General features: G+C 42.8%; 1 protein-coding gene across 1 annotated transcript; it reads right to left on the reverse strand.

The window, feature by feature from the left end:
• Positions 1–10,456: 10,456 nt before the first annotated feature.
• lgr4.S (leucine-rich repeat containing G protein-coupled receptor 4 S homeolog) lies at positions 10,457–101,991 on the reverse strand. Its single transcript, NM_001096412.1, is given in 18 exon segments — positions 10,457–12,035; positions 12,272–12,352; positions 14,047–14,168; positions 15,249–15,374; positions 15,551–15,622; positions 16,817–16,888; positions 18,613–18,678; positions 19,455–19,526; positions 21,235–21,303; positions 21,594–21,665; positions 22,667–22,738; positions 23,166–23,234; positions 24,438–24,509; positions 26,287–26,502; positions 38,970–39,041; positions 42,100–42,171; positions 60,203–60,274; positions 101,694–101,991. Coding segments are annotated over 18 exon segments (2,868 nt in total). The 5' UTR covers positions 101,885–101,991; the 3' UTR covers positions 10,457–10,755.
• Between the last annotated feature and the right edge of the window lie 42,188 nt (positions 101,992–144,179).

Genomic DNA, 144,179 nt, shown 5'->3' on the forward strand with positions numbered 1-144,179 from the left:
TGTGCTCTGATAAACTTCAATCACTCTTAACTGCTGTACTGCAAGTTGGAGTGATATCACCACCCCCCCCCCCCAGCAGCCAAACAAAAGAACAATGGGAAGGTAACCAGATAGCAGCTCCCTAACACAAGATAACAGCTGTCTGGTAGATCTAAGAACAGAACTCGATAGTAAAATCCAGGTCCCACTGAGACACATTCAGTTACATTGAGAAGGAAAAACAGCAGCCTGCCAGAAAGCATTTCTCTCCTAAAGTGCAGGCACAAGTCACATGACATGGGGCAGCTGGGAAATTGACAATATGTCTAGCCTCATGTCAGATTTCAAAATTGAATATAAAAAAATCTGTTTGCTCTTTTGAGAAATGGATTTCAGTGCAGAATTCTGCTGGAGCAGCTCTATTAACTGATGCATATTGAAAAAAAACATGTTTTCTGATGACAGGATCCCTTTAATACCCTTGGTTTCAAAAAGATATGTTGGACAGACGTGAGTCCACATTAATAAGTGAACTATGGCCCCTCCTTTCCATAAGGACAATGGTTGCAGGCGTCCCTATGTATAGTTCTGCAAGAAGTCAAATTAAAATGGTCTCAGGATAAAATACATGTCGAGGGCATTCAGTTACCAGTCTTTAGAGGAAAACAAAACCAAGTCCCGCTGGCTGCCGGCCACAGATTATGGATAATAAATAGACCATTGACTAAGCAGCAGAAAGCCAAGGTCGGTATGGCCGAAAACACAGAACAACAACAGAGAGTAAGAATTATAATTTACAAAAGAACTTTATGTAAGGTCAGGAGCTGGACGAAATACACAGACAGGCAATCATTTACACTACTGATGTTAAAGGAGAAGGAAAGCTACTGAAGAAGCTTATTACCAATAGATTAGCCACAATAATGCAAGCTATTACTCTGTATTTATTCTGCAGAATGCTTTACCATACTTGAGTAAACAGCTCTAGAAGCTCTCTCTGTTTGTTTAGGATAGCAGCTGCCATATTAGCTTGGTGTGACATCACTTCCTCCCCGATTCTCTCCCTGCTCTGGGCTCAGATTATAGCAGGGAGAGGAGAAGGAGCAAACTGAGCATGCTCAAGCCCTAGCCCTGGAGGTTTATGCTGAAAACAGAAAGTCTGATACAGAAGCCCATGAGTACACAATAGAAGGAAAGAAATGTGCTGTTTCTTTTGACAGAGGACTCAGAGCAGCATTACTTTGAGGGTTTACTGGTGTATTTATATAGACCTTTCTGAAAAAGCTTACTTAAAGGACCAGTAACATCAAAAAATGAAAATGCTTTAAAGTAAGAAAAATATAATGCATTGTTGCCTTGTACTAGTAGAACTGCTGAGTTTGCTTCAGAAACACTACTATAGTTTATATAAATAAGCTGCTGTGCAGCAGTGGGGGCAGCCATTCAAAGGAGAAAAGGCTCCGGTTACAGAGCAGATAAGCTCTGTAGAACATAATGGTGTTATCTGTTATCCACTATTTATCCTGTGACATAGCCTTTTTTCATTTCTGCCATGGCTACACAGCAGCTTGTTTATATAAACTATAGTAGTACTTGTCTGTTATCTACTGGGTATCCTGTGCTTGAATGGCTGCCCCCATAGCTACACAGCAGCTTGTTTATATAAACTATAGTAGTACTTATCTGTTATCTACTGTGTATCCTGTGCTTGAATGGCTGCCCCCATGGCTACACAGCAGCTTGTTTATATAAACTATAGTAGTACTTATCTGTTATCTACTGTGTATCCTGTGCTTGAATGGCTGCCCCCATGGCTACACAGCAGCTTGTTTATATAAACTATAGTAGTACTTATCTGTTATCTACTGTGTATCCTGTGCTTGAATGGCTGCCCCCGTGGCTACACAGCAGCTTGTTTATATAAACTATAGTAGTACTTATCTGTTATCTACTGTGTATCCTGTGCTTGAATGGCTGCCCCCATGGCTACACAGCAGCTTGTTTATATAAACTATAGTTGTGTTTCTGAAGCAAACACATCAGTTTTACCAGTGCAGGGCAACACTACATTATATTCTTATTACTTAAAAACACTTTCTATTTTTTGGTGTTACTGTTCCTTTAACGTTAGCCTTTCCCTCACCTTTAAAGGGAAAGTATGGCCAATTAGAAGGTTTAGCTTATTAACTTGAACGTAACTTGGCTTTTCTGACCCAATTTGTTCATGCTGAAATGACTAGAACAGGCCATGATTCTGCAGGGGAGCAGGTTCAATAACCCTTTTTGTTCATAGCCCATATTGTTTTATCAACACAGATTATTGTCTGTGGGCTTTAGGGTCGAACTACATGGAGGACTTCGATGGGACGCGCTGTGCCAAAACGCAGGCGTCAAGTCAGATGCGACCGAAAATAAGGTAAGAAATACAAATGTCGTATCTTGTTGTAGCATTCATCCAACACGACACGACTGTTGGATGAACGCTGCGACAAGATCTGACATTTCTATTTCTTACCTTATTTTCGGTCGCATCTGACTTGACGCCTGCGTTTTGGCGCAGCGCATCGGATCCGCCGAAAATGCATGGAAGTCGTCCGTGTAGTTCTACCCTTAGGGTAGGACTCCACGAGCGATTTTATAGTGATCCGACGCGCTACGACAAAAACGCATGCGAATTGTCGCATGCGACAAAAATAAGATATAGAATTGTTGCAGCGTTGATCCGACGCGACACGACTGTCGGATGCAGACGCAGCGCCTGCATCCGACAGTCGTGTCGCTTCGGATCAACCTTATTTTTGTCGCATGCGTTTTGTCACAGCACATCGGAATGCGACAAAAACGCTCGTGGAGTCCTACCCTAACTTGGAATTGACTTCACTGCGCTCACTGGCCTGAGTCTATCAACTATCTGCAGCCAATGAGTAAAATTGAAGACACGGCAGCTTTTTGCTGCATTGCCAAGTGGTTGTGCAGATTTGTTTAAAGGACACAACTTTATGGCATCGAATGGAAATATATCTTTTTCTCTTGATGAAGGTGGAACTTGCTCAGCTGTAGGGGGGCAGAGTTTTATACAACCAAAGTGCCCTGCTGCATTAACCCATGCCAGATTGTTGCCGATGATTCCACTTCCAGGAGGCCCAGCCGTAATTCTGGATCAGAACGATCTATAAATAGGGGCTGCAAGTTGTGTGGAAATTAGGGATGCACCGGATCCACATCTTGGATTCGGACAAACCCCCGAATCCTTCGCGAAAGATTCAGCTGAATACCGAAACCAAATCCGACTTTGCATATGCAAATTAGGGGTGGGAAGGGGAAAGCAATTTTTTCTTCCTTGTTCTGTGACAAAAAGTCATGTGATTTCCCTTTCCGCCCCTAATTTGCATATGCAAATTAGGATTCGGTTCAGCTGGGCAGAAGGATTCAGCTGAATCCTACTGAAAAAGGCCTAATCCTGTGCATCCCTACTGTAAATCGATACGGGTGCTTAAAGGGCATGTAAAGGCAAAAAAACAAAATCCCATTTTTACTTCTTTAATGATAAAGAAACCTATCTCCAATATACTTTAATTAAAAAATGTGTACCGTAAGAAACCTGACTGTATGCAGTGAAATTCTCCCTTCATTTACTGCTGTGGATAGGAATTGTCAGACGGTCCCTAACTGCTGAGCAGGGAAACAATCATACTTATGAACAGCAGGGGGAGCCCTCGCCTTACTTACCAGCCATGCAGAACTCAAGCAGCTTTGTTTATGGCGATCCCTAAGCAGCCCAGACCACACTGAGCATGTGCACAGTCTTGGTCTTGCAAAGATGTATAACAAAGTTACAAGATGGTGACCCCGTTGCCAACTTTGAAAGCATAAATCATTTGTTTGATTAGGCTTGTGGTGCAGTAAGTTCATGTTTATGTTTAGTATACAAAATACAGCATTTCAAGCCTTATTCTATTTTACACTTTACATGCCCTTTAACCCATTTATTCATTGTGCACAGACACTATGGGCCAGAATTATTATGATTCAAATGGTAAATTCGAATTTTCGAAATTTTTTTGGTCAAAACGTACAAATTCGAATTTAAAAGCACCATCTCGAATTTGAATCCGAATGCGAGATTTATCACGCCTCGATCATGAAAACAATTCTACTTCGACTATTCGCCACCTATAACCGGCAGCGTTCACGTAGAAGTCAATGTCAGAAGTCCCTTGAACTATCGGACGATGTTAATAGTAGTGACGATTTCTGCCAAGTTTGCTTCGAAAATGACGCCCCATAGACTCCAATGGGAGAAAAAAAAATATATATAAAATTTCATTTCTGAATCAACAAGTGTATTTTTTTTTTTAGTTGTAATATTGGTGTGTAGGTGCCTGGTCATGTGATTTCAGAAAGAGCCAGCACTTTAGGATGGAACTGCTTTCTGACAGGCTGTTGTTTCTCCTACTCAATGTAACTGAATGTGTCGCAGTGGGACCTGGATTTCAATATTGAGTGCTGTTCGTAGGGCAGAGACACGCTCAGATTCAGGGAGATTAGTCGCCCGGCTACAAAACTCCTCTTCTTCGGAGTGACGAATCTCCCCGAAATGTCTTCCTGCCGGCTAGAATGTGAAGCACCGGTGGGATGGCACTCGGAAGACTTTATTTTCTGAAGTCACCCGAAGTTTCATTGTGAGGCAACTTCAGAAAATGAAGCAATTCGAGTGCCATCCCACCGCGGTTTACATTCTAGCCGGCAGAGGGCAGGGGAAGGCAGTTCGGGGAGATTATTTGCACCGAAGAGGAGATTTGACGATGGACGACTAATCTCCCCAAATCTGAGCATGTGTCTCTATCCTTAGATCTACCAGGGAGCTGTTATCTTGTGTTAGGGAGCTAGTATCCGGTTATCTTTGTTGTTAGGCTTCTGGGGGAGTAAAGAGTGACTGAAGTTTATCAGAGCACAAGTCACATGACTGGGGGAAGCTGGGAAACTGGGAAACTGACAAGATGTCTGAGCATGTCTCTATCCTTAGATCAGTGATCCCCAACCAGTAGCTCGTGAGCAACATGTTGCTCTCCAACCCCTTGGATGTTGTTCCCAGTAGCTTCAAAGCAGGTGCTTATTTTTGAATTCCAGGCTTGGAGGCAAGTTTTGGTTGTATAAAAACCAGGTGTACTGCCAAACAGAGTCTCATGTAGGTTGACAATATACATAAGGGCTAAAAATGGCCAATCACATCACTTGTTTGGCACCCCAATAACATTTTTCATGCTTGTGTTGCTCCCCAACTCCTTTTACTTCTGAATGTTGCTCACGGGTTCTAAAGGTTGGGGATCCCTGCCTTAGATCTACCAGGGAGCTGTTATCTTGTGTTAGGGAGCTAGTATCCGGTTATCTTTGTTGTTAGGCTGATGGGGGAGTAAAGAGTGACTGAAGTTTATCAGAGCACAAGTCACATGACTGGGGGCAGCTGGGAAACTGACAAGATATCTAGCCCCATGTCAGATTTCAAAATTAAATATATTAAACTCTGTTTGCTCTTTTAAAAAATGGATTTCAGTGCAGAATTAAGCAGGAGCAGCACTATTAACTGATGCGTTTTGGAAAAAAAAACATTTTTTCCCATGACAGTATCCCTTTAAGATGCCATTTGCCTGCATGCCCTTTTTTTAAATCCCAATACACGACCAGCATAGTGTAGAGAGGCCCTTTATAGGAACAGACATATAAAATTGTTTTGATAAGACCAGTTCTGGAATTCAAACCAATTAAATTCACACACAAAAAGAATTCTTTACTTGTTCATATAAAAAAAAATTACAATATACAAAGTATAAATCCCTCCCATGAATTTGATATACAACATTTTTTTATTTCTTATTACAGTGTCCCTGTACAACAAGAAGTCTATTTACAAACGCAATAAAAAGTATATAAACCAATTTATTCTGCTACTGGCAGCTGCTACAGTTTTAAGAGGTAGCTTTTAAAAAAAAAAAAAAAATCGACAAAATAAACGGAAGCCTTAGTTCCCTCCCACTTTGTGCTCTATCCAATAATTTACAATAGAAAGATACAAAAATAGGCTAATTATGTACAGCCGCAATGTTTTAAATCCTCGGTTCTAGCTTACACGGTTATACAGGTATGGGACCTGCTATCCAGAATGCTCGGGATCTGGGGTTTTCCGGATAACTGATCTTTCTGTAATTTGGATCTTTATATCTTAAGGGTCAGGCCACACAGGGCATTTTGGGGAGATTTGGTCGCCTGTTTTTGGGGCAACCAATCTCCCCAAACGCTTTCCGAGACTGTGCGCCGGCTGGGGCTAATCACACGCGGCGATTCGTTTTCCCGAAGTCGCCCGAAGTTTCCTGCAACTTCGGAAAACGAACTGCCGCAAGTGATTAGCGCTGCCGTTTTTTCATTTTCGCCGGCGCACAGTCAGGGAAGGCGTTTGGGGAGATTGGGCGCCACAAAAACGAGGCGATTACTCCAAATCTCCCCAAAATACCCAGTGTGGACTTACCCTAAGTCTACTAGAAAATCATGAAAACATTAAATAAACCCAATAGGTTGGTTTTGCCTCCAATAAGGATTAATTATAGGGATGCACCGAATCGGTTCGGGATTCCGCCTTTTTCAGCAGGATTCGGGCGAATTCTTCTGCCTGGCCGAACCCTAATTTGCATATGCAAATTACTGGCGGGGAGGGAAATCACGTGACTTTTTGTCACAAAACAAGGAAGTAAAAAATGTTTTCCCCTTCCCACCCCTAATTTGCATATGCAAATTAGGATTTGGATTCAGTTCGGTATTCGGCCAAATCTTTCACAAAGGATTCGGGGGTTCGGCCGAATCCAAAATAGTGGATTCGGTGCATCCCTAATTAATTCTATCTTAGTTGGGATCAAGTACAAGCTACTGTTTTATTATTACACAGAAAAAGGTAATCATTTTTTAAAATTTGGATTATTTGGATAAAATATGGGAGACGGCCTTTCCATAATACGGAGCTTTCTGGATAACGGATCCTATACCTGCACAGGAATGTCTATAGACAAAACCAAAAAAAATAAAAAAAGATACAGACAAATGCATGGATGGACATGAACTGGATCACAAGAATTGTTGCCGTTCATTGAATTCAACAAATACGAGAATGAGCAATGGAGGGTGATATCGATTTGTAGCTGCTTTCAGATTCATTGGTTTCGGCTGAATCGAAAAAACTAATTGCTGGAATAGTTATAGCTGACGTTTTAATTTTTTTTTTTTAAGTGCTTATAAAAGGGTTTGATGAGGTTTAAAATCAAAATACAAAAAAAAAATTTAGCAGCAAAAATGAAAGTGTTTTTAAAGGAATGCCAATATAATGTAGTGTTGCCCCGGACTGGTACAACTGGAGGTTCATTTATCAAAGGTCGAATTTTGAATTCAATTTATTTACTTTAATAAATTCGAATATGCTTGAAATTTGAATGGGAGGTTATTTAAGAAATATTTTGGAAGGGAATCTTTTTTCTCTGAAAAAACAAAACAAAAACCTAGAATGTCAGGAAGGCAATTAACATCTTCAAATGGGACACTGGAGCTCTGCCGTTGACTTCTACATGAACTCGGCAGGTTTTAGGTGCCAAATGGTCAAATAGTGCTGTTCCAGCAGAATTCTGCACTGAAATCCATTTCTCAAAAGAGCAAACAGATTTTTTTATATTCAATTTTGAAAATCTGACATGGGGCTAGACATATTGTCAGTTTCCCAGCTGCCCCTGGTCATGTGACTTGTGCCTGCACTTTAGGAGAATGTAACTGAATGTGTCTCAGTGGGACATGGGATTTTACTATTGAGTGTTGTTCTTAGATCTACCAGGCAGCTGTTATCTTGTGTTAGGGAGCTGCTATCTGGTTACCTTCCCATTGTTCTGTTGTTTGGCTGCTGGGGGGAAAAGGGAGGGGGTGATATCACTCCAACTTGCAGTACAGCAGTAAAGAGTGATTGAAGTTTATCAGAGAACAAGTCACATGACCAGGGGCAGCTGGGAAATTGACAATATGTCTAGCCCCATGTCAGATTTCAAAATTAATAAAAAAATCTGTTTGCTCTTTTGAGAAATGGATTTCAGTGCAGAATTCTACTGGAACAGCACTATTAACTGATTCATTTTGGAAAAAAAATCTTTTCCCATGACAGTATCCCTTTAAATTGGCGACACGTGCCGGTTAACCCGAGTGGAGCATTCATCATCTTACAGTACTAGGCTAAATTGGGCTAATATAGTTGTTGGCCCTGGGCAACAAAGGGGCCCATGGAGACCTGTAGGGGCAAGTCAACGCATCAGAAAGGACTTTTAGATCTGCCTGATTGATGTCTGGATGAAAACGAGTCGGATATCAGTCTGGCAGGTCCAGCAGTGGCCCCGTAGGAGGTCAATAAAACTTGGTCTGGAGGGACCAAGTAGAAAGTTTATCAGCCCACTTATGATCAGCTTTAGCCTTAAGGTGGCCATACGCAGGCTGATAAAAGCTGTCGACAGACCGAGTCGGCAGCTTATTGGCCTGTGTATGGGGCCCTCGATATCTGGCCGAAAGTCAGGCAGATGTCGATCTGGCTGGTTAAAAAATCCGGTTGGATCGCTGCCACATCTGTTCATTGATGCGGCCCTGTGATCCGACCTCCAGTTTACCCTTCGTTATAATCCCATCTTTGGGCCCTAGGGCCCACGATCGGATCAGCCCGATATCGCCAACCTCAAGGGAGAGCGATCCGCTCGTTTGGCAATGCGTGGCCACCTTTACACGAAGAACTTTAATATTGCTCTTTAAAAACTTGACAAATATGGAATGTGAAACTGTAATATGGTTTTGAGATCAAATAAGCTTTTTAAAACTCTGCCTCCCGGTTGGAACGATTGTCAAACTCCCAGTATCCTACGCTGGGGGAGTGTTTCACGGTTTTCCATCCAAGAATCTGAGCAGCTTGGGGTTCTTCAAAGGTTCCAACTGATATGGATCATTCTGGTTTTCACAAGGCGAGTTGGGAAGGTTTTATGAGAAGGCTTTGTGCTTTTAATAGGCAGTTATTGGAAAGGCACCTCAAAAGTTTGCACCCCTCTATGAAGACTAGAATGTTCCAAGTCCTGACAAAAGGAAATGGGAGTAAATGATAAATTGTGTGCAGGGATTTCAACAAACTGGGGTTATCCAAGGTTTTGGCTTAGTGCCATGGACTGGAGCGTAATTGAGCAACACCAACGGAATGTCACACTCAGATGTATTTGCTGCTCTATGGGGTAAAACCATATTTTATAGCAGTGATCTCCCAACCAGTGACTCATGCCGAAGAAGACCGAAGAGAAGAAGATGGCGCCGTGAGCTCCACTGCGCTAAATTTGCAAATAGAGTTAAATTGAGAGTTAGGGGCATTTACTAAAGGCTGGGAGGGAGCATGGAGGGGGTCTATGTAGGGTAGGAGTTTTTATAATTAAGGGTTTGGTTCTCCTTTAAAAGGAGAATTCAACCCAAAACATAAAAAAAACCCTACACCCCTACCCTACATAGATCCCTCTCCCTTCGGAATGAGAGCGGCATGTCGGCGCATGCGCAGTTGGGAGCAATTATTTGTCTCGTGACAACTGCGCATGCGCCGAAACTCATGAGAATTGCCGAAGCGCCGGTCTCATTCCAAAGATTACCGAAGTGGACCAAGATGGAGCCCCGTGAACTCCGATGTCTGAATCTGCACTGAGGGGTAAGTAAAGAGTTAGAGGCATTTACCGAAGGTAACAGCTGGGAAGGGGGTCTATGTAGGGCAGGGGTTTTTATAATTAAGGGTTTGGTTCTCCTTTAAGCTGCTGTTAGAGTACAACTTCCAGCCGAAGATCCATAGGTCACAATCTGTTTAGCCTTGGATCCTGCCATCACTATAAGGACATGTGTAGATGGAGGAGACCCTAAAACTGATGGGGCTTTCCATAAAAGCCTAGAGAACCTTGAGAATAATGAAGCGATGACCCACCAGACTTACTAACACACACTGGCTACAAAATGTGGAAATGATTTCCCTTTTTTTTGGCCCTTTGTTAAATTCTCCTGAGTTACAGAATGCACAAGTACAGTTTCGCTGGTGCCAGCTGAATTCATACCATCTGGCTTTTAAACGTAGACATAAAACAATCCTATTCATACTTAAAGGGGGTCGAACCCCACATAGAAAATGAATCTAAATGTACTCCGAGTGCTCCCCTCAGGCACAATCAGTTAGTGGAGCTTACGAGACAACTGCGGAGCCAAGATTCTGGTAATAGCAGTCTAAAACTGAAAACAGCTAAATCTAAATTTGGAAAAAAGTGGTCAGTGGAGCACCCGGAGTAAGCCGACATTCGTTTTTCCATTTGGGATTAGAATCTTCTACAGCAGGAACGGAACACGGATACACATTCAAAGCAAACGGAAAAAAGAACGGCTTGCTCGAAACAGATCATTAACGAAACAAAATTATATTTAGCTACGAATTTTGGTTTACAAATTATTCATAGTCCAGTCTGCTCTCGCAGAGACCAACCGCAAAGCGTGTTAAAACTCCAGACGTCTTCAGCCTGCTTCCCTTCTTTTATTAAGCGACGTCCCTTACAAAAGTGCTCCTTTGCTCGTCAAGGCATTCGTTATGCTTTGAATAGTCCTGGTCTCCTCACAGTGAGGAGGTCTAAGCCCGTGGCTTTCCAGCTGTTCTACATTTTGCTGGCTTTCTCAGCCTCACAAGAGTCAACTAGAATGATGGATTCAGTCTTTCATTCTCGGTATATTATAAGCATAACGGACCAAAGGCAAACCTCGGCTCTGGTAAAAGCAGGCTCGCCCACATGCCTGCACTTGGTCTGAGCTGTCGGAGACAAAGGAGTCCTCTTCATCGGCACAATCCGAGTGGGCAGACTGGGTACCAAAGTCGGACCAGTAATTATCAGGTCGTTGGCAAGGCACAACTGCCAGCGTAGGGCAGCTATGAGATTTTATTAAGTGTTTACAAGGCGGAGGGTTCTTTAAAAGAACGGACTCGCAGTAGTCGCACACCGCAAAGTTCCCCCCCTGCAGGTGTGAATACATGCCGAAGTCATAGTAAAAATCCTGAGTCACGCATCCTCTTTGAGAGTTTGTTGCGACGGCGACTGAACCGCTTCTTTTGGTCAAACGCCATCTCAAGAGCTTCCAATCTTCTTTGAATTTTGGATTGAAGAACACATACAGGACAGGATTCAGACACGCAGGCAAGGGCAGAAATATCAACGTGACTGATTTCATGATTTCCGGACTAATGTAGACGGCAGTGATGAGCGGGGCGAATGAGAAGAAGGCCACGGGACAGAAGAAGATGCAGTTGGTGAAGATGAGCCAAGCAACGTGCTTGATCATGCTGGACTCGGCATTTTCTGAGAGATCCTCTTTCTCTATGGTGCAGTATAGTTTGGTGTAGGTGATAACCATGATCAAAAAGGCCAATGAATTTAGAAGGACCAGGGTTACCGTGAATCCCAATGAAGGTGTTTCGCCTGTAGGGAAAGGCAAGCAGAGAGGAGATGAAGAGAACTCTCCAACGTGGAACAGCGGGAGGCATCCTGCAGCAGTGGCCAACAAAACGGCAAGAAGCGAAGCAACCTGAAATTTCCTCAAATGCTGATGCTTCTCTTTCTTAATGATGTCCTTGGCTGATAAGCTTCTCTCTATGGCGGCCAACATCAGGAAGAAGATGGCACTTTCAGAAGAGAAAATTGCAAGGAACCCGGCCACTTTGCATCCGCTGCCCGTCTCCCACCATATACCAAACTCAGCAAACTGTCCCCAGGAGACGGTGTCTAGGACCGTCAGAATGCCGGTGTACACGCCCATGAAAAGGTTCGAGACAGCGATCAGACCGACGAAGAGCTTGGAGGAGGTGAGTGGGGAGCAGGAGGCAAACATTGTCACAATGACAATCACATTAAAGATCAGAGCCAGGAGGAAGATGAACCAGACGGTGAGTCTTATCATCCAGCTGCCAAGGAGATATTCGCACGGTTTGAAGGGGCCTGAAAAAAAAATAAAAAAATTCACACTGGTAAGAACAAAGCGCTTTAATTCGGTTTATTGTTGTGAAATGCATATTACTAGACAGCATTCACCTCAGTAGAGGTTATATAATATAAGGTTACTGGAACAAGATGCCAAAAACCAAGGGAGAATTTAGAAGAACTGCACGACTCTGAGCTCTACTACTTTCACCACCTTCCCTCTTCCCTTTATTTTCAATAAAACCTTGATTTACCTGTGGCAGGATTGCACTGAATTAAGGCTTGAACGTGTTCTTTATCTTCTGTACCGATATAATCTGGATCCACAGCAGCGGCTGCACAAAACAGACACAAAAGGTGAAATAATAACTACAATCTTTCTTACTCAAAGCTACAAGTATTTGTGCTAAGGCAGAAACACTGAGGGGCAAATTCACTAAGCGCCAAAGCGCCGAACGCTAGCGTTTGGCATTTTCGTTACGAACGCTGGCGTAGTTTCGCTAGTGTTACTTCGCACCCTTACGCCAGGCGAATTTTCGCTAGCGACGTAACTACGCAAATTCACTAACTTGCGCAGTGTACTGAACGCTACCTTTTACGCTAGACTTCCTTCGCCACCTCAGACCTGGCGAAGCGCAATAGAGTAGATAGGGATTGTTTAAAAAAAAAGTCAACATTTTTTCTAAGTCCCAAAAAACGCTGGCGTGTTTTCTACATTATGGGTGATAGGCTGAAAAAGATCGAAAAAATTTTTGGGGCTCCCCTCCTTCCCCCCTACATTTCCTGACTCATGGCAACTTACCTAGACAGTGGGCACATGTGTAGGGCAAAATAAACATTTTTATTTGATGATTTGAAGGTTTTCTAGGCATTTGTAGTGCTGATACGTATTCCTCCATTGAAATTTGAATTTGGCGCCGTATGCAAATTAGCCTTCGCTAGCGTAACTTCGCTTTACATAGCGAATCAACGCTAGCGCAACTTCGCAACCTTACGCTACCCCTGAGTGCAACTTCGGATTTTAGTGAATTTGCGGAGCGCTGGCGAAACTACGCCTGGCGAAGTGTGGCGAAGTTGCGCCTGGCGCAACTACGAATCTTAGTGAATTTGCCCCTGAGTCTCTCTTATAGATATGATCAAGGGATAACAAATCAGTGCTGTCCTAAGGGTCAGGGCACACGATCAGATTCCCCAAACTGCCTCTAGCCGGCTAGAATGTAAAATTACTAGCGGGATGGCACTCAAAACGATTAGTTTTCCAAAGTCGCCCGAAGTTTCCTCGTGAGGCAACTTAGGAACACGAAGCACTCTGGGGTAAATATATCAAAGAGTGAAGTTCGCCACTAGAGTGAAATTCCGCAGCTCTCAATTCATTTCTATGGGATTTTGAAAGGCGTATTTAGCAATGGGTGAAAGTGAAAGTTCACCCTTTGATAAATAGCCTATAAAAATCCCATAGAAATGAATGGAGAGTGGCGGAATTTCACTCTAGTGGCGGAACTTCACTCTTTGATAAATTTACCCCTGAGTGCCATTCTAGCCGGCTAGAGGCAGTTTGGGGAGATTAGTCGCCCCGAAGAAGAGGAGATTTGTCCCCGGGTGACTAATTTCTCCGAATCGGAGTGTGTGCCCTGACCCTAATGGAAGCCATGCTGCCTAAATGCATTTTTATGGCCCACAGCCTGCCCCAAAGGCCTTGCTTCTTTAATTCAAGACATTTTATTAGAATACGGCCTCCAAACATGTAGGATAAAATATAAAGTTATAATATATTATAATAATAATATAATTATGTGCTTTTGTTCTCACCCACAGAGGCTCGAAAACGTTAAAATAATAGGGCGCTATTTATGTAATTAGTTGTTTGGGGGGGTCATGTTTCAACCTGGAGCAATATGGTGCCAAGCTTGTGATCTAATCGGAGCACTCTGGCCATCGACTGTACAGTCATTTTCAGATCCCCTCAAATAACAGCATGTGGCCAGTTTTTACTCATTCTACATAAACTTCCATAATGAAAATGAAATACCTCTGTCGTGGTCAAGCAAAAGTCTTTGGGCTCTCGAGCGGTCGTCTTCTATGGTTGTGGTCATATAGGAATTACATGCAGAAAAGGCACAGCATTGATATGCATAGGGAACAGACAAAGACCTGCAGCGGGAGAAGGAAAAAGCAGAAATTACTAGCAAACCAGTCTCCAAACTTTACAGATAGATACTATGGGGCAAATTCACTAAGATGCGAAGTTGCGCCAGGCGTAGTTTCGCCAGCGCTCCGCAAATTCACTAAAATCCGAAGTTGCGCACAGGGGTAGCGTAAGGTTGCGAAGTTGCGCTAGCGTTGATTCGCTATGTAAAGCGAAGTTACGCTAGCGAAGGCTAATTTGCATAAGGCGCGAAATTCAAATTTCAATGGAGGAATACGTATCAGCACTACAAATGCCTAGAAAACCTTCAAATCATCAAATAAAAATTTTATTTTGCCCTACACATGTGCCCACTCTATAGTTAAGTTGCCATGAGTTAGGAAATGTAGGGGGGAAGGAGGGGAGCCCCAAAAATTTTTTCGATCTTTTTCAGCCTATCACCCATAATGTAGAAAACACGCCAGCGTTTTTTGGGACTTTTTTTGAAACAATCCCTATCTACTCTATTGCGCTTCGCCAGGTCTGAGGTGGCGAAGGAAGTCTGGCGTAAAAGGTAGCGTTCAGTACACTGCGCGCGTTAGTGAATTTGCGTAGTTACATCGCTAGCGAAAATTCGCCTGGCGTAAGGGTGCGAAGTAACACTAGCGAAACTACGCCAGCGTTCGTTAGTGAATTTGCGCAGTAACGAAAATGCCAAACGCTAGCGAATTAACGCTAGCGTTCGGCGCTTCGTGAATTTGCCCCTATGTCTTGTTTTAAAAAAGCAGAACAACTCAACTGGGCCAGTCATATCTCTATAGCAGGCGTCCGATCAAGGAATTCCAGCGTATGAAATATAACATGGAATACTCTGTTCTATGTTTTCATTGGGCATAGAATCCGCTTGCAACTTGCAATAGCAACTATAGTAGTGATGTGCGGGCCGGCCCGATACCCGCGGGACCTGTGCAATTAAGGGCCCAGAAGGAAATATAGCCTTTATTTCATAAAACTAATGTAAATAGGACAGTGAACATCAACCCTGTGCAAACAAACACTAGGCTTTAGGCCTTTCGTTACATATAATTATTCAGCAGATCACGTACGAGAGCTTAACAAGATCCTTTGCTGCCAGCGTTTCTTTAAATTCTGGGTTCCCAGTGAGCTTCAGCTGATTCAGGCCGTGCATCCCCTCGGTTGGAAATGTAGAGAGGTCATTGAAACTCAGGTCTCTGAAATGATGAAATCAATAGGTTACTGCCAGGAAAACCGAACAAAATCCAGAGAAACATACGGCGCACACACATGGATAAGCCAAATGGGATATGGCACCTGCTGGGTCTGCTTAGGAACCAGTTTTAAACGTAAAACGTTTAGTATTAGTGCATTGCCATCCAAAATTACTTACAGGTTAGTCAATGCTTTCAGAGTGACGAAGGCTTCCTTATAAATCGTTCGAATTCTATTTCGACTTAGATCTCTGGGGGGAAAGAAAAGACATAATGGAATATAAGGAAAGTTTTGCACATACCTGGGACTGTATTGTAGGTTATGGTGAACTGATGTTGTTTAGTACTGGTCAACAGGATGATTGCAGGGCCAAACTAAATCCTTCCAAAAACTGCACTGTGTTAATAAGCACTGTTTAGGGTAAGGCACACGTGAAGATTCGGGGACATTTAGTCGCCCAGCTATAAATCACCTCTTCTTCAGGGCGACTAATCTGCCCGAACCGCCTCCCATTGGCTAGAATCTAAATTGCCGGGGAAATGCTTCGGAATTTCAAAATTGAATATAAAAAGATCTGTTTGGTCTTTTGAGAAATGGATTTCAGTGCAGAATTCTGCTGGAGCAGCACTATTAACGGATTCATCTTGATAAAAAAAAAATTCCCATGACAGTATCCCTTTAATGAAGGTGAATTGCCCTTTAACGGGATCCTGTCATCGGAAAACAGGTTTTTTTTTCAAAACACATCAGTTAATAGTGCTCCTCCAGCAGAATTCTGCACTGAAATCCATTTCTCAAAAGACCAAACAGATTTTTTTATATTCAATTTTGAAATCTGACATGGGGCTAGACATATTGTCAGTTTCCCAGCTGCCCCCAGTCATGTGACTTGTGCCTGCACTTTAGGAGAGAAATGCTTTCTGGCAGGCTGCTGTTTTTCCTTCTCAATGTAACTGAATGTGTCTCAGTGGGACATGGGTTTTTACTATTGAGTGCTGTTCTTAGATCTACCAGGCAGCTGTTATCTTGTGTTAGGGAGCTGCTATCTGATTACCTTCCCATTGTTCTTTTGTTTGGCTGCTGGGGGGGAGGGAGGGGGGTGATATCACTCCAACTTGCAGTACAGCAGTAAAGAGTGATTGAAGTTTATCAGAGCACAAGTCACATGACTTTGGGCAGCTGGGAATAGCCCCATGTCAGATTTCAAAATTGAATATAAAAAAATCTGTTTGCCCTTTTGAGAAATGGATTTCAGTGCAGAATTCTGCTGGAGCAGCACTATTAACGGATTCATTTTGGAAAAAAACCTTTTTTTCCCATGACAGTATCCCTTTAAGAGCTTGCCAGTCACCAAGCCAAAGGTGCATAGGATCTTGGGAATGTAACATGTAATACGTTGGTGAAATCTACTATAACACTAAGTGGCATGCAAATATGCACTTACAGCACCCGTAAAGCAGTCAGGCCTTGGAACGTCTCATTCTGGACTTCTTGGATCTGATTATTCTGCAGGTACCTGCAAACACAAATGGTAGAAAACAACATCATTAACATGCAGCAAAATTAATGATGGATACCGGGAACATCAAGTTCCAACAGGATTTATGTGTGAAGTGGGATCAGGAAGGGAAAGCCGTTGCAAGTGAGTAGAACAGGAGACAAAGAGGAAATGTAGGGAGGGAGATAAGTGATGGAGGTGCTGACGGATGCTGCTAAATGAGATGTGCACAGGGCGGATGTAATTACAATTTCCCTGTTCTGATCCATGGAAGAGCCAGGAAGGAGGATGAGTTTGTAAGCGGTACACTAAATCCAGGAGTTGTTATTATTAGGTTTCTTAAATCAAGGACACTATATGCTTAAATTTGGCCTAGGACTCCAGTGAGAATCCATGCAAGCCTCTGGAATAGCAGTTGCTTGTTAAAAATACAAAGGGATAAGCTTTGAAGGCTGCTGGAATCACGAAGGCAAGGATAAGCATGTCCATATCCAACTGATCTGTCCAGTTCTGTCCATTTCCCAGGAAAATTAGTTCGGTGGGTTTTTGGGAATAAATAGAAAAGCATTGGACTAAGGATGGAGGGAGATTTACATCCAACAGGATTCTGGGAAATGATGGAGACTCGCGTGAATGAAATATTTGACACACTAAAGTGACAACAACTAAACCAGAAGAGCAGAAATGAAAGAGGAGCTGCTATTCCATCAGCTGCAACCAGGCACTGGCCAACATGGTGCATCAGCATCAAATCTGTCTGTATCCATGGTACATAGTTATTGGTCAGCATCATCTGCGCAACCAAAAGTGGCCTCTCCTTCCTCTAAAGTTCTTGTCAGTTATTCCTTCTCAGACAATCAGGGTTTCAATGTAAAACTAAATAAATCATCAGCAGACCAAGGGCTAATGTGGTGAAATATACGGTGTATCAATTGGCCAGTGCAGTGTTTTGGCTAGGAACAAGAACAGATTTTAAAAAGCGGTAGCCCCAAAGCGTTGGTTCAGGAGCCAGAAAATACCAACTGAACACTGTCTACAGCAGGGGTCCCCAACCTTTTTTACCCGTGAGCCTAATTCAAGTGTAAAATAATGTTGGAAAGCAACATAAGCATGCAAAAGGTTCTTGGGGCTTCCAAATAAGGGCTATGATTGGGTATTGGTAGCCCCTATGTGGACTTGCAGCCTACAGGAGGCCCTGTTGGCAGTACACCTGGTTTTTATGCAACTAAAGCTTTCCTTTAAGCCAGGAATTAAAAAACAAGCACCTGCTTGGAGGACACTGGGAGCAATATCCAAGGGGTCGGAGAGCAACATGTTGCTCATGAGCCACTGGTTGGGGATCACTGGTTTACTTTCATGGGATGGTTTTCTGTGTCCAGAATTCAGAACATCAACCAAAGACCTATAATGTTTAACTGTGCAGGAGAAAATACCCCTAAGGCACTTGTTGAAGCTGTTGAAGACCACAGCTTCCGAGGAGCCACAGTCTTCTTTCCTGAAAGTAGATTCTTCTGCATAAGAAGTGGTGCATTGACAGTTGGATGCATACACCTTGCATGTTTGTGGGAGTATTTCGGAACCGTACGTTTTTCCCCTGAAAGCTTGGAAATGCCAAGATGTAAAGTGGCATAATATTACCTTTACCTGGAGCTTAGAAACACTAATATTTAGCTCAAAACCCTACACAATAACATATGAAAGTACCAATACAAACGGCGTAAATGGAAGGTTTGTGTACTTACACTTCCTCTAAGGCACTGCAACCTTCAAATCCAACAGGTGCTGTGATCTCATTGTAGGACAAGTCCCTGAATATGTAAAAGTGAAGAATAAATATATTGAACTTGTCACATAAAGTAGCCCCACTGCCCATTAACTCCTGTGTTAGAAAGACTCATGTTGATCTGTATTCAACTCTAGTCTGTGGTTGGCACTTTTGGGGTGTTTCTCTTCCAGCTGAAATATGGCAGTTGCAACTACTTCCTACTCAGCCCAAAGGCTGGAGTAATCATACAAAAGGTAAACCCCGATTCTAAAAGGGGTATATTCTCCAATTCTAAGCTAGCCGAACATGAGAATTATATTGACCTATTTGGCACCAAGAGGCAATCGGTTCACTCTGACCTCTCCAGAACAATGATCATTGTCTATAAAGATTTGTGTAGGACAGGGGTCCCCAAACTTTTTTACCCATGAAGCACATTCAAATGTAAGAGAGTTTGGGAGCAACACAAGCATGAAAAAGTCCTTCGGGTGCCAAATAAGGGATGCGATTGGCTGTTTGGTAGCCTCTATGTGGACTGGCAGCCTACAAGAGGCTCTACTTGGCACTATACTTAGTTTTTATGCAATTAAAACTTGCTTCTAAGCCTGGAACTCAAAAATAAGCTCCTGCTTTGAGGCCACTGGGAGCAACATCCAAGGGGTTGGAGAGCAACATGTTACTCACGAGCTACTGGTTGGGGGATCACTGGTTTGGGGAATACATGCTACAAGGCTGTCATGTTGACCAAAAGAAAAATATAATTTGGCTTTATTAGCCTTTAAAAAAAGTAGGGTATGAAGATTAAACGTGTGCACTTACAAGGTTCGAAGCATCTTCTGCTCTTGGCAAAACTTTATCGGAATACTTTTGATCTTTGTGCCCGTCAAGGTCCTTTACAACAAAACAGACGTGCGTGTAAATATTTAACAAGATCTTGCGATTGCAAATGTAAAGAGAAAATGCAAAAGTGAAGATGGCTGCAGATTTACGGGCAGCTCTTTGGGATGATATCACAACCATACGCCTGTGATAAATGAGCATTCTTTTATTCTGTGGGGATCTTTGCGGGATCTGCTTTCTATCTAATTCACCTCACTCCATAGGAGAAATGCTGAGCGGTATTAGGACATGTTTGGTTTGTACCCAAACTTCCAGTTGCAGAAGCACTGGTATACGTTTAGGAGCAAATCTCTGTCTAATTTGGTCACCCAATTGGTAGACCCATTGAATCATGCATGGTTTCCATGCAGCCTTAAAGCTGCAAAAGCTCAAAGCAGGGAATCATCAAACTGAAAACATTCCTCTTTACCCCAGTCAGCTCCAACCCAAGTCTGCCCACCTAAGTTTTGTTTAGGCTTTAAAGGAGAAGGAAAGGCACCCCAAGTGATTTTATTAATTTACCGGACACCCCAGGCCGGTGCTTCGATCAGGAGAAAACTGCACCGGCCTGGGGTTATACCAGTGAACACCACGGAGCGATCGCCTTCCGGCTTCTTCAATCTTCAAATTTCCTGGGGCAGACGCATGCGCAGTAGAACAAAATACCTGGCTTTTTCTTTAAATTTCGGCTTTTCGCTGTACTAAGGCGCATGCGGCGCGTGCTGCACCAGGTTGCAGTTTTCTGCTGATAGGAGCATCATCCCAGAGTGTCAGTTAAGTAAATAGAATCACTTGGGGATGCCTTACTTTAAGCACCCTCAAGTAGAAAATGCCTTTCCTTCTCCTTTAAGTTTTTGTTTTTTTCAGGTTGGAACTCCAAGCTACGTCTCAGAACAAGGATGGTTTCCCTTTCTGTGCAAGAATCAGGCTCTGCCCATTTCTCAAACCACTTCAACCCAATCCTAATTACAGTGACATGAAGAAAATCGGTGGTTGACTGTAAGAAAGCAGTTTTTATCTCCTTTATTATGGACAAGAGGTTTGGAAGGATTCAGCTGTGGAGTAACAGTAGCACCAGGAGGAGTAGGAAGTCCTCCATCGGCCAGTTTTTTTTTGTGGTCTTGTCCTCTGTTGGTGAGACTTCAATTTCGAGTGCGACCTTTTCCAACAAACTGATTTTCTCCCTAATCTAGGGTGGCTTGGGACATCTGCACTTGGACCATGCTGTTCAATCTTCTACACTTGACACCATCATACCTTGCCCTGTTTTGTTAGAAGTATGGCTCCTATATGAGAAGATGATGGTTTTGGGCATATTTGGCCAAAGCCACCATGAGGGAAAGTGTGAAAATGCTTTCATATAAAGGCTTCAAGATGGCGAACTCTACATTTAAGGGCAGAGAAACAAGCTGCTATTACGGGAGATTAGTCGCCCAGCGACAAATTGGTTCTTCTTCAGACATCTAATCTCCCCGAATGACATTCCCGACGTCTAAAATGTAAATCATCGGCGGGATGGCACTCGCAACGCTTCGTTTTCCAAAGTTACCTCACGAGACTTCGGAAAGCCGAATCGATCCGAGTGCCTTCCTGCAGCCGATTTCGGGGAGATTAATTGCCCGAAGAAGAGATTTGTCACTGGCCGACTAATCTCCTGAAATAGCAGTTCTTGTCTCTGCTCTAAAGCACAAAAAAACAACCAAACAAAAGAAATACTTACAGGCTTTCTAGATTATTAGTCCCAGTAAGATTAGGAAACCATTGAACATTGCTTGCCCCACGAATGATTCTATAGAGAGACAAAGGATGAGATTTAGTTCTGCATCGCCCAATCACAATGCTTGTATATATGTATCTCTAGAAGTGATTTTTGCCATATAAATAATAAAGACAATAAGGCATAAGCGGCTTTATTTTCACACAGCTCTGTCCATGTAAATGTATTTAAGGAATCATTCCCCTTCAACCCATTTAGAGGTCACCAAATCATGCGGCACAGTTATAGAATGCAGACAGTGCCATTGCTCGTTTCAAGTATCTCACTTCACACGTTCTAACGAGGGGTAGACAAGTACTTACAAGAAGTGGAGGTCTGATAAGTTCTGAAATGCTGAATTCCCCACGAAAGACAAGGGATTATCGTACAACTGTCTGAAAATTTCAAGAGAGTTATCTGGTTAATGAAACCCGCACATCGGCTGTGTAGCTTATAATCAGCGCAGAGGAGGAGCATTTAAGAGTTGAGCAGCGCAAGGGGTCAGGAAAGGATTCTCTCTCCCAGCAGAAAAGGAGTTTTATCAGGCGCTGCTACTGGGTCCAGAATGCCAGGGGTCCAAAAAAAAACCTTGCAGCTATGGGCCCACTTAACCCCTTTATTCTCCTAGTCTTTTATATCTACTTACTATACTCTATTCTCTCTCTATTCTCCCATTATTAAGCCTTTTTCCCCCATAAAGAAATAAGGAATTTCCGTGAAATAGGCCAAATGGTTAGACGCAAGAGGGTCCACCTGGAGTTTTTCTGGTATCCCGGTGGGCCAGTCCGACATCGCTTGTAGCGGAGGTTGCCAACCGGCAAACTTGTAATACTCTTAACAAAAGCCCTTGGCCCGCCCCCAATCCGCTGGAAACTTTTCTCCGCCTTCTGGTCATCACAGGTCACGGCCCCGAGCCCTTTTACGCCACAGCCCCGAGCCCTTTTACGTCGCCACCCCTTTTACGGCACGGCCATACGGCCTTTTACGGCACGGCCCCACGCCCTTTTACGGGACGGCCCCACGCCCTTTTACGGACGGCCCCACGCCCTTTTACGGACGGCCCCTCGCCCTTTTACGGCACGGCCTCACCCCCTTTTACGGCACGGCCTCACCCCCTTTTACGGCACAGCCTCACCCCCTTTTACGGCACAGCCTCACCCCCTTTTACGGCACAGCCTCACCCCCTTTTACGGCACAGCCTCACCCCCTTTTACGTCGCCACACCTTTTTACATCACATCCCGCAGCTTTTACGCCATGGCCCCACGCCCTTTTACGTCATGCCCCCACAAAATGACTGATAAAGAGCACAATGAATATAATTTATCACAAACTGGAGCCCAATATTTCTACCGTAGATATAAATCTGAGCTTTTATTTAATAATATTTAACTTACATGGTTCTTAACAGTGGGTTCTTCACAAATGCTCCATCTGGGATTGTTGTGATGGAATTACTGTGGAAACCCCTAGATCCAAAAACAAAAACAGTATGAGAAGAGATATGTACAGGTAGGGCATCCGTTATCCGGAAACCTGTTGTCCAGAAAGTTCCAAATTACAGAATGCCTGTCTCCCGTAGGCTCCATTTTATCCAAATAATCCAAATTTTTAAAATTGATTTCCTTTTTCTGTGTAATAATAAAACAGTCGCTCGTACTTGATCCCAAATAAGATATAATTAATCCTTATTGGAAGCAAAACCAGCCTATTGGGTTTATGTAATGTTTATATAATTTTCTAGTAGACAGATCCAAATTACGCAAAGAGCCGTTATCCGGAAAACCCCGGGTCGCGAGCATTCTGGAAACAGCTCTCATACCTGTATATTCAATAAGCTGAATGAAGCATTCTCACGACCCATGCTATACTTAGAAAGAATTAGACAATACTTACAACTCCTTCAAATTGGGCAAGGATTTGATGGCGTTCGGGAAATCGATCAGGTTGTTGTAATTTAGATCCCTGAGAAGAACAGAGGAAAAGTATTTAGGAAACAACTGCACATACAGTGTAATTAACCATAATAAGTGTAAAGTGTATGTCTAGGAGGCATTATTACAGCAACATAAACAATCCAACATCCAATTGCAGGAGGGGGCAATTCTATCATTTAAAGTTCAGTACAATAGTTTTGAGGGCTTAATGGGGAGTAACACTTACACTGTTAGGGTAGAGACGCACGGGAAGATTGGGGGAAATTTAGTCGCCTGGCGACTAATCGGCTCTTCTTCGGGTGACTAATTTCCCCGAAAACAATTTAAATTGGCGGCGGGATGGCACTCGGAGCGTTTCGTTATCCGAAGACGCCCGAAGTTGCCCGACGAGGAAACTTCAGGCGACTTCGGAAAGCTAAGGCAATCGGAGGAAACTTTGGGCGGCTTCGGAAAGCCAAAGCGAACTGAGTGCCATCCCCCCGGCGATTTATATTCTAGCTGGAAGGAAGGCAGTTCAGGGAGATTAGTCGCCCGAAGAAGAAGAGATTTATTGCTGGGCGACCAATCTCCTGAAATAGCAGCGCATGTCTGTGTCCTTACAATGGAGTAGAAACAAGTTGCGACTCTGAGACAACCAAGATTATTTATTTATGGTAGGGTGAGGTTGACTTTCTTGGGGGTCTGAAGTTGCCAAATGCCCAGATCTTTAATTCTGTTTTATGGTTGGAGCAGATTTTTTGGGGGAGCAACAGATGCACGTTTTATCATTTTTCTCTGCAAACATAAAAATGTGTAAATTAAATGAAAAGAATGTGTTGAGCAGAGAAATCGACACAAAAGCTACTCGTTGCATTGCATTGAAAACAGCACCAAGTTAATGAACATTTTTATATATTTTTTTTTCGTTGGTAGGAATATTCTGTATCGCCATCCAAACTTCCAAAATAAGCTTTCTGGAAAGGAATGGCATTTTCGAGGTAATATGTCTAAATGAAATCCTGCCCACATCCTGCATTTCATTCTGTAAAAGCAATTATACTCGGCGGATACAACGCATCCTTGCAGCCCCTCGGGCAAAACAACTGTAATGAAGGGAAGTTTCCTTTTCAAGGTACTTTGTCACAATATACAAACAAGTACAAGTCATGCTATGGGGTCTTTGATCACTGCACAAAAGAACAAGTCCATGGAGACTCGAGTTGAAAAAGAAAGGAAATATAATTCTACTTACAGAGCTTCGAGATTATCCAGTCCATGGAAACAATGTGGTCCGAGGGTCCTGATTTTATTGTTGTGAAGATGTCTGGAATTAGGAAAAGGGACACGAAATTGTGATGGTTAATGGAGACATGGAAAACTACAGACAAATGAAAGTGTGCTTCTATTTACAAACAGTTTGCTCCAGTCCAGACTTCCATTGCCCCATTAAGTGGTTAGATTTCCCTGGTTTAAAGCGGCTTGATTAGTCAAAGCAAGAATCTGTATGGTTGCTGAAGTTTAACATTGTGATTTATGAGTCCCACTAACTGCGTGTAGTGTGCAGCTACTATTGTCCTCTGTTCTAAGTGTAGAATTTCCATTTAGAACATGTTTAATAGGTCACACGGACCCATCAAGAAACACAAACAATACGTTGATTAGGACCCAGGATACCCATGTTTATAAAAGTGGTGGTTGGACGGTTTCAGTTTAAAAACCTCTTGGAGGTCCAACCTCTGACCAGGATCCACCTGGCTCTGTATGTTATAGACCAGTGATCCCCAACCAGTAGCTCGTGAGCCACATGTTGCTCTCCAACCCCTTGGATGTTGCTCCCAGTGGCCTCAAAGCAAGTGTTTATTTTTGAATTCCAGGCTTGGAGGCAAGTTTTGGTTGTATAAAAACCAGGTGCACTGCCAAACAGAGTCTCAATGTAGGCTGACAATCCACATAGGGGCTACTAAATAGCCAATCACAGTACTTGTTTGGCACCCCAAGAACATTTTTTATCCTTGTGTTGCTCCCCAACTCCTTTTACTTCTGAATGTTGCTCACGGGTTCAAAAGGTTGGGGATCCCTGTTATAGACCATAACAAGATTTCTTCAATCATTTGGCCATAGAGGCAAAGTATGTGAAGGTCTGCAAATATGTTAATATCCCTAGGGTCCAACGATTGGATCATAATGAAAGTTATACGGGTGGTCAGATCACAGTCGGGATGCTGGTTACGATTGCACCACAGATAACAACCTTAGCAGCTATTGGGGATGCTGAACACCATATCCTGAACACAGGACATTCAAACTAAATTCCTTATAGTGGTCTTCTAACTAATTCTGAACCTTAGAACTGGGATGTTTCACATCAATCAAGGTTTGTTCTTCTGCTCTTCCAAATCCTTTATTCCAAGTTACCTCCATCTAGCAAGATTCTTGTGTAAATGAGATGGATAGATGATAGATGGAGGGATAGATAGATGGAGGGATAGATAGATGGAGGGATAGATAGATGGAGGGATAGATAGATGGAGGGATAGATAGATGGAGGGATAGATAGATGGAGGGATAGATAGATGGAGGGATAGATAGATAGATAGATAGATAGATAGAGGGATAGATAGATAGATGGAGGGATAGATAGATAGATGGAGGGATAGATAGATAGATGGAGGGATAGATAGATAGATGGAGGGATAGATAGATAGATGGAGGGATAGATAGATAGATAGATGGAGGGATAGATAGATAGATAGATGGAGGGATAGATAGATGGAGGGATAGATAGATGGAGGGATAGATAGATGGAGGGATAGATAGATGGAGGGATAGATAGATGGAGGGATAGATAGATAGATGGAGGGATAGATAGATAGATGGAGGGATAGATAGATGTAGGGATAGATAGATGATAGATGTAGGGATAGATAGATAGATGATAGATAATAGATAATAGATAGATAGATAGAGGGATAGATAATCGATAGATAGATAGATGGAGGGATAGATAGATAGATGGATTCGATAGCTAGAGAGGTAGATAAGCAAACTGATGATCTAGAACACCCATGCCCAATATATGGGCTAACTAGACAAATACTTACAAAACCACAAGGCTGGACAGATTGGAGAAAGCATAATCGGGTATATGGGCGATTTTGTTAAGCGCCAGTGTCAAGGCCTGTAGAGATGGGAGGTTGCTGAGTGGACGAATTGGCACTTCAGTCAAGCTATTGTCGTCCAGCCAAAGATGACGAAGTTGCACGAGGCCCTCGAAGCTATCCTCTGGAACCGTGACAATGTGATTTGCATCTAAGCGCCTGCAGGAGACAACAGAAATCATTTTTTAAAGTTCTGCATCAAGTGTTGGGTGTTGGTGCAGTGCCCACCCAAAGCAGCCAGAGGTAGGAGATGTCTGTGCCCCGGGCATTCATCAAATGACCTGCACAGTTTGCCGACTTTAGGGCAATATATATGGATGGTCTCCAGCTTGCAACTGGTTTGTAAAGCCTTAGCAACAATATCAATCAGATGAATAAAGCCAAGTTATATTACAGGTTTGTACGATAGGATAGTGCTTTGTGTTGCCAAAAGTATTCCCAGAAGGTCAATATTTCCCCGTTACTCAACACATTTTCTTAAAGGGATCCGGTCATCGGAAAACATGTTTTTTTCAAAATGAATCAGTTAATAGTGCTACTCCAGCAGAATTCTGCACTGAAATCCATTTCTCAAAAGAGCAAACAGATTTTTTTATATTCAATTTTGAAATCTGACATGGGGCTAGACATATTGTCAATTTCCCAGCTGCCCCTGGTCATGTGATCATGGAGTCCTCTATCAATTCATCAGAATAGGCTGGACTGCATCGAGCAATTGAGCGTCAAGATGCAACACCGTGCAGCCGTTTTCATATTGTATTGTTAGTAATGCAGAATGGAAACTGCCATCTCACAGTAGTGGCAGTTTTACCTTACTCAATGGTTATGCAGCTCTGTCACTGGGAACAGGACCGGCCGTTAGCAGCACAACTGATAAGCCTACAGAACAAATGCTACACAGGACCCCACCTAAAAAGCTTAGGTTTCAAAGTGCTTAATCCACATTCAAAGAATAGTTTTACAATCCGTCAGCTATGCAGTAATTCAGCTTAAAAAGAAGCATTTCTTCTAGCCTTTATTAACTCAAAGGGGAAGTACGCCCTGCTTACTATAGATTTTTATCTTTCACTTACGAATGCATAGCTTGCTCTGGGCATATATAAAGTTTAAAGGTGAAGGAAAGGCTAACATTAAGTCAGCTTTATCAGAAATACACCAGTAAACCCTCAAAGGAATGCTGCTCTGAGTCCTCTGTCAAAAGAAACAGCACATTTCTTTCCTTCTATTGTGTACTCATGGGCTTCTGTATCAGACTTCCTGTTTTCATCTTAAACCTCCAGGGCTTGGGCTTGAGCATGCTCAGTTTGCTCCTCTCTCCCCTCCCTGCTGTAATCTGAGCCCAGAGCTATGAGTGAGCAGGGAGAGACTCAGGCAGGAAGTGATGTCACACCAAGCTAATATGGCAGCTGCTATCCTAAACAAACAGAGAGCTTCTAGAGCGGTTTACTCGGGTATGGTAAAGCATTCTGCAGAATAAATACAGTGTTATAGCTTGCACTATTGTGGCTCATCTATTGGCAATAAACTGCTTCAGCAGCTTTCCTTCTCCTTTAAAGGGGCATGCCACATTAATCAGCTCTTAGAATCATGTGAACAATATTCTCTGCAACCAGCAGCAAAATGTTTCGGCAGGTTTTTCAAAAAAAAAAAAAAAATAGTCACCCACAAACTTCAATGCATTTGCCAATTTTTCGTCGTTTTTCAGACGAATTTTCAGCAAATCGAAAAGGGTCAGATTCACCCATCGCTGGTAACAAGAAATGGAACCAGACTAGTATCTACAGTAAACTATGACATCATAACGTACAGAAATGCAGGTTTGCATCAGTGATGTTGTAGCCGTATGCGTCTTTTGAATCACTAGGGTTGGCACCTCTTCATTTTATTTAATACACACCCAGCACGACTAATTATAAATGAGATTATAAATCAGATGCATGCTGCAGACTGCATTGGATTCTGTACCAGAAAAAACACTGCAAACTTGTAGTCCTAGGTTCGATTCCAGCCAGTAAACTATCTGCAAGAAGTTGTGTTCCTCTGGGTATTTTGGTTTCCTGTAGGGATGCACCGAATCCAGGATTCGGTTCAGATTCGGCCTTTTGCAGCAGGGATCGGATTTGGCGGAAACCTTCTTCATGGGCGATTCAAATGTTTTCCCCTTCCCACCCCTAATTTGCATATGCAAATTTGGATTCGGCCGAATCTTTCGTGAAGGATTCGAGGGGGTTGGCTGAATCCAAAATAGTGGATTTGGTGCATCCCTAGTTTCCTCTAGGGATGCATCGAATCCAGGATTCGGTTCAGGGATTTGGCCGTTTTTCAGCAGGGATCGGATTTGGCGGAATCCTTCTTCCTGGCCAAACCAAATGTTTTCCCCTTCCCACCCCTAATTGGCATATGCAAATTAGGATTTGGATTCAGTTCAGTATTCGGTCGAATCTTTCACGAAGGATTTGGGGGTTTGGCTGAATCCCTAGTTTCCTCTAGGGATGCACCCAATCCAGGATTCGGTTCGGATTCGGCCTTTTTGCAGCAGGTTTCGGATTTGGCCGAAACCTTCTTCCTGGCCGAATAGAATGTTTTCCCCTTACCACCCCTAATTCACATATGCAAATTTGGATTCGGCCGAATCTTCCGTGAAGGATTCGAGGGGGTTGGCTGAAAAGTTTCCTCTAGGGATGAACCGAATCCAGGATTCGGTTCGGGATTTGGCCTTTTACAGCAGGGATCGGATTCTGCCGAATCCTTCTTCCTGGCCAAACCGAATGTTTTCCCCTTCCCACCCCTAATTGGCATATGCAAATTAGGATTTGGATTCAGTTCGGTATTCGGCCGAATCTTTCACGAAGGATTTGAGGGTTCGGCTGAATCCAAAATGGATTCAGAAGTGGATTTGGTGCTTCCCAAGTTTCCTCTAGGGATGCCCCGAATCCAGGTTTCGGTTCGGGATTCGGCCTTTTTCAGTAGTGATCGTATTTGGCCTAATGTTTCTTCCTGGCCGAACCAAATGTTTTCCCCTGCCCACCAGTATTCAGCCGAATCTTGAAGGATTCAGGGGTTCAGCGGAATCGGAAATAGTGGATTCGGGGCATCTCTAGTTTTACTCCATACTCCAAAAACTGACTGAGCTTTAATGAATGTTAAAACAATAGGAGTGGGCAAGGGCATTGTGGGATGTTTTGCCGGCTGAAAAGGAGATTTAGGGCACTGGCAGAACTGGCAATTGAGAGTCGTTGGGCAGGTGGGAAAAAACTTTCAATGAGCTGCATTATTTGAGCGAAAATCACCTGACCCGCAATTGAACCGCCAGAAACCGGGTCAATAAACATTTAGTTCAATGCCGGGGCAATTGTAAGTGTTTTGGCCGCCTGCCGAGGTTGAAATCACGTGGGCAGCGAGACGGCTTGTGGCCGGGTAACTTGAAGCCGTGTTTGCCTCCTGTCAGTACAACTAGTAACACAGGAGAAGGTATTCACGCTTTATATTGTTCAGGGGATTACATGTCCCAAATTTCTACATTCCACAAAACCGAGCGTTGGCATTAGGAAAATCAATGTTGCGAAGTTAATTAAACCGAATCCTTTTTCTTTTATTTGCCTTTCCGACAAAAAGGTCTGCGTGCCGCTCATTATTGCTCAGGGCCCCGTGGAAAGACATAGGGTTAAACGGGAAAACGTAGCCTTGCCGCTTATTTAAACAAAAAACACCTGCGCCCTCCTGTCAGCTCCCTGATTAATAACTCGGCCCCTCCATCAGGTTTCCCCAAACAAAGCCCAGGGAGAGAGGGATCGGTTACAGATCACTGATCCTTCGCTTTCTTGCTTTGTCTCAGCTGAAAAATGAAGATAAAATGGGCAACAGTTGCTCTTTTTTTTTTTTTTTTACTGCTCAAAAGGAAAACAAAGGGCGTTCAGAGGGGCTTATTAATGACCTTGCGGCAGAGAGGGGGGTAGCGGTGCTAATCTGCCGACAGCTGAATCGATTTTGCAGCATAATTGTGAATTAAACTCTTTACATATGTTTCCGCGTTCCTTCACATGGCGGCATCAAACACAGGAGGATCCCGTGGGTCAGTCTATAATATCCGTAGCCATATTGGACGGAGGCCACGGTGTTTACTGTTCTTGTAATATGATCAAGAATAGTCTTTGGGACCTCAAAGAGTCTGGGTTTATTTAGGGTGGCCGCACACGTGACGATTCGGGGGGGAGATTAGGCGAAAAATCGCCTTTTCTTCGGGCAACTAATCTCCCCTAAATGCCCGCCGGCGATTCACATTCTGGTTTGCGGGATGGCATTCGGATCACTTATTTTTCCAAAGTCGCCCGAAGTTGCTGGGTGACTAATCTCCTTGAATCTGTGTGCCACCAACCTAAGAGCAGAGACACAAGTGGAGATTCGGGGATATTTAGTCTCTTCTTCGGACAACTAATATCCCCGAACTGCCTAAATCACCGGCGGGATGGCACCCGGAGCGCTTTGTTTTCCGAATTTGCCCCGAGGAAACTTCGGGCAACTTTGGAAAACAAAGTGCTCCGAGTGCCATCCCACGGGCGTTTTCATTTCAAGCTGGAAGGAAGGCAGTTCGGGGAGATTGGTCGCCCGAAGAAGAGGAGATTAGTCGTCCGGCGACAAATCACCTCGTCTTCTTGCCTTGCCACCATCCTAATTGCCGGCGAGATGGCACTCTGAACACTTCGTTTTCCGAAGTCGCCTCACGAGGAAACTTCGGGTGACGTCGGAAAACAAATCTAGTGCCATCCTGCCAGAATTTAGATTCTGAATGAAGTTCAGGGAGATTAGTCGCCCAAAGAAGAGGCGATTTGTCACCGGATGACTAATCTCCTCGAATTGCCTTCCCGCCATCTAAGTCGCCGGTGGGATGGCGGGAGAAATTCGTTTTCCAAAGTCGCCTCATGAGGAAACTTCTGAAAACGAAGCACTCAGAGTGCCATCCCGCCGGCGATTCAGATTCCAGCCAACGGGAATGCGGTTCGGGGAGATTAGTCGCCCGAAGAAGAGGCGACTAATCTCCCCAAATCTCCACGTGTGTCTCTGCCCTAAAAGATAAAATAGCAAAAATCCAACAGATAAAAAAAAAAAAGCTTGGCAAGTACAAGTAACAACAAGTAAACAATTTATTTTCCCAGTTCATTAAAACATTTGAAATTTTTAGCCAAATTGAAAATGAATGGAATTAATGTGATTCTCACTGGCGTGTGACTTTTCTTCTTTAAAAAAACAAAAAAAAAAAAAAAACACTCGGTAGTGTTGTAGACTTGTATTCTTAAAGGAATTGTTCACCTTTGAGTTAAGTTTTAGTATGATGTAGAGAGGGATATTCTGAGACAATTTGCAATTGGTTTTCATTTTTTATTATTTGTGGTTTGAGTTATTTTTAGCCTTTTCTATTTCAGCAATCTGGTTGCTGGCGTCCAAATTCCCCTAGCAACCATGCACTGATTTGAATAGGCTGGAATATGAATACTGTAGAAGTAGGAGTAATAAAAAGTAGCAATAACGATAAACTTGCAGCTTTACAGAGCGTTTGTTTTTTGGATTGGGGGTCAGTGAACCCCCATTTGGAAGCTGTAAAGTCAAAAGAAAATAATTTAAAAACTATAAAAATAAAATAATTAATGAAGACCAAGTTGGTTAGGACTGGTCATTCTATAACATACTAAATGTTAATTAAAGTTGATTTAATTAGTAGATAGGCTTCTGACTGCCAAGATGGGACCAGCCAAGGAGGCTGTAATGGGGGGGGGGTGCATTGGTGCAGTCCAGGAGGTAGGACGGAGGCTTCTCCAGGGTTACTTCCTTTTGTTGCCCTTTAATGTTACTAGTAGGTTATTAGCAGTTATGGGGTGTCTCCTACTATTCTACCTGGGTCGCACACTGTTACATCGTTATGATATTAGCAGTGTTAAACTACCAATATCATGGAAAACATATAATTAAGAAAAACAAAAAAACAAAAAACAAAAAGGAAATACACAATTAAGTGGAACCTCTTACAGAGCATTTCTATAGACCGCAGTAATAGTTTCAATTCCAGAAATGGAATGTTCCAAAACAAAAAGAAAAATAACCCAACTGCAAAGTGTCTTTCAGTAATGTATAATAGTCTGTAGCAGAATAAAAGTTAAAATGAAGGTGAACTGCCCCTTAAAGGGCATGTAAAGGCAAAAAAAAAATAAAATCCCATTTTTACTTTTTCTTTAATGAAAAAGAAATTCTCCCTTCATGTACTGCTGTGGATAGGAATTGTCAGACGGTCCCTAACTGCTCTGCAGGGAAACAATCATACTTTTGAACAGCAGGGCGAGCCCCCGCCTTACTTCCCAGCCATGCAGAACTCAAGCAGCTTTGTTTGTTTCCCTGTAGAGCAGTCGGCGACTGTGTAGAGATTTGTATTGGATTTTATTTTTGCCTTTACATCCCCTTTACTGTTTCCAACTCCAGCTGCAGGGACAAAGATCATGGAGGCAGATTTAAACAGATAAACTGGAATTCTATTTGGAGGATTATTTTGCTGCAGCCACTGGTTCTGCAGAGTTGGAGAAAGTTTTTATTAAACAATAGAAAAACTATAAAATCCACATTAGGTTACATGACAACACAGGACCCAGTGCAGTCTGTATATTCTGATTATTAATCAGTCTTGCTGTATCGGCTTCTGGCAGATATTATTTGACTTGTGCTGTTTTGATCATTTATGACGATCCCTAAGCAGCCCAGATCACACTGAGCATGTGCAGAGTCTTGGTCTTGGAAAGATGTATAACAAAGTTACAAGATGGTGACCAACTTTGAAAGCATAAATCATTTGTTTGATTAGGCTTGTGGTGCAGTAAGTTCATGTTTATATTTAGTATACAAAATACAGCATTTCTAGCCTTATTCTATTATACACTTTACTTCCCCTTTAACCTCTCATAGGCTCTTTCTATAACACTGTCAGGACTTTTCCTACAGGTTTGTGCTATAATAATGTGCTGCCCAGTTATTTGGGGTAAATAACGGCAAAAAAAACCAAAGCAGACAAATAATATCTGTAAAAGAAAAGGCCCGGCAGTAAATATAACAAAACTGGCCCTTTAAGTGCTAAGGGCAAAAATTATGAAGTTGCCGGGACTTTCCTGGAATGTTTCCTGGACTCCGTGTAATGGGGCCCCTCTCTGCCCTGCATTGTTCCTGCCGTCAAAAAACTGACAGTTTGCTCATGGCCAAAACATGTGTCACTGATATTTGCACTGGGGCAGAAAAACATTCCCATATATATTTATATATACTTATATATTACTGATGTACCCTATTCAAATAAATTATTCCATAGCATAGGCATTGGATCTATTATTCGGAAACCAGCTATCCAAACCAGATAGTCTTTTTTTTTTCTATTTAAAGGGGAAGTTCAGGTTTCCATTAACTTTAAAAGAGAAACAAACGCTTAGGGGCAGATTTATCAAGGGTCGAAGTGAATTCGAGGGAATTTTAAAAAATTCAAAGTTATTTTTTGGATACTTAGACCATCGAATAGGATACTACGACTTCGAATTTACTTTGAATTCGATTCGAAGTAAAATAGTTCGAATATTCGATAATCGAAGTACTGGCTCTTTTTTTTTTTTTTTTATTAAAGGACCAGTAACATCAAAAAAATTTTTCTAAAAAATTAGTTCGTATACATTAAAAAAAAACACCAAGAAAAAATAAAACTTTAAAATCGCCAAGTCTTTATTAAGAAATAACTTACCAAAACTTCGCTTCCGCTCCTCTTCAGAAAAGGCGACAGGGCGAAGATCCATCGTGCGGCGCTCGATTTCTCCTCCCTGGGTATCTCCTATAAGGAAGGCAGGGAGGAGAAATAGAGCCATGCACGATGGATCGCCCAGTCGCTTATTTCTTAATAAAGACTTTGCGATTTTAAGGTTTAATTTGTCTTGGTGGTTTTTTTTCAATATATACTAACATTTTTTTTTTTGATGTTACTGGTCCTTTAAGGGTTTGTTTCTCCTTTAAGCATGTTATAGATGGGCCAATTCTAAGCAACTAATGTATAGGCCCACGTTACTTATTTTATAGGTTTCCAGTCTGCATCTGAAAACGATGCCTGGCTGACGGAGGTCACTGACCCCAGCAAGAAAATAGCAGCTTGGCGGTGGAGGTTTTTGTTATTAGTTATTCTTAATTATTGCTTATTTTACCCTATTCAGACCCTTTACTTTTTGTATCCGATTTTTGTCTTGGTTGTTAGGGTGAGTAACCCCAGGCAACCAGAAAATAGTTTAAATCCCCAGCCCAAGAACCAAAAAAAAAAAATAGTAAATAAAAGTGAAAAATAAAAAAAATCACATACACACACACACACACTACAAAATTAAGACAAATTGCGAACGGTCTTAGAATTCTTCTGTCAACGCAATGAATGACCCTGCAGATCTCATACCTGTATAAGGTGAACATTTAAACTCTGATGCAGTAAATTTTTCAAGTTGACTAATTGCCCGAGGCTCCATTCAAAGCCTCAGCCACAAAATACCTGTCTCTCTCAATTCACACGCTTTCCTGGAGTTCAAAAACATGTTTTCTAGTAGGATAAGACCATTGTGATATTAGCAGCACAACTCAACGGATACACCTGTACGCATGGTACGTCCCATCTCTACAGATTTGCCTTCATACATTAAGGCAGTGATCCCCAACCAGTAGCTCATGAGTAAAATGTTGCTCTCCAACCCCTTGGATGTTGCTCCCAGTGGCCTCAAAGCAGGTGATTATTTTTGAATTTCAGGCTTGGAAAACCAGGCAAGTTTTGGTTTCATAAAACCCAGGTGCACTGTCAAACAGAACCTCAATGTAGGTTGACCAAATGGACAATCACAGCCCTTTTTTGGCAGCCCAAGAACATTTTTCATGTTAGTGTTGCTCCTCAACTCCTTTTACTTCTGAATGTGTTCAGAATGTGTGTTTTGAATGGGTTCAAAAGGTTGGGGATCCCTGCATTAAGGGCAGAGACACAGGCTCAGATTAGTCGCCCGGAGACAAATCGCCTCTTCTTCGGGCGACTAATCTCCCCAAACTGCCTTCCCGACGACTAGAATGTAAATTGCCGGCAGGATGGCACTTCCGAAGTTTCCTTGTGAGGCAACTTCGGAAAACGAAGCAAACCAATTGCCATCCCGCTGGCGATTTACATTCTAGTCGGGCGACTAATCTCCCCGAATCCGACCGTGTGTCTCTACCAAGTGGGAAATGCCATAGAGCATAGAGGAAATGCAACGTCTGCCTGGCCATGATATAGAATCCCACTAGCCCGCTAGAATGTTACAGTATGTCGGCTGCACAATGTAGTTCCAAACGGGATCCTCTTAAAACAAAATGAATATGATGCCAGTGGATCTAAACCCAAAACATGAATTCATATAAACTCGAATTTACAACCATTTCTAGTCATTTCTGACATTAGCAGTTTAGGCTGCGAATAAAAACCTATTGGCACAACAGCTCTCTTTCCAAGTCAGCAGGGTGTCAGCAGTAGGGTTGCCATCTTTCGGCAAGGTTGAATCCCAACAGGGGGCTGTGATGCAATGGGGGAGGGGCTGTGATGCAATGGGGGCGGGGCTGTGATGCTGTAGGGGCGGGTCATGACATAAGGGGCAGGGCTATGACGTGGTGATCAGCTGATCATAGGGAATCCTATGATTGGTTTGGAAAACTGGACAGGCAGTTTTGACCCACAGGCAGCCCTTCAAGTAACTTGGCTGTCCGGGTCCAAATCGGACAGGTGGCAACCTTAGTCAGCAACCCCAAACTCAATAGAGACAGTAAGATAGATTTATCAAAGGTTGAATTGAAAATTCGAATTTTCGAGTTCTTTTATGGTCAATACTGATCAAATTAGACTAGGGAGTTATTCAAATGCGATTCAAGTTCTTAAAAATATTCTAATTTGATTTTCGAGATTTATCATACGCTGGCCCTTTAAGAACTAGAACTGACTATTCGCCACCTAAAACCTACCGAATTGCTGTTTAAGTCAACGGGAGAGGTCCAGGGACCAATTTGGAGTTGTCTTGCAGTCTTCCTGACATTCAAGTTTTTTTTTTCGGAGGAAAAAAAAAAAAAACTAGGGATGCACCGAATCGACTATTTTGGATTCGGCCCCCGAATCCTTTGCGAAAGATTCAGCAGAACACCGAACTGAACCCTAATTTGCTTATGCAAATTAGGATTTGGATTTGGTTGGGCCAGGCAGAAGGATTTGGCGGAATCCAAATTCTGCTGAAAAAGGGCGAATCCCGGACAGAATCCTGGATTCGGCGCATCCCTAAAAAAAAAAAACAAAAAAAAAACTTGAATTTAGTTTTTTAATAAATTTCGATCTTATTTATGGGAGTTTAGGGGAGTTTTTAAAAAGTCACATCAATTTCGAAATTCGACCTTTTGATAAATGAGCCTCCGAATCCCACACTGTTGAGCCAAAAAGATGGTATTCGTAGTCTAAAACTGCCAATATCTTGCAGGGGGATTATTATTATGAGCACCAGGGAGACTTCAGGAGGTCGTTACCAATCAGTTACATTTAAAGAATAGAAATTTAAATAACATTTTACCTTCCTTTAAAGGAGAAGGAAAGGCTAAAACTAAGTAAGCTTTATCAGAAAGGTCTATATAAATACAGCAGAAAACCCTCAAATTAAAAAGGAAACACAAATTTCTTTCCTTCTATTGTGTACTCATGGGCTTCTGTATCAGACTTCCTGTTTTCAGCTTAAACCTCCAGGGCTAGGGCTTGAGCATGCTCAGTTTGCTCCTCTCTCCCTCTCTCTCTCTCTCCCTACTGTAATCTAAGCCCAAAGGTGTGCGTGAGCAGGAAGAGACTCCGGCAGGAAGTGATGTCACACAAAACTAATATGGCAGCTGCTATTAACAGAGAGAGCTCTAGAGCAGTTTACTCCGGTATGGTAAAGCGTTCTGCAGAATAAATCTACCATTCTAGCTTGCACTATTGTGGCCAATATATTGGCAATGAACTGGTTTGGTAGCTTTCCTTCTCCTTTAAGATTTCGGTTAGCTCAGTAAGAAAAATGGAGGTTTAGTTGTCCTTATCTGATCTCCTGTATACAGATATCTGCATGGAACAAGCAGAACATTTCCAGCTCTTCGCATAGTAACTGTTTGTTCAGGAAGGAACGGTGAATGGAACCCGATGGCACCAACATGAAATGGTTCCCGTTGTGTATTCAACTGCAGCTTGGCAGCCGCCCGGTAACTGCACAAACAGCGCAACCTGTATATGGAGCTGGTGTAGGCGAGACCACCGGGAACGGTCTGGTGTTAACATCCCAGTGTGCACAGCCTGCCTGGCTTAGTGGCTTTACTAAATGCCAACAGTAGTACAGAGTGAATGGTCTGTTAACCTCCACAATACCAATGCTATGAAAAGCCCACTTAAAGGGGTTGATCGATTTTGAGTTAGCTTTTTAGTATACTTTAGAGGGCGATATTCTGAGACCATTTGCAATTGGTTTTCATGTTTTATTATTTGTGGTTTTTGAGTTATTTAGCTTTTTATTCAGCAGCTTGCAATTATAGCCATCTGGTGGCTAGGGTCCACATTACCCTAGCAACCAGGAGTTGATTTGAATAAGAGACTGGAAAGAGGAGTAATAAAAAGTAGCAATAACAATAAATCTGAAGCCTTACAGAGCATTTGTTTTTCCTATGGGTCAGTGACCCCCATTTGAAAGCTGGAAGAAGCAAAAGCTATAAAAAAAAAAAAAAAATTCTAAGCAACTTTTCAATTGGTCTACATTAAGCACACATACTAAAAAGGGGAAGAACACCTTTTAGTATGATGTAGACTGTGGCATCCCGAGACAATTTGCAGTTGGTCTTTGTTTTGCATTTTTTTTTTTTTTTTTTATATTAGGTAGCTTTTTGGTCAACAGCTCTCCAGTTTGGCTTTTACCAGCTCAGTTGCTAAGGTCCACATTACCCTAGCAACCATGCTTTGATTTGAATAAGAGACTGGAATATGAAGAGGAGAGGACTGAAAGAAAGATGAATAATAAAAAGTAGCAATATCAATACATTTGTAGCCTTACAGAGCATTTTTTTATATGGGTCAGTGACCCCCATATATAGGAAGAAGGCAAATAATTCAAAAACAAAAAAAATAAATGATTCTAAGTAGGGATGCACCGAATCCACTATTTGGGATTCGGCCGAACCCCTGAATCCTTTGTGAAAGATTCGGTCGAATACCGAACCAAATCCGAATTTGCATATGCAAATTAAGGGCAGGAAAGGAAAAAGTGGAAAAAATTCTTTTGTGACGAAAAGTCATGTGATTTCTCTACCTGCCCCTAATTTACATATGCAAATTAGGATTTGGATTCGGTTCAGCCAGACACAAGGATTCGGCCGAACCGAATCCTGGATTCGGTGCATTCCTAATTCTAAGCAATTTTCAATTGGTCTTCATTGCCGGGTTGCCTAGGGCGCCCGGCCGACTTGGCCCGTCACTGAAACTTAGTGCCTTTTATTACACAACCCCAATGGTGACCCTATATCAGCGACTACATTGGGCAGAGATCCAATACAATAAGACTTACAGTGACTGCAGCAATACGAGGCCCTTCAGGGATTCACTGGGCACATTCTTCAGCTGGTTGTTTTGAAGGGTCCTAAGCAGAGAAAAAGTAAAAACATATCATCAATATATTCTAAAGGCCGTTACTATTGTACCATGTATAGATTTTTATTGGTTGTCAAATATTCCCATTTAAAGCCATTCTATAAAGGGTTAACGTATTGGCCGGTTGCAAATTTTTTTTTTTTACATTTTTTTAAACCCCATAATACAGTTTTTTCCCCCAGAATTCCAGTGATATCCAAATACAGGTAGGGGATCCGTTACCCGGAAACCAGTTATCCAGAAAGCTCCAAGTTACAGAAAGGCCGTCTCCCATAGACTAAATTTTATCCAAATAATCCAAATTTTTTAAAAAAAGATTTCCTTTTTCTGTGTAATAATAAAACAGTCGCTGGTTCTTGATCCCAACTAAGATATAATTAATCCTTATTGGAAGCAAAACCAGCTCAAGGGTTTTAGTGGCCCTTTAGGGTGGTGACACGCTAAGATTCGGGGCGATTAAGTCGCCCAGCCACTAATAGTCTCTTCTTCGGGCGACTAATCTCCCGAAAAGCCTTCCCGCCGGCTAAAATGTAAATCGCCAGCGGGATAGCACTCTGATCGCTTCGTTTTCCAAAGTTTCCTCGTGAAGCAACTTCGGAAAAAGAATCGCTCCGAGTGCCATCCCGCTGACGATTTCGATTCTAGCCAGCAGGAAGGCTTTTCGGGGAGTTTAGTCGCCCGAAGAAGAGCCGATTTGTCGATGGGCGACTAAATCTCCTCGAATCTTAGCATGTGTCACTGCCGTTAAGATTGAATCCGCAGCGAGTATCTTGTGTTTGGAGATCTACTTCCCAGTGTGTCATCGCGTGACCATTAGTGAATGTTCTAATCCCTTCTTCCGATCTATTGTGCTCTATTGTGTCAGTTTCATGACAGATAGAAAATAAAATATAAAAAAGAAAAACACCCACAGGTCTGTACACGCACAGATTCCAGATGCGCCCGGTATGAGTGTAATATATAGTGAATAAAGTACCCCCTCTTGTAAAATATAGGGATATTATAAGTTACCGAGGAGTTTCATGACCATATAAAAACACGAGGCCGAAGGCCGAGTGTTTTTATACAGGTCATGGAACTCCGAGGTAACTTCTAATATCCTCATATTTTACAACTGGGGGTACTTTATTAATTATAATACACAAATTTTAGTGAGTCATGTGACAGAAATGACATCACTACTCACCGTTTATAACTGATGACATCACTACTCACCGTTTATAAGGATATAATTTACAAGATATTCATGGCTTTTGTGTATTATCTATCTATCTATCTATCTATCTATCTATCTATCTATCTATCTATCTATCTATCTATCTATATACATATACACACACACACACAACTCTCCCAGGGCTAAAGTCTGCTCTTCTATTTGGGAAAGGTTTCGGTTGCCAGAGTAGCTCTGCCTGCAAGTTCAGGGCTATGTGAAATTTGGCCATACACAATTGTTCTTTGATTCTGGTTAAATAAGCCCTCGGAGGCCTGTTCTTTTGGACTCAGCTTTATTAGCTTTGGAACTCCGAGTACCGAATATATTTACTTTTTGTGAGCAGGGCCACCACCCCTCTTTCATATCCCAGCACATAAAGGGTTAGGCCAATGCCCAGAGTCAGGGGGTGGATGTGAGTTTAAAAAAAAAAAAGGTAAAAAGGTTTACTGGAATCATGGATTTTTAATGAGGCAGAACCGCTACCAAGCACAGCGGTGCCACCATTATTAGGCAGTGATGGAAGACACAATCTCTGGGGCCAAATTACAATATCTACAATATCCCTCCACATTGTAGCCTGCCACAGAAAGCAAAGGGACTTCAAGTCCCAAAATCCTTCACTTTGACATGGAACAAGCTAAGGGAGAGGTTGGGGGGAGGGGGGCTGCTTCTTGCAATGAGAGGCAGACTGTCATGGTTTCCTCCCAATCAGGTATGTCTTTGTATAAAAAGATAAATATATAAAGATAAATATATAAAAGATAAATATATATTTCTGGTAGATCAGAGAGTGTTTACGCATCGTTTTTTTTACATGTCTAAAGGAATGGAGGCTGGATTTGTTTCTTTAAATTGCAAGGACACAAGTTTGGTCTTAGGGCAGAGACAGAAGGTCAGATTCGGGGAGATTAGTCGCCCGGCGACAAATCTCTTCTTCGGGGCGACTAATCTCCCCAAACTGCCTTCCCGTCGGCTAGAATGTAAAGGTACTCTGAGCACTTTGTTTTCCGAAGTCGCCTGAAGTTTCCTCATAAGGCAACTTCGGAAAACAAAGTGCTCCGAGTGCCACCCTGCCGACGATTTACATTCTAGCAGGCGGGAAGGCAGTTCGGAAAGATTAGTCGCCCTGAAGAAGAGGAGATTTGCCGCCGGGCGACTAATCTCCCCGAATCTGACCGTATGTCTCTGCCCTTAAGCTGCAAATATGCCACCCATGTGCTAGGCCAGTACTAGCCCCTGTCTGCTGCCCCCGCACATTTCCTCTATAGTTACACCACTGGTTGATGCAGTTATAGTTGATCAGGGACTAGGGTTGCCACCTTTTGGCCAGTTGAATGCAGGCAGGCCATGATGCAATGGGAGCGGGATGGTACATCAGGGGCAGGCTATGACGTGGCATTTGCCAAATCACTGGGAATCCTGCCCGGTTTTTCTAATTTGGCCCGGGCAGCCCTTCAAAAAATCTGGACAGGTGGCAACTCTATCAAGGACAACGTGGCCCTCATCAAACGGGAATATCACACATGCAAGATATAGGCCGAGCAGCCCGTAGCACCCCATACAGGGGCTGATAAGCTGCCAACTTGGTCCGGATGAAGCTATATCAGCAGTTTTTATTGGCTAAGGCATGGCTAGCTTTAATCCTTTGTGAACATTGGCTAAGAACAAAAAAACAAAAATTAACCAATGGGAAACCACACAATGTTATAGCGCTGATTCGGGGTTAAGGGAAGGCAAGTGGAGTGCGGCTCTGAATGGCTACATGGGAAGGCACCAGGGAGTGGGTGGAGGGGTCAGGGTGCTCATGAAACAATACAGCATGATTACTTACAGTACTTTGAGTTCTTTCAGGCCAGACAAGGCCATGGGGTGGATGAAGGAAAGGTCATTGCCCGCCAGTCGCCTAGAAGAGAAACGGAAACTGGTGAAATATGGACAAACGAAATAAAAGTGTCGGATGAACAAAAAATGCCTTTTCTAAATTCTGAAATAACTCGTTATTAATTTTATGTCTAGAATGAGTCACTAAATGCTAATTACACAACAGAAACAATTACACCCTACCTATTTGCACAGACTGGCAGTATAAATACCAATTTTTTACAACAGCTGCAAAGATTAAAATGTTGCCCTTTGCGGATGCCTTTGGCTTATGGCTCCATCGCTTTCCTTCAGCCCACAGCACAGTGCCCATAGAGTCTGCAGCCTTGCCATGCTAACTCCATGTTATGTGCCAGCCGATAACAAAACATGATGTCACCGAGGGAGGTGTTGGACGAAGTGCACCAATCATGTCAACATGTGAGAACCCCAGAATTTTAAATGGTGCCCACAGCAGTGAGAGGCACAAATATGGAACATGATAGTCCATGCATGTGGCCCTAGACTACTAAAAAGGGCCACACGAGATCTGATGTGAGGTTAGCACAATACAATAGCTTTTTAATAAAAGAAACATATCCAAATACGCTTTTCTGCAGCAAACATGGAGTCTGCAGACCCAAATACGATTTTCTGCAGCAAGCATGGAGCCTACAGACCCAAATACTCTTTTCTGCAGAAAATACGGAGGCTGCAGACCCAAATACTGTTTTCTGCAGCAAGCTTTGAGTCTGCCGAATCAAATACGGTTTTCTGCAGCAAGCATGGAGCCTGCAGACCCAAATACTCTTTTCTTCAAAAAACATGGAGGCTGCAGACCCAAATAATTTTTTCTGCAGCACGCATGGAGCCTGCAGATCCAAATACGGTTTTCTGCAGCAAGCTTGGAGTCTGCAGACTCAAATACTGTTTTCTGCAGCAAGCATGGAGTCCGTAGAATACTCTTTTATGCAGAAAACATGGAGGCCACAGACCCAAATACAGTTTTCTGCAGAAAACATGGAGGCCGCAGACCCAAATACTGTTTTCTGCAGCAAACATGGAGCCTACAGACCCAAATACGGTTTTCTGCAGAAAACATGGAGACCACAGACCCAAATACTGTTTTCTGCAGCAAGCTTGGAGTCTGCAGCCATGGACCAGCATGGGGGCAGCAGAATAATGGAATTACTGCACAAAGCATTTCGGTCTGTACATATTCTGACTATAAAAGCACCCAGTGCCCAATTTAGCATCTGTCGATGGCTTGTACCTGGGCCAACCTTAACCGTAATTGGCTGCGCACATTTTAATATTTGGATTAACATCCCCTTCATTATTTTCACCTTTCCTTTCACTTCTCCCATATGTCTAACAGCACATACATATGTGAATACCTTGTGCATAGGAGTTTATTTTATAGGATGGTTTTCACGAGAGCAAGCTGTATTTAAAGTTAGCATCCTCTATTACAGAACGTGTAATTATGGCAGTACAAGGCATGATGCTGGCAAGAGATCATGGAGCCACCCCTTAATTACTTACAATTCAGTCTGCACAACTTTTGGCCGCCTATCATTGGCCGCCTATATCCTTTAAGGCCATATTTATGATTCAGCATGCTCCACTTGACAAATAAATTATGCCTAGCACCCCCTTTCAATTCTAAATGGCAACTTTAGCTACTCTACAAAATAAAGCCTCAGCACATTACACAGCACTCTCTGTCTCCGCGGAGCTTACAATTTAACTTCCTTACTGCAAGCTCATAAATTAGTGTTAGCTTATTTAGATTAGTTAACCAATCATTATGGAGTATTGTAAGTAACCCATTAAATATAGGGAGACCAAACCAAGTTCATGCAGATAATACTCTTCTGAAAAATGGAACCTACCAGACATATGGTCTCTATGGGATCTGGTTCTTACAAGTGTAAGTGAAGCAGCTTCCTCTGAACTATAATTTCAGAGCACAATAATGCACAGGTATAGGATCAGTTATCCGGAAACCCATTCTATAGGCCGTATCCCATAGACTCCATAATTATCTAAATAATCTAGATTTTTATCAACTATTTCCTTTTTTTCTGTAATAATTAACCAGTACCTTGTACTTGATCCCAACCAAGATATAATTAATCCTTATTGGAAGCAAAACCAGCCTATTGGGTTTACTTAATCTTTCCATGATTTTCTAGTAGACTTAAGGTATGAAGGTCCAAATAATGGAAAGATCCCTTACCCAGAAAACCCCAGGCCCCAAGTATTCCGGATAACAGATCCCGTACATGTATTTGCAAATCCATTTATAAATAAACCATTGAAAAGATTTACTGAAGAATATTGGAACGTTATTTTCATTATGCAATAAAATGATTTAAATTGGGATGGGTTATTCAATATAGAGGAATATGTTCCCCTCTAATTGGTTAATGGAATGAGACAAAGGAGGCCTTGCAATCGGCATTCCACAGCAGAACATTCCTTTTTCAGCTTGTTTTTTTGAATGATTGGCCGACTTCCTGATAAACATTCCCTGTGTGGTCCAACCTCGGCTGCACCAAAGCTTAAATATCACAAGTCCCTTCCTGAAAGCAGAATTAGAGAGGTGCTAAAATGTGGCACACCTAGTATTCCAGGTGGCACGGCTGCCAAGGCTGGATCAGGTTACACAGTGAGATGAGCAGAGCCCAGAAGGATACGTTCCATGCACAGGGGCTTGTTTAAAGGCTCATGGATCTTGTCCCAGAAAACACCAGATTTTCAATTCTGCACAGTTATTAGGGAGGAGAAGTGTGGAGAATCATTGGCTAATTAGTTTTACATCTGGCACCCAAGACTCAACCAGCACTGCAATACAGAGTTATACTGGATAGAGACAGTAGACTATAGGATAGATAGATGGATAGATAGAGAGAGGGGTAGATAGAGAGAGGGGTAGATAGAGAGAGGGGTAGATAGAGAGAGGGGTAGATAGAGAGAGGGGTAGATAGAGAGAGGGGTAGATAGAGAGGGATAGATAGAGAGAGGGATAGATAGAGAGAGGGATAGATAGAGAGAGGGATAGATAGAGAGAGGGATAGATAGAGGGATAGATAGAGGGATAGATAGAGGGATAGATAGAGGGATAGATAGAGGGATAGATAGAGGGATAGATGATAGAGGGATAGATAGAGGGATAGATAGAGGGATAGATAGAGGGATAGATAGATTCATAGATAGATGACATTTACATTTTTAAAGAGAAGTAATGAAAAAATAACATGAAAAAGTAACATTAAAAAAGTGCTCAGAAGAGCATCCCGAGTATTATTACATTATTTTTATGGAATCGAGTTTCCACTTACTTTAACCAAACTAAAAGAATAAAGTTTATCCTATACAGGTATGGGACCTTTTGTTTTGCTTCCAATAAGGATTAATTCTATCTAAGTCGGGATCAAGTACAAGCTACTGATTTATTATTACAGAGAAAAAGGAAATCATTTTTAAAAATTTGGATTATTTGGATAAAAAGGAGTCTATGGGAGATGGGCATTTCGTAAATCTGGATAACAGGTTTCCGGATAATGGATCCTATACCTGTATATCTCTACTACATCCTTGTGATGACAGTCTTGTAGTGATGGGTGATTCTGTCGTGTTTCGCTTCTCTGAATAACTTGTGAAACTGCGAAAATTCGTGAAACGCATTAAAGTCAATGGGCGTCAAGTAGTGATGTGCGAGTCGAGAATTTCTCGACCCACACCAGACTGCTCCCTACCCGGGCCCGCTGCTCCCCTTTATTTATAGACCCGCGTCCGCCCAGCAGTGACGTCACAAAAGGGGCGGGGCAGGTGGAAGTCTATAAATTCCGGCACCAGAAGCAGACAGTACTAGGACGCGGGCGGGGAGAGCAGGAGAAGACCCGCGCATTTTGTCCAGGGGTCAGGCCGAACAGGGGTTGGCCCGCACATAACTAGCGTCAAGATAATTTTGACGCGGGACAATTGGAGGCAGATTTTTTGCTGCCAAATGTCCGACGCAGTTTCGCAAAAACATTCACTGGCGGGGAAACGCGGAAATTCTCTGCAAATGCATGCCTGGCAAATATACTCGCCCATCGCTACAGTCTTGGGTTTGGCGGGTTCTGGCGCTACTATTCTGATTGAGTAAATATCAACTTTCAGTGCAGGTCAAGCAACAGATCAAACTCAAGGGATGCATTGTGCAGGATACTGAATGGAGCTGGAACCAAGAGAGGCAAGTCATTGCGTGCCATTAAGTAGAGATGCTCTACCTACCTCAGGCAACTCCTGTTTATTCAGCAATGACAGAAAATGCAAATCATTCAGCTTCCGTTTCTCCTGACCCTGGCAAGATTCCAGGAAACAGGATACAACTGGCCGAGGGTGCATGGGATTCCACAGACATGGCCGCCAGAGATTCCCATGTTGCTGACAGACGTAATGTTTTGGAAGGTCAAGAAACTCATAAATAAGGGGATGTACGGCATTAGCTTCGGAGATAAACAAACACTTAGAATAGGATAACATTGCCCCAGGAATGGGGAAACGTTGGATGAGCCAAGTCTTGGCTTCAAGGTATCAGGATTTTTTTTTTTAGAACGTATTAGACCTTCAAAGATCTACATCAAGAAACGGCCATGAGTATAGATCGAGAGTTGCCATTAAAGGAGAAGGAAAGCTCCAAAACAGTTTATTGCCAACAGATTAGCCACAATAGTGCAAGCTAGAACGCTATATTTATTCTGCAGAATGCTTTATCATACCCGAGTAAACAGCTCTAGACACTGTTTCTGTTTGTTTAGGATAGCAGCTGCCATATAAGCTTGGTGTGACATCACTTCCTGCCTGAGTCTCTCCCTGCTCACATACAGCTCTGAGCTCAGATTACAGCAGGGATGGGAGGGGGAGAGGAGCAAACTGAGCATGCTCAAGCCCTAGCCCTGGAGGATTAAGCTGAAAACAGGAAGTCTGATACAGAAGCCCATGAGTACACAATAGAAGGAAAGAAATGTGGTGTTTCTTTTGACAGAGGACTCAGAGCAGCACTACTTTGAGGGTTTACTGGTGTATTTATATAAACCTTTCTGATAAAGCTTACTTACTTTTAACCTTTACTTCTCCTTTAATTAACCTATTTGGCACTGCAGCTAAGGTCATCAAGTGGCAGGTCAGACAGTGAAAAATATTAACTTGAACACCATAAAGAGACGAATAGGAAGGGAAATGGACACCCACACCATAAAAACACTGAGGAACCTTCAAGCTTCTTGTCGGCGGGATGGCACTCTGAGCGCTTCATTTTCCGAAGTTGCCCAAAGTTTCCTTGTAAAGCAACTTCGGAAAACAAAGCGCTCAGAGTGTCACCCCGCCGGCGATTTACATTCTAGCCGGCGGGAAGGCAGTTAGGGGAGATTAGTCGCCCCGAAGAAGATGAGATTTGTTGCAGGTCGACTTATCTGCCCGAATCTGACCATGTGTCTCTGCTCTTAGAGAATTATAAAAAAGTGAGAGAATCAGGGTAGGTGATAAGGAAACCTGTTTCTAGGCAGCCTCATTGACAATGGAAAGTGCTAGGTAAGTCAACAAACCCCTCATAAAAAGGGAAGATATAAAAGGAAATTAATGAGTGGCCGGTTCATATTTCCATAATTAAAGTCAAATGGTAAAAATGGTATCCCAACAATTGGCTTCACAGGAGCAAATACTGTAGGTGACAAGATCCTTTATCTGTTGATGAGAGATTGTAAAAGCTGTTTGTTTGCATTAGTGAAGAGGTGCCTAGGGGCCATATTAAGGGCCACGCTATTACTCTGTGGGAACCGACTCACTAATAGCTCTTCTCAGGAGACATAAGGGCATCATTTATGGCTGGATGAAAGGAGGTTTCATCTCTTACTGCAGAGAAGATTCTTAACCACCGTGAGAGTAGTAAAGTCGTGGAATGTGTTCCCTGAAGAGATCAGATTGTCATACTGGATTTAGAAAGAAAAAAAAAAATCTGAAAATAGAAGGTACTTACACTAATCCCTGTATTAAGACAGTACAGTATGAATTAGTTTGATTGCCATTTTGGATGCACCCCTTTGATGCAGTCTGGAGGCCACTTCTGAAGATTAAAAGGTCTTTCTTATACATTAATAACTATTCTTGCTACGTGTCATATGGTGGGCTTGGCTTTTAATCCATTGACTTTTGTCCCAGAGTAAGGCAATTCTTTTGATGGTTGGAGTAATGACAGTTCTTTTGAAGGTTTGTTTTCATATCCAACTGAAGGGAGGCTGGTATTCAATGGAAAAAAGGGGGCCCTGGCAATGCAGATGGGGAACCCGATATAAAATGGGCAATTACACAGACACAAATATGTTATAAAAACACTGGGGATGCACCAATTCCAGGATTCGGTTCAGTATTCGGCCATTTTCAGCAGGATTCGGGCGAATCCTTATGCATGGCCGAACCAAATCATTAAAATCATGTGACTTTTAGTCACAACAAAGAAAGTAAAAAAACGTTCCCTCACTGATTTGCAAATTAGGGTTCAGATTCAATTCGGTATTCGGCCAAATCTTTCACAAAGGATTCTGGGTTCGGCCAAATCCAAAATTGTGGATTCGGTGCATCCCTAATAAACACAAATGTGTCCTTCCCCTGAGGCTCCTGTGATATTTTACCCGAACAGTGAAAGGGAGTGATAGACAAAAAACAAGCTTAAAGATGGGTTGACCTTGTGTATGTAGCAAAGATATCCGATGATCCTGATGGATATGCATGTACTATGGATAATGGTCGGTTCGGAACAATATGAAGATGACCCTAGTGTAATATCTGACATGGACCCAATGTTCTAACTTGCCATGGCAAAAATGTGCTTTTACCAAGTGAGAGAACCTGACCATCAAGATCTTCCCTCCCTTTGATTCCCATAAATGGCAATATCCAAGGATGCATTGCTGTTGGCCCGACTTCCTTTGGTCCATGACATGACAATTAAAGGTATGGCAATACCCAAACCACCCTTCTAAGGCGACTTCCTTCATATAACACCATTTCTGTTAATAATTATTTGTTTCACAAGTGTTGTCGGCTCTTTAAGGGCAGAGACACATGCTCAGATTCAGATTTAGTCGTCCGGTAACAAATCTCCTCTTCTTCAAAGGTTCCTAATCTCCGCGAACTGCCTCCCGCCAGCTAGAGTCTAAATCCGCGGCAGGGTGGCACTCGGAGGGCTTCATTTTCCAAAGTCCCCCGAAGTTTACTCACGAGTCAACTTCGGACGACTTCAGAAAACGAAGCACACCGATTGCCATACCGCCTGCGATTTACATTCTAGCCGACGGGAGGCAGTTCGGGGAGATTAGTCGACCTGAAGAAGAGGAGATTTGTCGACGGACGACTAATCTCCCCGAATCTGAGCAAGTGTCTCTGCTCTAATACATAAAGCAGCACTCAGAACCTCCAAGAATATTCTGGAAAAGTGCCCACTGGCATATTGTATTCTACTGCTTTAATAAAGTTCAACTTCAAGTCAAATTACACTCTTCTTGTTTGAACAATGACTTAATCGTTCTTGTATTCCTATCCGCCAGATAAGTGGATCAGTTCTTATGCAGAAACATGACACTTCATTCAACACAACACTGACTTTAACCCAAAGTAAACCTGCCTAACCCAACAAGTGGTAGTGTGTGATCATGGGGTTGTGGCACAGATACCGGTCACAAATAGCACATTTATTATTTACGGGTATCAACTAAGATAAATAAAAGGCGGAATGGCTAAGGGGCTCAAGGTATTCAAACATAACTAGTGCTCCTTTTGCATAGTGGTTACAAACAGCTATGTGCCTGGACTGGTTCCATCCAAGGAATTAAGGTGGCCATAGACGTAACAATTATGATCTTTCTTGGAAACTATCTTTCAGAGAAAGATTGTTTGTTTCAATACACATGTGTAGAGCGGAATCATCAGAAAAAAGGTAGAAACAATAGAATTCTACCTGTATCTAACGATTCAGCATTAACAATGGTCGATGTTTGGGTGCCTTCAAAGGCACCCGATCAAAATTTTCGACGAGCCAAACAATATCCAAGTCTTCTGCCGATATCGGTCAGCTCTTTTTCCAACATACACTCATAGAATATCGGACGAAAATTAGTTTTGTGCGATATCTGGTCGTCTATGGCCACCTTTACTCTAGCACACCACCTGCTGCCATTAAGAACCATAGTAGGCAAAGCATACACAATGGAGCTTCCAACAATGATCCACAAACTGGCACGACTACTGAGCTACATGGATGAATTCCCCTTTCCATGGTACAAAATTTGGTTAGGGCAACGCCTATTTTATTACAAGTTGCATGAAAAGTTTGTTGTATTACATAGCATCAAGTAATCATCAAAAATTCTCATACTATGTAACCTTCAGGACAGGCTCAGTTGGATTAGATCTGGGAAGAACAATTTCAGCTTGATCCTCCCAGAAAGAACCAACCCCACAGTATGGGGAGTACTGTTCAAAGGATATTGGCACATGCAGCTTTAGGGTGACTGTTCTTCAAATCATAGGCAGTCAGAATTGCAGGAATTGCTGGCCAAACCTTTCCATGGCTTCTAGCACCCCACCCCCCCACACCGGGCTAATAAATTGTGGAATTTTGCATATATCTTTATTGCACGAGGCTTTATTTAAGCATGCAGATACAAGCTGGGAGCTAAATAACTGTAGTAAGGACTTGCTTAAAGTGATACGGACGCTATAAAACTACTTTTTTAAATATGAATGTACAATAAAAGTTACCTATAGGTCATGTTGATCGTTTTTTGCAGAGAGGTCTGTTTTTGTAAATCATTTTTAGTTTATGTTCCTTAACCTGACTTTAACTGACAGACTGAGATGGGACAGTCAGGCTAGCAAAAGTTTCTAATGCCAACGGACTTCTGCTGCACAAATATGGCAGCCCCCCTCATCTACGAACACAGGGAGTCAGATGGGTAACAAATTATATATTATATATTATATTATTATGGCAAAATTATAAGTAGCAAACAAAGCCAATCCTATGATAGATGTAAAAATGGTTTAATCTCTGATGTAAGTATTTCTTTAAGAGATTGCCTTGACATGGCTGGTTACCTTAAAGGGATACCGTCATGGGAAAAAATTTTTTTTTTCAAAATGAATCAGTTAATAGTGCTGCTCCAGCAGAATTCTGCACTGAAATCCATTTCTCAAAAGAGCAAACTGATTTTTTATATTCAATTTTGAAATCTGACATGGGGCTAGACATTTTGTCAATTTCCCAGCTGCCCCTGGTCATGTGACTTGTGCCTGCACTTTAGGAGAGAAATGCTTTCTGGCAGGCTGCTGTTTTTCCTTCTCAATGTAACTGAATGTGTCTCAGTGGGACATGGGTTTTTACTACTGAGTGTTGTTCTTATATCTACCAGGCAGCTGTTATCTTGTGTTAGGGAGCTGCTGTCTGGTTACCTTCCCATTGTTCTTTTGTTTGGCTGCTGGGGGGGAGGGGGTGATATCACTCTAACTTGCAGTACAGCAGTAAAGAGTGATTGAAGTTTATCAGAGCACAAGTCACATGACTTGGGGCAACTGGGAAATTGACAATATGTCTAGCCCCATGGCAGATTTCAAAATTGAATATAAAAAATCAGTTTGCACTTTTGAGAAATGGATTTCAGTGCAGAATTCTGCTGGAGCAGCACTATTAACTGATTCATTTTGAAAAAATTTTTTTTCCCATGACAGTATCCCTTTAAAGACTCTATGGTCATATGGCCATTTTGGCAGCAAGATATATTAAAGACTAAAGCTCCCCATAGACGCGACGATACTTCTTGCCGAACGACCGATTTTAGGGAAGTCCGACCAATCCTTCGAAATTATCGTGCGGTTAGTGGGATTCAAACGATCGTACATCTTAAGATTTTTCGGCCGACATCTGTCAGGAAGTTGATCGGCCAGATCAAAAAATCTTTGTCGTTCCCAGTGCAATGTATCTATGTTTGCAGGGCCAAGCAGCCAGCTCCCCTTTGTTTTCGTGGCAAATTGGTCTTTTAGTTGATGGTCAATTCGTACGATCTCGTTCCGAGAAAATCGTGGTCTCCCGATGAGGATCGGATCTTTTAAAAATCTCAAATCTATGGCCAGCTTTAGTGCTAAACTTATAACAGATAAAACTTGCCTGCAGAGTGGATTTTCTTACAATTATTGGATAAAAATACCTTGGAGTTCAGTTGAGTTTGTTACTAGTCTTTCCAATTGTTTGCCAGTCAATAATAGAGAAAGATTTCCCATGTCGACAAAGTTAAAGAAAACATACAGACCAGCAATATCAATAATACGTTATTTCATGCACCTATGCAAACATTTACCTACGTGAGCGTCATGTCATAGCTTGCCACTTCCTAGAAGGTTCCTGTGTTTTTATTCAATAGTTCCCCTTTACCATGAACACTGACTTCTATGTTCTTACCTCTAGCATGTCCCATCTACCATTATTACACTAATATTATTCTTAGCTTAAGTTACACAAACATTTATTTAGGGTTCAGACTGTGAGACCTGGATGATCGACAATTGCCAGATGGCAGTAGGTATGGTGTGGTTGATTAACGTTATTGGGGTATTTGAGGCACATATTCATATTAGAGGGAACAATTTTATGGTTATTGTTCAAGAACAATCGCTTTCTTTTCCACATTACTAAGTATGGGTGCCCTTGGCATGTTCATAGAAGTCCTCTGCTTCTAGAAAGAGTAGACAGAGGTGACCACTAGTGATGTGCCAGATACCCGTGGGTCAGACGGGTTGGGTCGACCTCACACTCCGCTTCAAGGGTGGCGGGAAGGTGCGGGTTGAGCTCTTCTGCTCTCCCCGCCCACCACGTTGCAGTGCCGGTTTCTGACTTCCGGGTTCTTTTTTATAGACGCTGCGTCTACTTGCCCCACCCCATTTGTGATGCCATCGGTGGGCCTATAAAGGGAGGCCGGTAGGTGGGTGGAGGGAGGGCAGGATTCAGGCGGGTTGGGAAAAAACTTACCACACATCACTAGTGTCCACATCTGTGTGAATTTTTGGGTAAGGTCATTCCATTCTAATAGTCTGGCCCATGTTTTTGATCAAGACCATGGCTGGAGGGAACGGATATGTTTTTTATGATATGTTTTTTGAGCAGAACCTGGTGATGACAGTTATGGCCAAATTTAATAGGTGTCTAAGGATGGGGGCCTAGAATAGATAGACGGGATGCTGCTGGGTTATGAGACATTAGAAGGCACAAAAATTATTTACTGCGAATAATGGCTTAACTTACATGCATATACAGGTATGGATCCATTATCCAGAAAGTTCAGAAACAGAGTCCAGTTTAATTCACATATTTAAAAATGATTTCCTTTCTCTTTGTAATAATAAAACAGTACCTTGTACTTGATCTCAACTATGATATACTGAATCCTTATTGGAAGTAGAACAATACTATTGGGTTTAATGATTTTTTAATAGACAAAGTATTGTGATCCAAATTAAAGAAATCCCAGGTCCCGAGCATTCCAATACCTGTAATATAGAGAATGCAAAGGAAGGACATTCCTCCAAAGACCTGTAGATCAACGAATCCTGAACTGTTAAACACATTATATGCAGCTAACTTTTCTGTTGTAAATAGCTTTGCACACTGTGAAAATACCCTGCATTCCATTTTAGTGGCACAATTTGTCACTCTATTAACATCTGTCCGGCACCGGAGGAGTTACAGGAGCAGGAAAAGTAGCCACCTGGCAGAGTCGCAGTAAATACTTTATTGTGCACACAAAAGGCACAAGTTCAAGGTGTAAAGCGTAGGAGCATGTAATAAATACACACTTGTAGTTGAGTAGAAATAGCTCTGCCCAAGCTGGGTGATGGCAAGCAAACATTCCAGGCACCAGGATAACACCTTCCAGTCTGGATGGGCCTCTGTGGACATTTTTTTTAATCCTCAACAACTGGAAGATTGCCCTATCACTATAAAGAATGATCAAGGAGCAGAGCTTCCCAACAATGTTCCTTGTAAGCCAATGGTTGCCAAAAGGTTGGGCTGCTTTTAAAGGGAGTTAGAATGAGACATGCTCTCCTTGATACTCTTGGAAATCGAGTTTCGATTGACCGGGGTCAATTGGGTTGTGATTTTCTGTGCACTCTTGTGAGACCCACTGAAGTTAAAGGTGACTTTTTAGGGGGCCTAAAGCAGTGGATAAAGGTCTACTCTAATCCAATTTTGATAAGACTGGGTGATCAACTTACCACTGACGTTCTTGAAAACTTCAAGATAATGGACACAAGGTTTTCATGTGTATGGCCCCTTGCTGGACCACTCAACAAATGCAAAAAGTGTTAAAAAAACCTGCCCAATTAGGTCCACATGGGTGACATCAGAAGATTTATTTTTTTAATCACCCTTGACAAGTGCAGCAGCTTTATGTTGGTCTCCTTATTTCTTAGTGGAACACTTTACTTGCTACAGGTCAATTTTACAAAGAGGTAAAGCTCCCCATAGACGCGACGATTCTTCTTGCCGAACGACCGATTTTAGGGAAGTCCGACCAATCCTTCGAAATTATCGTGCCGTTAGTGGGATTCGAACTATCTTACATCTTACGATTTTTCGGCCGACATCTGTCAGGATGGCAGCTCCCCTTTGTTTTCCCGGCAAATTGGTCTTTTTAGTTGATGGTCAATTCGTACGATCGTTCCGAGAAAATCGTGGTCTCACAATGAGGATCTGATCTTTTAAAAAATCTCTCTGATTGTCTGCAAAGCTGCTCCTAAGGGGCTAGATTCACTAAAGGACGAAGTGGCTAACGCTAGCGGCAATTCGCCATCCCTGCCACCCGCAGGGACATCGCCAATTCACAAGTGAAGGAGACAAGTCGCTAGCGTTTGTACGCACTCTATCGCCAGTCGACTTTTTGCTCTGTGAATGATCGTTACTCCGCAAATTCAGCAAAGTGCAGACTTTACTCAACGTTACCTCTTTCACCAGAGTTGACTTTGCCACCTCAGACCAGGCAAAGTGCTTCTGTCACTTACATCATATCATGTGTGTCGAATATGCATTAAAGCTCCAAAAATGCTGGTGACTTTTCCTTTTTTGAAGCGGGATTGCCTGCAAAACTTTTTTTGGGTAACCAACATTTCATGACATTTGGAACATTAACTTTACAGTGGGCTCATGTGTAGGGCATTATATTCACTCTCGTCATAATTAAGTTTCCCTGGACATTTGTAATAAAAAGTGGTAACTTCAAGCATTTGCACCAACATTTATAATACGTCCATATAACTTTAAATTACCCGCAAACTGACCCAAGCTCAAGATCACTCGCAAATTTTCGCTAGGCACAAACAAACGCTAGCGCAACTTCGCTAAGAAATGCTTGCACTGCCGAAGTAACTCTAGCAAAAAGTCGCCAGCGTTCGGCACCCAGGATGAAATTCCGCATACAGGTATATGATCCTTATCCGGAAACCCGATATCCATAAAGCTCCGAATTACGGAATGGCTGTCTCCCATAGACTCCATTTTATCCAAATAATTCAAATTTTTTAAAATTATTTTCTTTTTCTGTGTAATAATAAAACTGTAGCTTGTACTTGATCCCAACTAAGATATAATTAATCCTTATTGGAAGCAAACCCAGTCTATTGGGTTTATTTAATGTTTAAATGAATTTCTAGTAGACTTAAGGCATGAAGACCCAAATTATGGAAAGATTCGTTATCCGGAAAACCCCAGGTCCCGAGCATTCTGGATAACAGGTCCCATACCTGTATTAGAGAATTGGTGGTCGTAGCACATTTGCGCCTGGTGAACTGGTGCGAGCCGTGTGAATAGGACGCTGGCGGAAATTCGCCCGTTAGTGAATCTACCCCTTAGAGTTTATCAGGACTAGTGTAGCGAGTCTCCTGTATTCTTCCCATTGGTAAAATAGATAGGGGTCTAGGCTCAACTGCACCTAGGAGGACATTTTTGCTATAACTTGCTCCAGTTTTGTGCCAGACCAATTCAAATTCCCAGTAGATAAAATCTAGGAACTGATCCTTGCACCACTCCAGACCAAGTCAGCAGCTTACTGGTCCATGTATGGCCCCACAAGCCCTACTGGCAGCCAATATTTGCCCATGTTTCCCTAGCTCACATTACATAAAAATGTTCTGAATAATAAATGTGTATCCTTTTAACACTCATTGTCAGCAGCTAAATACTCATCTGGAAGCAATCTGCAGACGGCAGCATCAACCCAAGCAGGCCACCAAGGGTTGAGCAGAGACATTCACACACTCTGGGGGGAAAAAGTTACAGCCTGCGCTAACCACACAATTTACCAGCCACACTTTCACCTAAATAAGTTAGGGCCAAGATGCTGAAAATCCAAAATATTCAAAATGACGGCTCCTGTTATACTACAACTTTCTGCCATTGATAAATTTGCTGGAGGAAGTTGCAAGTTCTCTGCAATTGGTCGTGCTGGCAAGCAGACAGAGAACATCTTACAACATAACCCCCCAAGTGGCCACCATACAAGTCACACAGTCATTAGGGCAGAGAGATTAGTCGTTCTGCGACAAATCTCTACTTCAGGGCAACTAATCTTCCCTAACTGCCTCCCCGCCGGCTAGAATGCAAATCGTCGGCGGGATTCGCTTTCCGAAGTCGCCTCACGATGGCACTCTGAGCACTTCTTTTTCTAAGTCGCCTAACGAGGAAACTTCGGGCGACTTCGGAAAACGAAGCGCTCAAGAGTGCCATCCCGCCGGCGATTTACATTCTAGGTGGGAAGGCAGTTTGGGAAGATTAGTTGCCCCAAAGAAGAGGAGATTTGTCGCCGGGCGACTAATCTCCCCGAATCGCAGCGTGTCTCTGCCCTTAATGACCCACTCCAAAAGAGCTAGGACTGATCTGAATGCAAAGACAAGGGTTAAGGGTAGAGACAAATGAGAAGATTCGCCTCTTCTTCAGGCGAGTAATCTCTCCGTACTGCCTCCCCGCCAGCTAGAATCGAAATCGCCAGCGCGATGGCACTTTGAGCGATTCATTTTCCGAAGTCGCCCAAAGTTTCCTCGTGAGGCAACTTCGGCCGACTTAGGAAAACAAAGCACGCCTAGTGCCATTGTGAGACAACTTCGGGCACCCATCCCGCCGGCGATTTAGTTCTAGCCGGCGGGGAGGCAGTTCGGGGAGATTAGTCGCCCCAAGTAGAGGCGATTGGTCACTGGGTAGCTAAATCTGCCTGAATCTTCTCGTTGGTCTCTGCCCTAAGACAGATAAGCGCATAATAGACCAACCTTAAAATCAGCTCTGGGCAGGGCCCTTTGACCTTGACTTGTTTCGGCTTGTCGCATGAGAGAATATACTGGTTTTATAAATAAACTGTAATAATTTAATAAGTGTTCTGATTAATTACAGCATGCAGAAATTCAAGCAGGGAGGTACCTGGCAGAAGCAAAAGGGTGGAGTACAGATATCCTCCTACTGTGTGCAAATTTAATAGCACCAGGGAACATGTCGTTTTATTTATTTAGCACGCAAACCCTGTAATACAGGGAAAGAAAGAGCTGCTGCTGCAAGAGAGAGGGTTCAGAAGAGAAATAATGTTAAGCCAGAAGTCTGTGCTGAACGGAGTAACCCAATGCCTTATTGTAACTTTGCATTCACTCTCTTAAACCTCAGCAGACAGATGGAGGCTGCTGTGCTCAAAGGTTATTTAGTAACATATTAAAGGAACAGTTCCGTGTAAAAATAAAAACTGGGTAAATAGATAGGTTGTGCAAAATAAAAAATGTTTCTAATATAGTTAATTAGCCAAAAATGTAATGTATAAAGACTGGAGTGAGTGGATGTGTAACATAATAGCCAGAACATTACTTCCTGCTTTTCAGCTCTCTAACTCTGAGTTAGTCAGTGACTATAAGGGAGGCCACATGGGACATAACTGTTCAGTGAGTTTGCAATTGATCCTCAGCATTCAGCTCAGATTCAAAAGCAAGTTATGACCCATGTGCCCCCCTCAACTCACTTTTGGTGCCTGATAACCAATCAGTGTAAAGCAAGAGAGCTGCAAAGCAGGAAGTAGTTTTCTGGCTATTATGTTAGACATCCAGTCACTCCAGACTTTATTCATTACATTTTTGGCTAAATAGCTATATTGAAAACATTTTTTTATTTTGCACAACCTATCTATTTACCCAGTTTTTAATTTTACACTGAATTGTTCCTTTAAAGGTTGCCATAGTCCAGTAACCCATAGCAACCTGAGCACTGAATTCTTTAGTCTAAAGGTGGCCATAAACAGGGAGATCCGCTCGTTTGGCGATATGCCCACATTGTGGTGATTTCGGGCTGATCCGAATGTGGGCCCAAGGCCCAACAATCTGATGAAAATGGAGGCCATACGGGCGTGCAGATCAGAGGATCGCATCAATGAACAGATGCAGCTGCGATCCGACGTGATTTTTCTTCCCCTGCGCGATCGACATCTGCCCTAATTTCGGCCAGATATCAATTGGGGAAGCCCGTCGGATGGCCCCACTCACTGGCCAATAAACTGCCGACTTTGTCTGTCGGCAGCTTTTATTGGCTAGTGTATGGGGACCTTAACTTTAGCAGACTTGTTAAAAGCTGTAGCATGGCTACCAATCAGCAGTCTAGATTCCATGTATCCAGAGCTACTGGGTCCAGCAATGAACACTGGCTTACCAGGAGAAATCCAACCCGAGAGGTAGACAACAGCGGGGCGGTCAGGGACAGGCAGGCCCAAGGGTCTCCAGTCTGACACTAACTGGCTCCTTTGTGATCAAGTCAAGTGGGTTTTTTTTTATTTTTAGGAATCACAATCCATATTCTTCAGATAAGAAGTAAGCTAGAGCTGCTGGGGTCAGTTTCTGACCACCCACAGCCACGAATAATACTGCTTCTGGAAATTCATTTTAATTGTAGGCAAGTCTTGTCCCCATTGATCAGGTCCATACGAGACCTACAGTACTTCTATGGTTTCCTCGGTTTGTATTCGTATCCGTCTAACCCCCCTAACTCTTTAGCCTAATGCTCAAAATATTTATGTACATCCAAAAAAAAAACCTCAAGGCCACAAGAGAGTATAAGGTACGACTTTTTTTTATTATTTGCTTGGGGTTCTCATCCCTCATCATCATGGCCTCGGAGAAGGTCCCATCACATATCACAGAGATCCATGCAGACGTAAAGGCTTTGAAGCTCCTAATTATGAATTCCAATTTTGTCACGCCCTTTGTACAGCATGAAAAAGGATTTGCCAGAAATCTGAATTCTCATTTTCTGAAAACCAGGTCAACTCAGGACAGAGGCATCTGCTTGAACTATACGTCTCCCATATAATGGCAACTAGAGAATGTGTCACCAGGAACAAAATTCAGCCCTGATTAAATCAGATGGCTTTTGAATACAGGTATGGGATCGGTTATCCGGGAACCCCTTATCCAGAAAGCTCCGAATTACAGAAAGGCCATCTTCCATAGACTCCATTTTATTGAAATAATCCAAATTTTTAAAAATGTTTTCCTTTTTCTCTGTAATAATAAACCAGTAGCTTGCACTTGATCCCAACTAAGATATAATTAATCCTTATTGGGAGCAAAAACCAGCCTATTGGGTTTATTTCATGCTGAAATGGTTTTCTAGTAGAATTAAGGAATGAAGATCCAAATTACGGAAAGATCCGTTACCTGGAAAATCCCAAGTTTTAGCATTCTGGATAACAGGTCCCATACCTGTACTTGATCATAATGCTGAAACACAATTAAAAGGTGTACCCCGATATAGGAAAGATCTTTCAGATCGGCTCCTATTCCAATTCAAGTCTTTCCAAAGAAATATTTACTTTGCTCAGAGCCCTTCATGCGGAACGACAGTCATATTATAAAATATAAGACAATCGGACCAGCTGTTGCCACTCAAAGTTGGTGACAGAACATAGTAGACCATAGGAGACCCCTTATCTGCAATATATAACAAATATATATTTACTTACAGTTCTTCAAGGTATGGAAAACCTTTGAATGCACCTTCTGGCAGCTTGGTGATGTTGTTCATACTGAGGTCTCTGTTGGAAAGAAACACTGTATTAGAAATGAATAGCGTTAAAGACTCACCTTGGGCAATTAAGAGCTTCAAATATTGCTGAACTACAACTAAAAGATACCTAAATCCCAGTAACCTACCCTGTGATGCAACTGGCACCACCCATCCTCTAAGGGTAGGGGCACACACGCTACTGGGGGAGATTAGTTGTCTAGCGACTAAAGATGGGGTGAAAAAAATCGGCAGTTCGCGCCAAAACCGTCGCGCGTTAACATTATTCCGACGGCCATTGACTTTAACGCCGGCATCAAAATTGGCGCGGGCGTCAAAATCCGAATTTTGTGAATTATTCGCCGTACCGCGAATTACGTGGGAAATTCGCACATTTTCCGGCAAATCAAAACGGGACACTACCAGCGATAAACTCCCCAAACTGCCTCCCCACCAACTAGAATCAAAATCGCCGGTGGGATGGCACTTCATTTTGTGAAGTTGCCGCACGAGGAAACGTCGAGCGACTTCGGAAAAATAAGTGTTCGAGTGCCATCCCGCCGGCGATTTAGATTCTAGCCAGTGGGGAGGCAGTTCAGGGAGATTAGTCGCCCGAAGAAAAAAGGCGATTTGTAAATGGGCGACTAATCTTCCCCCCCCCAAATCTTTCAGACAGAGACCGTGAGTCACACTCTATTTTAAGGATAAGTGGGATGTCAGGCTGTATGAAGAACAGGATTGAGGGAATTTGGCAGGATGGTGACAGGCCCATCAGCAACTGGAAGTACATTTCCTCCGTACAAAGGAAAACAATGAATATAAAACTTTTTTGTATTCTTAATAGCACCCAGCATCAGAAAGGGGTCCTGTCATGATTTTTTTGTGTAGTTTTTATTTCTAAATGACACTGTTTATACTGCAAATAATTCACTCAACAATATAAAATGTCATTCCTAAACCAGCAAGTGTATTTAGTTGTAATATTGGTGTGTAGGGACATCTCAGGTCATTTTGCCTGGTCATGTGATTTCAGAAAGAGCCAGCACTTTAGGATGGAACTGCTTTCTGGCAGGCTGTTGTTTCTACTACTCAATGTAACTGAATGTGTCACAGTGGGACCTGGATTTTACTATTGAGTGCTGTAGTGATGTGCGGGTCAGGTGAAACCCTTCACCCATGCGAGCCTGACTTCCAGGTTCCTTTTATAGACCTGTGCCGCTGATGACGTTACAAATGGGGCGGGCGATAAAAAGTGGAAGCTGGCAGTGTAAGGTGGCGGGTGGGGAGAGCAGGACAAAGAACCCGACCCGTACACACCCCCAAATGGGGGTGTGAGGTTGGCCCAAACCTGACCGACCAGTGGGTCACGGGCCGGCCTGCACATCACTAGAGTGCTGTTCTTAGATCCACCAGGGAGCCGCTATCTGATTACATTCCCAATGTTCTATTGTTAGGCTGCTCTGGGGGTGGGGTGATATCAATCCAACTTGCAGTACGAGCAGTAAAGAGTGATTGAAGTTAATCAGAGCACAAGTCACATGACTGGGGGCAGCTGGGAAACTGACAATATGTCTAGCCCCATGTCAGATTTCAAAATTAAATATAAAAAAAAAATCTGTTTGCTCTTTTGAGAAACGGATTTCAGTGCAGAATTCTGCTGGAGCAGCAATATTAACTGATTCGTTTTGAAAAAAACATGTTTTCAACAAGATTTAGCTTCTATGGCAGATGTCACATCACTATGCAACTGTATGATTTGCATGACTCCCTTAGATTCTCAACAGCAGCCCAAAGTACACAGAGCATATGCAGTCTTGCTGACTCTAAAGATGGGGAGCTCCTGGGCACAACATTGAAGGCCGGAATCATTACTATTAAGGGGCTGCTGAACCTCTGAGCAGATATAACAAGTTCACCATATAAAATACAGTATTTGTGGTGATATTCTTTCTTAGGCTGCGGTTCTCCTTTAAGTCATAATTTCTACTGAATCAGTTGCAATAGTCATAGACCAGGACGGCAGGGAACTGATTTATTTCTACATCGTGTTTGCGAGACATCAGACTTCCCATAGACCGGTGGCCAAAAAAAGCGCTCCGAGCACATGTTCCATATTCTAAAATAGCAACCGGTTATGATTTATAGTCAAGTAAATGTGGGAGTTTAGCAACGCATGATGATGTGATGCAGAGATAAAATGCGCTGGTGTTTTAGTTACCAAGTATAATAACAAGTGAGCAGGGAAACTTCGGTACAGCAGTGGCCCAAAAGCACCACCAAAGCCAAGAGTGGAACAGTTGCTTGTTCCATGGAAGGATTCTTGCCATAGTCCTAATTCGAATGGTTAAGGAGCAGCAGTTCCTATGTCAGTTGGACAATACACTGTTTCTTGGGAACCGGGTAGCCATGTAATGATCCAACTATTGATTGATCATTCAGTGGAACAATGCAAACATCCTCCGACGCTCCAAAGTGCAAGTGAGATGTGAACAGAAGCAACTTTGCTGTGACCACAGATAGTTGCACGATAATTGCAGGCCTACTGGTACAAGGTATAAATTTTCTTTTTTCTCCACTGTTGAAAATGTAGAGCTGAAATTGCTCCACTAGCTCTTACCATCAGGTCAAAACGTTTCCATGGGCAAGTCTCTGACAACGTACATAACCACAAAAGAGAGGAGCAGATACCACACTTTCTCAAATGAGAATGGGGAGATTCCAGACACAGCAATTTTCAAGGTGTTGGAACGTGGTACAATCTCTGCTGCAAAAGCCACCTGTACCTCTGCTCTATTCTAGAGTCTAATCGGCCAGATCTCGATCGAATGGGACAAAAAATCCCATCGGATCGCGGCCGCATCTGTTCGTTCGTTTCCCATGCGTAAGGATCCGATCATTGGGTCCTAGGGCCCACTATCGGATCAGCCAGATATTGCCCACCTCAAGGTGGGCATATCGGAGAGAGATCTACCCGTTTGGCGACATCACCAAACAAGCGGATCTCTCAGTGTATGGCCACCTTAAGGGCAGAGACACACGCGAAGATTCGCCGCCCGGAAAAGAGGCGATTTATTGCCGGGCAACTAAATCTCTGTCTTTGTGTGGGTCTCTGCCCTAAAAAGCTTCACATTTTTAACACGCAAACGGGCAGGGTAGTAGACCTTGACCTGAAGGTAGAACATTAATGGATGAACGGGGACAAATAAATTTGCCTATTTCTGCTGAAGTTGGGCAGAGAAGTTGAAGTTGGGCAGAGACCGCAGCCTTAATCCAAGCTAAACTTGGTTTTGCCCCTGAAATTTCCTTTAAAATAATTTTTTTCAAATTAAGATCTTGTTGGAAAGGGCGCCAGCCTTTTCAAGGGTTCCATAGACTTCTTTGTACATCATCAGCTCCTCTTCACTCCCTGCTATTTCGATAATTTGGGCCTTTGGTCGAAACAAACAGGACAATGCAAAAGTGGCCATAACATGTATGGCCTCACATATGATATCTGTCGGTGTATGTGGCATGCAGCAGATTGGTTGGTGAAGGAAAGGCCAGTGTTTGGCCACCTTGAAACAACGTGACTGAAATAATTAACATAATACTTTTTTCATCCAAGCCATTACTGGGCAGTGGCAAATAAAAACACCCTATACATCAGGAATCATGGTCACCTGCTTGGCTTATACACCAGCCTCCCCTCCTTGGAGGAAACGGATGTTGAGCCAAATTCAGAGTCGCACAAACAGGAGCACATTTAGCTTAACAGCACTGCTACTTTTCTTGAGAAAAGGAATACCCTCAAGCATCCCACAAACCACACGCAGCTAAACATATAAAAAGAAAACACACAATCATATGACAATAATAAAACATATTGTGTTACTATTTGCATTGGCAAAGGTCCCGATTCTGAAAAGGATCATCCTTGCTCTCGTATTTTAAGTATCACTTATCTGCAGGCTAACGATCATGCTACACGTTGCCTGTGCTAGACTGAAGGTCGTGCCAACTGGACATCCATTTGACATTGTGACAATCGGATGGGGGGGGTCTATTTTAAAAATAGTGTCATTATGCATTTATATAAGGTATGCGAGTAATGTGCCTAAGTGAAGTCAAAATTCAAATAAAAACAATTATAAGCAATTAGAGCACAGTATATATAGTTCTCTTGGTGGGTACCATATTTGATCCTCAAGTCTGCCCCCTTCGTGAGCCATTCCAACTCCATATATGACCACCACATTTAACGGAGCCCACGTCTAGGAGGCAATACATATGGCAAGCTTGAAAAGTGTCTAGTTTGCAAGATCTTAGCCCACGGCAAAGGGGGAAACTCCATTTTTACTGTTAACTTATTCTTATTTTCAGTTTATGACATTACTCGCCCTTTAAAGGTTGACCTGAAGACATTTTTGGCAATTTTCATGGAGTATTAAAACCAGAGAAAGGTCTGCCAGGCGTATTTATATAACCAATTACGATAGGGCCCTGCTTCACCCAGTAAAAAAGAAATTCATCATGAAACTGGTATTCCATTTGTGCCCCAGTGGGAGAAGCTTTCAATCAGCAGCTTGAAATATGTTTATTGCGCTGCTCGGTAATGCGTTGCAGGCCTCTTGGCAACATATCACAGCTATGAAAGGGAAAGGCTTAATAAACTTAAACAAAAACAAATGCTAAACAACTTGCTATAATATAAAAAGTATGTTGTAACATCCATAAATGCACATGTACAAGCCTCCATCTACCCAAGTCAACGTCTCCAGACTGCTCAGCTACAAAAGCAAGAAGATTCCCGGCAGACTGACTGCAGTCCATGACTGGAGGGTAGCGAAATTGGCATAAGGCTCATCTCTGGGGTTTCATTGAGCCTGGTGTTAGGCATTCCACTACAGGTTATGGCACAAAAAATGTTGTGATTGGCGCCATCATGATTGGAGAGTAGCAATATTGGCACAAGGCTCATCTCTGGTCTTTTGTTGAGCCTGGTGTTAGGCATTGCACTATAGGTAAATGTTCCGATTGGCGCAACATAAAATGGTTATCAAACGGCAACCCGTAGCAGATCTCTTCCATTTAAAAAGAGATCCTCAATGGGCATTTTTTGAGGACTACAGGAAGTTCCTTCTTTCAAGTGTAAATAGTGATTATTTGGATTATAATTATAACTGGTTGGTCATTGTCTGTGAACATCTACAGATCTGTTCTAGCATAGCATACACATGAGTGCACAATAGCAACAAAGAAAAGAAAAATTGCCAAGGTAATCTCACACCTCAACGGTCCACCAGTAAACTAGAGCCTTTCCTGGAGTTGTGATTTGTTATGATACCCTGGTGCTCTGTAGAGGTCACGAGATAAGAGTTGCTTGATGATAATGAAGGCTCATCAATCAGTGGTATCTTCTGTTGACCTTAGAGGAGCAGGGCATCACAATGCACACTTAGTAAGCTAGTACACAGGCAGATTCGGGGAGATTTAGTTAGCCGGCAACTAATCGAATCTTCTGCAGGGTGACAATCTCCCCGAACTGACTTCCCCCTGCTTCAATGAAAAAACCCTGCACTTGCGGCGCTTAGATTTCCGAAGTCGCCCGAAGTTGCATCACGAGGAAACTTCGGGCAACTTCGGAAATCTAAGCATTGCCGCATGAGATTTTTCATTTTAGCAGGCGGAAGGCAGTTTGGGGAGATTGTGGCCCTGAAGAAGAGGCGATTAGTCGCCAGGCGACTAAATCTCCCCGAATCTGCGCGTGTGCTAAAGCCCTAAGGATGAAACCTTTGAAAGCAATACTATCGTTAAAAATCATTTGGAGCACCAAACAAGATATGTACGGGAAATGCATGGAACTACATTCGCTCCAAAGCAATATTCAGCCAAAAGAACTCATACCTTCACTTCCAACCCATTTCCCATAAGGGCAGAGACACACGCTGCGATTCGGTGAGAATAGTCACCCGTCGACAAATCTCCTCTTCTTCGGGCGATTAATCTCCCCAAACTGCCGCCCCGCTAGCTAGAATGAAAATCGCCGGTAGGATGGCATTCCACGCGAGGCAACACCTTATCCAAAAAAAACTACAGGTCCAGAGCATTCTGGATAACAGGTCTCTTACTTTTATATAATCTGTATTTAATACTGTGAAACTATATAATGAAAAATAATAATACAAGACCTGTCTCATAAGATTTGTGGCAAAACTAACTATCTGGATAATCGAAAGAATAATAATCTAGAACTACATAGCCCCTCAGGGCAGAGACACGTGAAGATTCGGGGAGATTTAGTCACCGGGCGACAAATCGCCTCTTCTTCAGGCGACTAATCTCCCAGAGAAGCCTTCCCGCCGCGACTAGAATCGAAATCACTGGAGGGATGGCAATCGGATTTCCTTGTTTTCCGAAGTCGTCTGAAATTTCCTCGTGAATCAACTTCGGAAAACGTAGAGCTCAGAGTGCCATCCCGCCGGCGATTTCGATTCTAGTCAACGGGAAGACAGTTCGGGGAGATTAGTCGCCCCAAAGAAGAGGTGATTTGTCGCCGGCGACTGAATCTCCCCGAATCTTCGCGTTTGTCTCTGCCCTTAGATACACAGAGCATTCAATCTCTACTAAAACTCTAGACTGGGGTAAACAAATTATCTTTTTTGTATTTTCAGCCAAACAATTTCTTCTATCCAATTGGTATTTCGCAACACAAAAACATATGTCTCTTCCCACTGTTTGTATATACATATAATATTAAATATAATATTTTTAAGTGGGTGCAGCTTTAAGATGATGATAGGTTAGCATATTTATGTAGTGAAAGCAAATTAGAATTTAACGGTTACATTTAGGGTCATATTTATCAAAATCCGAGCATTTTAATAATAAAGTCCGTCCAAACTAGAATCCACAATTGGCCCTTATTTATTATTAAAAAAGCACTATTTAATCGAATCAGGTACAAACATGAAAAAAAATCTAGAGAAAATCTTAATGGTACAGTTTTTTCCCGAAAAGCCCGAAATAATAGGATTTTCGGGTTAATTCCAGCGCAGACCACAGAAACTTCCAAATAGGATAGGGACCTCTCCCATTGACATATACAACCTCGGCAAGTCTAAGATGCCGGATTTTCTGATTCTGATTTTTTCCATCTTCGGGGTATAATACTGTAAATCTCAAAAAAAAAAAAAAATCCTACTAAAAATTTGGATTTTGTAGTAAAAAAGTGTTTTTTAAATTTTTCAAGTTTTTAACCCCCTTAATGAATGAGACCTATAACTCGGCTAAAAATCTTTATTAGTTCATGTGGCTGGCAGAGACTTTTCAGGAATGAGAGCAGTAAGCCGATAAAACACGTATATAAAAGGTCCTCTTTAGCAATCCCTCATTTTTATTTCTTTTTACCAGAAATGCTCAGAATGGCTTTAGGAAAATAAATCTTGTAAAAACAAAGAAGAGCGTGTTTATCAAAAGCCAGCGAGCCCAGACACTTTTATATTTAGGCCGCGATGGTTTCAAAACACCCAACGTTGAACAGAAATAGCCCAAAGGAGCGGGAAGGATATAGAGCCTTAAAATGGAAAAAATGTAGTGTTTTTTTTTTTTAATCACAAGGCTATTTCCTCCTAAAAAATACAAATAAAAATACCTTTTAATGAGACTGGAAATGTAAAACAAAACACGGAGAAAAATAATCTCAGGGTAGTAACTAGCACTCGCATTTATCTTACCATAAAGAAACCAAAAAAAAATGGACAAAACATAAAATTGAATATATCAGGAACATTTTGCTGAAAAGTTAAAAAATTAAAACCTTTTTAAAAAGTAGGTTTATTTTTACATTACATAGATTTTGTTTGAATGCACAGAACATTCTCTGTATAAAGGCAGTATTGTAAGTAATAGAGGTATATAATTCACTATTATACTTTACTAATACAGCACAGCGCTTTACAGCCATCACATCAGGCCCTGCCCAAGTGCAGCTTACAATCTAAGGTCCCTATTGCACAACAAACATCAGGTTACATTCCATCTGAAACCATTTAAAGGGATACTGTCATGGGTAAAAAATGTTTTTCTCAAACAGATTTTTTTTTTTTATATTTAATTGTGAAATCTGACATGGGGCTAGACATATTGTCAGTTTCTCAGCTGCCCCCAGTCATGTGATTTGTGCTCGGATTTGTGCTCGGATAAACTTCAGTCACACTTTACTGCTGTACTGCAAGTTGGAGTGATATCTACCCCCTCCCTTTCGATTACGATCTTTCTTGTTCGTTTCAATACACACGTGTAGAGCTGAATCAGATATAAAGATAGAAACAATAAAATTCTACCTGTATCTGACAATTCTGCACAATAGGCGATGTTTGGGTCCCTTCAAAGACGCCCAACCAAAATTTTCCATCAAGCCCGATCGAAGAGCCGACCGATATACAAGTGTTCTGCCAGTATCGGTAGGCCTCTTTTTTTACCACCATACACGCACTGAATATCGTATGAAAATTTGTTTTGTATGATATTATCCATGTGTCTATGGCCACCTTAACAACAGAACAATGGGAAGGTAACCAGATAGCAGCTCCCTAACACAAGATAACAGCTGCCTGGTAGATCTAAGAACAACACTCAATAGTAAAATCCAGGTCCCACTGCAACACATTCAGTTACATTGAGTAGGAGAAACAGCCTGCCAGAAAGCAGTTCCATCCTGAAGTCCTGGCTCTTTCTGAAAGCACATGGACCAGGCAAAATGACCTGAGATAGCGCCTAAACACCAATATTACAAGAAAGAAGTGCTTAACCACCAAGCCCCAGTGCCATCCAGTATGCTGCATTTTCCGTCTAAAGTAAATCCCATTAGCTTCTCAGCAGCCCTGTCTCTTACGTCACAGCTCCCCATTTAAACCCACTAACCTTGTGGATTCCTTTTCCCCTTCTAAAGGTGGCCACAGACACACCGATATCGTATGAAAGATATTTTGTACCGTCATCGGCGTCTGTGTGGTGGGAGACAAGACGGCCGATACTGGTAAAAAGCCTTGGATAATCGGTCATCTTTTACAATCGGGCACCTTTGAAGGACATCGAACATTGTAAAGTTAATGCTAAATCATCAGATAGATCTAAAGAATTATTTTTTGTTTTTACCAGAATATCTTAAGATTCAGCTCTTAACGTTAGTAGAGTGGACGAAAGATCTTTCGTATGGCCAATGGTCGAGGGCAATTGCAGCATGAATGGCCACCTTAAGTCTAAGACATCTCATGGCCAGGGTAGTTTCCTCACAGTACTCGCACATGCAGAACCCCCCTCAAATAACAGCTCTATGGCCTAATGTTAACTAAACAAGCCAACATTTACTTGGGGCTTTCTTTAACGTCAACATGCACATCCAAAGGTGGAGTATTCCTTTCAGCAGTACTGTACATGGCCAATCAAAATATCTCATTGCTTATGCTGGCATTAAACAAGGAATTAAAAGGGGATGAAAACAAATGATTTATGTTCTCATCAAGAGCAAAGGACTTTCCATCAGCCAAAGTGATATGATCATTCCCTATATGCACTGACAAATGATGGCTGGAGCTCCGCCAGCTAAACACCAATAAACAGCTAAATACTCCTGGGAAACTTGTAATCATTGCTTCATTCCTGGCACAACGCAATCAGAACTAGACCTTCTACTCTCCGCCTGGTTCTGGAGTCAAATCGGGTGAAGTCAGAAAATGTGCGACATTGTAAAATAAATGACATGCTTTTTGGCACTGGTGCCCGGCAACAATGACATTGTAATTTTGATTCTGACTCTACATAAGGTTTAACTTGCTACTGATGAACACAACCCTAGTGTAAAATGCCAATATCAGAAGATTCTAGACTCCTAGTTCAGCTCCATCTGCCCTTGGGCAAAGCATCTACCAACCCTATGCTTGAGTACCTATGAAGAGCCTCATGCACATGAACAACTTAGGTATATATTTAACGAAATTCCATGAAACCACAACAAATAAGAGCTTATTCAGCTTTTGGGGACACTCCTGCATGTGTAGAAGGGTGTCATGGTTTGGCCCTCGTCTTCCATTCTCTCCAACCACCACTGGTTTCATCAAACCAGTTTGGCCAGAAGTTATGAGGACCACCACTCACACAGAAGATCATTGGTCAAAAATGAGGCTGTCTGTGTGTGGGTAGCTTTACTAATGGAGCATGACACTGGACTCCCTTTATACTTGTTTATAGCAAACTAAATCCAGCACCCATCACCCGATCTCCAAGTGAGGCACAATAAAGGTCCCCATACATGGGCCGATAAAAGCTAACGACAGACCGAGTCGGCAGCTTATTGGCCCATGTGTGGCGCCCTCCGACGGGCTTCCCCGATCAATAACTCAACGAAAGTCGGCCAGATGTTAAATCGGGCAAATTAAAAAATCCTGTCGTTGATGGGGTCCCGCGATCCGACTGCCCGTATGGCTTCAATTCTGATCCAATCGTTGGGACCTAGGGTCGGATCAACCCGATATCACCCACCTCAATGTGGGCATATCGGGGAGAGATGCGCTCGGTTGGCAACATCGCCAATCGAGCGGATCTCCCTGTGTAATGGCCACCTTTAGAAGTTGGAAGACCCTCTAGATTCTTTTTAGTCCACTCGGAGTATATTTACCTGGGATGACCTTATCTTCTAAAAAATTAAAAGCTCAGGACCCAATAAGCAGATTGTCTGTATGGCTAATTTGTCTAAAGTTGGCGACAATCACCAAATGAGCAGATCTTTCCTTGATATGCCCATCAACAGAAGGGCTATATTGGGTCAATCCGACCGTTAGGCCCTAGGGCCAAACGATCGGACTACAAAGAGGAGCAATGGGCTCTGACGGGTCGATCACTTGAAAAAAATGAAACCTTCGGATCTATTTCGTGGCCAGATTCCATCGGGAAGACCCGTCGGAAGCCAGATAAGCTGCCGAATTGCCCATGAATTGCCACCTTTACAACTACTAATTTACAGATCTGAAAAGTTACTGTTGCCACCTTGCCTTACTATACCCACTATCCCCACCTCTAATTGCGGTCTTTAGGGCCTCCACTCTGTGTGTGGGACTCAAGATAGACCCTCCTCCCCAAGACAACTTTGCAGATAAGAATACATTTGGCCAGTCTGTGCTTTTGACAGACAAAGCCATTTGCCATAATTAGTTCTTCTAGTTGCTCTATGTTGACTTGCCTGGGGCTTACAAAGTGTCCAAGATGGTGGAAACGGAAAATTGAAGAACAAACATTGGCAAATCAAGACATGCTGAGCTGAAGCCAAAGTCGGGAGGAAACAACTTGAGCAATGTTCCATGGGCCAAGTCACTTGGCTTTTCTTTGTAAATGGGAGATTTAGCCTCCAGCTGATCAGTACTTTCTTAATTACCTCCACGCAAGGAACAAATCAAATTAAATATGTGATTAAAAGGCCAAGTATGAAAACTACTTTCTAGAAGTCCATGCTATGGGGATTAATATCAAACAGGAGGAATAAAGCAGGAAATTTGTATACGTAAATATTTTTGAAGTGAGAAACACGTTATATCCTATTAACTTTTCAAAGAGATTTCCAGGTGTTTTTTTAAGATCTCTAAAACGTCCTCAAATCAGCCCCCCCTTCCACCCAAACAGCCACAATATTGACATGGGGAATCTCTCCAGACGTTTTTGGGTAAGAATTACATGGAAATTGCCTGTGGTGATGGTTGAATAACATTTCTAGGAAATGTAGCGACCCTTTTGGGCCATTTGAAGTATTTTAACTATTTTTTGAAGTATTTTTGAGTATTTTTTGTAATTTGAAGTATTTTAAAGGGATGCTGTCTTGATTTTTATGATGTATTTTTTTATTTCTAAATTACACTGTTTACAATGCAAATAATTCACTTTACCATATAAAATTTAATTCTTGAACCAGCAAGTTTATTTTTTTCAAGTAATATTGGTGTGTATGCGCCATCTCAGGTCATTTGTCCTGGTCATGTGCTTTCAGAAAAAGCCAGCACTTTAGGATGGAACTGCTTTCTAGCAGGCTGTTGTTTCTCCTACTCAATGTAACTGAATGTGTCTCAGTGGGACCTGGATTTTACTATTGAGTGCTGTTCTTAGATCTACCAGGCAGCTGTTATCTTGTGTTAGGGGGGTAAGGGTGATATCACTCCAACTTGCAGTACAGCAGTAACGAGTGACTGAAGTTTATCAGAGCACAAATCACATGACTGGGGGCAGCTGGGAAACTGACAATATGTCTAGCCCCAGGTCAGATTTCAAAATTAAATATAAAAAAAATTGTGTTTCTCTTTTAAAAAATGGATTTCAGTGCAGAATACTGCTGGAGCAGCACTATTAACTGATGCGTTTTGGGGGGGGGGGGGAAATGTTCCCATGGCAGTATCCCTTTAAGGAGGAAGTCACTCCAAGAGTGCCGTGTATATACAGGTACTGTTGAAAGCAGCCTGGGTGATAGGACAATTCTTAGTGCAATATGCCCACAAAGTGCACTGATCCTACAGAAGGGCTATCAAGGTTACGGAGATGAGTGTGGAACTGTAGAGTACGATCATCTAAACCTTTCGGCAAGGGGGGCCCCTATGTTTGTTCTAAGGATTAGACAGTCAAAAAGGCTGGTGCAAGTCAGAGCAGCATCTCCTGCAAAACTTCTATGTCAGTCATCGAATCACGAGTGTGAACCTGCCCTCAGGCAGTAAAAGAGAATTACTTTTACCTGCGCAATTTGTCAAGGTCTGTACATTACCCTTACAAAACAGCAACAGCTTATGGTTTGAAATATTCAGTTGGCTCTAACACCAGATAAACCCCTTTAATTCCACAGGGGGACCATTTGGTCCTAAAAACCCATACATCTACAATACACAAAAAACAAACAAACCTGTAAAAAACATATCCTTATAAACAGATGTCGAATTTATAAGAAATAAATGTACTACTTTCTATTATCCGGAATGCCCGGGACCTGGGGTATTCCAGATAAGGGATATTTCCGAAATTTAGATCACTGTGTCTTAGGTCAAGGTATGGTTTTATTATTACAGAGGAGACCGGAAATCTATGGGAGCTAAGGGATAAGGCAGGGGTCCCCAACCTTTTTTTACCCTTGAGCCACATTCAAAAATAAAGAGTTGGAGAGCAACACAGGCATGCAAAAACGTCCTGGGGTGCCAAATAAATGCTGTAATTTGCTATTTGGTGGCCCTATGTGGACTGGCAGCCTACAGGAGGCTCTGTTTGGCAGTAAACCTGTTTTTTATGATACCAAAACTTGTCTCCAAGCCTGGAATTGTCTCCAAGGCTTTGAGGTGACTGGGAGCAACATCCAAGGGGTTGGAGAGCAACACGAGCTACTGGTTGGGGATCACGGATATAAAGAATAAACACAGGTCTCTAGGGAGACCATCAGGAAAGGGTGGCATAAAACACATTTTCCAAACCTGCCCAGTCTAGATCTAGATGGTTTTTGGTCCGATGGTGATGGGACAGGACCTCCCAAGAGCCCCACACATAGATTCCTATGCTCCAGACTCGGTTTGGAGGATCAGAGTTGGCAGCATTTGTTGGCAGCATTTATTGGCCCATGTATGACCACTTTAAAGCACCTTCCCTGCAGTGCCAGATTGCATTAAGGTCTGATGGAAGCAGTTTATTACCAACAGACATGGTCTGACAGGCTGGACTTAAGGTGGCCATAGACTTAACAATTATGATCTTTCTTGGAAAAGATGTTTCCAAGAAAGATTGTTCATTTCAATAAACACGTGTAGAGCTGAATTGGCAGATATACTGGTAGAGACAATAGAATTCTACCTGTATCTGATGATTCAGCACTAACAATGGCCGATGTTTGGGTCATTTCAAAAGGCACCCAATCAAAATTTTCCATCCAGCCAGAGAGACGAACCGACCGGTATCCAAGTCTTCTGACGATATTGGTCGGCCTTTTCCCACCATAAATGCACAGAATATTGTACGAAAATTAGTTTGGTATGATATCTGTGTATCTATGGTCACCTAAAAGGTGAGCCTACAAAGTCCGAAATCCGTTATTAAATTTATTAGCTTGTGAATGTGGCAAACAAACAACCTGTCTGACCAATACTTGGCCTGTATCTGCAACTTTAAAAATTTCATTTGGATGAAGAGCACTTCAACCTATTGATGAGGATATCTCCTTGGCACCCCAATCTAAACAATCTTATCCGATCCACAGCACCTGGTAGTCAAAGATCCGCATGTTGGGCAACCTCGCCAAATGAGCAGATCTTTTTCGTGCCTGGCCAGCTACGTAGTCCTTCAGCTGTTGAACTGTAGAACACCCAGTCAACAGGGTAAAGACTAAAAAGAAAGTTCTTTCAAACGTTTCAGAAAATATAACCACCATGACAAAAAGCACTGTCAGAGATGCCCATATTTCCTTCAGTTTGATCAAGCTGCAGCTGCCCTTTAAAAGAATTTTAAAAAAAAAAAAAAACCCCACAGCTCATAATTGGCTTTTTTCACCTCCGTTAACCACGAACAAAAGTGTCAGTTGTGTTCAGAATGCACCAATGGAAGGCCGGCTAGCTCGGCCAATGGGGACAGACAACAATAACTCTGGAGGATTTTCATCGTCCCCCTCCTATTTGGTTTTTCAAAGCCCTTAATTAAGACCTGCACAAAGCACCCCTACAGACTTTGCTCAATAACGAATTACACGCCTGTTTTGCAGAACTTAAAGCAAGAGGGGGGGGGGGGGGTGTTGGAATCAAGACTTCTGAAACTGAATGTTCAAAACGCCTGTGACCATAACCTTTAACAATGAAGCAGTAAAAAAATAAAATACGTATTTTAAAAAGACGCATACTCAATATTTATGAGAAGTTTGTTTCAGTAATTGGGGATGGAAAAAATGAATGACAGTGTGCCAAGTACAAACATTCTGATCCAATAGGACCAGCGATCCTTCTTTAAACTTCCACAGCACCTCAACAACTTTTACTTGGTGAAGTTTGGCATGAAAGTCTTTCGTGTTTTTTTGCGATTTGTGGGGGAAAAAATGCAACTTGATTGTTTGTAAATGGGCCCCTTAATGTTGGAGAACTGTCAGGAAGCCATGCCAAGCAATCTGAGAAAGAATTAATTACACGTTTCCTAGGGGTTTCTTAACCCAAAATGTAGTTGGGGAATCAGCCAACAGTTTAGTTTAGAACACATTTTATTTACTATATAAAGTACAGAAAGGAGACCCATCCTCAGAAGCATGAGGAGCAACTTTTATTTCCCAATCCATAGGTTGTCCAAGGGAAAATGCTTCTATTATCATCCTTCCTCTCTTAACCATAGACAATCCCATATAATTTTTTTTAAAAAAGTTGCTCTAAAACAGCTACACAGTCAAGCATCTTAGTTATGGGTGGTTTTAAAAAAAAAATACCAAGAAGCCCAAAGAAAAGTACTGTTGACATGGTGGACATTCCTTCCAACTAATTTTTATTTCTTCCATTTTTTGGAGAGTGAATAGTTTAAAGCTGGCCATACACGAAGAGATCCACTTGGCTGGCGACATCACCAAATGAGCGGATGGGATGTGCCCACCAAATGACAGGGTTATATTGGGGTAATCCGAACATTCAGCCCTAGGACCGAACAATTGGATTACAACGAGGAGCAATGGGCTCAGATGGGTGAGTCCCCGGTAAAAGTAAACCTTTGCGATCAATATCGTGGCCAGATATCTGAAGCCCCCATACACGGGCAGATAAATTGCCAATCTGGTCTAAAGGATCGATATGGGCAGCTTTATCTGCTTTATCTGCCCGTGTGTGGCCACCTTAAACCACCATTGCAGAAGAGCCCCAGTAAAGAGAAAAATGGCACTAGCCTCATTAAGTTTTTGTACGAGTGGCTTTGAGGAACATCACTCCAGATTAACATAAGGTCTGGTCTCGCCTACAGTTTAGCAGAGTGAGCCATGAATACAAGTCTCCAGGAGCAAATGCCTTACACGTTCAAAACCCCTAGGTACCCATTCTACTTCAATCAAAGGCTATATAAGGGCTTTCTGAGACTTTTTTCTTGGGAGGAAGGTATCCCATGGCTTGCTCGTTCCCAGATGTCTATCTGATTGACAGACTAAAGTCCCCCAAGAGAGACGCTGTCAGAATAAAGTTGTATAGAGATGGAAGAGGCTGATGGAGGGGGGGGGGGGTAAATGGGAGAGAGGTCTAAGAAATACAACTCTCAAAACTCTTGTTCTGAAAAGCACAGCATGCCTCATGTAACATGTGGAATGTTTTGTCTTTCCACCTGAAGTATGTGCCGAGATCTGAAGAGGTGAGCTCCTTTGTAATGCAGGAAACGCAATAGGGTCTTGTCAGGCGCCTTGTTTTCTTAACCCTACGCTGCCTGGCAACGGGCGGAATAATATACACAATAAGACGGATTGCTATCAAAGGGATTTGGACACCTGTGGAAATACAGTGTACCTGCCGATCCTAGAAAATCATATCTTGGGGCAATAAACTTATTACCCACCCTTAAGCAGCCGTTGGCCTCATCTCTTTGAACTTTGGTTAGTCAGCATGGAAGCGCAGTTAGCACATTTGTAGGCTAGAGACGCTTGTCACAATATACAGGAATATACTAGGAAAGATGAAGAGGATTCTTGTAATATTTTCTAGAAAAATTTTATGCAAGTGACTTGATCATTCAGGAAACTTTTGTAGAGAATGTGTTCCCATTCTCCTTAAGAACAAGCCACAACGGGCCAACAAAGGTGCCTGTAAGGGACCCAGCCACATGTAACTTGCCCCTGTGAAAAGCCACAATCCATGCAGAAAGCCAAACTCCATTGTCTGCAGCACAAAGACAAAGTCGGCCACATATGGAAGTATTTGGGCGGCTAGGCAAATTGCCCTGGTTGATCACTTCAGCAGCTTTTTTAGACTGCAGGACAGGACGTTACCCAACATGTTCTACCCAACGTGCATTAAGCAAGCACCCATCCATTAAACTGAAAGAGGACCTTCCAGTAACACACCACGGAGTCTCCACCTGTTCTACCCAACTATGTTCTACCCAACTATGTTCTACCCAACTATGTTCTACCCAACTAGGTTCCACCCAACTATGTTCCACCCAACTATGTTCCACCCAACTATGTTCCACCCAACTATGTTCCACCCAACTATGTTCTACCCAACGTGCAATAAACAACCACCCACCCATTAAACTGAAAGAGGACCTTCCAGTAACACACAACAGAGTCTCCACCTGTGGGTTAAGATGGCCATACAATGAAATTCCCACTTGTTTGGGGAGGTCACCACGAGATGATCCCTGATATGCCCAATTGGTTTGGCACTCAGGGCAAAATCTGTTCACAATGACGGGATACAGGACTTCAGGGAGAGGCCCTCATCAACAAGTCATTGTACCCCATCATCTACACAGATAATCATTAAAATTAGGCTTGCCCAATGAAATGATTTGTAGTGCTTGAGACTGACATAATAGGCAACTGCCATCCACTAACTGCCAGTTGTATAAAATATCAGACCAGTTAACCCAGCAGCAAGCAGCTCCCGAAAATCCACATACACACACTAACCTGCTGGTACATGCCTTTTAATTGAATGGAGAGAAATGATATGGATAAAATAAATTTAATCTCGCAAGACCTGTAGCTATAAATGTCACGGTTTTTACAAGCAAACGCCAAACTATTGTGGCAGGGAAGTCGATTTGTACAAGTACAAACTGGCCGCGGTTAACCCCTTTTTGAGCAATGATCAGCTCACAATCAGTACGAGGGATATTTATCAACTGTTTGCCTACACACCCAGTGAGGAGACTGCCAAAGAGAACCGGCTCCGATTAGCTGATAGCAGGGAAAAGGTTCTAACACCCTTTGGCTTCCAGCGTTCAAGCCCGTTTGATAATGAACTATAAACACAGCAGAAAGCAGATTTGGGCTACAGGACTGCCCAGCAGGGAAGAGGTTACAGTGTGTCCTATTAATGCTACAGAGTCGAGTTTCCAGCCGTAAATCAGGCAACGTCGGCCCGTTTTATGGCCTTTTATCAGGAGACAATGCCAAACTTTTCCTTTTCACCCCTGATGTGTATACAGCCCTGGATGTAAAATAATTAGCAGCTAATGAGCGCTGCAATTCTCCAGACAAAGGAAGTCAATTGGTGAGAATGAGGTGTCGGTGCAGAAAGCCAGTGTCCTGCAGCAAAATCAGCCCATTTGTTTTAACACAAAACAGACGGATATAGGAGGCCTGCAAGTCCCGGCCAAGAGTTTTGTACACTTTAGGGATGCACCGAATCCAGGATTCGATTCGGGATTCGCCCTTTTTCAGCAGGATTTGGATTCGGGCCGAATCCTTGTGCATGGCTGAACCGAATCCTAATTTGCATATGTAAATTAGGGGTGGGTAGGGAACTCACGTGTCACAAAAGAAGATTTTTTCCCACTTTTTCCTTTCCTGCCCCTAATTTGCATATGCAAATGGTCGAATCTTTCACCAAGGTTTCGGGGATTCGCCGAATCCAAATAGTGGATTCGGTGCATCTCTAGTACACGTTCAACATTTTCCTTTAGGGCAAAGACACACGTGGGGATTTGTGGGAGATTAGTCGCCTGGCGACAAATCGCCTCTTCTTTGGGCGACTAATCTCCCCGAACTGCCTCCTGCCGGCTAGAATCTAAATCGCCGGCAGGGTGGCATCGGTGCACTTTTTCTTCCAAAGTTGCCTCACAAGGAAACTTTGGGCGACTTCGGGAAATTAGTTCAAGATTAGTCGCCCCGAAGGAGGAGATTTGCCGCTGGGCAACAAATCTCCCCGAATCGGCCTGTGTGCACTGACCCTAAAGGTGAACAAACCCTTAAATCCTAGTTTAAAAACTACTTCGTAGGTGTGTGTGCAAAATGCAGTACTAACTGAAGTAATCGATAGTATTATCCTTTCTTTATATAGCAGTGATGACTTTATAATCAGGCCCTGCCCCCGAGGAACTTGCAATCTAAAGAGTGCCGTAAACACTGAACTTGAGTGGACAATGTACAAACTCCTCACGGGAGACATTTGCCGAGCACAATAAAATCTGAGCGAGAGAGCGAGAGACAGTGTGCAGTGATTTATTAGACTCTCCTGCAGGAATGTAAAGGACACAAGTGAAATTTACGACATTCTGAGATCTGCCTTCAGATAAGCACAAACTTCATCACTAACCAGTACTGACAGATACCAGACATTGTTAGGGCGTGTGAGAATTAAATCTGTATGTGTGTGAAAGAGAGCGAGACATACAGAGAGGTGTATACATGCTAATATTTCGGGAGATTAGTCGACCAGCACCAAATCGCTTGTGCTTCGGGCGACTAATCTCTCCGAACTGCCTCCCCGCCAGCTAGAATGTAAATCGCCAGCAGAGTGACACTCTGAGCGCTTCCTTTTTTGAAGATGTCCGATGCGGAAACTTCAGGGCGACTTTGGATAACAAAGTGCTCCGATTGCCATCCTGCCGGTGATTTAGATTCTAGCCGGCCGGGAAGGCTTTTCGGAGAGAAAAAGAGGCGATTATTTGCCGGGGTGCTAAATCTCCCCAAATCTTCCCTACCCTAACTTTGTTAGAATCATCAGCATAACGGAGAAAGCGTGCAACAACAACTAATCTTTTGTGTTTTTTATTTTATCATCTAATTAGCTTTCCCCACAGTGAAGTGATGCCGACCAGATTTATAGGAACATGGTCATATCACTTTAAATAGGATTCCAACCTATCGGTGCCCTGCCCCCAAACCTGGCATTGCTGGGCGGCCTTGGCTGAAAAGCTGACAAGGTGCTCCTTATAAAAGGATCCAGGAAGTTTTTTAAAGTGATGCCGACACACACACTAGTAAAAATCTGGATTGTACTGGTATCACTTTAAATGCTGCATTTCCTGCTCACTCCTATTTATTCAGCAGCCTGCCATTCAAACCACTCCCTGGTTGCTAGGGACAGTGACCCTGACCACTGGATAAGCTGCGGAGTAGTCAGGAACATTTTAAAGGAACAGTAACACTAAAAAATGTAAGTGTTTTAAAGTAATGAAAATATCATGTAGTGTTGCCCTGCACTGGTAAAACTGATGTGTTTGCTTCAGAAACACTACTATAGTTCATATAAACAAGCTGCTGCGTAGCAATGGCGGAAATTGAAAAAGAGACTATATGGCACAGGATAAATAGTGGATAACAGATAACACCATTATGTTCTACAGAGCTTATTTGCTGTGTAACCTGAGCCTTTTTTCCTGTGAATGGCTGCCCCCATGGCTACACAGCAGCTTATTTATATTAATTATAGTAGTGTTTCTGAAGCAGACACAGTGCTTTACCAGTGCAGGGCAACACTGCATTATGTTTTTATTACTTTAAAACACTCATTTTTTTGATGTTACTGTTTTTTTTTTTTTTTTTTAAATAATAAATAACTTGTGAAACCTTATTTTTTGATACCCCGATTTCCCTCATTTTACTTAGCTTTTTTTTTTATTTAATTTTTTTAGGTCCCACTAATATAAAATACATGCAATACTCTGATTTTAGTGTGATTTTTGGGGCTTCGGCACGTACCCCTAGTCCGCCACTGAAAATGGCTAAATGGGTCATTCTCTGCCATTAAAATGTGCAGACACAACCCCATCCACTAGTGATGTGCGGGTCGGGTTTTTCTTGACCCACACCCACCGAAAGCCTGACCTCCCTCCACCAGTGCCCGCCTACTGGCTTCCTTTTATAGACCCGTGCCCCCCGCCCCGTCAATGACGTCACAGAGGGGGCGGAGTGATCGCCTATAAAGCAGGAAGTCAGCATTTGAAGGTGGCGGGCGGGAGAGCAGGAGAAGAGCTCAACCCACACCCGTCGAATACCCGCGAATAGGAGTGTGTCGGCCTGAACCCGCCTCACCCGCAGGTAAACCCACGAGTCCAGAGGGTATCGGGCCTGCCCGAACATCACTACCGTCTGTGCCCGGAGGAGTGTGTCGGGAGCCACGTGGGATGGGATCCGCATTTCTTCGGTTTTCCGAAGTCTCCCGAAGTTGCCTCACATGGAAACTTCGGTCGATTTCGGAAAACAAAGTGATGCACATGCCATCCCACCAGTGATTCACATTCTTGCCGGTGGGAAGGCATTTCGGGGGAATTAGTTTCACCGCGGTCTATAACCGATTCTCTGCATGCGCTCCTCTTCAGAAACAGCGACGATCCATTGTGCGGCGCTCAATTTCTCCTCCCTGGCTATCTCCTATAGAAGGCAGGGAGGAGAAATCGAGCACCGCACAATGGATCGTCGCCCTGTCGTCGTTTCAGAAGAGGAGCGCAAGCAGAGAATCGGTAATTTCTTAATAAAAGCTTTGCGAATTAAAAGTTTAAACTGTGTTGGTGGGTTTTTTTTTCGTTTAAAAAAAAAATTATATATTTCTGTTACTGGCCCTTTAACAAAGCAGGGCTGTTCCATATTTCCCTGTACCGCCCGTACACAGAGAAGCAACATGAAGGGAGAATGAAATACTAATAGAGAATTCTACAGCCTTACACCGAAACGCCACAAACTGCCAATTGTTTTGTACAATGGAAGATCAAGAGCAGGGTCCCACGGCAGTTTGTTTTCATTTTCTTCCATCGTTTCCTTTCGCCGGCCCCTAATTGCGTTCCACAGCGCCATGGAATACGGCCCTTGATAAACAATAATAAATAGTTGTAGTGAGTTGCACCACATTCCTTAAACTGGAAGTGCAGACTCTGGCTCTGCCGGATATCGAGCAGCTTCTAGTCCAGGTTACAGCTTTGGAACACGATCAATTATTTTGCTTACCGTATGTGTGTCACTCTATTCACGGCTTAACAGGGAGTTTTCATGAGAAAGACTGGCTGCCCGTGAGCATTATTTAAATATATTTATGTCGCTCTCTCTTATATGAGCGACTGCATCATCTACATGCAATACAGAAGAGCATAATTAATACAATGTCTGAAACCATGTTGCAGGGAGTCCTTTAACACCTGCACCGACAGGTATAGGACCAGTTATCCAGAAAATCCCCTGTTCCTTAACATTCTGGATAACGGATCTTTCCTTAATTTGGATGTTCATACCTTAGGTCTACTAGAAAATCATGTATATAAACCCATTAGGCTGGTTTTGCTTCCAATAAGGATTAATTATATCTTAGTTGGGATCAAGTACAAGTTACTGTTTTATTATTACACAGAAAAAGGAAATCATTTTTAGAAATTTGGATTATTTGGATAAAAGAAATCCGGATAATGGATCCCATACCTAGTTAGCTTTTAGTATAAAGGGATGATTTTTGTAATGTAGTTTTTATTAATAAATTACACTGTTTACTCTACAATATAAAATTTCATTCCTGAACCAGCAAGTGTATTTTTTAGTTGTAATTAGGGATGGGCGAATTTTTTCGCCTTGTTTCGCTGTGGAAATGGCGCCCAGACTTGAATGGCGACATGCAGCAAAAAAAAAAAAAAAAAAAAAAAAAAAAAATGCGCAAAAATTTTTTTTTGACGCCCATAGGCTTTAATGGCCGTCGGCTACTAATTTTTGATGAAACGGGTCAAATTTGCCCATCCCTAGTTGTAATATTGGTGTGTAGGTGCATCTCAGGTCATTTTGCCTGGTCATGTGCTTTCAGAAAGAGCCAGCACTTTAGGATGGAACTGCTTTCTGGCAGGCTGTTGTTTCTCCTACTCAATGTAACTGAATGTGTCTCAGTGGGACCTGGATTTTACTATTGAGTGCTGTTCTTAGATCTACCAGACAGCTGTTATCTTGTGTTAGGGAGCTGCTATCTGGTTGCCTTCCCATTGTTCTGTTAGGCTGCTGGGGGAGAATGGGAGGGGGTGATATCACTCCTACAGCAGTAAAGAGTGACTGAAGTTTATCAGAGCACATGTCAGATGACAGGGGGCTAGACATGTTGTCAGTTTCCCAGCTGCCCCCAGTCAGATTTCAAAGTTAAATATAAAAAAACCTATTTGCTCTATTGAGAAACGGATTTCAGTGAAGAATTCTGCTGGAGCAGCACTATTAACTGATGCGTTTTGAAAAAAAAACTTGTTTTCCCATGACAGTATCCCTTTAAGGAATGGCCAATTCAAAGCAACTTTTCAATTGGTCATTTTTTTTTTTTTTTTTTTGGTTTTTTTTTTTAATCGTTTTTGAATTATTTGCTTTCTTCCAACTTCCACCTTGGGGTCACTGACCCTAACTACATAAAAAAAAAAATGCTCTGTATGGCTACAAATGTATTGCTATTGTTTACGTTTCCATCCTGGCCCTCTCTTGGTGATCAGCCCTGTTAAATAAAATTCACCTAATGGCAGAGACACACGCTCAGATTCCGGGAGATTAGTCACCCGTGGATAAATGCCACTTCTTCGAGGCGACTAATCTCCCAAAACTGCTTCCCGCTGTCTAGAATGTAAATCGCCAGCGGGATGTCAATCGATGCAATTCGTTTTCCTTAGTCGCATTAAGTTGCCTCACGAGGAAACTTTGGGCGACTTCAGAAAACAAAGTGCTCCTAGTGCCATCCCGCCGGTGATTCAGATTGTAGCCGGCGGGAGGCAGCTCGGGGAGAATAGTCCCAGAATCCGAGCGGGTGTCTCTGCCCTAAACGCTATACAGAAATGAATAGACTGTCCCTTTAAACTGTATCTATAAACACGAGGCCTCCGGATTCCAGGTTTATCCATTAAAAGCATGTATAGATTACCAGTGATATTTACCCAAGCGTACAAAGGAGGGAAACCAGAGTGCAAATTAGAATCGGGAAAGGCATTTCATGACTACAGAGCAGGCTGAAAGCTATCAGCTCGGGACTGATCGGCCGGATTATTTACTGTTTGTACTTGGTAGATATTTGACTAAAATTGATTGGCTTCTATTTTATTTCACAAAGGAACTTAGCAGTGAATATGTGGGGCAGCCGGGGCCGAGCACTTTGTCAAAAGCATAAATCATGTTCAGATCGGGCCTGGGGCGCTGCCTTGTTTGGCAATGCTTACAGAGCAACAACGTTACTCCAAACAAACGAAATGGTACAAAGGGCAGAGGGCAGGGAAGGTAATTACTGCGAGGAAATCTTTCACTAAGCCCCATAGTAGCCGATGAAGAATTATAGTGACACGGGGCTAGGCTAGGGGAAAGGGCAAAGTGGAGTTGAAAATGCAACAGAGCACAAAAAGTAAAGAAAAACAAAAACAGAACCCCTCCCCCAAATAAAAGTGCAGTATAACCCACCGCGTTCAACATGAGGGAAAAAAAGGATTGATGCTGAAAATACTTGTGTTTTAATCATGCGAGGTATATCATTCGATCACCGGTGCATAAAAGACGTCTGCATGTTTAAATGCCAAAACAATCATGACAAAGGGTGGAGGGAGGGGTTGTTTAGGCAGAATATGTGGTTTTGTTTTTTAGGGCAGAGACACACGGTCAGATTCGGGGAGATTAGTCGCCCGGCGACAAATCTCTTCTTCTTCAGGACGACTAATCTCCCCCGAACTGCCTTCCCGTCGGGTAAAATGTAAATTGCCAGCTGGATGGTACGGAGAGCTTCGTTTTCCGAAGTCGCCCGCAGTTTCCTCTTGAGGCAATTTCGAGTCATCAAGCTGGCGATTTAAATTATAGTTGACGGGAAGGCACTTCTGGGAGATTAGTCGCCTGAGCACAAAAAGACTTCTGCATGTGTAAATGCCAAAACAATCATGACAAAGGGCGGAGGGAGGTGTTGTTTAGGCAGAATATGCTGTTTTGTACACGGTCAGATTCACTGAGATTAGTCGCCCGGCGACAAATCTCTTCTTCTTTAGGGTGCCTAATCTCCCCGAACTGCCTTCCCCTCGGAAGGCACTAGGAGTGCTTCGTTCTTTTTAGTCGCCCAAAGTTTCCTTGTGAGGCGACTTCGGAAAATGAAGCGACGGTGCCATACCGTCGCCGATTTACGTTCTAGCTCGTGGGAAGGCAGTTCGGGGAGATTAGTCGCCCCAAAGAATAGATTTGTCACCGGGCGACTAATCTACCCGAATCTGACTGTGTGTCTCTGCCCTTTGATTAAAAGAATAGACAGACTGGTGCTTTGATGCTTGATAGTATATTTAGAAATAAAATATGCCCCTTACATACTTATTTGCCCATACACTTTCCGTATGATTGGCCCTGGGCTGAACACTGTACAAGAAGCATGGAATGTCCACCTTTTTATCAGGCGGACAGGCCCAACTATCACAATGGCAGGAAATGGAGGAGCTGCAGCCGACCAACATGGTGTTTGGGCAGATAAACATTTCCATCACATCTGACCATTATCTTGGTATATAGTCAGGATCTCCCCCACCATATACATACTGAAAATCACACTAAGGGCAGAAACATATTTAGTGATTCAGCGTCAAGGCGACAAATCGCCTCTTCTTCGGGCGACTAATCACACCAAACTGCCTCCCCGCCAGCCAGAACCTAAATCGCCGACGGGATGGCACTCGAAGCACTTCGTTTTCCAAAGTCGCCCGAAGTTGCCTCACGAGTGTCACATCACTTTGGATTCCCATGGCTTCACTTCACTATATATATATATCTGGGCAATGTGTTGAGAGAGAACAGCGCACCTGAACGCAAGGCTGGTGAAATATTAACAGCTCGATCAATACAAAGGCACCCATCTGAGAAGAGCCAAGAGAAAGCAACAATGGAGACGGACAAGCCTGCGTCACACACGAGGGGGGGGGATTTCAATACAAATGTGCAACAGAAAAAAAAAATTGTGTCTGCACAGAATATTTCTTTTTTTTTTTTTTTTTTATCTCTGCATCTAAATAGCTATAAACCTGCGGTGGGATTGCCATGTTGCTTAGCTCTGCTGGTGCCTTTCTCATATACTGCATAACAAAAGCACCTCCCTATACTAATGTAGCCAGCCTAGCCAAGAACTTGGGACCTGAGGTTTTCTGGATAACGGATCTTTCTGCAATTTGGATCTTTGTACCTTAAGTCTAGCAGAAAATCATGTAAACATTAAATAAACCCAATAGGCTGGTTTTGCTTCCAATAAGGATTAATTATATTTTAGTTGGATCAAATACAAGCTACTGTTGGATTGGATTATTTGGATAACACGGATTCTATGGGAGACAGCCTTTTGGAGCTTTCTGGATAACAGGTTTCTGGATAAGAGATCCCATTAGTGATGTGCGGGTCGAGTAAAACTCGACCGGCACCCGACCAGGACCCACATGCTCCAGCCCGCGCACGACTTCCGCCTCCTTTTTATAGACCCGCGCTGACCCACCTGCCGATGACATAACAAAAGGGGCGAGGAGGGTAAGCAAGCGCCTATAACCGGAAGCCGGCAGTTTATGGTCGTAGGCAGGGAGAGCAGGCAGAAGAGCTCAACCAGAAGGTGACCTGCAAATAGTGCCGCGAGGTTGGCCCGAACCTGCCCGACCCGCGGGAATCAGGCCGACCCACACATCATTAGATCCCATACCTGTAACCCAAATGTAAAAAAAAAAAAAATTTCCTTATTTCTCTGTAATAATTACACAGCGCCTTGTAATTGATCCAATTTTATGCATACAGTGCACGAATGCTCAGGGCATAAGAAACCCAACTTATAAACAGAGAATGAAACATGATTCAATTAACATGCATTTTATATCAATTCCAATAGGCAGGGCTCTTGTATGAAAGTGGTGCAGCCTTCTACAAATAAACAGAATTTTAGGGTAAGAAAACCAGTAAATGCAGCATGTGCAAGTATGGCGTGCAAGTATGGCGTGCAAGTATAGAGGGCTTTTGGATGAAAGTGGTGCAGCATTCTACAAATAAACAGCGTTTTAGGATAAGAAAACCAGTAAATGCAGCAGATACAAGTGTATGTATGGAGGGCGAGTATGGAGTGCATGTTTCCGCCCCTCTCCGGAGACTGACGCTCTGCTATTCCGGACAGCAATGAAATATCCCATATGTTTTCTTTGTCAACAACATGCCTATTCAATCCAGTGCCACATAAGCCTCCTGCTGGGGTTCTCGCTCGGCCCATTCATGTGTAACCGAGATGCTAATGAGGAGAAAAATCCTGCAAATCGCATCTTCGCAAGTGAATGAAAAGTGTAACAATGTATCCAAAACTGGTGGGTTTCATGCGGTTGAGCACTCGCCATTCAGAGTACAGCTGGGGGGGGGAGTAAGGGTAAAAAAGAAATTTGAGAACAGCAAAATGTTTCTATTTTAATTACTTAAGTTAGTTTGTTTTATTTATTCATTGTAAACTGGGACGGTGCTTAGAATGAGATTTTGTTTTTCTTAATAGGCAAAATGATATTTGGGTTTATAGCACCTTTAAAATTTAAAAATAAATAAATCTGATTATTTTACTGGTCTCATTAATAAGGATTCTACGGCTTTCCTTCTACCAGCTTTGCCTGTACGGATCAGTCAGTCCGGTTTCTCGGAGCAGCGGGCTTTATTGTTCAACCCAGCGAGCGTGTGGACAGCCATGAATGACATGTGACCTCTGATTGTCACCGGGGAACAATGGCTTTCTGAATGGCTTCTCAGTTATTTGTGCTGCAATAGGAGCCTCTGAGCTCTGCATGGCAACCTCCGTCACTGTCTACAAAAAGGAACTTGTCGGATAAAGCCTGAGGTCACATGAGAGACTTGTCAGCAGATGGGTCTCGATCAGATGCCGGGTGCCCCAGCGAGGACCCGTCTGCACCTCTATATTGCTGTAGGTGGGCTATTTGTATATATATATATAAAAAATTAATTATATATATAAATATATCTCAAATAATAAGTATATTTCTTTTTTCCCCCCCACAAAATTAATAAAATATGCACACAGTGATAGTTATTTTATTTCCTGGTATTTATATAACGACGACACATCGCTTTAAAGAGGTCACACATCATTCACACGAGTCTCTGGCCCAGCGGAGCTAACAATCGCAGGTCCCTATCATATTCACATACAGGAAGACCAATTTTATCAGACACCAATAAAACTGCCTGTATATTTTTATATTAATACCTGTAGGAAATCCACGCAGACAGGGGCCAACATACAAACTCCTTGCAGATATTGCCCAAGCAAGAATCGAACTCAAGACTCCAGCATTGCAAGGAAGACGAGACTTAAGGTGGCCATACTTGGGCCGATAAAAGCTGCCGAGAAGGCAGTTTATTGGCCCGTGTATGGGGCCCTCCGACAGGCTACCTCGATTGATAGATGCCGATCGCACAGGACTAAGAATTCCATCTCATCGCGGCCGCATCTGACCCCACGTTACCCTTCGTTATGATCCAATCGTTGGGCCCTAGGGCCCACGCTCAAATCAGCCCGATATCGCCCACCTCAAGGAAGGAAAATCGGGGAGAGATCAGCTCATTTGCAAACATCACCAAAGGAGTGGATCTCCCTGTATATGGCCACCTTAAAGTTCACCATAGACGTTAAGGTTTTTTTTCTCAACGACCGATTTTAGTGCGATCCAACAAATCCGTCACATTATGGTGAGGTTAGTTGGCACCAAACGATTGTGAAATTTTTCTTCTGACATTGGTCAGAAAAATCGATCGAGCAGGTTAGAAAAAATTTTATCAGTCAGTGAAATGTATCCATTGTCCAATTGTCTACAGGGCCAAGCTTTCCTGGCTTCAAATAGACCAGGGATCCCCAACCTTTTCTACCAATGAGCAACAATCTGATGTAAAAAAAAAAAGAGTTGGGGAGCAACACAAGCATGAAAAATGTTCCGGGAGGTACCAAATAAGTGCTGTGATTGACCATTTAGTAGCCTCCATGAAGACTGGCAGTCTACAGGGGCCTCTGTTTGGCAGTACACTTGGTTTTTATGCAACCAAAACTTGCCTTCAAGCCAAAATGAGCACCTGCTTTGAGGCCGTGAGGAGCAACATCCAACGGGGTTGGAAAGCAACATGTTGCTCCCGAGCTACTGGTTGGGGACCACTGAACTAGACTATAGCTGGCCATAGACGCAAAGATCCGATCGTGCGAATCATCGAATGATCGGACTTCCCGACCTGCCACTAACCATTCCGAATAAAGTAGAAAAGAATCAGCCGATGTTCTGCCCCTGACAGCAATCGTACGAAAGTTATGTCCGACCAAAGCTGGTGACAGTCTCCCACTGAAAATCGTCAGATCGGCAATACATGCAGAGATATTATCGGCAGCCGACAGAAATTGTTTGACCTGTCCGATCGACCAAACGACCGATCTCCGCCGGACGAAAAATGTCGGGACTCTCCATACGGTACGAAAATCTTACGAATCCTTGATTCGTACGATCTGATCTTTGCATCCATGGCCAGCTTATATCGTTTGAAATGGTCTTTTTAGTTGAACACGTTGTACATGTAAATGACTGTTTCAGGATAAGATTGGTCCTACAATAAGAAAAAGATCTTTTAAAAATCTTAACGTCTATGGCCTCAACACCTTCTTAGCCGTCAAAGCAAATTCAGTTCTGGTTATGACCCTACTGTTATGCGACAGCCAACTATTCTCATGTGTTTCACCAAATCTGCTAGACATCTTTCAGCACCGGGCCAGGTGGCCATACAATGAGATCCGCTAGTTTGGCGATCTCTCCCTGATATGCCCACCTTGAGGACTGATCCAATCGTGGGCTCTAGGACCCAACTTCGGATCATAACGAAGGGTAAACGGGCAGTCGGATCGCGGGACAGCATCAACGATCAGATGCGGCCACGATCCGACTGGATTTTTAGTCCTGTCTGATCGACATCTGCCCAACTTTCAGCCAACATCAGGAACGAAAACCTGAATGACCAATGACCTTAAAGGCATACGGTGATGGACACGTACACAAGGTGACCTAAGAGTAGATTGGGCTGAATTCACCTGTGCACCAATATGGCCTAAATCAAAATAATGAAGAGCTACAAGGCTGGATCAGTTGGCCATTGGGCAGCTTTAGGAACTTGCCTTCTCTTCCTTATGTAACCCTTATCTGTTTGCTTCAGAGAGCGGAGGCTATATCTGCACCCAACGAATCAATAAAATCAATGTGGCTCTATGGTTGACCTTTCTTCATAGGGCCTCGTTTTTGAGAATGTCAACACTATTATGCAGTGCAATGTAGCCTGTTCAGCAACATGTGAGAAAACAAAAGCAAACGGAAGCCAACAAAGCAATTAAAATAAGATGTAAAAAAAAAAAATACAGTTTTGTGCAAACAGTTTTGAATGTTCAAGTTGACTGATGTTGTGTAAAAGTAAACGCAAATGTGAAATATAAAGGGCGGGTTTAATTGAAGTTTAATTGCTTTGAGCAATGCTCGGGGCTAACAATATCAATTGAAATGTATTTTAAAGGGGCAAAATACACCTTGTTTTGTCAGTAATTGCCTGACTTGAGTGGAGGCTTGCCACCACTGACAACAACTACGGTGGCCCAGGAGTAAAGGTGGCCATAGACGCACAGATAATATCGTACAAAATACATTTTTCGAATGATATTCAGTGTGTGTATGGTGGGAAAAGAGCAAACCGATATCGGCAGAAGACTTGGATATCGTTTGGCTCGTCTTTCGGGCTGGATGGAAAATTTTGATCGGGCGCCTTTGAAGGGACCTGAACATCGACCATTGTTAGTGCTGAATGTCAGATACAGGTAGAATTCTATAGGTTCTACCTGTATATCCGACGATTCAGCTTTACACGTGTGTATTGAAAAAAAAACAATCTTTCCTGGAAACATCTTTTCCAAGAAAGATCATAATTGTTACTGTATGTCTATGGCCACCTTAAGAGAAAACTGGGGATGTTCTAGTGAGGTCCCAAGGAAGCCAGATCAAGTCTGAGAGTAAGCATCCTGACCCAAAAATGGAACAGAAGTAATTAAGCGCCACATTTAACTTCCTATTGTCTATTGTGGAAGGTGCTGATGATGGAGACCCACCAGACACAGCACAGCAATGTGTTTTTAGGGCATGACTCACAGGTCCCCTGAGACATACCATGGAGAACGTCTCATATGTCTAAAGGTGGCCATACACGGGCCGATAAAAGCTGCCGACAGACTGTGTCGGCAGCTTATTGGCCCGTGTATGGGGGCCCCCGACGGGCTTCCCCGATCGAGATCTGGCCGATCTCGATCGGATGGGACAGAAAATCCCGTCGGATCGCGGCCGCATCTGTTCGTTGATGCGGTCCCGCGATCCGACCGCCCGTTTGCCGAATGCTAGGATCCGATCGTTGGGCCCTAGGGCCCACGATCGGATCTGCCCGATATTGCCCACCTCAAGGTGGGCATATCGGAGGGAGATCCGCTCGTTTGGCGACATCGCCAAACGAGCGGATCTATCCATGTATGGCCACCATTAGTCGCCATTATCTTAGGCTTCTTAAAGGAGACGGAAAGTCGTTTAGCACTTGGGGATGTCAAATGTTAGACACCCCCAAAGTCAATGTATCGACTTGCCTGAAACTGTTTAGGGACTTTTTTGTTAAAGTTCGGTTTTTCACTCTAATGCGCATGCCCAGCCCTGCAAAGAAAGAAGAAGCCAGAAGAGGATCGCTCCGTCGTGCTCGCTAGAATAACCCCGGGCCGGTGCAGTTTTCTGCTGATAGGGGCACCGGCCCAGGTTTCAGGTAAGTCAATACAATCATTTGGGGGTGCCTAACATTTGGCACCCCCAAGTGCTAAATGACTTTCCTTCTCTTTTAAGCCTCAGGGCCAACAACTGGATAATTATAGGAGGGCTCCAATCAACTACATGATGCCATCTTTCCATCGGGGCATTTCAACATTGGCCTATACATATGTAGCCAATCCCCTGCCACATAACTGGTTAGACCCTATGCATGGGCTGATGAATCAGTCAAGAGGGGTCCAGCCGGCAGCTAATTTTATGCCACTTTTACCAACCAAGAGTATGTACAAAGGACAACCTGGTATTCCAATAGCCTGTATAGAATTATAATAAAATACATATAATAAAACTAGCCAGAAACAAGAATAAAATATTGCCACTTTTAGGGCACCTTCCTGGCATGACCCCAAATATTTAACAGGCCCTTGGAAACATGTTCAGTAAAATGGCTTTGCCAGATGCAATTTTTTTTTTTTTAACAAGCAATCTCCAAGATCTTTCCTTCCCCAGCCAATTAGTTTAAAAGGAACTGGAAGTTACAACCAAATGGCCAGTTGTAAACTTGGCAGTGGGAAACTTGAAGGCAGACCATTTAGATGGGGTGGAACGTAGATAAAGGGGAGAGGTGTCTACTTCCCCACAGATTATATTTCACTAGGCCTCCAATAAACGGTGCACTACAGTGAGGAGGTAATGGGCGAGCTACTTGGGGGGTGGCATTTTTTCGGCATACAGTGATATTCACAGCCTCCTGCAAACTTGCAGTGCCGTGTGTTAACCTGGAGCACTCCCAAAGCAGATGTCCCTCTCGGCCCCACAACTTCACTACAGACTGTTGGTTCAGTAAATACTGAAAGGGCACCAGATCACTAGAACTAGAAATTTAAAGGGATACCGTCATGGGGAAAAAAAAAAAAAATTCAAAACGCATCAGTTAATAGTGCTGCTCCAGCAGAATTCTGCACTGAAATATGTTTATCATAAGAGCAAACAGATTTTTTTTTACATTTTATTTTGAAATCTGACATGGGGCTAGACATAGTCAGTTTCCCAGCTGCCCCAAGTCATGTGACTTGTGTTCTGATAAACTTCAGTCACTCTTTACTGCAAGTTGGAGTGATATCACCCCCTCCACCAGCGGCGATCCTTGCCTTTTCGCCACCTGAGGCGGCCTTCCTCTGCTGCCCCCACCCCTCCTCACGGCGCTCACCTTTTCACCGCCGGAGTGTGTCGGGGGCAGTGCATGTCCCTAGTGCAGATAGCGGAATTGCGCTCTCTGCACTAGAACAACCGAATTTCCGGGTTGAAAAACTGAAATTTGGCTCTTAAGTTACCAGGAGCACCATTTTTGCCGCCCCTGGCAACCAGGGGGGCACTACCGCCTGAGGCGAGTGGCTCAACTAGCCTCATTTGTGGAGCGACCCTGCCCTCCACCCGTTCCTCCCCAGCAGCCTAACAACAGAACAATGGGAAGGTAACCAGATAGCAGCTCCCTAACACAAGATAACAGCTGCCTGGTAGATCTAAGAACAACACTTAATTGTAAAATTCAGGTCCCACTGAGACACATTCAGTTACATTGAGAAGAAGAAACAACAGCTTGTCAGAAAGCAGTTCCATCCTAAAGTGCTGCCTCTTTCTGAAAGCACATGACCAGGCAAAATGACCTGAGATGCACCTACACACCAATATTATAACTAAATACACTTGCTGGTTCAGGAATGACATTTTATATTGTAGAGTGAATTATTTGCAGTGTAAACAGTATGATTTAGAAATAAAAACGGCATCATACAAATCAAGACAGAATCCCTTTAAGTTAGAAGAGAATAAAAACAATACATAAAAAAATGCTGTTGCCCCACAGAGGAGAGCCCTTGGCCCTGCCACAGCCACAAACAGACCTGACTACAGAGTGAACTCCCCCATATTAAGCACAGTCAGTCCCGATCACACAGAGCAGTGCTAATACCCATGCATGTCCCTGCTTGTTTGTTTACTTTCAAATTCCTCGGCTACAAATGCTCATCAGCCGTATCCCTGTGATCGGCACAATATACATTTATTAGTGCCAACCCACTATGCAGGGGGGTCTACACAGCATTGGAATTAAAGGAGAACTAAACTCTAAAAATGAATATGGCTAAAAATGCCATGTTTTATATAGTGAACTTATTGCACGAGGCTAAAGTTTGAGCTTGTCAATAGCAGCAATGATCCAGGACTTCAAACTTGTCACAGGGGGTCACCATCTTGGAAAGTGTCTGTGACACTCACATGCTCAGTGGGCTCTGATTGGCTGTTGAGAAGCTAAGCTTAGGGCTCGTCACTAATTATCCAGCAGAAAATGAGCTTCCCTGACTGTAATATAAGCTGATGCTACAGGTTTGCTGATTATTCAATTCTGATGCTAATTGCACTGGTTTCTGTGCTGCCATGTAGTAATTATGTGTATAAATTACTAATCAGCCTTATATTGTGACATTTCTATTCTATGTGTACTGTATATTGTGAGTGGCTCCCTAAGCTCAGTAAGTGACAGCAGCACAGAGCATGTGCAGTGAATCAGCAGAAAAGAAGATGGGGAGCTACTGGGGCATCTTTGGAGACACAGATCTTTAATGCTAAAGGGCTGTGGTTGCCTTGGGTTGTTACAGAAGCCCAAAATATCATGTACAACATTTCTAGCTACTTCTTTAGTTAAGCTTTAGTTCTCCTTTAAGCTGCACCTAAGCATATTAGGGTGCAGCCATATCTGAGTAGGGAGCCTAGTTTCCCAATACACATATACAATACGGGGATATAACCAAGCACTGTGGAATGTGCCGAACAGCAGCCGCTAGCCGACAGTGGGCGTGAGATAATGACCGATACATTGCAAATTTGTGTATGAGCAGGTGTGACCCCCCCCCCCCCCCCAAGTCTGCGTGAGTAAACACTTTGCACACCTGCACACTCATGTTTGCTTTCAGGAGACGTGAGAAGGTCTAAGCGAGAATAATGCAGTGACAGGGCCTCTACACAACATCTATCACTTAGACAAATGCACTTAGAATAGCATTCCTGCTTTGCTAAATGGCAGTTTATCACATGTATGAAAGGGAGCTGCCGTACTGCTTGCCTCTGCACATATGTGCTTTATAGACAACAGATAGCACGCTTCTCCTGTGATAGAGAGGAAACTGTTGCAGTGAATGCTTATAGACAATGGCCCAGCCAAAGCAAGCAGTAGGGCAGTACCAACACATATACAGGAAGGAACAGACTACTATATCTAGTTAGAGGTGAAGCAAATTGCCCCCTGGGTGTTTAGATTTTTGAGCCCGTGCAGAAAACCCTATACTGCTTTAGATACGGATGGACCTAGTCTAAGTACCTTTTCATTCGTTTTTCAACTATTTTAAATGCTTTTTTTTTTTTGTTTAAATTATTAGCCTTCCTATATATTTCCATGCAACTGAACATGATGTCTGGGGGGGTCGCTGACCCCAGCAACTAAACATAAAATGCACTGAAAAGCTCCAACTGTTATGTTGCTCATCTTTCTACGATTCATCTTCCATAAGGACTTCATGGCTGCTCTATGGTTGCTAGGGGGATTTAACCTATAGCAACAGATAAAAGAAAGGAAGTAGATAAAGCCACAAGACTAACAGGAAGTTTGCTTCACCGTGCAAGCAGAACACAAAAAAATATACAGGTATGGGACCTATTATCCAGAATGCTCGGGACTTGGGTTAATCCGGATAACGGATCTTTCCGTTATTTGGGTCTTCATGCCTTAAAGGGGTTGTTTACCTTCCAAACATTTTTTTTTAAAGTTGTTTTCAGATTGTTCTTCAGAAATAAAGACTTTTTTTTTTTTAATTTACTTTCAATTTTTACAGTTTTTCCAAAATCTGGCAGCTCAGTAATTCAGGTTCAGATTGTGAACTGTTACAATTTAGTTGATACAATTAGTTGGTCCATTTCTCAGCAGCATCTCTGGAGTATGAGTAACTATTGTATCAAGTCTAACAGCTGCCTGTAATGAAACCCAGAGATTCCGCTCAGCAGGGACAAAGATAAGAAATGTATCAACTAAATGTAACAATTTAGACAGTTTACAGGGTCGGCGACTCTCCTTACCATAGTTGCTTTATCGGTTGGGGCAGACGGCCGGCAGCTTCAGGGAGATTTAGTCGCCTGGCGAATAAAGAATCGCCTGCGCTAATGCACTCGCGGCACTTCAATTTCCGAAGTCGCCTAACGAGAAAATTTCGGGCGACTTCGAAATCTAAGCGCTGCAAGTGCATTAGCGCAGTCTATTCTTTATTCAAGCAGACGGAAGCCAGTTCGGGAAGATTGTCGCCACGCAGAAGAGGCGATTAGTCGCCAGGCGACTAAATCTCCCCGAATCTGCCTCAACCCCGAATCTGCCCCAAACAGTGACACATAGAAAATAGAAAGTAATTCGAAAAATGTCGTTATTTCTGGTGATATTTCTGAAACCAACTAGTTGTTTGAAGGTGAACATGATTTCTACTAGAAAATCATATAAACATTAAATAAAGCCAATAGGCTGCTTTTGCTTTCAATAAGGATTAATTATATCTTAGTTGGGATCAAGTACAAGGTATTGTTTTATTATTATGAGAAATAGGAAATCAAATTTAGATGATTCCATTATAATGTAGTCTATGGGAGACAGCCTTTCCGTAATTCAGGGCTTTCTGGATAATGGGTTTCCGGATAACAGAGCCCCATACCTGTATGTAAACTCTATATTATCTACACACACATTAAACATTGCTCAAAACGGCACTTTATGAGGCCCGGGCGGAACCATTTTAACGGCAGCATGATTTTAAAAAATAAAAGTTCTCGCACGAAGAAAAATCATTGCAGCCCTCGGTTTCTATTTAATAAAGCCTGAACTCGCATTATAAAGGTCACACTCCATGCCTCAGCGTAAAAAGGGAATGTGTAAAACCACAGCGTAATTATGAGGAGTGCGTGCCCAGCAAAATAAAGACGCGGGCTTCCTGGTGCCAAACAGCCGACCTATCCCATCTGGAACGGGGGAACAGAACCCAGATTGATTTCATTCCTGACATTAGCCTGGGCTATTTGAATAATGAAAAAAAAAAAAAAAAAAATTAAAAATATAAATACAAAAAAAAAAAAAAAAAAAAAAAGGATTATAGAAGGGAAAGCAGCAGATATTAAAGGGGATGTTGCAACTAACATATAAAAACTCAGCCGTGACTCAAGGCAGCAATTGGATATTTTCCAGGCACACAAAGTCACTGGCCTCACAATAGGATTTTATTGTATAAATCTCACACATTTTCAGTAATAAAAGATCCCTGCGACGCTTTCCCTCCATACTCTCAGGTTACACGGGGCCCCGACTCGCTGTCCCACTGCAACAATGAATGCCGGGGGCCTGCGACACAATGGGCAACATAACATGCCTTGTACATCTGTGCTGCAAATCTGCCAGGGGTCTTACATGCATGCGTGCTGCATACAGTCCAGGTATTGCAACTACATGCACAGAGATCTTGCCCTTTATCTGCAGTTAGGGGCTGTGTCTGCGAGAGCAGCACTCTTGCATTATGGTTGCACCCATGAGCTACATGCAGCCTCCCATCCATATCAATGTCCTTATAGAGAAGAGAGCAGCTTGCATTGCATAAAGAGGGTGATTCTCCTTTAAGTAAACTTTAAGTATGTTATAGAATGGCTAATTCTAAGCAATTTTGCAACTTGGCTTCATTTTTCTTTTTGTATAAAAAACAAAATCCTCTGTAAGTCTAAAAATGTACTGATATTGCTACCTTCCTTTCCCAGAACATGCCGCTGGCCCACAGACAGCCCAGCACATGCCGCTGGCCCACAGACAGCCCAGGACATGCCGCTGGCCCACAGACAGCCCAGGACATGCCGCTGGCCCACAGACAGCCCAGGACATGCCGCTGGCCCACAGACAGCCCAGGACATGCCGCTGGCCCACAGACAGCCCAGGACATGCCGCTGGCCCACAGACAGCCCAGGACATGCCGCTTGCCCACAGACAGCCCAGGAGATGCCGCTTGCCCACAGAAAGCCCAGGAGATGCCGCTTGCCCACAGAAAGCCCAGGACATGCCGCTTGCCCACAGACAGCCCAGGAAATGCCGATGTTATTGTATATTTTCATCATGGAAACGTGTCTGAAATGTACTTTTGATTCGAGACTGTTATAGAAAGACTTGCTGCACTGTAAAGCTCTTTATTAGAAACATGAAGGGCCATGAAATGAAAACTGAACCAGCGAGCCCCCCCACAATTCCCATTTGTGCAGTTGTCACATATTTCTGCCCTTTAGTGACTTTATTTCCCAGAATAATCCACATACAGTCTCAGGCTGAAGTTCATTTTTTGAACCCAGCCAATCAGCAGGTTCTCGGGCGGAAGGAGACAATCCCTGCAGGAGAGAGAGGGTCACAAAGGGTAATTGGGGAAAGATTACAATAATAATTTTGTGTGTTCTGTGGAGTAGCCTGTCATGGAGTGATCGGAGAGAAGCCCCTGTGAGCGGCAATTATGTGCCGTGTGTATGAGGAGCACAACTCAACGTCTCCTTAACTCATGGTTCTGTTTTCCACCAAAATCAGCGGACAGACTGGAGTACAGAAGGTCTAAGGTTACACCAGCATTCTTCATTGTGCCCAGGATAAACACAAGAGTAACTGTACAAAATGCAGATTAAATAAACGCTCCACTGGTTTGAACTACAACTACCAGTAGCCTCTTCCAACCCCACGAGGCTAGAGCTGGCCATAGACGTGCAGATTTGTATCTGACGAACAAAGAGAAGTCGCAATCTTCCGAACTGCCACTTACCATTCACATTAAATAAAGTAGTAAAAGAACAAATCAGACGATGTTCTGCCCGTGACAGCAGTCGTACGAAAGTGACAAATAGAAGTGACAGTCACCCACCGATATGATCAGATAGACAATACATACAGAGAAATGATCGGCAGAAATCTTCTAAGCCTTCCCATTGACTAACGACCAATTGCCATGGTACTAAAAACATCTGGACGATCCACACATGGTCCGAAAATCGTACGACTTTATCTTTGAGTCTTTGGGCAGCTTTAGAGTTGCAGCTCCTCGGCAGCCAGAAGAGGCAGTTAGGACTTTGGGACAAACAATTAACTTAAACTTCCCGAAAACCATAGACATTGGCCAGGTCTTGTGTCTAGTATATTAGTCGCCTAAAAAAATATATGGTGTAAACAGCAAAACCTTTTTGGGGTTCATCAAGCTTTGGATAGTGATGGAGTACCACATGTTTTCTAAACTTGTGCATTATAACTCTCACGGAGACTTCTATGTTTTGGGGTGGGGGGGCACTAGGGGACCTATGGGTCTTGTTCTCAGTATTCACCTGAAGTGCCGCACGAGGACCTCATGAACATCTCAGAAAACCGTCAACCTCTTTCCTAAAACTCATCGTCCTGTTAAAAGGGATACTGTTACAGGAATTATGCACTAAAATCAATTTCACAAAAGAGCAAACTGATTTTTTCATTTCGAAATCTGACATAGGGCTAGACATATTGTCAGTTTCCCAGCTGCCCCCAGTCATGTAACTTGTGCTCTGAAAAACAGCAGTCACTCTTTACTGCAAGTTGTAATGATATCACCCCCTCCCTTTCCCCCCAGCAGCCTAACAACAGAACCATGGGAAGGTAACCAGATAGCAGCTCCCTAACACAAGATAACAGCTGCCTGGTAGATCTAAGAACAGCACTCAATAGTAAAAACCCATGTCCCACTGAGACACATTCAGTTACATTGAGAAGGAAAAACAGCAGCCTGCCAGAAAGCAGTTCCATGCGAAAGTGCTGGCTCTTTCTGAAAGCACATGACCAGGCAAAATGACCTGAGATGCACCTACACACCAATATTATAACTAAATACACTTGCTGGTTCAGGAATTAAATTTTATATTGTAGAGTGAATTATTTGCAGTGTAAACAGTGTAATTTAGAAATAAAAACGACATCATAAAAATCATGACAGAATCCCTTTAACTCCTCTCTGCACACCGGCTCATTCATAAACCCACATACAAATCTCCAAAGACAGAGGCACGGGACAACGTCAACCCTTTCCCTTGTAGAGGGGACAGATTGGCATTTGCAGGAGACCATCAGGTGGTGACCCCATGCAAGCCAGTAGATCGCTGGAACTTTTCTAGGAAAGCAAAGGTCAACGTGCCACCCATTCCAATAACACGGAGGCCGCTGCATACAATAAGGGTTTGCGAGTGCAGCAGAATTGCAGGGAAAAATGCAGCGGCAGCCGCAAAGCAGTCCAACTTATGACATGAATGGCTGCCAGTTAGCGAATGATAAAAAACTTCGCTTTTTGGACACCTGTGTGAATTTCTTAGATTAAACTGATTTTATACGTTTTGACCCGGTGGCCATGTGTAACGGGGTAGACTGGACCTGCCTACGTAGTTTCTAGCCAAGGAGCTACAAAAGCTACTATGTGACACTGCCGGATCAGGTTAACAAACAAGCCTTGCAAATGCAACAATGCAGAACGGAAACGTACCCTCTACCTGCACTTTCCACCGCATGGAGCGGTAACAAAGGGAGGCTGACTGCCTTCAACTTGTATGTATGAATGTATGTATGTATGTATGTATGTATGTATGTATGTATGTATGTATGTATGTATGTATGTATGTATCTATGTATGTATGTATGTATGTATGTATAACTTTATTTGTAAAGTGCTGTTAAGGTGCCGCAGCGCTGTACAGTGCATAAAAGTATGATGTATGTGTATATATATATATATAAATACATATACATATGACTTTTGAACCTGCACTAACTATATATATATATATATATATATTAAAAAGTATACACAGGGAAGACAAATCACATAAATATATACAAAATCATATCAGGACAAAGAGCTTAAGTGCTATGTGATAAGAGACATAGCGGGAAGAAGGTCCCTGCCCCATAGAGCTTACAGTCTAAGAGCAGGAGACTGCACACCAGCTACTTATTGCAGGCAGTTGTCAACAACAAGGAGAGCAGAGGAACTTCTTATGGCAGAGACACACGCTCAGATTGGGGGAGATTAGTCGCCCCGGTGACAAATCTCCTCTTCTTCGGGGCGACTAATCTCCCCGAACTGCCTCCCGCCGGCTAGAATCTAAATGGGATGCCAATCGGTGAGCTTCGTTTTGCGAAGTCGCCCGAAGTTGCCTCGCGAGGCGACTTCGGAAAACGAAGCGGTCCGAGTATCATCCCGCCGGCGATTTACATTTAGGGAGGCAGTTCGGGGAGATTAGTCGCCCCTGAAGAAGTCGATTTATCGCCGGCCGACTAAATCCCCCCCCCCCAATCTGAACGTGTCTCTGCCCTTAGAAGGCGATATAAAAATAAATCGCCAACACGCACTGCACCGGCCGTCAGTAATGTGGCCCCGGCCGGGGAGTTTAAAGGCGCAGTGTCGGTGGCCACTTTTACTTCCAGAATAAACACAATTGAAATGTAGCAGAGTAACAAACATTGAACATGCTGACAATATGCAGGGGGTATCCCACTCCTGAAATCAAAGAGAAATCAGAGCAGAACTGTAGAGAAGCATAAAATGGAAGTGCCCATCAACAGAGCGCCAGGAGCAGCCCATGCAGCTTCCTATACTTACAGTGAGTGGGTGAAGAGACTGAGTCCCTCGGGGACGGCCACTAATCCTCTGCCAGAGCAGTCCACCCCTCCGTCCAAGTCACAGGCACAGGGGGTCGGACAAGGAGCAGGAGACGAGACCCCGCTGGGCCCACCTGAGCAACAAACCAGCAGCGAGGCGAACAGAGCGACGAGGCACCCGGGAGAGCTCATCATCAGCGCGGCCAGGGGGGGAAGCAACAGCTTCACACGGTCCGGCACCTTTCTCTGCGGCGCAACAGGGAACTTTAGGGTTTGTTCTGTAGAACCTGCACTTTATTGCGCCCCTTTCTCTCTGTCGGTGAGTGGAACAAACAGGAGGAAGGATCCCGCTCACTCCTCCCCTGCTCCCAGACTCTCAGTACTGATACAATGTAACTGCAGCCATTCCTTCCCACCCCCCCAGCACTAGTTCACTCCGACACGCAGCCTGCCGCTTCCCATGCTAATGAGCCAAGGTGCATGTTTAATCGCAACGCGCTCCCATAGGCCCGGCCGTATGCAAATCACAAGGTTGGAACGGAATGGCGGCTTGTGATTGGCCGGGAGGCGGGGCGGTCATGACTGCCGCTTGGATTAACCTTCTCCTGTGTGACTGGAAATGCCATTGGGACGGGGGAGGGCTGTGTGAGGAAACGGCGCAGGAAAATGTGCTCCTTTACTTTTTATTATTGTTTTTAAATCCGTCTTCCACCCCTGCCTCAAATGGTTCCTCCCGAAGGCAGATTTCCCTTTCTTCATGGAATTAGAATAAAGCCAATATCTCCCTATAAGTGTTTAGTAAATACTGGGCCCAAGTCATTTCTGCTGATCCACCTCATATACAAGAGCCTTTATTGAAGGGGCTTCTTTGCCTTTCATTTAAATCTTAGTTTGATGCAGAGAGGGATATTCTGAGACAATTTGCAATTGGTCTTCGTTTTTTATTTTTTAAGTTATTTTGTTTTTTTCGTTTATTCAGTGGCTCTCCAGTTTGCAATTTCAGTAGTCGGGTTGCTAGGGTCCATATTCCCCTAGCAACCACGCATTGGTTTGAAGAAGAGACTGGAATATGAATAGGAGAGGCCTGAATAGAAAGAGGAGGAATAAAAATGACCAATTACAATACATTTGTAGCCTTACAGAGCATTTGTTTTTTTAGAAGGGAGTCAGCGACGGCCATTTGAAAGCCGCCAAGAGTCAGAAGGAAAAGGCAAATTACTATAAAACAAGAAATAACGAAGACCAATTGAAAAGTTGCTTGGAATTGGCCGTTCTACAACATACTAAAAGTTACCGTAAAGGCAAACCACTCCTTTAAGGGGATCTTTGGCCACCAATGGCTTATATTAACGTGGGGGGGGGTCTGGCTACCAATGGTATTTAAGAAAAAAAAAACACTGGTGGCTACGACCCTTCATAATAAAAATAAAATAAAAACATTGGTGGCCAGGGTCTCCTCTTCTTCGGCTCAATTTATCAGCTTCAGATCCATTCAGCAGCTTTTGGGTCCTTCCCGCGGCTTTTGGGTCCTTCCCGCGGCTTTTGGGTCCTTCCAGCGGCTTATGGGTCCTTCCGGCGGCTTTTGGGTCCTTCCAGCAGCTTTTAGGTCCTTCCCGTGGCTTTTGGGTCCCTCCCACGGCTTTTGGGTCCTTCCAGTGGCTTATGGGTCCTTCCGGCGGCTTTTGGGTCCTTCCCACGGCTTTTGGGTCCTTCCGGCGGCTTTTAGGTCCTTCCAGTGGCTTTTGGGTCCTTCCAGCGGCTTTTGGGTCCTTCCGGCGGCTTTTAGGTCCTTCCAGCGGCTTTTGGGTCTATTTGGCGGTGCCGGCTTTAGATTCTTTGCGACTTGTTATGGGGATCCTCCATGACGAAAGGAGGAAGCATTTTTTGTTCATTTGGGGAACCCTGTGACATAAGGCACCTTGGAAAATGTTCACTGTAGCAATGAAGGGGCCCCTTATATCTGTACCTCATCCCCGTATAACACCGCCCACGCTAGCGCCCAAGCCCCACCCCAGATACCACCCACTCCACCCAAGCCCCACTCCATCCCGCCCGAAGACCACACAGACATCAGCGCTAAAAAAGTAACCCCCCCATATACAAGTTATAAAAAGCTATTTATGGTCAGGGCCCCCTTATAAGTTAAAAAAAAAAAAAACATTGGTGCCACGGCCTCCCTTACAAGTTAAAAAAAAATTGGGGCCCCAAATTTTTTTTTAAAAAAAAAACATTGGTGGCAGGGGCCTATAGAATATTAAAATAATACATTGGTGGCCAGGGGATTAAAAAAAAAACAAAAAAAAAAACACACATTGGTGTTCAGTAGAATTGAACTTGTGGCTTCAGGACTTCAACTTCCCCTCCTTTCGTGACTTTGGGTCTTTTCGCAGCTTCAGGACTTCAATTTCGGCTGTTTTCGAGACTTCAGGTCTTTTTGCTGCTTCGGGAGTTCGGCTGTTTACGTGGCTTCGGGTCCTTCGGCTGTTCCGCATTTCGGCTGTTCGGGATGGCCGCAGGCTTCGGCGCTCTCAAGGGGGCCCGGCTCTTTTCAAAACTGCAGCACTGCCGGGCCCCCCTTCATGCCCGGGGCCAGGGACACTTGTCCCCCCTGTCCCCCCCTGATGGCAGCCCTGGATGCCCTGCAACAGGTATATTGTGTATACAGTATATACAGGTCACAGATTGCTTATGGCTGATGTATGAAATACACATTTTAGGGCTCATTTCCTGTAGGTTAATTCTAAGAACATAGCTGAGCCTGAGGAACCAGCTTGGTTTTGACTCACAATCTAAAAATGAACACAAACATGTTTTATTACAAAAAAGAGATATAGGCCAACCCTCCCAAATTCAGCATTTCATGGCACGCAGCGCAGGGTGCAACGCCTCGGGGCCACATGGAAACGTTATGATCAGAATGTAAATGAATCACAGGGCTCATATAGAACTTTACATACAGATAAAGCCCATGTTTATAGCTTTACATTTTTTTTATATTACTTTTAGTATACAGGGCTGCCTTCTATTCTTTAAAAGAAATGGTGCCGGCTTTCCTGTTTCTGCCATCTTTCTTCCTTAAAGGAGAACTAAACCCTAAAAATGAATTGGGCTAAAAATGCCTCATTTTATATACTACACTTATTGCAGCAGCCTAAAGTTTCAGCTTGTCAAGAGCAGCAATGATCCAGGACTTCAAACTTGTCATTTTGAAATCTGACACGGGGCTAGATATATTGTCAGTTTCCCAGCTGCCCCCAGTCATGTGACTTGTGCTCTGATAAACTTCAGTCACTCTTTACTGCTGTACTGCAAGTTGGAGTGATATCTCCCCGCTCCCTTTCCCCCCCAGCAGCTTAACAACAGAACAATGGGAAGGTAACCAGATAGCAGTTAATAAACTGTTATTGTTAATAAATTAATTAACTGTTCACATCCAGGGTTCACATCACAATGAGTTTTTCCTATAACAACTATTTATTTGCTGCCTTCTTAAAGGAGAAACCTACATTAAAAACTAGCCCCCTACCCTACATAGACCCCCTCCCTCCTCCCTGCAGCCTAGCTGCTCCCCCCCGGGCAAATGCCCCTAACTTTTTACTTACTCCTCGGTGCAGATTCTGTCTGGCGGAGTTCACGGGCGCCATCTTCTTCTCTTCGGTAATCTTCGGAATGAGACCATCAAAGCGGCGCATGCACAGTTGGTAACCAGTTCCATTAAGATTCTTTAATATGACACTTAATTTGATAATCACCAGGATGTGAGCTTTCAAAAGATCTATGTGCAAAAAGCTGCAGGTTAATTAATATGTATCAAAACAATTACAATTGAAGTGCTCCAGAAGAAGAAGAAGAAACTAAATTTGATATAAATTATCTGTTGTTTAAATATTCATTTTGGGGGGGTATAGTTTTCCTTTAACTTTTGGTATGATGTAGAGAATGATATTCTCTGCAATTGGTTTTCATTGTTTATTATTTGTGGTTTTTGAGTCATTTAGCTACTTATTCAACAGCTCTCCAGTTTGCACCAGCAGTCTGGTTGCTAGGGTCCAAATTCCCCTAGCAACCATGCATTGATTTGATAGGAGACTGGAATATGAATAGGAGAGGCCTGAATAGAAAGGTGAGTAATAAAAAGTAGCAATTGCAACAATTAGTTGATCCATTTCTCAGCAGCATCTCTGGAGTATGAGTAACTATTGTATCAAGTCTAACAGCTGCCTGTAATGAAACCCAGGGATTCTGCTCAGCAGGGACAAAGATAAGAAATGTATCCACTAAATGTATCAATTTAGAACAGTTTACAGGGTCGGTGACCCCTCCCCCTCCTAGAGCTGCTTTAGAAGGTGAAAAATGACACTTTACATTTCAATATTAGAAAAACGGTGACACATAGAAAATAGAAAGTAATTGGAAAAAGTCGTTATTTCTGGTGATCTGGTGAACTAGTTGTGTGAAGTGAACAACCCCATTAAAGGCGAACCACCCCTATTAACAGTGTATTCACATAGATTGGATTTATATCTTTTTTTATTCATTTTAATTGTGTTTTTATAAAGTTGGGTCATTTTGGGGTACTAAAAAAGACATTAGGGGGGTTATTTATCAAAGTCCGAATTTATCTCAATACTCCAATCCGTTTTTTTACACTTATTTATTATTACATTTTCCAGAAAATTTGCTTTATGGGAAAAAAATCAGATTTTCTTGATTTTTTTTCGGAATTTTTCATCCTATTTTCACAATTTTTTTCGGAATTTTCACCCAGAAACGTCCGGGTATTGAACGAAACCCAGCGCATATCAAAAAATCATTGGGACTTCTCCCATTGGCTTATATGCGACCTCCACAGGTCTGAGATGCCGGATTTTCAGATTCTGACTTTTCCATCCTCGGGGTTTAATACATTTCCGTAAAATTTGTGATTATTTTTTTAAAAGTCAGATTTTATAAAAAAAAAGAAAATAAATCACAAATCAATTTTTCGTGATTTTTGCATTCGGGGTTTAGTAAATAACCCCCAACATGTCAGGGCCAAAAACAGGAGTGAGAAGGGCAGGCAGGTGCCTTGGAAGCAACTATAGGGGTCACAATTCAGATTAAAAAAAATGTGCCCTGTTTTCAGTATAGTATAAATAAATTGGATTTTGTGGGTCCACCTGCTAAATGTATATACTGCATACAGAGATAGCTAGATGATAGATAGATGATAGATAGATAGATAGATAGATAGATGATAGATAGATAGATAGATAGATAGATAGATAGATAGATAGATAGATAGATAGATGATAGATAGATAGATAGATAGATAGATGATAGATAGATAGATGATAGATAGATAGATGATAGATAGATAGATAGATAGATAGATAGATAGATAGATAGATAGATAGATAGATAGATAGATGATAGATAGATAGATAGATAGATAGATGATAGATAGATAGATGATAGATAGATAGATGATAGATAGATGATAGATAGATAGATAGATAGATAGATAGATAGATAGATGATAGATAGATAGATAGATAGATAGATAGATAGATAGATAGATAGATAGATAGATAGATAGATAGATGATAGATAGATAGATAGATAGATAGATAGATAGATAGATAGATAGATAGATGATAGATAGATGATAGATAGATAGATAGATAGATAGATAGATAGATAGATAGATGATAGATAGATAGATAGATGATAGATAGATAGATAGATAGATAGATAGATAGATGATAGATAGATAGATAGATAGATGATAGATAGATAGATAGATAGATAGATAGATAGATAGATAGATAGATAGATAGATAGATTAGATAGATAGATAGATAGATAGATAGATAGATAGATAGATAGATGATAGAGATAATGGCTAATAGACTGTATACTGTATAGGGAATGGAAGGCAGGAGGTTCTGCTGAACATAATTAATGGCGAAGCCTCGTCCTTTAGAATACGTTTTTTTGTCTGCCCGTTTAGCATTCTCTGATCTCTGATCTCTCGTTTCATTTGATCCTTTCATGTTCCTCCATACTTTAAGAAAAGATCAGGGGAGCAATAAGAGGAAACAATGCTCCAGAACCCAACGTCTGCGTTTGATCTTTTCCCGTATTTGTAGCTGGAAGTTGCATTCAGATGCAGAAGACATGGGGACGCTCGGTGTCTTGAAAGGAAACTCATTTTTCTTAGATCACTCATTGCCTGCTTAAAGGGCAAACATACCCCATTCATAACTGAAACTCACATGTGTATTAGGCAGGGCAGCCATCAGGGGGGGACAGGGGGGAGAGTTGTAGGGGGCCCGAGGGTAAGGGGGGCCCGGCCACACCACACTTACTTGATTAGCTGGGCCCCCCATCTTTTGAGAGCTGCTGACTTCAGGAAGGCATGGACGTTTAAGGGGTCCTGGCCACCAATTTTCTCATAATGTGGGGGGCCTGGCCACCAATTTTGGCCACCAATTTTTTTATCTCATGTGGGGTCCAAGCCACCAATATTTTTTAATGGGGGCCCTGGCTACAAATGTTTTTTTATGGGGCCCTGCGATTACTGATGGCGGTCCTGGTATTAGGGGTTGTTCACCCTTAGGGCAGAGACACACATTCAGATTCGGGGAGATTTAGTCGTCTCTTCTTTGGGGGCGACTAATCTCCCCCCGAACTGCCTCCCGCCGGCTAGAATCGAAATCACAGCGGGATGGCAGTTGGAGCGCTTCGTTTTCTGTAGTCGCCCGAAGTTTTCTCGTGAGGCAACTTCGGACGAAACACACCAATTGCCATCCCGCTGGCGATTTTCATTCTAGCTGATGGGAGGCAGTTCAGGGAGATTAGTCGCCCGAAGAAGGGGTGTGTCTCTGAATCTGAGCGTGTGTCTCTGCCCTTAAATGAACTTTTAGTATGAGTGATATTCTGAGGCAATTTGCAATTGTTTTTCATTTTATATTATTTGTGGTTTTTGAGTTATTTAGCTTTTTCTATTCTTCAGCTCTCCAGTTAGCCATCTGGTTGCTAGGGTCAAAATTCCCCTAGCAACTATGCTTTAATTTGAAAAAGAGACTGGAATAGGAATATTAGAAATAGAATGATGAGTAATAACAAGTAGCAATAACAATACATTGGTAGCCTTACAGAGGATTTGTTTTTTTTAAATGGGGTCAGTGAACCCCATTTGAAAACCTGGAAAGAGTCAAAAGAAGAAGAAGGCAAATTCAATTCAAAAACTATAAAAAAGACAAAATGAAGGCCAATTGAAAAGTTGCTTAGAATGAGTAATTCTATGACATACTGTAATAGGCAGCACATTGTAATACGTATATACAAGGATTCTAAACCTTTTGATCAACCATGCCGGTGAACTTTTTTCCAACAATCATTGTCCGTGGCACTTGCAACTGAAATGTGAAAAAAAAAAAAGATACTAAAAATATATACGCTTGTAACATTTTTGTTGCATCAGCTCATGTGGAGCATCCCCACCCTAAACCACAGCTAAATCCCTGGAAAGAATGGCCCACATTTTATTTCGCAGGATTTGGTTATTCTATTCCCTAATGCCGGGAGAATTACATGGAGAGAACACAAAGGGGCAAATTCACTAAGTGCCGAAGCGCCTAACGCTAGCGTACATTCGCTAGCTTTGGTCATTTTCGTTACTTCGCAAATTCACTAACGAACGCTGGCGTACATTCGCTAGTGTTACTTCGCACCCTTACGCCTGGCGAATTTGCGCAACGGACGTAACTACGCAAATTCACTAACGCGCGCAGTGTACTGACCGCTACCTTTTACGCTAGACTTCCTTCGCCACCTCAGACCAAGCGAAGCGCAATAGAGTAGATAGGGATTGCTTCAAAAAAAGTTTACATTTTTTCTAAGTCCCAAAAAACGCTGGCGTGTTTTCTACATTATGGGTGATAATTTTTTTGGGGCTCCCCTCCTTCCCCCCTACATTTCCTAACTCGTGGCAACTTAACTATACATGTGTAGGGCAAAATAACAATTTTATTTGATGTTTTGAAGGTTTCCCAGGCATGTGTAGTGCTGCTACATATTCCTTCATTGAAATTAGAATTTGGCGCCGTATGCAAATTAACCATCGCTAGAGTAACTTCGCTTAGCGAATCAACGCTAGCGCAACTTCGCAACCTTACGCTACCCCTGAGCACAACTTCGGATTTTAGTGAATTTGCGGAGCGCTGGCAAAACTACGCCTGACAAAGTGCGGCAAAGTGCGGCGAAGTTACGCCTGGCGCAACTACGAATCTTAGTGAATTTGCCCCATAACCTGCTCTGGCCATTGTCGGCAACACATTTGCAGCCTCAGGGCTCATTACATAGCTTCAAACACTTTGGAATTAGAATTAAATATTTGCACACGCCCATTTGTGTGGCCACACCCCTTAATTACTATGTTCATTTTACAAAATTTGGCAGGTTATGAAAGTTTGAACACATTTCTGTGTTTTGCTAATGAAGGTGAATTGCCCTTTAAGCTGCAAGTCACCGTTTGTCCAAGAGACCCGCTTATCTTAAATTGTTCAAAAAGTATCAAAGGGCACCTGCCACGTATTCTGGACTCTCTGCCAAAAGCCAATTAAGTTTTAGAAACTTTGTATCTTTTTCTGGCTGTTCAGTGCAGGAGATCAAAGAGAAAGCAGGGACATTTCAGTAACAATCCGGGACTGCGGGTTGAGCTGTCAAAATCGGGACTTTTCCCGCAAAAAATGGGACAGTTGGGAGGTATGTCACTAGGACTGGCTGCTTGTGAGTGAACCCTATTATATGTCACCAAGGGCAGTCATTGAATGTCAAGGATATGGGTAGGGTTGCCAGCTTTTCTGGAAAAAAATGCCGGCCTTCTTAAATTCTTGACCTTTTTTCCTATTAATAACATTGGCATCAAGCATCAATTTTACCAGCGAGGCAACCCTAGATGTGGGTCACATTGGGCATTTAAAAGGATGTTTTAGCAATGAAAAAATGTTTAGTCTGTATAGGACATATAAAAAATACACAATATATCCAGTGTGCGGCTCTCCAACAAGCTCTTAGTATCACACCAACCCCCTTAAATTTTAAATAGGCCTGTGGGGACAGAATACCAATACTGTACAGATTTATCTTATATGTAAAACTGCCAGATTTTATTGAAATGCTTCTATATGCTGTTCACTTTAAAGTTAACTGTTAGTATGTCATAGAATGGCAGATTTTAAGACACTTTTCAATTGGTCTTCAGTATTTATTTTGTACAGTTTTTTTTAAATTTTTTTGCCTTTTTTCTTATGACTCTTTCCGGCTTCCAAATGGGGGGGTCACTGACCCCATCTGTTATTGCAACTTTTTATTACTCGTCCTTCTATTCAGGCCCTCCCCTACTCAGAATCCAGTCTTTTATTCTAATCAATACGTGGTTGCTAGGGCAAATTGCACCCTAGCAACCAGATTGCTGAAATATTATACTCACATGTATGAAGAAGGATCGGTCCACGTGTTTCCCCCGACACATACTTGTTACTTTCCGTGAACCATTTCCTACACTTTTTTTTTTTTTTTGGTTTAAATTTTAGGTTAATCCAGCAGTCTAGGGGTTAGGTAGGGCACACTTGCAGTCAGGGAAATAACTGCTTGTAATTGGAAACAATCATTGTGTTTTCCCCCTCAAGATAGATTTAACTGTAATTGACCTCTAATAACATAATTGTGTCTTCCCTCTACATCAAAACTCATCAAGGCACACTGTGTGCTATATCTATTAAAGGGGCTGTTCATCTTTAAATTAACTGTTATTATGACGTACAGAGTGATATTCTGAGACAATTTGCAATTGGTTTTCATTTTTTATTATTTGTGGTTTTTGAGTTATTCAGCTTTTTATTCTGCAGCTCTCTAGTTTACAATTTCATCTGGTTGCTATGGTCCAAATGGTCCTAGCAACCATACATTGATTTGAATGAGACCAGAATTTGAATAGAGGGCCTGATAGATGAGCAATAAAGAGCAGTAATAATAATAATATATTTGTTTTGAGCCCACATTTTAAAAGCTGGAAAGGGTCAGAAGAAGAAAGCAAATAGTTCAAAAACTATATTAAAAAAAAATGAAGGCCAATTGAAAAGTTGCTTAGCCAGTCTATAATATACTAAGGGGCAGATTTACTAAGGGTCGAATTTTGAAGTTAAAAAAAACTTTCGAAATTCGACCCTCGAATTGAAATCCTTCGACTTCGAATATCGAAGTCAAAGGATTTTTAGCGTATTCGACAATTAAATAGTTTGAATCGCACGATTCGAACGATATTTAGCGATTGTTCGAAGGATTTTTATTCGATCAAAAAAACATAGAAAAGTGCTGTGGAAGGTCCCCATAGGCTAACATTGCACTTCGGTAGCTTTAATTTGGCGAAGTATGAAGTCGAAGCACTTCGATTAGCGAATGGTCGAATATTCGAGCGATTTTTACTTCGAATTGAAGTCGAAGTAAATTCGTAGTCGTAGTATCCTATTCGATGGTCGAAGTATCCATAAAATGACTTAGAAAGTCGAACTTTTTTAACTTCGAAAATTCTCTCGAGCTTAGTAAATCTGCCCCTAAAAGTTAACTTAATGGTGAACCACCCCTTTAAAGTTAGTGGAGTATTAAGCAATGTGTTACAGAGGTAACAATTTCCAGATCATTTAAATGCTGAATATTGGATATAACGGCGTGTAAGAATAGCTGTTTCACAAAGAGAAGCTGTGGGGTCCAGAAACCCATCATGACGGAGTGTCATCTCTATGGAGTAGATTTATCAAGGGTCGAATTGAAAATTCTAAATTCAAATTTTCGAGATTTTTTTATGGTCAAAACTGTCAAAATCGACTAGGGAGTTATTCAAATTTGATTCGAGTTTTTTAAAAAAAATTTCAAGATTTATCATACTCTTTAAAGGGATCCTGTCATCAGAAAACATGTTTTTTTCAAAACGCATCAGTTTTCTGCACTGAAATCCAGCAGAATTCTGCACTGAAAACTAGAGATGTCGCGAACTGTTCGCCGGCGAACTTGTTCGCGCGAACATCGGGTGTTCGCGCTCGCCGGAAGTTCGCGAACGTCGCGCGACGTTCGCCATTTTGGGTTCGCCATTGTTGGCGCTTTTTTTTGCCCTCTCACCCCAGACCAGCAGGTACATGGCAGCCAATCAGGAAGCTCTCCCCTGGACCACTCCCCTTCCCTATAAAAACCGAAGCCCTGCAGCGTTTTTTCACTCTGCCTGTGTGTGCTGAAGAGATAGTGTAGGGAGAGAGCTGCTGCCTGTTAGTGATTTCAGGGACAGTTGAAAGTTTGCTGGCTAGTAATCGTTTTGATACTGCTCTGTTATTGGAGGGACAGAAGTCTGCAGGGGTTTGAGGGACATTTAAGCTTAGGTAGCTTTGCTGGCTAGTAATCTACCTTCTACTGCAGTGCTCTGTATGTAGCTGCAGTGGGCAGCTGTCCTGCTTCTGATCTCATCTGCTGACTGCTGCAATAACAGTAGTCCTTGTAAGGACTGCTTTTATTTATTTTTTTGTTGTTTTACTACTACTACTACTACTACTACTATAAGAGCCCAGTGCTATTAGTCTAGCAGTGTTGGGGAGTGGGACTGGTGTGCTAATCTGCTGCTCCTAGTAGTTCAGCAGCACCAACTTTAATTTTTTTTTTTAATATTCATTTTTATTTTACTTTTTTTTATTTTACTACCGCTGTAGTAGTGTATAAATTGACCTTTTAGGCATTATTTGCCCTGTAGGCATTATTTGCACACTGTTTTCTTCAACCCGCCATCGAGCTGTGTGACCTTGTTCACATTCTGTCTAAATATCCATAATATTACCGTCTCCAGAAAAAACACCGGAGTCACTTTTTTCAAGCAGCCATAATATATTTTACGTAATCCGTATCCACCGCTGTAGTAGTGTATACGTTGGCCTTGTAGGCATTATTTGCACACTGTTTTCTTCAACCCGCCATCGAGCTGTGTGACCTTGTTCCCATTCTGTCTAAATATCCATAATATTACCGTCTCCAGAAAAAACACCGGAGTCACTTTTTTCAAGCAGCATTCATATATTTTACGTAATCCGTATCCACCGCTGTAGTAGTGTATACGTTGGCCTTGTAGGCATTATTTGCACACTGTTTTCTTCAACCCGCCATCGAGCTGTGTGACCTTGTTCCCATTCTGTCTAAATATCCATAATATTACCGTCTCCAGAAAAAACACCGGAGTCACTTTTTTCAAGCAGCATTCATATATTTTACGTAATCCGTATCCACCGCTGTAGTAGTGTATACGTTGGCCTTGTAGGCATTATTTGCACACTGTTTTCTTCAACCCGCCATCGAGCTGTGTGACCTTGTTCCCATTCTGTCTAAATATCCATAATATTACCGTCTCCAGAAAAAACACCGGAGTCACTTTTTTCAAGCAGCATTCATATATTTTACGTAATCCGTATCCACCGCTGTAGTAGTGTATACGTTGGCCTTGTAGGCATTATTTGCACACTGTTTTCTTCAACCCGCCATCGAGCTGTGTGACCTTGTTCACATTTTGTCTAAATATTGATAATATTATCGTCTCTAGAAAAACCACTTGAGTTACTTTTTTTCAAGCAGCCATAATATATTTTACGTAATCCGTATCCACCGCTGTAGTAGTGTATACGTTGACCTTGTAGGCATTATTTGCACAGTGTTTTCTTCAACCCGCCATCGAGCTGTGTGAGCTTGTTCACATTTTGTCTAAATATTGATAATATTATCCTCTCTAGAAAAACCACTTGAGTTACTTTTTTTCAAGCAGCATTCATATATTTTACGTAATCCGTATCCACCGCTGTAGTAGTGTATACGTTGACCTTGTAGGCATTATTTGCACAGTGTTTTCTTCAACCCGCCATCGAGCTGTGTGAGCTTGTTCACATTTTGTCTAAATATTGATAATATTATCGTCTCTAGAAAAACCACTTGAGTTACTTTTTTTCAAGCAGCATTCATATATTTTACGTAATCCGTATCCACCGCTGTAGTAGTGTATACGTTGACCTTGTAGGCATTATTTGCACACTGTTTTCTTCAACCCGCCATCGAGCTGTGTGACCTTGTTCACATTTTGTCTAAATATTGATAATATTATCGTCTCTAGAAAAACCACTTGAGTTACTTTTTTTCAAGCAGCATTCATATATTTTACGTAATCCGTATCCACCGCTGTAGTAGTGTATACGTTGACTTTGTAGGCATTATTTGCACAGTGTTTTCTTCAACCCGCCATCTAGCTGTGTGTATTATCGTTTCCAGAAAAACCAACTGAGTTTTTGTTGTTGTTGTTGTTTTTTAAAAATAATGCCAGGCAAAGGCAGGCCGCCACGCAGAGGCCGTGCTAGGGGCCGTGCTGCTATGCAATCCTGTGGCCCTAGCAAATTGCCCAGTTTTAAAAAGCCAATGACCCTGAACTCCCAAAATGCTGAAGAGGTAGTTGACTGGCTTACACAGCACACCCCATCCTCTACCGTTTCTAACTTTACCACAACATCCTCCTCATCCTCCACTGCTATGGCCACCCCACGTAACACTTCCTCCACCACCGGTGCCCCTTCTTCACTGGGGTCAGAGGAGTTATTTTCCAATGAGTTTCTTGAACTGAGTAATGCGCAACCATTATTGCCAGAAGAAGATGAAGGAGATGAGGACCTTACACCAGATTTAATTCTGGCAGAGAACACGATAGAGATGGACATAATGAGTGATGAGGAGGAGGTCCCCGCTGCTGCTTCCTTCTGTGATGTGTCAGAAGAAATTGATGCATCTGAGGAGAATGATGATGAGGAGATTGATGTTTTGTGGGTGCCTAGTAGAAGAGAGCAAGAGGAGGGTAGTTCAGATGGAGAGACGGAGAGTCAGAGAGGCAGTAGGAGAATAAGACTTAGAAGAAGCAGGGAGGACAGCCCGCAGGGATCAGTAGGGCAACAACATGTATCGGCACCTGTGTTCAGCCGGCCAACGCACCCGCCATTGCCGCCAATACCGCCAACTCCGCCAACTTCTACTGTTACCGCCAGATCGCACACTTCCAAAAAGTCAGCAGTGTGGGATTTTTTTAATGTGTGTGCCTCTGACAAAAGCATTGTAATTTGCAATGAGTGCAGTCAGAAACTGAGCCTTGGTAAGCCCAACAGCCACATAGGTACAACTTCTATGCGAAGGCACATGAGCGGCAAGCACAAAGCACTTTGGGAGCAACACCTCAAAGGCAACAGGCAAACTAAAAGCCACACTCCTTCTGGTCCAGCATCTTACTGCTCTACCTCTGCTCTCCTTGACCCGTCTGAACCACCCTCCACTCCGCCTTCCACCTTGACCACCTGTTCCCATTCCCAGTCATCTGCCACCAGCCAAGTTTCTGTGAAGGCCATGTTTGAGCGTAAGAAGCCAATGTCTGACTGTCACCCCCTTGCCCGGCGTCTGACAGCTGGCTTGTCTGCACTCTTAGCCCGCCAGCTTTTACCATACCAGCTGGTGGACTCTGAGGCCTTCCGCAAATTTGTAGCAATTGGGACACCGCAGTGGAAGGTACCCAGCCGCAATTTTTTTTCTAAAAAGGGAATACCACACCTGTACCAACATGTGCAGAGCCAAGTTACCGCATCTCTGTCACTTAGTGTTGGGCCAAAGGTCCATATGACTACTGACGCATGGTCCTCCAAGCATGGTCAGGGCAGGTATGTCACCTACACTGCCCACTGGGTGAACTTGGTAATGGCTGGGAAGCAGGGAATGGGTAGCTCAACAACAACAGTGGAGTTGGTGTCACCGCCACGGATTGCACGCGGTTCTGCCACCACCTCTACTCCTCCATCGCTCTCTACCTCGTCTTCTTCTTCTTCTTACTCTGCTGCTGGGTCCTCCTTCTCCTCCTCCACACCTGTGCACCCCCAGCTCCCCCTAGGCTATTCGACGTGCCAGGTACGCCGTTGTCACGCTGTCTTGGGGATGACGTGCCTGGAAAGCAAAAACCATACCGGATCTGTACTCCTGTCATCTCTGCAGTCACAGGCCGATCGGTGGCTGACCCCACACCAACTGCAGATCGGAAAAGTGGTGTGTGACAATGGAAGCAATCTGTTGGCAGCGTTGAGACTAGGCAATTTAACACATGTGCCCTGCATGGCACATGTGTTAAATTTAATAGTCCAACGTTTTGTCTCCAAGTACCCAGGATTCCAGGACGTTCTCACCCAGTCCAGAAAGGTGTCGGCCCATTTCAGACGTTCCTACACAGCCATGGCACGCCTTGCTGACATTCAGCAGCGCTACAACATGCCAGTCAGGCGTTTGATTTCTGACAGCCAGACTCGCTGGAATTCAACGCTCCTTATGTTGGAACGTCTGCTGCAACAACAAAGGGCCGTCAACGAGTACCTTTTTGAACTGGGTGGTAGGACTGGATCTGCACAGCTGGGGATTTTTTTCCCCCGTTACTGGGTGCTTATGCGCGATGCCTGCAGGCTCATGCGACCTTTTGAAGAGGTGACAAATATGGTCAGTCGCACCGAAGGCACCATCAGCGACCTAATACCCTTCGCTTTCTTCCTGGAGCGTGCCGTGCGACGAGTGACAGATGAGGCTGTAGACCAGCGTGACGAGGAGCTGGAAGCGCACGATTTCTGGTCGGAATCACCAGAACGAACCCAGGCACCTGCTGCAACGCAGGGAGAGGTGCCAGAAGTGGAGTCAGAGGAGGAAGGTGGCTTTGTGGAGGAGGAGGAGGAGGACCAACAGGAGCAGGCTTCCCAGGGGGCTAGTGGTGACCTTTTGGGGACCCCTGGTCTTGTACGTGGCTGGGGGGAGGAGACTGTGGATGATGCAGTCCTTGATAATGAGGAAGCGGAGATGGATAGCTCTGCATCCAACCTTGTGAGAATGGGGTCTTTCATGCTGTCATGCCTGTTGAAGGACCCCCGTATCAAGAGGCTTAAGGAGAAGGACCTGTACTGGGTCGCAACGCTACTAGACCCTCGGTACAAGCATAAAGTGTCAGAAATGTTACCAACATACCACAAGTCCGAAAAGATGCGGCATTTACAAACCAGCCTGCAAAACATGTTGTACAATGCTTTTAAGGGTGATGTCACTTCAGGAACTCATCAACATTCCAGGGGCAGAGGTGCCAGTAATCCTGCCACGAGCACACCTGCAAGGACAAAGCCCTTTGGCCAGTCTGTAACGTCAGACATGCAAATGTTTTTCTGTCCAAGGCAGCGCCACAACCCTTCTGGATCCACCCTCAAAGAACGCCTCGACCGGCAGGTAGCGGACTACCTGGCATTAACTGCAGATATCGACACTCTGAGGAGCGATGAACCCCTGGACTACTGGGTGCGCAGGCTTGATCTGTGGCCAGAGCTGTCACAATTTGCCATGAACCTCTTGTCTTGCCCAGCCTCAAGTGTGCTCTCAGAAAGGACCTTCAGTGCAGCAGGAGGGATTGTAACTGAGAAGAGAACTCGCCTAGGTCACAAAAGTGTCGATTACCTGACCTTTATTAAAATGAATGAGGGGTGGATCTCGGAGGGTTACTGCACGCCGGAAGACTTGTTCTGACTTCTATGCAGCTGTCCTTCTCTTCAAGCCTCATGACTCCACACACAGCTGTCCTTTAGCGTCCTCCTCCTCCCTCCGCCACCGTTACAAACTAGGGTGCAAACCCTACTGGTTTAATTTTTTCTGGCCTCTGTGCTTCAGTGGCTGCGACCAAAAAAATGCCTATTTTCTGCATTTATATGACATAATTTTTCTGGCCTCTGTGCTTCAGTGGCTGCAACCAAAAAAATTTATATTTTCAGCATTTATATGGCATAATTTTTCTGTCAACTGTGCTTCAGTGGCTGCGACCAAAAAAATGCATATTTTCTGCATTTATATGGCATAATTTTTCTGGCCTCTGTGCTTCAGTGGCTGCAACCAAAGAAATTACTATTTTCAGCATTTATATGGCATAATTTTTCTGGCAACTGTGCTTCAGTGGCTGCGACCAAAAAAATGCATATTTTCTGCATTTATATGGCATAATTTTTCTGGCCTCTGTGCTTCAGTGGCTGCAACCAAAAAAATTTATATTTTCAGCATTTATATGGCATAATTTTTCTGTCAACTGTGCTTCAGTGGCTGCGACCAAAAAAATGCATATTTTCTGCATTTATATGGCATAATTTTTCTGGCCTCTGTGCTTCAGTGGCTGCAACCAAAAAAATTTATATTTTCAGCATTTATATGGCATAATTTTTCTGGCAACTGTGCTTCAGTGGCTGCGACCAAAAAAATGACTATTTTCAGCATTTATATGGCATATTTTTTCTGGCCTCTGTGCTTCAGTGGCTGTGGCCAAAAAAACTGGGCAAACAATGCCTACAAGGTCAACGACGTTGACCTTGTAGGCATTGTTTGCCCAGTTTTTTTGGCCACAGCCACTGAAGCACAGAGGCCAGAAAAAATATGCCATATAAATGCTGAAAATAGTCATTTTTTGCCATACGTTGACTCAACGTATATGGCAAAAAATGACTATTTTCAGCATTTATGTGGCATATTTTTTCTGGCAACTGTGCTTCAGTGGCTGCAACCAAAAAAACTGGGCAAACAATGTCTACAAGGTCAACGTATGGCGAAAAATTACTATTTTCAGCATTTATATGGCATATTTTTTCTGGCAACTGTGCTTCAGTGGCTGCGTCCAAAAAAACTGGGCAAACAATGTCTACAAGGTCAACGTATGGCGAAAAATGACTATTTTCAGCATTTATATGGCATATTTTTTCTGGCAACTGTGCTTCAGTGGCTGCGTCCAAAAAAACTGGGCAAACAATGCCTACAAGGTCAACGTATGGCAGTTGTTTAAAGAGAACAGTAGATTACTAGCCAGCAAAGCTACCTAAGCTAAAATGTCCCTCAAATCCCTGCAGACTTCTGTCCCTCCAATACAGAGCAGTATCAAGCAGATTACTAGCCAGCAAACTTACTATCATCTGTCCCTGAAATCACTAACAGCTCTCCCCCTACACTATCTCTTCCAAGCACACACAGGCAGATTTTTCAGATACATTTTTGCCCTTGATCCCCCTCTGGCATGCCACTGTCCAGGTCGTTGCACCCTTTAAACAACTTTAAAATCATTTTTCTGGCCAGAAATGTCTTTTCTAGATGTTAAAGTTCGCCTTCCCATTGAAGTCTATGGGGTTCGCGAACCGTTCGCGAACCGCTCGCATTTTTGCGCAAGTTCGCGAATATGTTCGCGAACTTTTTTTCCGACGTTCGCTACATCCCTACTGAAAACCATTTCTCAAAAGAGCAAACAGATTTTTTTATATTCAATTTTGAAATCTGACATGGGGCTAGACATTTTGTCAATTTCCCAACTGCCCCTGGTCATGTGACTTGTGCCTGCACTTTAGGAGAGAAATGCTTTCTGGCAGGCTGCTGTTTTTCCTTCTCAATGTAAGTGAATGTGTCTCAGTGGGACATGGGTTTTTACTATTGAGTGTTGTTCTTAGATCTACCAGGCAGCTGTTATCTTGTGTTAGGGAGCTGCTTACCTTCCCATTGTTCTGTTGTTTGGCTGCTGGGGGGCAAGGGAGGGGGGTGATATCACTCTAACTTGCAGTACAGCAGTAAAGAGTGATTGAAGTTTATCAGAGCACAAGTCACATGACTTGGGGCAGCTGTGAAATTGACAATATGTCTAGCCCCATGTCAGATTTCAAAATTGAATATAAAAAAATCTGTTTGCTCTTTTGAGAAATGGATTTCAGTGGAGAATTCTGCTGGAGCAGCACTATTGCTGATTCATTTGGGAAAATATGACAATATGCCTTTAAAGTTTAGACTGAGACATATACATGTGCATTGCACTTTAGTTTAAGACTAAAAGGCCCTCTGCTGTGTTTAATTGAAGGCCTCTCTGTGTATATTGGGCTCAGAATACAGAGTTTAACTGTACAGTGAAATTAAATGCCGCAGATGCAGGAGAATATAGATATAAATTATAGACAATGCGCACGCATGCTAATTACAGTCTGCCTCAAATTCTAACTCTGTCCTTTTGGAAATATCTAATATTAATTCAACAGTCCCAGGTTAGCTTCTTCATTCTACAATCTTCATAGATGGAACCATTAACTTTAAAATCAGTTGACTGTACCCGGGCTGCATCTCAAGAATATTGTAGAATTAGATCTCATGTGGATCAGCCCTTGTATGGTCACCTTAAAGGAGAAGGAAAGGCTAAAAGTAAGTAAGCTTTATCAGAAAGGTCTATATAAATACACCAGTAAACCCTCAAAGTAATGCTGCTCTGAGTCCTCTGTCAAAAGAAACAGCACATTTCTTTCCTTCTATTGTGTACTCATGGGCTTCTGTATCAGACTTCCTGTTTTCAGCTTAAACCTCCAGGGCTAGGACTTGAGCATGCTCAGTTTGCTCCTCTCCCTCCCTGCTGTAATCTGAGCCCAGAGCTATGAGTGAGCAGGGAGAGACTAAGACAGGAAGTGATGTCACAGCTAATATGGCAGCTGCAGGTATGGTAAAACTTTCTGCAGAATAAATATAATGTTATAGCTTGCGCTATTGTGGCTAATCTATTGGTAATAAACTGCTTCAGTAGCTTTCCTTCTCCTTTAAGAGCAATAAGAATTCCAAACTGCACTGGATCCAAAAGGACATGGTGCTTAAAGGAGAACGAAAGTCTTTTAGCACTTGGGGGGTGCCAAATGTTAGGAACCCCCCAGTGATTGTATTGACTTACCTGAAACCCCAGGCCGGTGGCTACCAATAGGCAATCCGCCCTTATTTGGCATCCCCTTGGGCTTTATTCATGCTTGTGTTGCTCTTCAACTCTCATTTAAATGTGGCTCACGGGTTAAAAAGGTTGGAGACCATTATCCTGGCTGGTTGTGGAGTGGACTATTTTGGGATTCTATATGATGACAGGTTGACTGCAATAGGATGGTAGTACTGGATTACAACCACTTACCCCCTCCTGTAGCATCACCCTGTAGTGCAGCATGTGTCCATAGGTGGTGACCCAGCAATCGCATGGCTTCAGGGAGTTGCAACCATCTGAGCAACAATTGTAGGTCTACAGAAAGCTGCAATGCAACCTGTGAGCAATCAGAAGAAAGTTGGAGCTAGAAAACATGGAAGAGCAATCCAGTAGGCGTAGGAAAGAGAATCTTTTGGAGGCAAGGGAACTCTCAGTGGTGCAAGAATTCTGGAGGAACAGCCACAACGAGTACCGGGAAAACATTTTAACAGCCGGTGTGAAGGGCAGGTAAGTAGATCTGGGAGATGACCAGTAGGCATGGGCGTTGAGAAGACAGACAAGACTTGAAAGAGAAACACAAACTGAAATTCTCTTTCCCAGGTTTTGCAGCAGAAAGTGCAAATGAAGTGTAAACCTTCTCAGTGCACAGATAATAATATGCCTGTAAGTTAAAATAAGTCACAAGAGGTGATGTATAGGTTTGTTCATACAGAGCTCATTATTAGGTATTAAATTATGTCAGAAAATTATAGAGTAGGATGCTCGCTTAAAGGAAAACCATACTCCCAAAATGAACACTTGAGCAACAGATAGTTTATATCAAATTAAGTGACATATTAAAGAATCTTACAAAAATGGTCTATATATTTAAGTAAATATTGCCCTTTTACATCACTTGCCTTGAACCACCATTTTGTGATGGTCTGTGTGCTGCCTCAGAGATCAGCTGACCAGAAATACTGCAGCTCTAACTGTAACAGGAAGAAGTGTGGAAGCAAAAGACAGAACTCTGTCTGTTAATTGGCTCATGTGACCTAACATGTGGGGTCTGTTTGTGTGCACCGTGAATCCTACTATCCCAGGGGGCGGCCCTTATTTCTTAAAACTTTATACTATAATAGGGTAGGTTGTTAACCAGTTGAATCAAGCAGGAAGGTGGGAGAGTCTATGAATGGATTATCATTTAGAACATCACGTAAGGTCGGTTTTAAAAATTCATACAGAGAATCCGTGTCCAGTCATGTCAGTAAACACGTGTGCAGGTTTGGATGTAAAGGAAACATGACCTGAGAAATGTATCACCTGTTCTTCATGTTCCCAAATATAGTTTTTAGTTTGGCAGAGCAAGCAATGTGGCAACTCCTACCCAACTGACTAAATACAAATATGCTCATGTACAAAGTGGGTATATATATCACTGGATATTCTCAGAATATAAAAATGGATGGGCTGGGAATTGCCGATAAGATTGTCTGGGCAAAGCAAGATGCGCCAATATATTTATTTCAACTCCTATAAAAATAAAGCGAATATCAAAGTTACCTAGAAATAGATTTAGTTCCCCTTTAACTGGCAGCCAAGCCTTTAAGAGGGTAGTTATTATGAAGAGTAAGTGACCAGATAAGAGCAAATTGGGATAACGTTGCATTTTATTAGCTAACGATAAATCGAGCTCGTCCCTGATACAAAGGAATGGCAGATTCAGCTCTATTTACATAACAGAACTTGCCCGGGTTCATTGAAATGAGAAGCACCTTTCCTAGATCCTCTATTGTGATGACGGGCAGGGCTGCGGTGAAGTAGATCCATCACTGTCCCTGGGCCCTGGGGGAAGGAAAGCGGGTTCTCCGGGTCCCTCGCACTGAAAGCTAAAGTCAAGTGAAGGCAACATGAAACCACACATTCTTGGCTTCTTCTCTTTCACTGGGACAACAGAAGCCCCATTTCCCATGGTTATACATGCACGGCTCGTTAAGTGATGCTAAATGGAGAGATTCTAGATGTGTTGGCCCTGGAAAAGAGAAAATAAAGGGCCCAAGACAATACAACAAAACTAGGGCCGCCAACTTAGATAAAACAAGGGTTTTTTGGGTGGGACGGTATGTTAAAGGGATACCGTCATGGGAAAAAACACTTTTTTCAAAATGAATCGGTTAATAGTGCTGCTCCAGCAGAATTCTGCACTGAAATTCATTTCTCAAAAGAGCAAACAGATTTTTTTATATTTAATTTTGAAATCTGACATGGGGCTAGACATATTGTCAGTTTCCCAGCTGTCCCCAGTCATGTGACTTGTGCTCTGATAAACTTCAATCACTCTTTACTGCTGTACTGCAAGTTGGAGTGATATCACCCCCTCCCTTCCCCCCCAGCAGCCAAACAAAAGAACAATGGGAAGGTAACCAGATAGCAGCTCCCTAACACAAGATAACAGCTGCCTGGTAGATCTAAGAACAACACTCAATAGTAAAAACCCATGTCCCACTGAGACACATTCAGTTACATTGAGAAGGAAAAACGGCAGCCTGCCAGAAAGCATTTCTCTCCTAAAGTGCAGGCACAAGTCACACGACCAGGGGCAGCTGGGAAATTGACAAAATATCTAGCCCCATGTCAGATTTCAAAATTGAATATAAAAAATTCTGTTTGCTCTTTTGAGAAATGGATTTCAGTGCAGAATTCTGCTGGAGTAGCACTATTAACTGATGCGTTTTGAAAAAAACATGTTTTACGATGACAGGATCCCTTTAAAGAAGTTCTTCATCTTTGAGTTCACTTTTAGGGGTTATTTATCAAAGTCTGAATTTATCTCAATATTCTCTGCTACAAACTCTCATCAAATACGCTCGGGTTTTTAACGTTTACTTATTATTACATTTTCCCGAAAATTTGCTTTGCGGGAAAAAAATCCGATTTTCACGTTTTTTTTTAATTTTTTTCATCTGATTTTCACGATTTTTTCATAATTTTCACCCAAAAACTCGGAATATTTCGGGGTATTGCACGAAACCCAGCGCACATCAAAAAAAAAATAATTTTATATGCAACCTCGACAGGTCTTAGATGCCGGATTTTCTGATTCAGACTTTTCGATCCTTGGGGTTTAATAAATTTTGAAAACTTTGTGATTGTTTATTAGTCCAATTTAATAAAAAGAAAATAAATCACAAATTTTTCGTGATTTTTGCATTCGGAGTTTAGTAAATAACCGCCTATGTATGATGTAGAGAGTGATATTTTTGAACAAATTTTTATTATTTGTGGTTTCTGAGGTTTTTTTTTTTTTTTAGCTTTTTGTTCAGCAGCTCTCCAGTTTGCAATTTCAGCAATCCGGTTGCTGTGGTCCAAATTACCCTAGCAACCATGCATTTATTTGAATAAGAGATTAGAATATGAATAGGAGAGGCCTGAATAGAAACCTGTTGCTGATTCTAAGCAACTTTTCAATTGGTCTTTATTATTTATTTTTTAAAGTTTTTTTTTCCATTATTTGACTTCTTCTTCTGACTTTTTAATTTGCCTTTTTCTAACTTTCAAACGGGGGGTCACTGACCCCATCTAAACAAACAAATGTTCTGTAAGGCTACACATTTTTTGTTATTGCTACTTTTTATTACTCATCTTTCTATTCAGGCGTCTCCTTTTCATATCCCAGTCTCTTATTCAAAGCAATAAACGGTTGCTAGGTTTATTCAGAACGTAGCAACTAGTGATCGGTGAATAAATTCGCCAGGCGCAAATTCGCGTTTCGTGGGTGGTGAATACATTTGCGAAACTTTTTTTTCAGAAAATTTTGGATGCGCGTAGAAAAAGGCGTTTGCGTCCAAACCATCGCTATTCGGACGCCCATTGACTTTAACGCAACGTCCAAATTTCTGCGAATTGGCGCAGGCGCCAACATTTAGTGAATTTTTCCCCGTTTTGCCAATTTGCCTAGAAATTCACAAATTTTTCGGCTAAGCAAAACGGGAGAATTCACCCATCACTAGTAGCAACCAGATGGCTGAAACTGCAAACTGGAGAGCTGCTGAATAAAAAGCTAAATAACTCAAAAACCACAAATAATAAAAAATGAAAACCAATTTCAAAGCCAAATTTGCTTTAGAAATGAAAGCAGGGAATGCGGGGCCGGAGCTCAATTCGCCTCAATGTTGCACTTTCTCAGGCAAATAACGAGGAACATCGTTTTGCTTGATAATTATAACTCTTCCCATAATCTTTTCTTTTTACGCCAATATGTTTTTATCGCATACACAGTGTTCTTCAAAATATAACAAACCATCTACATATAAATAAAAAGAACACCGGCTTCTACGGGTCATAAAAATATTTTGGCTTGAACACAACCACTTAACCCCTTCCAGCTGGAACGGCCAGACGATTTTCGGGTGGGAGCAAGGAAGGGGGATTCTAATACATGACGACTACCAATCATTGGCGTACACAAGGACATATACAGACGTGCAGGTACAGATGATGGGGCACTAACAAATGAAGCTTATTAACATGCACGACGGAGGTAATTGCGTAAGACTCGAAAAAATAACGCCTTGTTTCTGGCCACTCCCTTCCTCTGAATGTAATATTTAACCTTGTATGTACTTTGCAACAGCCATAAAACGAAGGCTTGGTTGATAAAACTGGTATGATACAACCACGGGTCCTTTGTTCTGGAAATTGCAAACTGTAAATAATTCCCAGCATCCTCAAAGTAGGGAATACAGAAAGTTGTAGTTCAGCAACATCCCGAGTGGATGCAGATCCCTGCTTTATTCTGCTACAAAGGCCTGCATAATATCGTACATGATAATTATTATGCCATGAACAGGGTCGGACTGGGCCGGCAGGGTACCGGGAAAAAACCCGGTGGGCTCCGGCTCTTTTGGATCCCGCCGGCCCAGACCCTGAACCCCATCACGATGGAGGGGTGGGAGTGGAATGGACTATGTGGCTGGGGAGCCCAGGGGTTGGTATGGGGACCCCTGAGGCTGCAGGTCCAATGGGCCCTGGGCAGCGCTGGACTGAGAATTAAAATAGGCCCTGGCATTTCAGGTACACAGAGGCCCAATCAGCCCACACAGAGGCCCAAACAACCCACACCAGCCCACTAAATAGTGACTTTCTATGGGACCTTATAGCAGCCCCTCTGGCATTTGCCAGAACCCACAGATTGCCAGTCCGGGCCTGGCCCTGGGCCCCCTAGTCCGACGCTGGCCGTGAACTGCCCATTGCTATAACTCATTTTGTTTCTGACGACTGTAAATTCCTGCCCAATTAATATCTGGCCAAAAACGTAGAAGATACCGATTGGGCAGGTTTAAAAATCCCTGCTTCTGGCAAGGATGGGATCAGCGTGTTGGTGCAGAAATCCAAATGGAGCGAGGCCCATTTCCAAGTAAAGCAGCAGCTCAAGTCTTGGGAAGTTAAAAAGGCTTTATTAGGACATGCATAGGCCTAACGCGTTTCGTGCCTGTGTGGGCACTTATTCATAGGCTGTGTGTTGGTACAGTCCTCACCACATGGGTCTCCATAGTTCCCTGCTATGATCTGTTTGTTAACCCAGGGTCTAATTGATCAGATAATCCCAAATTGTGTAATGATCATCTCCAAAGGTCTCTTTATAACACAACTTTCAGTTTTCCATGTTGTCGATGTCAACCTGCAGAGAAACACAGGGGGAGAATCTGCTCCTCCGCTGATGCTCGATGTGACTGCAACCACTTACATAGTCTCAGCTCGGGTGCAGATGCAACAGGTTTCAGCTGCGAAATACGAGAATTTGCATTCCACACAGTGCCGGGCCAGGCCGTCCAGGAGCCATAGGCAACCTGACCACCAGCTGCACTGAACAGGCACTCGCGCAAATAGCTGCAGTCCTTCGGAGCAGGGCAGAGAGGAGAGAGGGGACCAGACATGGGGTAGGAGGCAAAGAAGGTACATGTCTGGCGTCCCCCCAGCTTCGTGCCCTAGGTGCCTACACTGCCTACCCCTACTTCCAGCCCTGATTCTGCACCAAAGTCGGCAGTGTCTGCACTCGAGCCAAGGTAATGTATTTGGTTGCAGGGACATTGAGCAGCGGAGGAGTGGATTCTCGCCCTGCATTTCTCTGAAATAATTATAGTGAAATGTATAAGAAGCCTTTCTTTTTCCTTTAAAAGTTTTCTTATCAGCCCTTTATATAGTGAATAAAGTACCCCCTTTTGTAAAATATAAGGATATTATAAGTTACCGAGGAGTTTCATGACCATATAAAAACACGAGGCCGAAGGCCGAGTGTTTTTATACAGGTCAGGAAACTCCGAGGTAACTTCTAATATCCTTATATTTTACAAAAGGGGGTACTTTATTTATTATTAAAAACACAAGTTTCGGTGAGTCATGTGACAGAAATGACATCAGAACTCACCGTTTATAACTGATGACATAAGAACTCACCGTTTATAAGGATATAATTTACAGGATATTCATGGCTTTTGTGTATTATAAGTCTATTACTTACAGCTGCAGACAAACCACTCTGGGGCCAACTTCTATCCTGAGCAGTTCCCTTGTTGTACCTCTAGGAGGCTGCCATATTGCTTTGCATTTCAGTAATGCTCAGTATAACAGCTTCCATGGTATTTAAAACTGTGTAATGTTTGGGAAGGTGACGGGTTCCTTATGAGAACATGGGTTCTTCAACATGCTTTCGGCTTGCCCATTCCCCATGGTGTATTGTAAGTGGAAGATGCTGGTGTGGGGGACCATTAAATCTGAGTGCAAAGCCTAAAGCCTAGAGGAAACTTGCAGTCAAATTTTTGCTGATGAGCAAAGCAATATGGCCTCTCCTGCATTCTGAATATATGCAAAAAAAGACAAAAGGGAAAACAAATGCAATATATACACACACCATAAATGTTTATATCATGTTATTTTTTTGCTATTTAAAAGCCCCTATAGCGATAGCACATGGACAAAACCACATTTTTAGACAATCAAACCCACTCGATAAAAGGCCTTTTCTATCCTTAAAGGGATACTGTCATGTGAACATATTTTTTTTTCAAAATGAATCAGTTAATAGTGCTGCTCCAGCAGAGTTCTGGACTGAAATCCATTTCTCAAAAGAGCAAACAGATTTTTTTATATTCAATTTTGAAATCTGACATGGGGCTAGACATTTTCTCAATTTCCCAGCTGCCCCAGGTCATGTGACTTGTGCCTGCACTTTAGGAGAGAAATGCTTTTTGGCAGGCTGCTGTTTTTCCTTCTCAATGTAACTGAATGTGTCTCAGTGGGACATGGGTTTTTACTATTGAGTGTTGTTCTTAGATCTACCAGGCAGCTGTTATCTTGTGTTAGGGAGCTGCTATCTGGTTACCTTCCCATTGTTCTTTTGTTTGGCTGCTGGGGGGGGGGGGGGGGAAAGGGAGGGGGTGATATCACTCCCAACTTGCAGTACAGCAGTAAAGAGTGACTGAAGTTTAACAGAGCACAAGTCACATGACTGGGGGCAGCTGGGAAATTGACAAAATGTCTAGCCCCATGTCAGATTTCAAAATTGAATATAAAAAAATCTGTTTGCTCTTTTGAGAAATGGATTTCAGCGCAGAATTCTGCTGGAGCAGCACTATTAACTGATTCATTTTGAATTTTTTTTTTTTTTACCATTACATTATCCCTTTAAATGTATTACATTGCACAATAATGTGAAAAATAAACAAGTGCTGTGCTCTAGAGCAGGGGTCCCCAACATTTTTTACCTAGCGAGCTCCAATTAAATGTTGGAGAGCAAGTTAAACATGCTAAATGTTCCTGGCGGTACAAAATACAGGCTGTGATTGGTTACTGGTACCTCCTATGTGGACTGTTTTTTTATGCAACAAAAGTTCGCCTTTATGCCAAAAATGTAAAAATAAGCTCCTGTTTTGAGGCCACTGGGAACAACATCCAAGGGGTCAGAGAGCAACATGTTGCTCAGGAGCCACTGGTTGGGGATCACTGGTCTAGAAGAAAGGAAGGGACAGTGGCCTGTTCTCCGAAGCATCTTCCATGCAAATCCAGATCTCTGGAACTACGATGTTGTAGTGTATTTCATTGTGTCGTTATACTGCCATCCAGTGGCATCAACAGGATCTGCGGTCAAAGCAGAAACATTTTGTGTGCCTTTTTAAGTTGCCCAACATTTCCCATAATACGGACCACGATTCTAAAAGGACTCACAATAGTACAAAGATTACCGTTACCAACCTACGACTACGCCACTTTCTTAAAAATGTTTTAAAATTCTCTTGAGGTTTAAAAAAAGGAGGGTAAGTAAAAACCGCCCTGTAAATGTTGTTAGAAAGACCGGTAGGATATTGAGACTCCATCTGCAAAATGAGACGTACCAGCTGATCTACAGTAGACAGCATCGGACTGGGCTGACGGGATATTGGGAAAAAACCCGGTGGGCTCCCGACCGCCCTAGTCCGACCCTGACTGTAGACAGGCCAAGCCTGGAAGGATCAGCCACTTCTCAGGTCAATACAAATTTACTGGATTGTGGAATTCAGAGTTTGTGTTCCGTGTGCATTTCCCTAATCGCATATCTCCCAACGTTCCCATTTTTCACGGGACAGTCCCGATTTTGACAGCTCAACCTGCAGTCCCTGGTTTCTCTTTGATCTCCTGCACTGAACAGCCAGAAAAAGATACACCATTTCTAGAACTTAATTGGCTTTTGGCAGAGAGCCCAGAATACGTGGCAGGTGCACTTAGATACTTTTGTAACAATTTAAGATAAGCAAAGACACAATTGTCACAATTTAAGATAAGCAGGTCTCTTGGGGAAACTGTGACTTGCAGCTTAAAGGGCAATTCACCTTCATTAGCAAAACTGTAACTGTAAACTGTGTTCAAACTTTCATAACCTGCCAAATTTTGCAAAATGAAAATGGTAATTAGGGGGTGTGGCCACACAAATGCTTGTCCCTCTTTCTATTTCCAAAATGTTGGGAGGTGTGAAATCATGACTCCATCTCTTTCAGGATCCTTTCGGCATGTATAGGACCACCAGCTTCACCTTCCCTTGAGTGATTTTCACATGGCGCTTGCCCTCCACGGTCGCCAGAGCAGAAACAGAAGTGAGTGCAATGTACATACAATATGAGCAGTTCTCTGGGACAACAGGGGTTAAAGGGAGTATTGTCTTATGACATCACTGAGCCATGACTGATGTAACAAGGGGTGTGGCTGGATTAAGGGAACCATCAATGAACAATGGCACTTTTAATGGCAGGGCTAGATCATAACATGTAATGGGAGATTCCATTTTTAGTATCTAAGATAGACATATTGTCAGTTTCCCAGGTGCCCCAGTCATGTGACTTGTGCTCTGATAAACTTCAGTCACTCTTTACTACTGTACTGCAAGTTGGGAGTGATATCACATCCCCCCCCTTGAACAGGGTATTCTGCAACATACTAAAGCGCAACTTTCCTTTTAAAATACCTTTCAGTTAAAGGGATACTGTCATGGGAAAAAATTTATTTTTTCAAAATGAATCAGTTAATAGTGCTGCTCCAGCAGAATTCTGCAGTGAAATCCATTTCTCAAAAGAGCAAACATATTTTTTTATATTCAATTTTGAAATCTGACATGGGGCTATATATATTGTCAGTTTCCCAGCTGCCCCCAGTCATGTGACTTGTGCTCTGATAAACTTCAATCACTCTTTACTGCTGTACTGCAAGTTGGAGTGATATCACCCCCTCCCTTTCCCCCCCCCCAGCAGCCAAACAAAAGAACAATGGGAAGGTAACCAGATAGCAGCTCCCTAACACAAGATAACAGCTGCCTGGTAGATCTAAGAACAACACTCAATAGTAAAAACCCATGTCCCACTGAGACACATTCAGTTACATTGAGAAGGAAAAACAGCAGCCTGCCAGAAAGCATTTCTCTCCTAAAGTGCAGGCACAAGTCACATGACCAGGGGCAGCTGGGAAATTGACAAAATGTCTAGCCCCATGTCAGATTTCAAAATTGAATATAAAAAAATCTGTTTGCTCTTTTGAGAAATGGATTTCAGTGCAGAATTCTGCTGGGGTAGCACTATTAACTAATGCGTTTTGAAAAAAACATGTTTTCCGATGACAGGATCCCTTTAACTATAATGAAAAGAAAATGAAATGCAAAGAAAATGTCTATAAGATATAGGACAATGCACCTTTTAATGATGGAATACTGTTATTGAAACTCAATGGTCTGTTGTATGTGTGCGCATGCCAAATATGTGCTCACTATAGAAACGACCGATCAACAAATCCCTAATTAGTTCATGCAAAACAATTTTAGCTGCATGTTGCCATCTAGTGGTGAAAGCAAGTACCTGCAGAAGGACAGAAATCGAAGCCTGACTTACCTTTGCTGCAGGATTAGCCCTCACTTCTGGGCTGCTGCTGATATCCACAGTTTCATAGACATGTTCATAAACTTCATAAAAAATGACATTAAGACCCTTAAAGGTTAAGTAAACCTTTAAAATAAGTGAATGTAAAATTGATGAGGGGGCTATTCTAAACACTTTTGTCATTTACATTCATTATTTATTTATTTTTTATTCCAAGATATTAAGGGATACATGTACTGTTAATATGAATGAATTTTGTTACAACAGCGCCCATATTGCATACACAGGCCTCGGCCTGACCAGTGATATCCAACGTATTGCATGAAGTAGACACACCCTAAAGGGTAGATTAATACTAAAATGATGTCATTATGATAAAATGAATGAAGTTTGTTCTAAAGACCTTTAGGGGCTGCCTTTTAAGAGAAAGGACACAGGTTTCCAATTTACATTTTCATAGTAATTCCTGGTGGTGGAAAACCTTAGTCTTATTGACCATCCTCTGGTTATGAAAGGTCATAGGGTACGAAATAGAAACATACTCTTTTTCCCACCCATGCAAATTTTCAAGACTTATTATATTTTTTTTTAAAAAAATCTAAAACTCCAGCCTGTCGAGATTCTATTGAAGTTTAGGGGTGGGGAGAATCTGAAGCTGTCATGCTAAATTCTTTTTCTTTCGGAGAGATTTTTTAAACGGTGATGAGTTTAGCCTCATTGTTCCATTCATTATAATGTTATTTTTGATTGCTATTGACTTACGTCATTAAAACCGCAGCGATCGAGGCAATTGGAGAGAAGGGAGGAAGATGGAGCTGCAGAAGGAACGGTAAGTGGAGGAATGCGGAGATGAAAGTGTAAAGGGATCCCTATTTGGAGATAAGAGGAGAATTGGTAGTTGGGGAAAAGGGGGAGATGGAATTGCAGAGGGATTGGTTCATGGGGTAAAGGAGAAATTGGGGCTGGAAAAGCAGTGGTACTCGGAGCAGTTTAAATGTAAAGGGAATGGTACATGGAATTAAGGGGGGATTGGGACTAAAGAGGGAATGGTACTTAAAGAAGAAGGTGAAAGATGGAGTGTCAAAGGGAAATGGTACATAGAGAAATGGGGCAGATGGATCTTCAATGGGAATGGCACGTGGTGGAAAGGGAGGGTATGTGACCGCAAACGGAATGGTACTTGGAGTAAAGGGTGAAGATAAAACTGCAGAAGGAATGGGACGTGAAAGAACGCAGAGATGAAACTGTAAGGAGATTCCTATTTGGAGATAAGGGGAAAGATGGAGCTGCAAAGAGAATAGTATTTGGATGAATGGGGGGAGATGAAACTATAATGAAGTTGGTAGTTGGAGAAAAGGGGGAGATGGAATTGCAGAGGGTTTGGTTTATGGGGTAAAGGGGAAATTGGAAATTCAGTGGTACTTGGAGAAAAGTGGGCAGTTTAAATGTAAAGAGAATGGTACTTGAGCAAATGGGGGAGATGGAACTGCAGTGGAAATGGTATATGGGGGGAAATTGGGATTCCAATGGGAAGTGTAAAAAGGGGGATATGATATTGTAAAGGTAATGGTACTTGGAGCAAATGGGGGAGATGGGACTGAAATGTGATTGGTTCTTGGATTAAAGAGGGAGATGGGACTGAAAATGGACCGGTGCCTATAGGACAGGGGGAAGACCGAACTGAAGAGGGAATGGTACTTGGAGAAAAAGGGGAAAGATGGAAAGGCAAAAAAGGAGATGGTACTTAGAGAAATGGGGCAGAACACACCCAACCCCCAACCCTCACTCCGCCACCCGCAGGTGCCCCGATCCCCCCTCCGTCACACGCACGGCTCCTGCCACCTGAGAGCTGAGCCCTCTGTCCCCCCTTTCATCCCCTGCGTTCGTCTTCACTGAGTGTTATTTCTTCATGCACTGTGGGAGGGGGGAAAGTCAGGCATGAACAAAGCCCCTGCCAGTAGCTGCGAGTGGGTCTGGGGTCCACCGGGTTTTTTCCTGGTGTCCCGTTGGCACAGTCGGACCCTGAAAGGGAATGGTACTTGGAGAAAAGGGGGAGATTGAACTGCAAATGGAATGGTATACGGAGTAGAGGTGTAAGATGGGAATAATATTTGGAGAGAATGGGGGGGAGGACGAGATGGAACTGCAAAGGGAATGGTATTTGTAAAAAAACAAAAAGGTGAAGATTTAACTATAAAGTAAATGGCACTTGTAGAACAGGGGCGAGTTGCTTCGGGTGATTTAGTAAAACATTGGACATAACAAAGTCAATTATCACCATTGTCTGTTTTGTAGCTGTGACAAGTAGCGGCTATTAGTAGCTCTGTGTCTCCTCACCTAAGGGGATTGGTAGTTGGAGAAAGATGGGGCTCCAAACTGAATGGTACTTTGATGAAGAGGTGAGATGAGGGCTTTATGGGGAATAGTAATTGAAACAAAACTGGGAGAGGGGCTGCTGGGGGTATCACAGGTCAGATGGTAGTTGGAAGAAAGGAGTGAGCATGTATTATAGTACTTGGCAGAAAAGTAAAAGCTGCCCTGCTGAAGATAAAGAATTAAACAATACTGTTCTGCTCCTTGATTCTTATTTAATTGGTCTCCAAAATGTGGGCGTTATCGTTCCTGCTGCCTCCCCTACGTGGCTCAAAACACCCCAGAAGTTATTTAACTGGGACGAAGAAAAGCTGAAGTTTAGGTTTAGTATCTGTGAATATTCATCTGTGACTTAAATTGAAATGATTCTTGGTGAGCTATTTTATAAATTAAAGCATCGCTTGTGTGCCCTTGCACACAGCATGTGCAGTGATTTATTATATTTATTATCTATTTCTATTAGATATAGCGCAAAGGAAAGATTTGATAGGCAGGGGAGATAAAGAACATATCGATTCAAGATAATGAGCCATGCGTGGGAGAGTAACAGGGATTTATTTTTCCGAGTGGGATTCTTTTTGTGCCTTATCACTTGGCTTCGGAGCTGAAATCAATTCAGAAAGGGCATTAAACATTGTCATCAAATGCTCATGTCATGTTGGAGTCACCTACGTACAAGGATCGGAATCGCAAGGTATTTAATGAGATGTTTTAATAACCCGAGGCAGTTGAATGTAGGCGGAATGTATATGCGCTCTCAGAGATCATGTCTGCAGCTCTGCCGATGGGGGTCAACTTGCACATAGAAGAACCGTTTAGAGAAATGAGAATAAAATGATAAGGTGCAGCTATATAGTGTTATGTTACCCAATAGAGGTGTCTCTAGAACAGAGATCCCCAACCTTCGTTTTTTACCGGTGAGCCACATTCAAATGTAAAAAGAGTCGGGGAGCAACACAAGCCTGATGAAAACTCATAGGGAGTTCCAATTAATTGGCTTTTGCTCTGATAAACTCCAGTCACTCTTTACTGCTGTATTGCAAGTTGGAGTAATATCACCCCCTTCTCCCCCCCCCAACCAGATAGCAGCTCCCTAACACAAGGTAACAGCTCCCTGGTAGATCTAAGAACAACACTCAATAGTAAAAGCCAAGTCCCACTGAGATTGATTCAGTTACATTAAGTAGCAGAAATTACAGCCTGCCAGAAAGTAGTTCCATCCTAAAGTGCAGGCACAAGTCACATGACTGGGGGCAGCTGGGAAACTGACAATATGTCCCATGTCAGATTTCAAAATTGAATATAAAAAAATCAGTTTGCTCTTTTGAGAAATGGGTTTCAGTCCAGAATTCTGCTGGAGTAGCACTATTAACTGATGCGTTTTGAAAAAAACATGTTTTCCCATGACAGTATCCCTTTAATGCATTACACACACTCTTAGGGGCAAATTTACTAAAGAGCGAAGTGGCTGACAATAGCGACATTTCGCCATCGTTGCCACCCGCAGGGACATCGCCAATTCACTAACAGGTGCAGGCGCCAAATCGCTAGAGAACTGGAGTGTCGCTAGTGGTCATTCGCACTCTGTTGCCCAGCGACTTTTTGCTCAGCAAACGGACGTTACTCAGCAAATTCACTAAAATGCGGATTTTACTGAACGTTACCTCTTTCACCAGAGTTGCCTTCGCCACCTCAGACCAGATGAAGTGCAATAAAGCAGCTAGATTCGAATTTGTGAGTTTTGACCAAAAAAAAAACATTTGAAAAATTGAATTTACCATTCGAACCTTAATAAATCTGCCCCCAAATATTTTACAGATGCAACTGCTTCAATGTGGAATCAACTTTCTTAAACCCGTTAAGATAACAAAATAGCCTATTTATTAACTTGCCAAAATAATGAGATTTTAAGTCCTAAGGAGACTCATAAAACCTAGACGACAAGGCATTTGACGCAGCGTTAGAATTAATGACTTGAGTTAATCTCCCCGCAGTGGATAATTACCTGGCAGATAAGGTTCATTTTTAAAATGACAAAACAGGAGATAGAAGGGGTAATAAAAGAATCTGCCCCAATCTGGATGGTTTTCATAATGAATATTATATTCGGCTCTTTGCTTTCTGCCTACATGTTCAGGATGTTTAATAACATTATTGGAAATGTTATTATCACATATATCTCGAGTTTAAATAAAGATAAGGAAGGATAGGATGTTATGGTCAAACATATTCTACTTATTCTAAGATCTTCGCGGCACAGTCACATGATTTATTTCCACAATTAGTTCTGATTAGGGTTTTCTTTAGGCGATAGGACGTCATACTGAATGTACAGCGCTACTGTAGGCTTATGCGCTTGATTCCGTGCTAATCTCTTATTACCGTAAATGGCACCGGATGAGGCTGTTTCTTATCTCCGCTTATTATTGCAATGAGTTCCTAATTGCATAGTTGCTAGATCAAATAGAGGGGTAACATGCCCAAATATCTTAAAGCGAGTACAGGTATGGGACCTGTTATCCAGAATGCTCGGGAGCTGAGGTTTTTCGGATAATGGATCTTTCTGTAATTTAGATTTAGAAACAAACCCCTTATTAAAAAAAACCCTACCCCCCATAGACCCCCCTCCCTCCTCACCACCAGCCTAACTGTTACCCTGGGCAAATGCCCCTAACTTTTTTTTTACTTATCGGAGTTCACGGCAGTCATCTTCCGGGTCTTCGGTAATTTGACAAGACCGGCGGGCGGCGCATGCGCAGTTGGAGTAATTTCCACTGCACATGCCCCGAAATTTACGGAAATTGTCGAAGCGCCGGAAGAAGACACAGGGGGGGAGGAGGGAGGGGGGTTGATGTGGGGTAGGGCTTTTTTTAATAAAGGGTTTGTTTCTCCTTTAAGTCTACTAGAAAATCACATAAACATTAAGGGGGGTTATTTGCTAAACTCCGAATGAAAATATCACAAAAAATGTTTTTCTCTGTTTTAGCCTTTGGGGGGGACCTCCTTGAACCCATTTGGAGTCAATTGGTGGACTTTGAAAAAGTGCGATTCGAATTCGATCTAATGCACTTCGATTCATACGATTCTAATACGGACCTATCGAAAATGGACCTAATCGGCCAAAAAAAACCTTTGACCTAATTTCGGTTGGTCTTTTTGAATTCGACCCTTGATAAATATGCCCCTGGTGTTCAATAACGTACAATGGGAAATGTTACTTCCATTTGCGTTTGCCCAATTAATTAATGACCACTGTAGAATACAATGCAATACAAAAGCCTAAATGTGGGCACACAGCTCACTTTTGGAATTGTGGGCGGAGACATTCAAATGACTTCATATACTTCACTTCTGCTAACCCTCTGTGCATAAGTATTAGCACATATACAGCCATAAATTCAGAGCCGAGTAACCCAGCATGGGAGATGGACAAATACTTCTTAGGGCAGAGACACACTGTCAAATTCGGGGGGAGTTTAGTTGCCTGGAGACAAATCTCCTCTTCTTCGGGCGACTAATCTCCCTGAACTGACTTCCCGCTGGCTAGAATCTAAATCGCCGGCAGGATGGAACTCGAGCGATTCATTTTCCCAAGTCAAGGCAAATTCAGAAAATGAAGAGCTCCAAGTGCCATCCCGCTGGCTAAAATGTAAATCGCCAGCGGGATGGCACTTGGAGCAATTCATTTTCCGAAGTCGCCCAAAGTTTCCTCGACTTTAGAAAACAAAGTGATCCGAGTGCCATCCCCTGGAAAATTAAGCGATCCGAGGGCCTTTCCCCCGGCTAAAATGTAAATTGCCAGCAGGATAGCACTCAAGCGATTCATTTTCCTAAGTCGAGGAAAATTTGGGCGAATTCCGAAAATGAAGTGATCTGAGTAGCATCCCCCCGGCTACAATGTAAATCGCTGGTGGGATGGCATTCGGAGCGATTAATCTTCCGAAGTCGAGGAAACTTCGTCCAAATTTGGAAAATTAAGCGCTCCGATTGCCATCCAGCTGGCTAAAATTTAAATCGCCGGCAGGATGGCACTCGGAGCGCTTTGTTTTCCGAAGTCGCCCGAAGTTTCCTTGACTACGGAAAATGCCGTGATTTCGATTCTAGCCAGTGGAAAGGCAGTTTGGGAAATTAGTTGCCCCGAAGACAAGGGGATTTGTTGCCCAAAATCTGACCATGTGTCTCTGTCCTTAGGGATGTGCAGAAATAAAGACGCCCACCAGCAGCCTTTCTAATAAGGTTTCAGAATTTTGAGCAGCTGCAATGATTTTTTTTTTATACCCTGCACTTCCGCACACTTTGAAGTAATTTGCAATTCTTTGAAAATGACATTCGTTTTGTTTCTGTTGCTTTGAAGTAGCCCCTTACTAACACCGCGCCACCCTCATCTGGTGGAAAGTCACATACCAACATTTAATTGTTAATTACAAGGAGAGCATGTGGAATACAAGAGTTTCATTCTGATCTTGCCTTTCATGCTTGATACTCCCGCAGACAGGAAATCTTATCTTATCCTAGAAAGGTAAGCGAAACTACTCGGGGATTTGATCATCTGTCACAATAAAACTAAAATAGAAACCGTAAAAAAAACTTAAAAGCTTGTGAAAGAGGCAGAAGCACATTTAGGGGCATATTCATGCAAAGGGTAAACAGACAGGCAGAGATGCAGAATAACCCCCATTTCCTTAGGGAGAGGATGATCCACTCCTGTTTTTTTTTTTGAAAACCTAATTCCTCATCACTTTAAAGGGATACTGTCATGGGAAAAACAATTATTCAAAAGGCATCAGTTAATAGTGCTGCTCCAGCAGAATTCTGCACTGAAATCCATTTCTCAAAAGAGCCAACAAATTTTTGAATATTTAATTTTGAAATCTGACATGGAGAAGACATATTGTCAGTTTCCCAGCTGCCCCCAGTCATGTGACTTGTGCTCTGATAAACTTCAATCACTCTTTACTGCTGTACTGCAAGTTGGAGTAATATCACCCCCCTCCCTTCCCCCCCCCCAGCAGCCAAACAAAAGAACAATGGGAAGGTAACCAGATAGCAGCTCCCTAACACAAGATAACAGCTGCCTGGTAGATCTAAGAACAGCACTCAATAGTAAAATCCATGTCCCACTGAGACACATTGAGTTACATTGAGTAGGAGAAACAACAGCCTGCCAGAAAGTAGTTCCATCCTAAAGTGCTGGCTCTTTCTGAAATCACATGACCAGGCAAAATGACCTGAGATGCACCTACACACCAATATTACAACTAAATACACTTGTTGGTTCAGGAATTAAATTTTATATTGTAGAGTGAATTATTTGCAGTGGAAACAGTGTCATTTAGAAATAAAAACTATATCATAAAAATCATGCCAGAATCCCTTGAAATGCTACTATGAAATAATTGCCCAAACGTTTACAGACCCAGTGGAGTGGTCAAAGTGCACTTGTCGCGAAACATTTCTCCCTCCCCCAAATTCCAGCATAATGTTGCAATTGTGCACAAGGCTAGTGCTATTATGCACACACTAATTTGTGAACCGGTGCAAATTGCATTGTGAGCATTGCATTTCTTCTGTTGAGCCTAGAATAGTCTTAAGATGGCCATACACTAAATGATCTGCTCGTTTGGCAAGGTCACCAAATGAGCGGATCATAACCCGATATGCCCACTAATGACTGGGCGATATCGGATGAACTACAATACTATGAATGGGCTCCGACGGGTCGCAGGACCGCATCAACTAGCCAATGTGGTCCTGGATCGTACAAAAAAAAAAATCAAACTTGACCGATCGATATCTGACCGATTTTTGGCCTGATATCGATCGGTTGGACCCGTCAGGAGCCCCCACACATGGGCAGACAAACTACCGAATCGGTCTAAAGGACCCATATCGGCAGCCTTAAAGGGATACTGTCATGGGAAAAAATTCCAAAATGAATCAGTTAATAGTGCTACTCCAGCAGAATTCTGCACTGAAATCCATTTCTCAAAAGAGCAAACAGATTTTTTTATATTCAATTTTGAAATCTGACATGGGGCTAGAGATAGTGTCAATTTCCCAGCTGCCATTCACCCATCCCTAGTCATTTACAACCAGGGTTTGTTTAATATGCAAAATAGAAATATAAAAAAAGTTAATATTAAAAGATTGAGCTTATTACGCTTACTACTCATTAGTTATACTTTTAGACTACAGATAGATAAAGAAAAAATAGCCGCGGGCCTCAAAAGAATAGACAACGAAGCTGCAAATTTATTTCTTGGATAGGACTTGCACAATTGGGGATCACTTTGTACTGGATGAGATGTTTTAATGTCTATGTTAGCACCAGTAGAGTTATTGATAAGTCCCCATTCATCTAACTGTAGTTCTTCTAGTAGGGCTTTGGAGATGTTTAAGGCTAGCCAGCCTGAGACAATGACAAGCTAAGGCAGGGGTCCCCAACCTTTTTTTTACCTGTGAGCCAATTTCAAATATAAAAAGAGTTGGAGAGCAACACAAGCATGAAAAAATCCCTTGGGTGCCAAATAAGGGCTGTGATTGGCTATTTGGCAGCCCCATGTGGACTGTCAGCCTACAGGAGGCTCTACTTGGCACTATACTTGGTTTTTATGGAATTAAAACTTGCTTTCAAGCCTGGAATTCCAAAATAAGACCTTGAGAGCAACATCCAAGGGGTTGTAGAGCAACGTGATGCTCACGAGCTACTGGTTGGGGATCATTGAGCTAAGGCAAGAGTATGACGTCAAGCTGAGCAAGTATTGATGGTTCCTACAAAAGGCCATTACTTGAATATGTCTCCAAAGGATAAGCCTATTGAGTAAACGCCTGTTCTTCCTTCAGCAATGTTCAGTATTGGTGGGTAATCTTCATTAACAACGTACTTGTCTCTTTGCAGACGCGTGGGTGGTGGGTTTGTAGGGGAAGCATCAAGTTCTTTCATATCTAAACTGAGAACGGAAAAGCGTTTAATAAATACACCTTCATACTTTTGCAAGTGGAATTCCTGGAATCCCGTGTTTACACCACCGACCGAAAGATTCCTTGTGTGGGAAATAAGGATCGGTCCATAAAAAGTAATACACGTCTTAATCCATTACAGCATTCCAGGAAAGTGCTAATGAGTGCAGGAATCCGGAACTGACTTCTCTGGCTTTCTTCCTTTACCGCCAGACTGAGAACTTACCACGATCATGTTCGGAAGAGAAAGGCATTCCATTAACAGCTACAAGGCGTTTTTTTTTTTTGTTTTTTTCCCCAAGGTGAGATGTTGTCTGCGTAGGCTAAAGAGAGAGGCTCATATCTCTAATGGCGTGAGAAACAGTGTGTTCTGCAAGCCTGTCTCATAATCACTAAATACAGGAAAAAGGAAAATATTCATATTTTTAAATGTTTATTAGAGAAAATTGTCTGCTAGGTGTACACAAGGCAAGCAGTCTATTGTGCATTAAAATACCCGTGTGCTGGTTACTCCTGTTAATGTGCACAGCTGAGCACCTAGAGTCAATAATTGGGGCAGATTTACTAAAGGGCGAATTGTCGCCAGCAACCGCTTTGCACACTTCACACAATTCACCAGGCGCAAATTCGTTACCACTACGTGAAATCACTATAATGCGAAATTGCGTCCTGGGTGGCGAACGCTGGCGAATTGTTGCTAGTGATACTTTTCAGTGCGAGCATTTCATAGCGAAGATTCGTCAGCTTTCGTTTATGCCTACCGAAAAGTCGCCTCAAGGCCCACTGCCGTTCGTCGCCCCTGTCCCCTCCCCTTTATTCTGGCAAAATTTCATCATCTGGACAGGAGCAATGGGGATTGGCGCACAGGAAATGTAAAAAACTATATTATCTCCAGGGCATCCCCAGTGTTTTTGAACCAATATGGGTGTGGTTGGGCAGCATGCCGCCCCCCTAAAATCCTGCCACCCTAGGCCCGGGCCTAGGTGGCCTTTCCACAAATCCAGGCCTGGTCAGCGTCTCACGGATCGGGTTGTGGATAAGGTACTTGTGGGTTGGGTAGCGGGTCCAAGCGGGTAAATATGTGGATTGCGGGTCCGGGTGCGGATTGCGGGTCGGGTTTAACAAATTAGTTCTGGCCAGGACTCTACCCTGCGGAATGAGGGTAGGATTTTCAGGTGCGGGTATAGATGCGAGTCGCGGGTCTCATCTAATTTTCTTATCTTATGTTATATTGTCTATATTTTACTCCTTTTAAAATCTTACAAAACTTGTTTCTGTCCCCTCCCACTTTTTATGATGTCACTTCCAGTTTGCAGCAACATCACTCCCTGTTTGATGGTCGGGTTGCAGATAAGGCAGTTGCGGGTCTAGGACGGGTAGCGGATCAAAGTGGGTAAATATGCGGGTTGTGGTTCGGGTCGCAGGCTCAGGGTCATACTGGACGGGCGGCGGTGGGCCCCACCGACCCAGACCCGCTCCCTGCAACTCCTTCTCATTTCCTCCCTGATGCTGACGGTTGCTTGAAAGAGGTGCGCATGTGGGAGGAGAGGAATGCAGAGACTAAGGACTTTGCAACTGGGGGACCTGAGGGATGGTGTGGGGGACCCCTGAGGCTTCAGGCCCAGTGGGCCCTAGGCCCCCCAGTCTGAGACTGTGCAGGCTGTGGGGTTCGGGTTGGGTATGGGTCTTAAAAATTGGTTCCAGGACTCTACTCCAGGGGCCCCCATACTCCATCTAGGACATCTGCCTCCCGCCTGCTTACCCACCACTAGACCCTCCCCTGCACACCATCCATATACTAAACTTTTGATGTGATCGGGGAGGGTCGGCAATGGGGGAGCAGCAGCGGAGGCCACAATCAGATCTGGATCTAGAGACGGCAGAGGCTGGGATGGAGGGTAACGGGGGAACCAAAGGGAAGGTCAGATCAGGTCTGTCCATCAGGGCCCCCCCCACCAGGTTTTTTCCCGGTGTACCAGTGGCCCGGTCCAACCCTGCCTGTGTATGGCCCCCTTTATGTAGGGACCACCTTGGCTGCCCCTAACTGTCAGAAACTGTAAAACTCTACAGGGCAAATACACCATAAATACATGCATAGGACCCTCATGTTTTCATGGAATATCAAGGGGGTTATTTATCAAAATCCGAATTTATCTCAATATTTTCTGAAAAAAACTCCGACCAAATCCGCACAGGGTTTTTCCATCTTATTTATTAATGCACTTTCTCGAAAATTTTGTTTGTGGGGAAAACTTTGAATTTCACGAATTTTCCAGAATTTCCACCCGAAAACGGCAGAATTATTGCACAAATCGCAGCGCAGATCAAAAAATCTTTTTGACTTCTCCCATTGATTTATATGCAACCCCGGCAGGTCTGAGATGCCGGATTTTCAGATAAGGACTTTTTCCATCCTCAGGGTCCCGAAATCCCGAAAAATTTGTGTTTTTTTTTTTTCACTAAAAATTCGGATTTTATACAAAAAAAAGCACAAATTTTTTGGGTTGTTGCCATTGGGGCTTACTATGAATGAAGAAATCAATCTAAAAGTTTTTTAAAAAATCCCATAGTAAAAAAAAAAAAGACATTAATGAACAAACAATAAAAATCATAGATTTTTTCGGTCATGGAAAGGTCATGGGAAAGGGATTCGGTTGTGTTGGTGTAGTCACACAGATAGACATTGTATCCATGAAGCTAATGGGATATGCTGATATCATGCACTCGGTATGCACATCGCTAATTACACAGCGCTTCTGCTAATGACTTTATTTCACATGAAAGCATCATGATAAACCCTGGGTTGCAATTAAAAGGGATTCCCTTTTGTATATAATCACGGCTCCAGTAAAAGGAAATGAAATGTGATTACAGGAGATTAGGCCCCGTTCTGTAGACCTTATTAAGAAAGAGGCGAATGTTCCGCGCA

The sequence above is a fragment of the Xenopus laevis genome, chromosome 4S, assembly GCF_017654675.1.
Source record: "Xenopus laevis strain J_2021 chromosome 4S, Xenopus_laevis_v10.1, whole genome shotgun sequence".
NCBI lineage: Eukaryota > Metazoa > Chordata > Amphibia > Anura > Pipidae > Xenopus > Xenopus laevis.